This window comes from Gymnodraco acuticeps, unplaced genomic scaffold (assembly GCF_902827175.1).
Source record: "Gymnodraco acuticeps unplaced genomic scaffold, fGymAcu1.1, whole genome shotgun sequence".
Lineage (NCBI taxonomy): Eukaryota > Metazoa > Chordata > Actinopteri > Perciformes > Bathydraconidae > Gymnodraco > Gymnodraco acuticeps.
Window position 1 is genome coordinate 1994316 of NW_022990334.1, and position 134300 is coordinate 2128615.

A 134300-nucleotide genomic window follows, 5' to 3' on the forward strand; every position below is an offset into this window, starting at 1 on the left:
AAATATCTAAATGTAACTAATATCTAAACCTCAACTTCACTGATGTGTAGGTGATCTAGTATTTAGTATTGTTTAATGGAATGTATATCAGTGTATTCAAGTCAATACTTCATTCATTTAAACCAATATCTTTCTTGATTCTTTGTACAGTATGAAAAAAGAGTCTTTGTACCTGTGCTGAAGTTCACTGCTGTGAGGAGTCCAGTTCTGTCTCTCACTCTCTGGTCCAGCCTGTCTGCATCACCTGGACACTTTAAACAAACAGATATATATGTAAAGTACCATGTGTACAAACAATATAACTAATTCTCTTCTGTTGAACATGTTGGATTGTGTATTGTCCGAGTCAGGGTCCTTTGTATTTTACTGTAACTTTGGAAATTGTGTTACCAATGCTTACTGTTTATTTGATACCCGTTTAATTAATAAAAACTTCAAGGTTTGGGTTCGTTCTTCAGATGACTGTGACGTTAACGTTTAAGCTCGATAATGAACTCCAGCTCAACCAACCATATTGTAATATCTAAGTAATCATCTTGAAATATGACATTAATAATTGTAATATACACACATCTTATTGTGAGGTTGATTTCACATACACTACTTCGACATTAGCTTGTCTACATACTTGAGCATAGCCAATTTAAATTAACCTTAGATGCATACAGTTCTACCTATATAATAAAATATCTCTAAGTTACAAGGATGTAACCTTATTTTATCAACCTCAAACAGAAGCCGTTTGTTCAACAGTATTATCCCACTTAACACTTGTCTATTTAGTTTTAACCTTTATATATACAGTCTATGATTTTAACTTGGAGGCTACGATTACAATCGTTAGCACCGATGTAGCTACCACTAGCTTACATGCTAACCCAAGCCTTACGGCCCGTCCACACAGCAGCTTTTGGCGATTTGTCCACCGCTTCCAGCGCGTCTCCGCCCATTGACTTTGAATGGGGATGACGTCACTTTCCCTCGCTTGTCGCCGAACTGCATTGTGGGGGGGCGAGGCGAAGATTTCCAGGATTTCCAGGATTTCCAGGATGTTCAGGATTCCAAAGTTGAACATTGTTCAACTTTTGAGGCTGAGCTGGAAGCGACAGCCAATCAGATCCGTTTATGCAAATCTGACAGTTCAAGCGCTAGCCAATCAAACCGCGTGCAAGCTGGGAGAACGAGACCCGCAGTTCATTTCTATATTCCACAAAAATGGAGGAGAACTTAGTTATTGCGGTAGCAAATCACCCGGTTCTTTATGACCAGTCCCTATTTACTTACCGGGATACAAACCGGAGGAACCAGGCATGGGGGGAGGTGGCAGAGGCAGTGGGTGAAACTGGTAGGTTTTCGCTCGTTTGGGGATTTTATATCCAGTTTACTTCGTTGCTAGTTTACTTCGTTGATAGCAAGCATAGACAGTATCATTAGCCAGCATGGAATGTAGCATAAAATAGCACCATAAACATTAATCTCATAAATGTTCAAAATGTTAAAAAAATAAATGTTCATCATAGCCCTTCCTATTTGACAATAGTGTAGAAGAACCGGGTTTTTTTGCTTTGTATGTCGGGGGCGGGATATTCATGTGATATTCATGTGATTGGTTGTTGGTCGCGAAATCCCCAAGCTGTCAGACACGCCCAGCTCCAGCATTTTCAAGATTTGGTCAAAGCTGCTGTGTGGACACACCGTTACCATTCATTACGTGGCTGATTAAAATCATTAACACATAAATAAAGCACTCGAATTTCACTTACCGCATTCATGCACCGTCTGTTTTAACCACAGAGCGAGTCACAATAGTCCGATATATAAGCATGAAGAACAAACAACCACGGCCGGCTACAAGTTGTGTTTCCTGGATGAGCTGAGCAGGCAGAGTCCCTGTAGCTAGCTTCGCGGAGCAGCTAGCAGAGAGACAAGAAGCTAACAGCGGCAGCCACTTGACAGAGCCGTCACTCAATGTGACCACGCCCTAATATATGCACAAACTTTAAGACCTAATATAAATAAAAGGGTCGCGTTAGAAAACAATTCACTCACAGATCCATAATCATGAAGGTGGAATCTAACTATATCGCTAATAAAATGTATGGAGCCAGGGGTAGAAACATGTTTTCTTCTGCTGTAAAGTTGGGCATTTTAACATGGGGGTCTATGGAAATTGCTCCTTTCTGCAGCCATCGTCTATCGGCCAATATATGAACTGCAGTGTGTGGCACTTCCATATTGGCTTCCCGGCTCTACCCCACAGTTTGCCGCTTGGTCCTAACCCACCAGGCGCGTTTCAAAACGTTGCGGAAGCGGAGCGTCGTGTGTGCAGCCTCGCAGTTGTTGGATGAACATTCCACTTCCTGCCTGCGCCGCGCTGCGCCGCGTCAAAAATAGGATTCATCCTATATTTTAGAAATTCCTTGCGGCGAGGAGCTTCTGGGACGCTTCGAGCCGCGGCGCAGCACGGCGCAGCGTGTCTGGTGGAATAGCACCCATTGACTAGAGTGGTCGCGATCGCTAAAAACGCCGCAGCCGCAGCGCAACGCAGCGCAGACGCTCCTGGTGGGATTAGGGGGTGACAAGAGGGGTTTCCGCCGCAGGTTTATATGTACGTATTCTGCGCGCGCGTCCACATCTCCACGTGCAGTGCTGCATAAACATGGCTGAGTCAGCGATAACTTTCGAGGGGTGGAGGTCAAGCCCCCAGGAAGTGCGCCGAACTCAGATGAAAATATTTGTGCTGGCCAAACGGCGGTACTACACTTCCGTTTGGTTGCCAGGCCCGGAAACACTTTTTCCCATTGACTTACATGGGGAAAGAGTGGTCTGTAAATCGTTGGATAATTTTTTTTGAAACTAAATAAACTACCCAGTATGAACACTTGTATAGCCCTTATTAAAAACATTCGTTCCTCAAGTTGTAATAATGTGCTAATAACATTATTCTGAGAGTTATTTCCCTCTGCATTATGAACGCGCATCTAACCCACGGGGCCGCGTTCATGTTACGTGTCCCGACCAATCAGAGCACACTGTGCTCACAGGGAGGGTGGGAGCTGGAGCTATTGGAGCTACAACGAGCTGTTAAAGGCAGGTGTGTGTGTGTGTGTGTGTGTGTGTGTGTGTGTGTGTGTGTGTGTGTGTGTGTGTGTGTGTGTGTGCGTGTGTGCGTGTGTGTGTGTGTGTGTGTGAAAATACCGATTTGTTTATTTGTTTTATTAAAACATTTCCCTTTTTGCAACATGGAGTCAAATGCTTCAATATTGTGTCATGAGACACTACTACACCACATTTCAAATAGATATAACCCATGAAATAATATTATAAATATTTAGGGATTGAGATTGTGAAATCTAACAAGTACCTTTGTGTTAATCTGAACAATAAACTGGACTGGTCGGATCACTGCTGCTATCTCAATTCAATTCAATTCAAAACCTTTATTTATACAGATAAAACCCATTGAGATCATAGACCTCTTTTACAATGGTGACCTACTTCAATTAGTTCCAAACATTAATACAAACATGACAGAAAACAAAGGACATTATATGATACTACAGTTTGTATACTAGTAGCATTTACAGACACCAATATTTTCTGATTGTATAGCGTCTATCCTAGCTTTAAAAACATGAAATGGAATCAAACTGCTTAGCTTCCATTCCTTTTGTAGACTGTTCCATGCTAGCGGCGCTGCGCATCTAAAAGCTGTATTTCCTAATACAGTCCTAGCAGTTGGCACATGTAATACAACCACAGCTTTAGATCTCAGGCAGTAGCCATTTACAATACGCTGTGAGATCAGGGAACAGATGTAAGACGGAAGTTTCCCTAACATTGCTTTATAAATAAAAAGATACCAGTGATTTAGCCGGCGTACAGTAAGTGAAAGCAACCCTGCCCTTGTATACAGGGTACAATGATGAGTCAAAGTCTTACAGACTTACAGACTGCTAAATGCAATGTAATGTTACAGTCTGTCACAAACCTTAGTGCACTATGATAGGCGGCCTCTATCTTGGTGAGGTAATTGGCCGGCGCATTCATATAAAATAGATCACCATAGTCCAGCACAGGTCAAAAGGTCACAGTGACTAGCCTTTTCCTGGCCTCAAGAGAGAAACAGGACTTGTTTCTATAAAAAAAAACTAGCCTAACCCTCAGTTTTTTAAGCAGGTTATTTACATGCAGTTTAAAAGAAAGACAGTCATCAAGCCAGATACCAAGGTATTTGTAAGAGGTTACCACTTCAAGTTTTTTTCCTTGCATGGTTACAATATCTAAAACAGGCTCTGGTGACTTTTTAGCTTTTGAAAAGAGCATTAACTTGGTTTTATCCACATTTAAAAGAAGCTTAAGCGCTGAGAGCTGAGTCTGAACAGTGTTAAAAACAGTCTGTAATTTAACAACAGCCTCCTTAACTGAGGTACCTGCACAATACATCACAGTATCATCCGCATAAAAATGTAAGGTAGCTTCCTCCACATTATCACCCAAGCTATTAATATAAATGGAGAATAAAAGTGGACCTAGAACAGAACCCTGAGGTACACCATTAGAAATGCTCAACCACTCAGAAGTGAGCCCATCAAAGTGTACACATTGGGACCTTTCAGAGAGGTAGTTCACAAACCACCCCACTGCAAGGCTGGACAAGCCAATGCTGAGTAGCCTCTGTTTTAAAATGCGATGATCAACAGTGTCAAACGCTTTAGAGAGATCAATAAACAGAGCTGCACAACTCTGCTTATTATCTAAAAAACTAGTGATGTCATTTACAACTTTCATTGTGGCAGTGATGGTGCTATGTTTTTTCCTGAAGCCCGACTGATGTTTCGACAGGATATCATTTATACATAAAAAGTCCTTTACTTGCTCACTCACTAGTCGTTCAAGCACTTTAGCCAGAACTGACAATTTCGAGATTGGCCTATAGTTATTTAAAATAGTTGCCTCCCCTCCTTTCAGTAAAGGCAAGACATAAGCAGACTTCCATACTTTAGGAATTGTATTTGTGCTAAGGGAGAGGTTAAAAAGAGAAGTAAGCGGTGGAGCAATAAAATCTACAGCTATCTTTAAAAAGAAAGGTTCTAGGTTGTCCGGGCCAGCCGGTTTCCTAGGATCTAACTTGGATAAAACATCATGGACAACACCAACAGTAAAAGGGGTAAAACTGAAAGGGTTTTCCAGACCACAATGTTCAAGGATTGGAGCGTTCACAGAAGCAGAAGCACAGTCAGTGACAGAATCAAACAGCGAGCCACAAGACACAAAATGCTTATTAAAACAATTGAGCATAGTAGCCCTGTCTGATATAATGCCAGATTCTGTGGTAAGGCATGGAGGTAGCTCATTTGGAATATCACCAGTGGAAATCGATTTTATGGCTTTCCAAAATTTCCTAGGATTATTCAGATTTTCTGTGGTAACTGACAAATAGAACTTTGATTTATCTACAAGAAGAGACAGAGCAGACTGTATCTGCTGAGGAGACAGGTATTTTGGAGTGCAGGGGGCACTACTTCAGACCTTCCATGACTCTGTGATGGCATAAGCAATCTTGTATGGTCTGGTCTGCTGGGGCTGCAACATCTCGGCTGCTGTCAGGAAAGTTACATGTAGTTTGGCAACAGCACCAGAATGGACAGGGTGTGCAGACACAGGAGAGCCGAGTCAAGGGTAAAGGAGCTTTGCATTAATTGTATTTATATTGACCCGAATGGTCTACAGATTGAACGGGACTTTAGTGGCACTAGATCTAGGAGTAGGCAATGTCATTTTTTCACCTAGTTGTATCCCATAAGTGTGCATCTTACTGAGATTAAGGAGGTAAAATGATATTCCCTAGTCCTTGATAAACCAATCTGACAACATGAGAATTTCTGTTCCAGTTTGTTCTTAATGGCAACATGACCGCAACACATGCTCTTTGTACCAAAAGGACAAAAATGTAGATCTGAAATACACACCTACATATAACAACAAAACAGTTCGACTTCCTAGCTGACAAAACTCCAACAAAGCAAACACAAAATGTGGTCCTGTTGTGTTCGGGTCAAATCTGACCGATTTACTACTTTCATCAATCAAAACTTTTTTGTTTTACATTCGATTGCATTAAGGTTTATGATCTCCTTCACAGTAGACATTTCAACATATACAATTGCTGATCAGCACTTTCATTGAATTTTTGATGATTTAGTCAACTTTTTAACACCAATGACCGCTATAAAGAAATGGAATTAGTAACCATCCGGATCAGATACAACAAACACACCCACACACACACACACACACACACACACACACACACACACGCACACACACATACACTAGATGTGTTTCCCCCCCTTATGTGCCCATCCCCCCATGTGAATCACACCTGGCACACACAAACACATACACACAGAAGTATTCTCTCCGCTATGTTTGACAAACCCCGTGACGAGTCCTCAAGCTCTGTGATTGGATGTTTGAGTGGCAGTGCGCTGTGGGTTACACTGAGCGTCGAACAGCACTTTTAAATGGGATGGAACCACGGCAGACTATTCAAAACTGGATTTGGATGAGTCCACCCCGTCCCCCCCTCCCCTAGGGTTGCCAACCGTCCCGTATTAGCCGGGACGCCCCGTATTTGAGCCAAAAGGGGCGTGTCCCATACGGGACTTTGTTTGTCCCGGACTCCCGTGTAAAGGGGAAAAAAATATATATTTTTCTGTTTGCGCGCAATGCAGTGTGTCTGGCTGCGTGCCTGTGCTGTATGCGAAGGGCGCTAGGACCGCTCAGTTGACAGGGCAGGCACAATGCTCGTGTGTGTGTGTGTGTGTGTGTGTGTGTGTGTGTGTGTGTGTGTGTGTGTGTGTGTGTGTGTGTGTGTGTGTGTGAGATTTTCTCCGGTGGGCCACGGGCCCATCATTGTTTGTGTGGCATGTCAGTCTGTTCAGTCGTGTGGGAAAATGAGCGCTGCCGGTGGAAGAGGTGATAATGAAAGAGGAGAAGAGAGAGAGAGGATGTGGTTCTGGGCCCTGGCCCTTCTAAAAAGAAAATACTTGTGTCTTACAACAAACAGTGGGAAGAAAAACACAGTTGGGTAAAGCCCGTGAGAGGAGATCTGTCTCGGGTCTTCTGCACCTTGTGTCGGAGGGAGTTTTCAATAGGTCACGGTGGAGAAAACGACCTGAAACAGCATGCTGGCACAGAAATGCACAAGCGAGCAACACAAAATAAAGGTGCATCAAATATAACTAAATTCTTCGGCAGTTCAACTGCAGAACAAGACAAAGTTGCTGCATGTGAGGTAACATCAGTGTATCACACAGTTAAGCATGGTTTGAGTTACACAGACCCCAAAAACATTTTCGAACGAAGGGGGCTGGCTCCCCCAAAATAATTAAATAACATAACCCTAACCTAAACCTAAAACCGAAATAAAGTAACAAAAAAAAGTAACTAAATCCGCCAGAAACCCGATAATCTTGGCGCGCGGGGGGCACACGCATGTGTCCCGTTTCTCCATTTCTGGAAGTTGGCAACCCTACCCACCCTGTCCCCAGAACTACACATGCTGGCTATTGTGAGTTTCGCAACATGTTCAATGGCACGTCTCTTCTGGGAATTGTAGTTTTAAAAGACGTTTTAAGAACATAATAGGAAGTTGCCAGTATTAAACTGTGTACATCCCTGGAGGGTTAGGGGATAGGAACACTCAAATGTAAAACATATAATTAACAAATGGGTGAAAATTGCTTGTGTCCATAATGGGCAGCATTAATATATACCCACATGACAGCTAAGGTCAGAAGAGCTTTATTTAACAGCTGGTCTTATGTCTGTGACCCCTCCTGTTGTTAATTTATAAGCCTGAAACATGCACTTGTCAAGATTCAGAGGCTAATTTTGCAAATATGGCAGTAGCCATCGATCATCTTAAAGGGGAAAGGAAACACCATTACAGCTATAATATTCCGGTAGTTTATTCATTTTACAATGGATATTGATCGTAATATTTATTGTATATGATATTACTCGCCAAAAGACAATTAATTATCCGCCGGCCGGGTGGGGAATTCCGGGACCAGGCCGCTGCCATTAGGGGAGTCCCAAATGGTGACGTCACTGTGTGGGTCCTCGCTCCGGGTATCCATACCAGAAGTCAACACAACGTGGCAGATATTGCAGCGATGGAGGAATTTTGCAATGAGATCGACGTTTTGAACGATGAATTTGACTATTCGTCGGGAGATGACATTGATGTGGAGGATGCAAGGCTACATGTTTTGCTCATGTGTTTCATGTGTCTGTGTTGCATGCTCTCTAATCATAACATCATCATCCCTGTAGTGCAGTGTTTCTCAAACTTTTTCATACCAAGGACCACTTGCCAGGCAAGTGGCAAGACCACTTGCCTGAAAATGGTACAAACAAGTGGCAACATGTGTGATGAAGGAGTTTATTTGGACTATATCATGCAATTGAAAGTGAAACTTAAGCTCGCTCCATTGCAGAGATATTGCCGCGAGAGTGCGGAAAACTTAAATAAATAAATGTATTTCAAATGTGAAATGTTACCAATATACTCACGGACCACTAGGGGGCACTCACGGACCACCAGTGGTCCGCGGACCACACTTTGAGAAGCACTGCAGTGTAGTGAGTAGCATTGGATGGAGTCCAAAGGCATTTCTACACTCTAGGAAGCAAATCATAGTGAACAAACTGAACTCAACTGACTTTATATTACACCATGCTCATGATAAATAGTTTTAGCATATAGGCCAAAAAGCAACATTACAATGAAATAAACCAAATTCTAAAATAGGCCGGTTAGGCCTTTTGTTTATGTTTGTCATTTGAAAAACCCATGGGACATTTAGTCACAATCATAGTTGACACTTAGTCAAATATATTGGACTTACCTTGAGGTAATCATTCTCAGATCTCAGTTATTCTATTTCCCATACAAACTCCTCATGCATGCCGTCCATAAACTCCTCTGTGAGGTCTGAGAAAGCCAGGGATGCGCTGGGGGGCACCCTGCTGTCAAACGAGGTGACTGAGCGCTCCTCGCCTGGGGATATGCTCCCTTCCCCTGTCTCCACGGCCAGGGAGAGCCGGTCCTTGTAGTCCCTCTCCGAGGAGAAGCAGGTGGTCCTGGCGGTGGCATGTTGGCTAGCTCTTTCTGCCAACACGCCATCCCTGAGCGGCTTGTCTCCGTCTAGCCCCCCGCCTCGGCTGCTTCTCGACTCGGCGTCGCTACTCACAGCGTCTGCTGAGAGCTTGTTTTCCTCGGAGGCGCAGTCCGAGAGCTCGGAGCTACTGTCGGTCGGGGAGAGCTTCCCGGTGGCACAGCCGGAGTCCTTAGATAAATCGTCGGAGCCTGTGCTGGCATCCGAAACCTTACGCCGACCCCCGGTGCTTTTCACTGCGTTGGCGGTTTTAGACGAGGCTGAGGATGATGTGCCCGCCGGTTTGCTCTTATCCGCTTTACCTTCCTTTCCAGCGAGACTTCCCACGGGGCTGCGCCGGGAAATGCGGCTGCCCAGGTGAATGCCTCCCGGCTTGACGCTCAGAGTCGGGGTCCCAATCCCTCCGCGAATCTTGGTGAGCGACCAACCGGGTACATCCTTCAGTCTGGCCGGGGAGGGTACAATACGCTCCTGACGACGGCCGTTTTCTTTTGTTGGAAACCACTGGTGCATTGCACGCCATGTTGTTTGCAGCTGTATTGAGCTTTGGCCCAAGCCGTACCCACACAGTGACGTCACTGGGAAAGTCCCGGATCGATGGAAGCGTCCAAGGTCATTAACGGCCCGTCTACACTACAGGCGTCAAAAAATGCTTTCAACGCTTCGCCCATTCATTTGAATGGGGTGACGTAGGATATTTTCAAACTTCGCCGAACTGCATTGTGGGTAGCATGGCAAGGCGTTGCAAGCATCGCGAGCGTCTATCGGCGTCAAAAGTTGAACAATGTTCAACTTTTGAGGCTCGATGCTTTCTCGAAGCTGGCGTCAGCCAATCAAATCCCGTTTTTGCAATTCCCGCCAGTACAAGCGCTAGCCAATCAAACCGCGTGCAAACTGGGAGAGCCAGACCGCAGTTCATTTCCTCATATTCCAAACGAGAAATTACGGTAGCAAATCACCCGGTTCTTTCCGACCAGAACTATTTACCGGGATACAAACCGGAGGAACCAGGCATGGAGGGAGGGGGCAGAGACAGTGGGTGAAACTGGTAGGTTTTCGCCTGTTTGGGGATTTTATATCCAGTTTACTTCGTTTTAACATTGCTATTGCTTTGTATGTCGGGGGCGGGAGATTCATGTGATTGGTTGTTGGTCGCCTTGGGCGCGAGAAATCGCCAAGCTTCAGACACGCCCAGCTTCAAGCTTTTTCGATGCCTGTAGTGTAGACGGGCCGTAGGCACGTATTTCAAAAATAAATTTGCGTATCTCGATCGTTTACATTGGAAATAGACTAGATAAATAAATTTCCTAATGGGAATATTGTCGCATGGAAAGCAGTTTGAAAAGTGTTTCCATTTCCCTTTAAGATAAGATATACTTTATTGATCCCAAGTTGGAAACATTTGCGTTACATCAGCATGTGTAACAGTTGTAAATATGCAGTGGTGTTTATTTGTAAATCATTTAGTATAATCACACAAATTCTGTATTTTATATTTAATAATTCTGTGTTCTTTATGTATTGAATGTTCAATACCTGACAAGGTCGAAGATGAAAAACTTTGGTCGCAGGTTCCTCAACAGTGCATTACAAGACATCTATCAATATGTGTCTACCTCCACCATTAAACTGGCCTATTCTGCACATTTCTTATACTATCTACATACATCTTATAAGAGTATAATACATATGTATAATATCAGTTAAAATAAGTGCTTACACATGCAGTAGTTAACATTGCAGGAAAGCAATATATTAGTACTTAGTCAGGCTTAATATTTATCTGTATAGCCTACCCCCAAAGCTTTTTTGTTATTCAAAAGAAGACCTTAACCTAAAGTGTTCTTTAATGTTTAAATAAAGCTTTATTAGTGTGTCTGTCTGTGTCTCCTATTAATATCTAATAATACAAATAATAAAATTCAATAACGTGATTTAACCACTAGGTGTCCCTTCTATCAGCTGTGCACCGTTATGGTGTAAATACAGCCTATCTACCAATTGGATCAAATATAAAAGTTAGCCGAATTAGTGTTGATACTGCAAGGAGAATTATATTGTGAAGAGAAATTGAAGATGTTGTTTAATTGCTGATATATTTATGATCCACGTCACATATTCAGTTTCGGCAGCAGTTATACCTGTTTGTCTAGAAGTCTTCTCATCAGGGCTCTATAAATAGAGAACTACGGCAGATATGTAATATTTAATGCAGCCGAACCGTGTATTACAATGTCGTTATGTGATGACCTCCAAAGACAAAAGCAAGCACACTCGGAATAAAGTATTATTTTTTTTTTTTTAAATGTTTTCGGATTTCACATCAACAGGAAGTCCGGTTAACTAAAATGTCCGTGCGGAACAATACCCCAACCCATAGATCCGTGGGTGAATAATGTCAATCACCCATAGCAATCACCACATTACACACATTCCTTCACATTTTAATTTGCATTAAAGTATTTTGTGAGACCTGTTTTTAAATATAATTATATATAATATAATTAATATGTTAGCTTATTCTGTGGTATGCATCCGTTTTTGTTTAGATGCTATGTCACTTTAGCTGTAACAAGCGGAAATGTCCCCGCTGTGGGACTAATAAAGGATTTCTGATTCTGATATGAGCCAGTTGAGGTGTTGCACAGGGTGTCGGAACTTGGACACACTTGTATGTTTTCTTATATGTAGCTGAATGCTGTTGTAATGGTACATTCAGAGGGTGTGACGAACATTGAGACTCCTGTGACAAGCTGGTTGATGGAAAATGAGTTTATTTTAATACAACTAGTTATGAGAAACATTAATAAGACAAGATATGAGCCAGTTGAGATGCTGCACATGGGTATCAGAACTTGGACACAGCTTACATTGCCTCTTATATGTAGACGAATGCTGTTGTAATGGTACATTCCTAGTGTGAGAAACATGACAATAAATGTATTTTGTAAACTTGTGTACCTGTTTTACTTTAAGAAAGCCAGGCGAATACCTGTCGGACTATGGGTATTGGATAACATCTGTCCAGTTGGACGGAAGTGGGCTAAAATAGTATTTATTTAATCAGATAACAGATATGTGAACATCAACAAAGAAATTAGTGAGTTGACACGTAAACCATGGTTTGTGAACTTCAATTCATATAGAATTTTAATTTTGTGTGTTTTTTTGCGCATATGTATCCCAGTTCACAAAGGGTAAACAACACACAAGTTCCAGGCCAATCGTTACAGAGTTTTCAACACAGAAGTGATTTAGCCAATCATAATGCAGATCCTCCATCATGTGAGGATAATTAACTAAAATACAATACATAGCAATGTTTGAACCAACCTTAGTCATGGGTTTGTTTTAAATACAAACGTTTACATATTCCTCACAAGCCACATTTTTAAGGATTGTTCAAGGCAATTCATTCCAGAATGTTCACTTAGTTCAAAGAAGCAACATGCATAGTAAGATAACAACTTTTTTTCACATTATTTGAAGTGAGAGGTAGTGTGTGAGAGTGCACACAATGTTATTGGTTGACGATAACTGGCCTCTGGTCTTAATACTGGTAGGAGAGGTTAAGTACATTTCAGTCAATATCATGGTGTGTGACATTAACAAGAATTCTGACTGAGCAGAGGTATGTGTGTCTGTGTGAGGGAGGGTGTGTCCGAGTGTGTGGGTCAATTATTGTAAATGTTTAGATGTTCATGTTCTATGTGTGAGAGAGAGTGGCACACAGAGGAAGAGACTGAGGGAGCACACAGAAAGGAGAGAGAGAGGCGGGGGGGACATACACCCAGCATGTGTGCCTATGTGTATGATGTGGCTCTTTGCAGTAATGCAGGGAAATTATTGGCTCTCAACCTCTAACTGGTTGGCCACCCCTGCTGTACACCCTAGTGTCCTTCAGGGTAGGGTGGGGGAGAGAGGCGCTGTACCCCAGCGTCCTTTCCTCAAGGAGAGGGTAGGGTGGAGGACAGAGGCGCTGTGCCCCAGCATCCTTTCCTCAAGGAGGGGGTAGGGTGGGGGAGAGAGGCGCTGTGCCCCAGCGTCCTTTCCTCAAGGAGGGGGTAGGGTGGGGGAGAGAGACGCTGTGCCCCAGCGTCCTTTCCTCAAGGTGGGGGTAGGGTGTGTGTGATGTCCTCATCAGGGTCTTCCTCACTGTCATCACTGATGTCACTGTCTTGGTCATGGTTCTCCACAGAGTCATCAGGCCATTGAGGGGCATTTGGTCCGATTGCCAGGCTGTAGGCCGAAGAGAGATGCTGGATGTGTGTGTCCACGTCAGCAAGTATTTTCTTTAGAAGACTAGCTAATCCATCTCTCCCTTCTTGAGTCATGTCTAGGGCAGAACATAGAGAATAGAATAGTGAAAAGGCATCTCATTTTTGTTACTAGTACACACTGTGGATGTTAAGTAGTATTTGGGTATGGTATCATGGTATTTACCACTATGTCCTCCACATGACACATGTTGCATCTGCATCCTGATCTTGTCAGCCTAACTTCTCAGATAAAGGCAGTGCTGCCTCATCTCCCTCACAATTATGGCCCTCTCCTCCACAAGTCTCCTTTTGCCCATGTAGGCATCGAAGACTTTTTTTTGGGCCAAAATGGACACCGATTCTGAAGAGAGAGGAACAGCAAGCATACCATTACCGACCAAGACATGCATCAGTAGGATAAGTGACCGGTCATAGTCCATTGACTGGGAAGCAGGTGTTATAGGTCTTGCTTAGTGCCAGAAAATAAACATATTATATAAACACAAACAAGAGAAGCTCTTACCATCACTTTGCACTTCCCATGGCCATATTAGACTGTCTGTTGTTTGCTGTTCTGCAGACAGTCTTCTCTCCACCTCTTCTTCCTGGATTTCTGTTTCAGGAGGCTGTCCGGTGTTGTACTGGCGTATTGCCGCTAAGAGTTTGGTCTTTTCCTCCCTTAACCTTTTGCGACGCAACTGCCGAATCTTATTGCTGTCTATATGACGTAATTGTAAATAACATTACAGAAACAATGTTCAATGGAATTTTTTAATTACATGACTGCAACTGAATAATAATAACTTACCAGTCTGTCTATAGAGGCAAGCTTTCTTTTGGCACAGCCCTAGAAATAGATGCTCAATGGACATCTGGAGAGACTGATTGTCACCTGATGTGTTGTCTTGGGTAAATAACAAGAAACACAGTTTGAGAACAAAGAAAAAATTGGTGTTAATACTATACGTTAAATAACAATGTTATATTATCAAGTTAGGAAACAGCATACCGTTTGTTGCCCAGTCTCTAACATCATTAACCCATTGTTGTACTTTGTCCTCAGGGCATCCAAGCTCTTTGCAGGTGTCCTTCATTTTTTGAGTCTCACCCTCCAACATTGTGATTGTCTGTTGTAAAAAAGATGTTGCAGATACAGATGTATTTTCAAGATTTTCACCCAAATTTCCATAACTTTTCATGTCTTGAAAACAGTCATTAATCATTCAAACTTTTCCAGACCTGCACAAGCACTCAGTATCCAACACTTTACCAGCTTGGACAATTATTTGTTTGTGACAGGTTTGCACATTAGCCTTACAAATCTAATCTTGTCATGCCTATGCTTACATGGCCAATTACCTTGACATATCTCTTGGCCAACACCACATGAAGGTTTTCCTGCTTCCGTCTGTTCCATCCCATTGCATGGACAGTCAACATGTCATTGCGAGCTGTTTTTAAAAGTAAAATTGACAAGCAGATAATATAACTTGGGTATTTGGAAATCAACTCATAAAAACTCTAGTACTGTTGAAAAACAGACTACAACAAAGATAAAGTAAAGTAAGAGATGGATAATAACTTCAAGACAGAATTATGTTGGTCTAATGACAAGAGGACATACCTGATTTTGTCATGTACTTAGTTGTGATGGCACAACGTGACAGAAAGCTGTTCACCATCTCCACTTCTTCCCCGGCCGTCGAACCAGCACCCTCCAAATTTCTCCCACTCCACACAATCTAACAAGTACACATATATTATATGTCATAGATGAATTAAAAAAAATTCTGACAATCACAATAATATAAGAGTGGGCCTACCTCACACTTTGTGGAATGGGCCTTGGCATGCATGACCGAGAGAAACGGTTGCATGCTCAGCAAAGGTTGCAGTTCTGGCATTGTCTTTGCCACTTTCTCGAGGTAAGGCCAGTATTTACAAGCAATATCTGTGCAATAAAAATGCACGTTTGTAGCTTGAAACTGCGTTTGAAGGAACAAGGGGTAGGCAAATATTTCTCCTCTGAACATGTTGAGAGATTTCAGTAGCACTCCATGTCTACATACAGCCACCTCTAACCCCTCTTCATCAAGCCTGCTGGCTCTTCTTGCTGTCTTTCGAGCAGCTGACCACTGGCTGGTACCACATGTACCTTTTCCTGGGGTTTACAATTAAAGACATTTTAATGTTACACTCTCAAAACAAGTAAAGGCTAGAAAAATTATAGGAAAAAAATGTTGTGCTTACACATTTTACATTTGTTCTGACTTTGTCAACAAAGTCTGTGACAGCCGAGTATTCCATGATGAACGGCCCTTTAAAAAGTGGTTCATCGATCCTAAATTCAAAAATAAATATTCAATTCATTATTGTCATTATTGAGAGGCTACTTCTTAAATTCAATTGACATACAAAAAAGATGTACCTCTGTGACTGTCGGAAACGGTACTGCTTCCTATTCCCATCCACTGACACAGCCAACATTTTGGGAGTACAAGCTGGGCATGAGAAGGGTTCCTCACACGTCATTTTCTGGCACTCGTACTGGCAGGCCATATACTCCAGAAAGCTTCTTTGGAAGACATCTCCATGGATTTTTCCTGTCTGGAAGTTTGAGAAGCAAAATTGTTACCTTACACATGTCAGAATAATACGAGGAAACAGGAAGACTTTCACAGTGGTTGGAGGCAAGAGGGGGGCTATTAGGAGTATCCCTAACACACGATATCCTGAAAAGTGAAGGTCAGGTTAGGATTGGCAGATGCTGGAAGAGAAGGAACATTATTTCAACTTTTGTCATATGCACCATGATTCTATACAGTACAGTACAATACAGAATGCCATTTTTTCCCACAGAAGAGCACAATGTTTTTCATCATACAAATTGTGTTCTTCAGTAAAGAACAAAAGTTGGATTATGATATGTTTGATCTTACAGTATGTCCTACATCTACCAGTGCTAGGTTTTTAGCTCTAATGTAACACTAGTTAAACTACTTTCAGTAACATTGTAAGCTTTTCAATTTAGTTATTTTGACATAAACATATTTCCAATCAACATATTTCATCTACACAAAATAAAATGCATCCTTTCACAATGCCCTCTACTTATACAATACTTAGTGAAACTCATCTTACCCTCCCATAATGCTGTGTCCTCCGTTCCAGCATCTGTAAAAAGGCCTGTCTGGACAAACCTGGTGCCACAGTCTTCAGGTCCTCAAAAGATTTGAAGACATCCGTGGAATATAACGTGTCTCCGTTCACAGAAGCTGGCCAGTAACCGTCTTCTAATGAGGTCTCCCCAATCAGGTGTCCATTCGTAATGGCATGTGTTGCACACCCTCTTGGGGAGATGCAAATCATAACGCCCTAATAACAAACACAGTTTAGTAAAAACAAACTCATTCATTACCTGTTTTAGGGTGACAAAAAGAACACTTAAAATCATACCATTAATGCAGACGAAAATGACAGGCCTGCCTATAGATCTGTAACACCTTCAGGGTTACACGAGTCTGAAGGCCTACCAGTGGGCAGAAGACGATCTGTGAAGAGAGGTTAAAAATATGTCTTAAACTACCAGCACATTAGGAAAGTTATAAAATAACCACTTGGGGCTAAATTGTGTTAAGTGAAATACTTTGGTGTCTCAGAGTGAACATGTCATTTGTCTTGACTAGTGACATTGTTGGGGGAATACATTTCAAATATCCTTCATTGAAGGACTCCCTGTAATGAAGGGTGTGTATGCTGTGTTTAGAAATGTCACAGTCATGACACAACCATTCAAGGGGCATGCATTCTCTGCAGCGAACGACCGCAGGAGCGGAGCAATGTGAGCATCTCTTTTCCGGTACCATAGTTGAAGACAGCAAGCTGTCCAAGTGATGGGACCTTGCCTTTTGCCACTCCAATTGGGCAGCACTTTGGCGCAGGCACCATGAGGAAGAGGTTGATGGTTGATCAACCAAAAGCTCCTGCAATTGCTGAATCTCATCTTCTGGAAACAAACAAAAAAGAAAATGTTCAGCATCACAACAGCGTACGCATATCACGTATTCGTTTGATGTTATGTTGACACATTTCCTAACTTTCAATGATAGTAAATGTCATCCTACCAAAAAGCTGAGGGGGTACTGCAGAGGTTGCTCCAGCTGGTTCCACAGTCACTGGACTGTTAATGGCAACAGTTCTGGCTGAAAAATAATAATTATAATAATAGATATATTGATAACAGATAATAATTACAGAGAACAGGAGGCAATCGCAGGCAAATGTTATGCATTAAAAGAGTTCTAACTCTATCTATTTATTACAATGGCCTATTTTTATACGTAGGCCTACGACGGAATAACAGATATTTGTTCAATACCTCTCTAAGCTGAAACATGCTGTACCAATCATGTTGCGAAAAATCAAAACAAAAATGATATGTTAATCATGAATACCTGTATACATGCACAAACCTTTAGTACATCGGCAGGTTGCCCCACTTCTGTTCCTCCTTTTTAGAGGACGCCCCTGAGCATCTTTGCCTACCCAGCGGATTCTGCTCCAGCCAGATGCTGCTCTGGCCCGGTCTTCTTCCTCCTTCAATAAAGTAGTCATGCATTACCACAACAAGCTGCTTTTCATTCCCAGTGTATTCCTATTCACTTACAAGCATTACAAAATTACAAGCACATAATCAATCAACCTAATCAGTACATCAGGCACAAAACCAATACAATTGAAATTAAAAAATGTACCTTCAGTTGTTTACAAAGTAAATCGGCAAGGAAAATGGCGTCTTCTAGCTGTTCCTCGCCTTGTTTAGCAGCCATTTCAGGAACTAGAAATCAAAACACACACAGGACAGGTGTGTGTGTGTTTGCGTGCATATAAATACAAAAGAGAAAGTGGTAAAGAGACAGAGATGAAGATGGTAAAAATGGGGAGAAGACAGGAATAAATGTAGGGAATATAGCTCTGAGGAGGGAGAAGAGAATAAATTGAAAAAGGCTCTTAAAAGTGCTGTTTGATCTTGCTTTGGTTTGGTATCTGTTGAAGGAAAAAAATACAGTGAACACTTTAGAATGCATGACAATTTACAATCTCACATATCATCAACAAGCTTTAACATTGGGGGTAATTTACGAGTTAAAGCACTAATCAATCAGGGGCGGACTGGAACAAGGACAGCTCTGAACGTTTTGTCCTAAATAGGACCACAACAATCAGCGTGCAGTAACAGTCTGTAGATGGTTGTCATGACATTTCTTCACAATACTATTAGTTGCCACTGTATGCAAGTATGACAGCCACAATAGGCATTTTTCCAAGCTTTGTATATACAGTGCCAAAAGTATTTAACTCAACATTTTCTTACATTCACTTTTTTTCCAACACAGCATTTACATTGTTAGCAGTTATGTTTTGGTGTACTTCTAAAAAGGTAATTATTCTAAAGGTCCTTATTATACATCCATGGTCTGTAGTTCGTTTATAGCATAACGTTAGCATTTGGCTTCTGGCCATTAGATTTATGATTCGAAAAGTATAAAAGTAGGGTAGATATGTGGAGATTATCCGGCTGAACAAAACGTGCATTTATCAAGCAGGTTCGTTTTCCACAGATCTTATTTCGAGCTATTTTCCAAAATCCTATGGAGAAATCCCATTGACTCTGAGACCAATAGTTGTAAAATGCTAACTCACTTCCGGGTTATAGGACTCATCACTGCACTATATCTCCGGTCAAGTAAAGCTAATATGTGTTTAGCTAGCTCGTGCTTTAAAAATATATGTAACTACAACTGATTTACTTGCAATAAACACGGTGCAGCACATTACCTGCTTGGCGAAGTCAGACAGAGAGGAGGTTGTAGCCGATGTCCATGGTCATCGGATAGTAATCGGTAGCATGGTGTTCACTTACTACGCGACCGCACAACGTAACGTAATTCCACAACCACATAAATGGATTAACATCGATTTAGCTGGGGTAACACAAATAAATAAATAAATGAATCTACTGGTTTCATAATTTGAACCAAAGTGGTGCATTTTGCACTATTTTTTATTTATCTTTATTTATTTTCTTATTATGTCCTATTTATATTATGTTGCACTGTTGGAGGAGCTTGGGATCTAAGATTTGAAATGCCAAAATTACACTGCTTTCACACACATATACGGGTTTTGGGCCAAGGGCGACACCGTACTTCCGGTATCCGCCATTTCACACGAGGTGCAACCAGAATATCATAGTCTATTGCCTTAATCAATATAGTCAACTCTAAAATACCACATATATGCATTGGCATGATAATATTATTGTGACAAGTGGGGTATTCACCTGGTGGTTCCAGAAGATAGACGTAGATGCTGCCAAAATCGACCGAAGGCCACTTTCGAGAGTCGTTTTTCCATACATCTGCAGGCAGTCTGTAAGGGCAATCCGACAACCCACACAGCTCTAGTTTACGCTGGTAACGACCTAGAGCACACCCCTCAAGTCCAGAGATGTAATCCGAAGACATGCAGCGATTTCTTCGGTCGTTAATTCAGAAAAAAAACCTAGTGCGCTCTGCCTGGCTACGTTTGCTAGCTGTTTATATTAGCACCTCCAGGATATTAGCACCTCCAGGAAAATGGCGTATTTATATATATATATATATGGCGCGCGTTGCATTGTGGGTAGCTCGTGACGTCACTGTGTGTGAAAGAATCTGATAACAAAAACCCTTGACCCTTAGTGGTGTTTATTTTTCACGGAGTTCAGTTGCTAAGCGATCACACCAGGGTCGGCGTCATGGGGGGTCATTCGAGGGCCATGCATTACATTACATTACATTGCATTTAGCTGACGCTTTTATCCAAAGCGAATTACAATAAGTACATTCGACCAGGAAGACACAACCTTGAAGAAAACAGAATCATATAAGTACATCAGGTTTCATAGAGCCAAACATTTCAAGTGCTACTCAACTGGCTTTAGGTAAGCCAGTCCTTTATTAGTATAAAAGTGCTTCGTTAATAGTTCTAACGCTCGAAGCGGAGTCGAAAGAGATGAGTTTTCAGTTTGCGCCGGAAGATGTGCAAGCTATCTGCCGTCCTGATGTCAATGGGGAGCTCTTTCCACCATCTTGGAGCCAGGACAGCAAACCCACGTGTTTTCGCCGATGGGAACTTGGGTCCCCCTCGCAGCGAGGGCGCAACGAGTCGTTTGGCTGATGCAGAGCGTAGTGCACGCGCTGGGGTGTACGGTTTAACCATTTCCTGGATGTAGGAAGGGCCAGATCCATTCGCAGCATGGTAAGCAAGTACCAGTGTCTTGAAGTGGATTCTAGCAGTTACCGGAAGCCAGTGAAGGGAGCGGAGGAGCGGAGTGGTGTGGGAGAATTTAGGAAGGTTGAAGACCAGACGAGCCGCTGCATTCTGGATGAGCTGCAGAGGTCGGATGGCACATGCAGGTAGACCAGCCAGGAGGGAGTTGCAGTAGTCTAGGCGTGAGATGACGAGAGCCTGGACCAGAACCTGAGTCGCTTTCTGAGTCAGTTGGGGACGTATCTTCCTGATGTTGTAAAGCGTGTATCTGCAGCAACGGGTTGTAGCAGCGATGTTTGCAGTGAAGGACAGGTTGTTATCTAGGGTCACACCCAGATTCCTTGCAGTCTGAGTCGGGGAAACAACTGAGGTGCCGATGTTGATTGTTAGGTCAAGAGTGGGACAATCTTTTCCCGGGAGGAAGAGCAGCTCAGTCTTGTCAAGGTTGAGCTTGAGGTGGTGAGCAGACATCCACTGAGAGATGTCAGCTAGACAAGCAGAGATGCGTGCAACGACCTGGGTCTCTGAGCGGGGAAAGGACAGAATTAATTGGGTGTCATCAGCGTAGCAGTGGTAAGAAAAACCATGCGGGCTAATGACTGATCCGAGCGAGTTTGTGTACAGGGAGAAGAGGAGGGGACCAAGAACAGAGCCCTGAGGGACCCCCGTAGTTAATTGACAAGGGTCGGACTCAGACCCTCTCCAAGTCACCCTGTAGGTACGGTCTTTCAGGTATGAGGTGAGGAGGGAAAGTGCAGAGCCTGAAACTCCAAGTTTTTGGAGAGTGCGAAGGAGGATCTGATGATTCACCGTGTCAAATGCAGCAGACAGGTCCAACAGGATGATGACAGAGGAGAGGGATGCAGTTTTGGCAGTGTGCAGTTCCTCCGTGACAGCAATGAGAGCAGTTTCTGTGGAGTGACCTGCCTTGAAACCAGACTGGTGCGGATCCAGAAGGTTGTTCTGATTGAGATAACAGGAGAGTTGTTTAAAGACAGCGCGTTCAAGTGATTTAGACAGGAACGGGAGGAGAGAGACAGGCCTGTAGTTTATAACATCAGACGGGTTGAGAGTGGGTTTCTTTAGGAGAGGGTTTACTCTTGCCTCCTTGAGACTGTTTGGAAAGTGACCAGAAGTTAGAGAAGTGTTGATGAAATGGGTGAGAAACGGTAGAATATCAGGAGCGATAGTCTGAAGGAGGTTTGAAGGGATAGGGTCCAGAGGACAGGTGGTAGGGCGGGCAGAGGTAATGAGGGTAAGAACCTCACTTGGAGAGAGAGGGGAAAAGGAGGTAAGTGTGTTGGTGGAAGGAGGGTCTGGTGACCCAGCGGTGAGTAAAGGTGAGTCAGAAAAAGAAGAGCGAATATCATCAACCTTTTTTTCAAAGTGGGTAACAAAGTCGCTTGACAGAAGTGAGGAGGGGGGAGGGGCTTTTGGAGGGTCCAAGAGGGTGGAGAAGATGGAAAATAGTTTTTTTAGGATTGGAATAGGAAGATTGGATCTTATCTTGAAAGAAAGTGCTTTTTGCCTGAGAGATCGAAGCAGAGAAAGAGGAGAGGAGAGCTTGATAGGTTAGGAGGTCGTCACGGTGTTTGGATTTCCACCATTTCCGCTCTGCTGCCCTAAGGACGGTTCTATTAGCACGCAGTGCATCATTTAGCCAGGGAGCAGGAGGGGACTGACGAGCCTGCCGAGATGTGAGAGGACAGAGCGAGTCCAGAGTGGATGAGAGAGTAGAGAGGAGAGTTTCTGCAGCAGAGTTTGGAGGCAGGAGATGGAACGAATCAGAGGAAGGGAGGGCTGAGAGCACCGACGAGGCAAAGGTAGAGGGGGAGAGGGAGCGAAGGTTACGGCGGACAAGTGCAGGATGGGAAGAGATTAGTTTGTTATGTTTGGAAAGGGATAGAGAGAATGAAATGAAGAAGTGATCGGATGTGTGGAGCGGGTTTACAGAGAGGTTAGAAGTAGCGCAGTTCCTTGAGAATATGAGATCAAGGACATTGCCAGCTTTATGAGTCGGTGGGGACGGAGACAGTGAGAAAGCAAAGGCGGTTAACAGAGATGTTAGTTTCGTCTATCTTCCCTGTCTAGAGGTTGAAGTCTCCGAGAAGTACAGCGGGAGGGCCAGTTTCAGGGATGAGTGAGAGGAGATTATCTAATTCCTCCAAGAAGTCCCCCAAGGCGCCTGGTGGACGGTAGGGAACAACAATGGTTAACTGTATAGGATGGGTTACTGTGACGGCATGGAATTCAAAGGTGGAAGGAGTGAAGTTAGGTAGCTTGAAGAGGGAAAAGCTCCATTTGGGAGAGAGCGGGAGACCAGTGCTACCTCCTCTGCCAGTGGGTCTGGGTGTATGGGAGAAGGAATATGCAGTGGAGAGAGCTGCTGGGGTGGATGTGTTGGATGGAGTAATCCAGGTCTCAGTGAGAGCAAGGAAATCCAGAGACTGCAGGGAGGCGTAGCCAGAGATGAAGTCAGCCTTAGGAACAGCTGACTGGCAATTCCACAGGCCACCAGAAACTATATGTTGGATCTCAGTGGAGCACGTGGGATAGACGAGAGCAGGCCGGTTATATCGATTAGGAGATACACGGGGCCAGTGATAATTGCGAGAAGACACATGAACAGGAATGGAGAAAATACACATGATTATAGCATGAGGGGCTAGAAAACTAAAGAAAAGATAAATAAGACACCAGCTCAATATGAGTAGGATTTGCCTCCTCTTTGTCTCCCTCGTGACTCCCGCAGGACTCCAATGTCTTTGTCAGTCTTACTCCCGCAGGACTCCAATGTCTTCGGCTGTCTGACGCTGAAGCTGACGCTCCAGGAAAGAGCTACCCAAAATGGACGCCTGATTGCTCAGTTCTCACAGCTGTAGGGGCACGCCCCTCTAATTAGTTAACTATCTACAGCTGATGGGCGACAATAGACTGGCCGTGCCCAGTGGCGTTTCTAGGTGTACAAAACTGGGGGGGCAGAAAGAGGTCGGGGGAGAGAGAGAGAGAGAGAGAGAGGGGGGACAGAGAGAGGGGGGGAGGAGAGAGAGAGGGGGAGTGTCAAATTACATACTGAAGACCACAGGAGCAACACTGTGAGCGCATACATTTACGTACACAGCGTGGGGATATCATAGTAATGCACCTTCATACATGGAGTAAAGGTCACCATCACAAAGTAATTCTTAACAATAACAACAACCGTAATGCTTTAGCATTAAAACACCATAGACTGTAAATATAAGGAAAACACAGACACTCATCATCGAGGTCACAATATCAATCGATCCAGCAGAGGCAAAACACAGAAGATCAACAAAATATATGACATAAATGAACTTACCAAAGCTGAAGGCTCACTTGAAAAGAAAAGCGGCACGGCGGTCCTTCCTCTGACAGAATGTGTCTATCACTTTGGGGATGAAGTCCTGTAGTTGCTGGATCAACTGGCTTTCAATTGAAAGCATGGCCAATGCGTTAAGTCGCGGCTGTCCCATGGTGTTGCGAGTGAAAGTCTTTATCCTTTTGAGGGTGGAAAAGTTCCTCTCTGACTCGGATGTCGTCATCGGAGTTGTCACTATTATTTTGACCAAAATAACAGTCTCAGCAAACGTTTCCTCCAAGTTGTTCTCGTGAATGGATTTCAACAGAGACAGGGCAGTGTTTCCAGTGTGAAGCTCACTGTGGCGGTAGAGCGTGGTCAGCTCAGACTTCAACTTCTCCTTGTTTCCCAACGCAGGCCACAGTTTCACGGCGCAGTCAAGCTCAGGTGTAGGAAATGACAGGACATGCTGTGGGAAGAATGAGCTGTCAACAAGCTTTGCAGCGATCAAATGGTCACTCTGTGAGAACCTCTGTTCCACCTGTGAGATGACTGTGTCACAAGCCTCCTTCATCACCGGCGCTGTGCTGCTGACTCGTCGGCCTGGCTCGTCTGTTCCATCATGAGCAGTGGCGGCCAATGCATCAGTTTTCTGCCTCATTTTCTGAACATTTTCCTTGAAACGGCAGAGCGCGCTGTTGATCCCAGGTGCATCGATGCTTCGTTTTTGCAGAGTGTTGTATAGAACATCCACTTCTGGCATAAGCAACGAAAAAAACTCCAGGAGCTGCATAAATGCTCGGTCCCGCAGTTTCTTTGACTGGCCGTATGCCTCACTTATGGTGACCGCATCCCATCCTGGTTGTGCGCGTATATGCTTCATACACTGAAGTAGTGCATCTCGGGTCTCTCAAACCGCGTTCACAGTTCTGCTTTTAAAGTTCCATCTCACAGCCGGTGGCCGTGGGATGCGTCTCTGTGTTGCCTCTGCAAGAGCTGCAACACGTTTTGGAGCACCGGAGAAAAAAGTGGAAAAAGCAGTTAGATCTGCAAAAAACCCCTTCAGGATGCTCATCCTTGCTGAACACAGTTGCTGCAGGGTCAGGTTCAGTTGGTGGGCGTAGCAGTGAACAAACTGAGCGTTTGGGTACGTCTCCTTCATCACCGTCTGTACCCCGCGCACGTTACCGCTCATGACGGCCGCCCCGTCATAGGTCTGAGCGATTAGCTTTTCTTTCAGCTTCAGGGGTTCCAGAACAGCCTTGATGCTGTTAGAGAGACCTACACCAGTTTTGTCCTTTACTTCCACAAACTCCAAAAAACGCTCTGTAACTGTGAGGTCAGGCATAATGTATCGCAGCACAATCACCATTTGCAATTTACAGGAGACATCGGTTGTCTCGTCAGCCTGAACGGCAACAAATGATGTGTTGTCCACTTGCTTGGCTATTTCCTCCCTGTACACATCATACATGCAGTCCAAGAGTTCATTCTGTATGGTGCTTGATGTCCCTTTGAAAACAAGCTGAGCTTCGTAGTGCCGTTGAAGCCTCACACATTGTCTCGAAAATTGACCTGAATATCCCTGGATTCAGAGAGTCCGCCGACTCGTTGTGGCCCCGCAGTGCTGTCTCACATTTCCCACACAGTTTAATACAGGTGATGATCCGACCAAGCACGTACCTGTTTTCTTCCACCTTCCTATTATGAGAATCAATGCCACGTCTGTAGGCGCTGTCAATCTGAGCTGCAACATTCACCCTTCCAAGTAATCCCAATTTTACGGCATTTTCCAAATGACTGTTGCTGCTCTCATGCTTCATTGTCCTCTCCGAAAGATGCTTTAAGTCCTTGTAACCTGTCCTCGACCAAGTACGTTGATCTTCACCAAAAAGCAGGCAAGGAAAGCAAAAGAGGGAATTCTTCTGGATGCTCGCCGTTAGCCATTTCTTTTTAGCAAACCACTCAGCGTTAAACCCACGTTTAACTTTGCCCGCAGTCTGGACCATTTGGAAATCCGGTGGATGGTGGGCACCGAGGCGCTTTACCTCCAGTTTCTCTCCGAGACTAAGTGTCTCAAATGTGTGCTCCAGTAAATGGTCAACTTCATTCATTTTCTTTCAGTTTTTTACTTCTTTTAATCGCTGGTGATGTTAGCTATATGCTGCTCTCTCGTCTCCTCTTCAAACTACACGTGACGTTTCGCAGCACTGCACACGTGAGTACTTACAGCCAATCAATTCTGAATTATGTGAGATGACGTATGGTGGGGATGGGAGCACTCTGCCCCTACGGTCATTATTTTTTTGCCACACACATTCAATAGAAAAATACTCTGAGCATGCGCAGTGTAGTTTTTACAATCACCGTTCACTTAGACTGTGAGAGGGAAGGGCAGGATCGGGTTTTGTCCCACATGGCTCTAAACAGCTCAAAACGGCACTCTAGACACTAATTAGAAGAACACAGACTAAAACAGAAATGTACAGACGAATCAGATTATTAAACATGACCTTAAAATATATTTTATATGTTTTTTTATTTATTTTTTAGTATTTTTTTGTAATCATTATTTGTAATACTTTCTTCTGACACTAGGTGGGGCTGTGCCCCACCTGCCCCTAATGACCCGCCGCCACTGGCCGTGCCTATATTAATGCAGGCTTGAGTGCTGAGACCTGTAAAGCAGGTTTCGCCTGAGCAGATCTGAGATTTAAAATCTCTCAAACGCGATTTAGCCGTTTAAGCTACAATAACAATTTATACAGAGTCGAATAAATGAAACAGAGAAGTCTAATTAAACAAGAATATAACTTACAGTGGTTGCTGCGTCAATAGGTAATGTCGTCACCGGGTCCAGATGCACACTGAGTTCATCAGATTTTAAATGCGGTATTTAAATGCTTTTTAAGGTACAAAATGACTGAGTCACGCGGTTGTACTTCACGCTATCAATAGACTGGCTGTGCCTATATTAATGCAGGCTTGAGTGCTGAGACCTGTAAAGCAGGTTTCGCCTGAGCAGATCTGAGATTTAAAATCTCTCAAACGCGATTTAGCCGTTTAAGCTACAATAACAATGTATACAGAGTCGAATAAATGAAACAGAGAAGTCTAATTAAACAAGAATATAACTTACAGTGGTTGCTGCGTCAATAGGTAATGTCGTCACCGGGGTCCAGATGCACACTGAGTTCATCAGATTTTAAATGCGGTATTTAAATGCTTTTTAAGGTACAAAATGACTGAGTCACGCGGTTGTACTTCACGCTATCAATAGACTGGCCGTGCCTATATTAATGCAGGCTTGAGTGCTGAGACCTGTAAAGCAGGTTTCGCCTGAGCAGATCTGAGATTTAAAATCTCTCAAACGCGATTTAGCCGTTTAAGCTACAATAACAATTTATACAAAGTCGAATAAATGAAACAGAGAAGTCTAATTAAACAAGAATATAACTTACAGTGGTTGCTGCGTCAATAGGTAATGTCGTCACCGGGTCCAGATGCACACTGAGTTCATCAGATTTTAAATGCGGTATTTAAATGCTTTTTAAGGTACAAAATGACTGAGTCACGCGGTTGTACTTCACGCTATCAATAGACTGGCCGTGCCTATATTAATGCAGGCTTGAGTGCTGAGACCTGTAAAGCAGGTTTCGCCTGAGCAGATCTGAGATTTAAAATCTCTCAAACGCGATTTAGCCGTTTAAGCTACAATAACAATTTATACAAAGTCGAATAAATGAAACAGAGAAGTCTAATTAAACAAGAATATAACTTACAGTGGTTGCTGCGTCAATAGGTAATGTCGTCACCGGGTCCAGATGCACACTGAGTTCATCAGATTTTAAATGCGGTATTTAAATGCTTTTTAAGGTACAAAATGACTGAGTCACGCGGTTGTACTTCACGCTATCAATAGACTGGCCGTGCCTATATTAATGCAGGCTTGAGTGCTGAGACCTGTAAAGCAGGTTTCGCCTGAGCAGATCTGAGATTTAAAATCTCTCAAACGCGATTTAGCCGTTTAAGCTACAATAACAATTTATACAGAGTCGAATAAATGAAACCGAGAAGTCTAATAAAACAAGAATATAACTTACAGTGGTTGCTGCGTCAATAGGTAATGTCGTCACCGGGTCCAGATGCACACAGGTGGAGGAGAGTCCTCTCCTGTCAGACTGAGAGGATTGTATAACCTCAGCTCAGTGAGGTAAGGACTCTCTCAGTGTTTAGATAGTTCACTTTAGAGTAAGTTATCTCATGCCCCCCCAAATGAGTCACTGTGGCCCCCCAACGCAGGGTGAGCAAGCCTTGCCACTTTGCCGTTTTAAAAGAAAACACATCAGAAATAAAGAATACAAATATAAAACACAGCCTGAGGTGTGCTCACTGCTGCTCTCTGATTGGTGTGTTGCTTGACCAATGACCCCCGACTTTTGTTTTGTTATCATTACGTGGCTGTGTGTTTAGATGAAAGCCGGTGGCAATCTGTTCATCTGTTACACTGATTATACAGTAAAGCCATCGAAAATAATATGATATACAGTACAGTACAAGTAGCCTACTTCTGGTTCTCTGTGTTTCATTCAAGCTCGGCTCTGTGTGTGTGTGTGGCACGATCGCATTTTGTGAGTGCGCGAGCGGTAACGTGGAATGTTGTTGTTAGCATCTGGTTAGCTAGCTATGCTAACGGATATAAAGAGCTGTTTCTACACCAAGGTGGAGGAGAGTCCTCTCCTGTCAGACTGAGAGGATTGTATAACCTCAGCTCAGTGAGGTAAGGACTCTCTCAGTGTTTAGATAGTTCACTTTAGAGTAAGTTATCTCAGTGGGTCTCAAACGGTTTGGTCACCATTTATGTAAACAAGTATTTGCGAGGAACATATTTATATGATCATTAGCCTATAGTTATTAAAAAAATAAGAGAATAAATGAAAAACGGGTATGAAATACTATAGGACAGTAACACAAGAATACAGTTTAAAAGGGGAGTGATTAGTAAAATATCCATAAAGAAAAAGTAAATCTGTGTACAGTTCTGTTTCATATGGATGCTGAGAGATGTAGGCTATCCATAGATCTCTTCATTTTGCTTTCAAAGTGCACCAGATTGATGCATTTAACTTCAATATTTAAAAAATAATCTTCCCGGGGGAGCTTGCCCCCAGACCCTCCTAGAGGAGGTTAGGTCCACCCCCACCTAAAACATGTTCACATGGATAGGATACTAAATACATTTGCACACTTTTTATATGGTGGCCTATGTCCATATGTTTCTGTTTTGGTGGTTGTGCCACAACCGTGCATGTATGCACAGGTCATAGGTGCGCTAGAAAATAGAACTACACCCCTGCAATGTGTGTGAAAGACAATAGACTTTACAGCATGTTTTTTGAAATTGAAGTTGCGTTGGTGTTTGTGTGTTGGTTGTTGACGGCAGTGTGTGCCCCCCCTTGGTAAATGATTTCCCCCCCATTCGATTTGTTCTAGAGCCGACCCTGGATCACACAACGTCACGTCCGGTATTTCCACAACAACACAAATGGATTAACATCGTAGCCTTTGTTTCTGCTAAAAGAGGTGTCGACCAGCTAGAGCCACAAGAAAATCGGCGAAATCGAATGCGAGGATTACGAAATAAATTAAAAATATCTAATTTTGACAATAAAAACTGACCAATAGGCGCGGTAGAGCCTTTGCTTGGCACTTCCGGGTATTTCTCCACTGGTTAACATCATGGATGTATAATAAGAACTGGGTTGCGTTCCGATAATCCAAAAATCAGCTCCTAAATTCTAACCCTATCTCCTATTCCTTGACCTCTGAGTGAAACGTCACGGGGTTAAGGGATAGTGGATAGGAGAATTCAAAAGGATTTAGGAGAAGAGACCGCGGTACTTAGAGAATCCGAATGCACTTTCACTATCCGACGTGTTTATGATGCGCCAGCGGACGTCATGAATGTGCGTCTGCTGCTGTGGGGAAACTATGGAAACTACAGTTTTCTATACAGCGGACTACAACATGGATGTTTAATAAGAATGAGGGACTACTGTAAACTCATCTAGAGACTCTGCACCGTGCTCTGACGCTGTTGCTTTATGCTTTATGAACGTGGACAACAGAGAAACATATTCTTCATGACCAAAGTTGGAATTGAAATAAAAAAGGAAAGTGAAACTTATGCTCATCACCCTCTCCCTCCGGTCCACATTAATACAAATGATCCCAATACGTATGATTGTATGATATATGAAAATATCTTAAAATCAATACAAATGTATTTATTATAAACGTTAGTCCTTAACATCTATCACTGTGTACATCACCATTCAAACATCTTTTAAAAGTTGAACAAACCCCACACAGCTCAGTAAAGACTGTGAAATGTTGACTTTATTTGATCATTTCAGTAAAAACTAACGTTCATATTTCTCTTTTTGATTATAATACTGATGAACGTTCAGAAAAAAAAAAGCACTTTGGCAAATTACCACATACGTTTTAAAATGCTTAATAAGCACCGTAACTTTCATGATATCATTTCTCGGTCATAATCGGTTGTTTCCGTGAACGGCCGACTGTTGAGTGACGGCAAATGCTGCGGCTGCAATGCATTGTGGGGCAGCATTTTCTCCTCTCCTTTCGGTTAGGGAGGTCCAGTGGTTCCTAAGCTAAAGGAGGTTATAAAGGAAGTTTGAAACCTCCTTTCCTTTCATTTGGAGAATTGGAACGGCACATATCATGGCTGCCAGTGACGTACTTCCAGGTCATTTCACTCCGTTAGGAAGGTTCCTAAGCTAAATGGACTATTGGAATGCAACCCTGGATACAGCGTGGGAGGCGGGGCCTCATTCATTCCTATGAGAGTTGCTCAATGGCGCATGATGACAAAATGGCCCAACTTTTGAGAGAGCGAAACGTCACAGATTACCCGGCATGCCTGGCATGCGTTAACCACGCCGCCCAAAAGGCTCGTTCACATTAAGCACGTGAATTTGCGTACACGTAACAGCACCGCACGTTCATGACAGCATGGTACTGGATTTATATTAACGAGGCGGCAGTTAGCAGCTAGCGGCTAGCTAGTAAATTATGCTAAATTACACATCAATCGTTATGTACTTTTATATTACGCTGACATCAGGATCTAGTGATATCCAAGCAACAGAGCTTCATTTAGCATGATACTTGTGTGGGTTGTACATGAAACCACTTGGTAATATATACAAATGTATATGTTGAAGCCTGTTATGATCAATTGTGAGTTAAAACTTTATCTAAAAAGTAAAGCTGATGATGGATTACTGTGGTGGAGTTAAAATAACAATAGCCTATTTATTTTTGAAATGTGATGGAGTAAAAGGATAGTAACTGTGATTATTCATGTTAAGTAGCCCACAAGTAACTAAAACAATTGCAAGTGCAATAAGAAGCTACAGGAACGTTAATCTACGTCGGTAATATTAACTTTATTTAATACAACATTTACGGTACAAGATTTACATCATACAGCCCATGTAGTATAATATTTTACAAATGATGAATTACAGCAAACATGTGCAATATATCCATTATTACAGCTCCGTGGGATGGCAGTAAGGCGATATGGTCCGTTGTTATTGTGCATCCATGGGTAAAGAGAAACTCATGTAGTACTGAACACGTAACTTGAACGTGCCGGGCGGCGCGGTACCGTGGGTTAGATGCGCGTTCATAATGCAGAGGGAAATAACTCTAAGAATAACGTTATTAGCACATTTGTACAACTTGAGGAACGAATGTTTTTAATAAGGGCTATACAAACGTTCATACTGGGTAGTTTATTTAGTTTAAAGAAAATTATCCAACGAGTTACAGACCACTCTTTCCCCATGTAAGTCAATGGGAAAAAGTGTTTCCGGGCCCAGCAACCTAAAGGAAGTGTAGTACCGCCGTTTGACCAGCATGAATATTCTCATCAGACTCCGGCGCACTTCCTGGGGGCTTGGTTAACATGGGTTAACAATACCGTGTAACTGTCACGTTTTGAAGGGAAAAAACCGTGACATATTCACGTCTCCCAGCATGGTAAATCGTCACATGTTCACGTCTTGCCGTGATACCGGGTTGATTATAATATATAGAGTCGTTATTAATTTGTTTTAAAGCTCAATAAATAATAAAGAAGACCTTTGACCGGCACTTTTATAATTTTGTCCGGAAGATTTAAACTTTAATACACGTTGACTGGCAGGGGCGGACTGGCCATTGGGAATACTGGGAGTTTCCCCGGTGGGCCGGTGCTGTGTGTGGGCCGGAGGGCCAAAAATAAATAAATACATTTTTTTTTTTAAATCTTTTTTTTTTTGCCTAAATCGTACCGGCCCACATTTGTAAGTGTTCCGGCCCAGCCCAGGTGATAGGCTACCTTTGCCCCATCTATCAGTTTCAATTTCACACATCAGGCCCGTAGCAGCTGTCACTGCGCAGTGAACGATCAGGAGTGAGTGACTGAGAGACCTAGCTGGCAGTTGCTTACAGATGGATAAACAAGCTCCAAAGCGTAAAGGCATTTTTGTATAGTTTGGGTGAATACAGTATACAGTATTGTAGCGAGCCCTGGGTTCAGAGGGAGGAGCTTGCATAGGGGGGTTGGCAGGGAAACGGGGTTCAGGGGGAGTGGCTGTACGGCTGTACCCGTAGGATAGAAAAGGGGGAAGTGACGTCTGACTCAGAGGTTACGCGGCTGTGGAGAAGAACGTGTTGCCCACATTCTGTTACTGAGTTTAGGCTAGTTAGCAACCAGGTTTATTGTTTTGGGTGCAGTCACTTTTGCCTCCACTTGCTGTTCAAATAAATGTTGAAAGAAAAAGTAAATCTGTTTACAGTTCTGTTTTATATGGGTGAAGAAGAAGAAGAAGAAGAAGAAGAAGAAGAAGAAGAAGAAGACTTTTTGACTTTTGCAAAAACACTTTATTTACATACGATCAATTATACATTCGATCAATAAAGTGCTTCATTGTGCAATAAAATAAACGAATCACTTAAAATAATACATTAAAACCTATGTCTTAAAAACTTGTGCAAAGTGCAAATCCTCATCCACCACAGAACACACAATATCCTCATAACACCAATCGCTTTTGCCTCTTCCCCTTTCTTATTTTCAACCCTGTTTTTCCTACTTAAATAAATGGCAATTTTTGCTTCGCCAGAGAGGAAATTCAGGAGCTGCCACTTTTCCTTGTTCGTCTTTTTATATGGAGCCCCCATAATAAAAACACTCTCGGTAAAAGCTATACTAAAAAGACTAAAAATCAATGTTAAAAGAGAGAAGAAACCCGTGAGTCTCTTGCACTCTGTAAAAACATGGAAAACAATCTCTCTAAAACCACAAAATGGACACTTGTTAAAAACAGCAGGATTAATAATGGAGATAAAAGAATTACAGGCGATGGCACTGTGTAAAATTCTCCACTGGAGGTCGGCAGTACGTTTTTTTATGGGAGGTTTGTATAAAATCCTCCACTGTGGGCCTGGTCCGCCTCCTGCACCCAGTCTGGTGCTCCACACAGTGGAGGCCCTGTCCTTCAGTGCATTTTTGTTGGTCGTCTTTACAATGTTCATATATATTGTTTTCTTGTCAACTGTGTGGATGGTCATTTGTCCTTGGTTTGCGACCTTGAGCAAGGGGCCGGTCAGTTCTCCGAGCCCTAGGCTCAGGTAGATCTCCGGGAAAGGGTCTGCTGGGTCCGGCTTGGCTCTTCCCTGTCCGTAGCTCCTTAAAAGTATGTTGTCATCAGGGGAGAGGATCTGGCTCCAGAGTTGTAGGATCCTCTCGGCCACCCGGACAGAGTGCAGACACAGCAGAGAGCCCAAGGCCCGGGCATCGCTCAGCTCCGGCCCCACTGCATCCACCAGCTGCTGAAGGCACAGGGTCTTGGATCGGCACAGCGCCACCGTCAGGCCGGGTGTTTCGCTGCTGCTGACGTCCAACCTGGCTTTGTGAATCAGAGGCTCCTTCAACAACCAGTACAGAGAGTCAGTCTTTGGACACCTTTTATGGTTAAAAAGGGCCCAAGATATAAAAACACCCTGATAAAAAGGAGGTAGCCCACTTAACTTTAAAATGTTTAAATCAGTTAAAAACAGAGCAGCATCCAGCCCCAGGTTACTCACGCGTCGGAGAATGCAGCTGCTCACATCTCTCCACACCAAATCAGCTGGGCCGGTCAGATACCTCTGTAAAAACTGTATCCTAAAAGTGGCTGTTCGGCTGGCCAGGTGGATAAGGCCCTGTCCCCCCTCCTCTCTCGATAAAAACAGCACCCCCTGTGGCACCCAGTGTAGACCCTCCCAAAAATAAATCCACCAACTTCTTTTGTATTTGGGCTAGTAAGCCTGAGGGAGGGTCCACACAGGTAAGACGGTGCCACAGTTGGGATGCCACAAGGTTGTTTAAAACCAACACTCTACCTTTAAAAGACATCTGAGGGAGCAGCCACCTCCACTTGGACAGCTTTCCCTCTATCTTTCCTATGACGTCCTCCCAGTTCTTCAGGACTATGCTTTTATTACCTAGGAACACACCCAGGTACTTTAGCCCATCTTTCTTCCATATCATGTTCTGGGGAAGAACTGGGAGACCGCCACTCCACTCACCGACAGCGAGGGCCTCACTTTTCCTCCAATTCACCCTCGCTGCCGATGCTGAACTAAAATCCCTCACGATGTTAACTAAAATGTCTGTATATTTTTAAAACAATGATATCATCCGCATATAAAACCAGGTAAAAACAGCCCTTGCAGTTTGGAGCGTATTTTGTTGAGCAGGGGTTCTAGGGAGAGTGCATAGAGCATGCCAGACAGAGCACAGCCCTGTCTGACCCCTCTACACACTCTAAACGGAGCACACAGCCCACCGTTGAACTTCAGCACACTCTCAATCGTATTATACAACACCTTGATCTTGGCTATGAAACCAGTGCTGAACCCAAACTTCTCCATTACTTTCCAGAGGAAGTTGTGCTCAACGCGGTCAAAAGCCTTTTCCTGATCTAGAGAAATCAGACCAGTATTAATGCCCAATGAGCTGGAGACCTCCAAAACATCTCGAATTAGGTGGACATTGTCCACCATGGACCTGCCGGGCACACAGTAGGTCTGGTCCCGGTGGATGACCTGCTCCACAGCCCTCCCCAGCCTGGTGGCCAAAGCCTTGGACAGAAGTTTGTAATCCACACATAGCAGAGACACAGGGCGCCAGTTTTTGATGTCCTGCAGGTTTCCTTTTTTTGGTAGCAGCGTGATCACCGCTCTCCTGCAGGACATCGGCATCGAGCCAGAGGCCAGACTTTCATTAAAAACGTCTAAAAGGTCATGTGACAAGACGTCCCAGTAGGCTTTATAAAACTCTACGGAGAGGCCATCGATACCAGGAGCCCGCCGTCCCTGCATGCCTTGCAGGGCGGTCTGCAGCTCCTGGATCGTTAACGGCCCTTCGAGCTGTGAGTTGGTCTCTTCGGAGACCTGAGGTAGTTCGTTGCAGAACCCCTCGGACAGAGTTTCCCCCTCCTCATACTCGCTTGTGTAGAGGGTGGAATAAAAACTCACAGCTCGCCTCCTGATCTGGCTTGGCTCTGTTATTTCTTGCCCTGTGTCTGACAGCAGTGAGTGGATCACTCGCCTCTGCCCATTCTTTTTCTCCAGGCCGAAGAAGAAGCTAGTGGGAGCATCCATCTCATTGGTGTTGAGGAACCGGGACCTGACTAGTGCACCCTGAACTTTAACGTCCAGCAGGTTGGCTAAAGCCATTTTTTTCTCTTTGAGGATTTCAATATATCCTCGATCTCCTGTGGTCTCACTTATTGTTTCTAGTTCCACAATATCACTCTCCAGGTCTTTCATAGATCTAATGATGTCTTGTGTGACATTGAGGGTGTGCTGTTGGCAGAGCAATCTTATCTCAGTCTTACCATGGTCCCACCACTGTCTAAGACTGCTAAAATCTCCCTTCCTCTGCCTAAAAATACTCCAGAAATAAATAAGGGCCTCTTTAAAATGTTTATCAAATGTTAAAACCGAGTTAAAATGCCAATATGCACTTCTGGGTAAAACATTTCTAATAAAAACATTACATAAAAGCAAAGAGTGATCCGTAAAACCAGCAGGTGATATGCTGCACATTTAAAAAATATTAAAATGATGCTTAAAACAATAAAAACGATCTAGTCTAGCTGATGAGATTCTATTCTCTCTGATGTAGGACCAGGTGTACTGCCTGTTGTCTGCGTGCATCCTTCTCCATACATCCACCAGGCCGTGGGAGTGGACCAGCTGCCTCAGAGCATGCTGGGATGCTGGATGCGGCTCTGCATGGTTGCGATCCAAAGATGCATTTTCTGTACAATTAAAATCCCCACCCAAGAATAAAAAATCCTCCGTGGCACAACCGTTTAAAACATCATTAACTTTGAGTAAAAACAGCTTCTTCTCTGCACCGTTTGTTGGAGCATACACATTTATAAAAACAGCTGTAAAAAGGTCAAACCGTGCTTTTATTAAAAGCAACCTCCCATTGATAAAATGCTCGACCTCCAGAGAGACCGGACTAAAAGACTTGGAGAGGAGGAAGCCCACCCCCCCACTAAGAGAGGTGTTGTGGCTTAAAATGACTTCCCCCTCCCACTCCTTTTTCCAGTCCGTCTCATTAAAAACGTCGCTGTGTGTCTCTTGTAAAAAGAGGACATCGATATGTTTTATTTTTGCAGTCTGAAATATTAAAGCCCTCTTTCTTTCCTCTCTGGCTCCATTCACATTTAAACTTCCCACTCTAAAAGTATCCATTTCGAGTGAGATGTTAAAAGCAAAAATAAAAACAAATAAATTAAACACAGACATTGAGGTTTTTAAAATCACCGCTGCCCATTTGCTTCCTTACTTTAGTTACAATTCTTTTTAGTCTGTATATTTCCAGCTCATCCAGGACAGACTGCTCTTTGCGGTTCATGTGGAGTCTTGCTGAGGCACAAAAAACGGACAAATCTGGGAAATATTCTTCTATTATAACGTTATGTTGGTTTTTTGTCTGCACCAGGTAATTTTTTATCATTTCAGCCGAGTACATTTTTTTTTGTTGGCTACTGCTAAAAAAACCTGGCACATCACTGCTGTCAGACACACAATCATCCCAACTCTCATCCGCCTGTTCTTGCTCTCTTTCTTCCTATCCCTCACTCACTACTTTACTGCTTTTTGCAACGGTTGATTCATCCTTTTTATTTCTCCTGCGTTTAGTAGCAGTCTTTTTTTTATTTATCATTTCTGTTGCGACCTCCTCTTCCTCCATATCAGCAACCTCCATCTGCTCACCCCATGTTTTCTTCTCCTCTCTTGTATTGTCCAAATGTGTTTCCCTATCTATATCCTCCTCCTGTGTTTTACTGACTTCACCTGTCCCTACATTTTCTTTTACCAAATCACCTTGTGGTTCATTGATTATTCCAGGGTTTTTTTCACCATTTGTATTTGTTTTTTTATCTTTTTTTCTCCCATCCCCCTTTTCTTCTGCTTCACACAAAACCACCACCTCATTTTCCTGGACATAATCACCCACACCCTGTGCAACACCACCGCACCGCAAGCCGGGCACAGCAGCAGGAACGCGCTGTACAGCGCGCCCTCGCCCGCTCCGCGTCCGAGACGGCACATCGCGCGCCACCGCCGACTGCTCAGGAGCAGCGTTGCCGTCAGCAGCAGCGGCCGCCTCCGGAGGGGGGCCCTTCACCACCGTAGCGGCCGCGTTAGCGGCCGCCACCGTGAGTGACACCCCTCCCTCAGCAGCAGCCACCTGCTGCTCCATTACAACCGGCGCACCGGCCGCCGGCGCGGCAGTCCGCCTCGGCGCAGCCACGGGCGGCCTCGGCGCAACGGACAGTCCCGGCGCGGCCGCGGGTGGCCCCGGCGCAGCGGTGGACGACCCCGCCGCTGGCGCGTTGGACGGCCCAGCCTGCGGGTCATCCGGACCAGGCGGAGCCGGATCCCCTTGCCTCGGACAGGCATTCATGGTGTGCCCCTCCTCCCCGCAACCAAAACACTTCATAACTGATGATGTTGCAAAAATCACATAGTCATAATCATCTACTTTAACGTAAAAACGGAGGTTAAGCTCCGCATTCCGATTGTTCAGTATCATATACACTTGTCTGCGGTGAGACACTACGTGTTTCAGTAACTGAGACTTACATCCAGACAGCATCTTTTTTACGGGAGAAACAAGTTTCCCGTGTCTGGACAGTTCTCTACTGAGGAACTCATCAGTTATGAAGGGAGGGACATTAGACAGTACAACTTTGGTTGCGGGAAGCATCAGCGGCTGTACTTGTACAAACATTTCTCTCACCACGATGCCCGTCTCGATGACGCGGTTCACCTTCTCCACCTGATCCAGAAAGATCACCACCGCGCTGTTCATCCGCGCCAGGGACTTAATGCTGCCGTGCCCGACCTTCTCTCCCACAGCCAGCCCGATCTCCTCCACAGTGCATGGGAAGCCGGCTGATATTTTAATGCCGTGCTTCCTCGTGAGTTTGGCAAACTCTCCATTTACCATGGCGTCAGACGCCGGCCGGCGAGACACCGGCAGGAGAAGCCCACAAAACACCCCAAAAACACCACCAAAAAGCCCGAAAAGTAAAGCAAATCAAACCACCACCGATAAACTATATTAAATTAACACCCATTACACCAAAATAAACGGAAAATATAACGAAAAAAGTCTCGATCTTCTCTTTCTGTCGCACCTCAAAATCTCCCAGCATGCACCAGAAGAAGAAGAAGAAGAAGAAGAAGAAGAAGAAGAAGAAGAAGAAGAAGAAGAAGAAGAAGAATTGGGAGGGATGGAACCCTCTTTAATGGTCACACATGCAGAGCACACAGCACACACAATGAAATGTGTTCTCTGCTTTTAACCCATCCTAGTATAGGAGTCTACTAGGACAGGAGCAGTGGGCAGCTATTGTACAGCGCCCGGGGAGCAATGGGAGTGAGGGGAGAAGGGGGATGTCCGGTGCCTTGCTTAAGGGCACCACGGCAGGGCAGGAGGTGAACTGGGACCTCTCCAATAAGTCCACACTCCAAATGTAGGTCTGGTCGGGGACTTGAACCGGCGACCCTACGGCTCACAGTCCAAGCCCCTACTGACTGCCATAGATTTAGTCCCTAATTTTGCTGTCAAAGTGCACCAGATTGATGCATTTAACTTCAACATTTAAAAAAAAAAATTCCTGGGCCACTTTTTCCCCCCAGTCCGCCCCTGTTGACTGGCGACAAACTCTGCCCGGTTCCCTCGGCCCCACCGCGGAGAATAAACAGAAGGGCAACCATGACAACCATGCTTCTTCGCTGCTTTTGTGGAGGAAGTTACAGCGCCACGTACAGGCTCCTGAATATGTACTGCAGCTTCTCCAGCGGTCGGAGCTAAACGGAGCTGTCTCGTGTGGACAGACACTATCCGGTGAATATTGCGTGTGGACGGAAGCTTTTTTGCGATTGCGTTAATCCTATGCGTTTTGCCATATGAGTCCTCGTGGGGCTGGGGCCTAAATTGCACCTCCTCTTAGACCCTCCAGAAAAACGCGATTCTGCAATCGCAGAATTTACCGCATAATCAGCAAAATGGTGCAGATTTTTAAAAGGCCGCATATTTATCAAAAGGCCGCATTATCCCCGCATTTTTCCACACAAAGTTGAGAAGAAAAAAAAGTGAACTCGTCTTGACGTGAGGTGATGATGATGATGATGATGATGATGATGATGATGATGATGATGATGATGATGATGATGATGATGATGATGATGATGATGATGATGATGATGATGATGATGATGATGATTGTGAAGATAAACTTCTGTTGTTGCAATGTTGAGGTAGAATGAAGGAGTCTGGAACCGTCATTAGCCAAAGCACTGAGAGTTTTATTGATCACAGTACATTAATACGGCCGGGGAGATCCCTTAGTTTCACACTGTCCCGTGCTCCACCATCATGATCTCTGCCCCAGAATCGACCCAACACGCCTCAACATGAGGAGAGGCGGGGCCACAGAAGCCCGCGTTTACCTAATTAATAGCAGATGGGAGACAATAGTCTACTTGTCTCAAAGAGATGCAGACAAGCCTCAACCCTCCCCCACGGATATAGGAGAAGCGTTTGACCTGTGACCTCAACTTACAGAGGAGTCTTTGACTGATAAGTCAAACACATGTTTGCAGTATCACAGAATCTAAGAAACTATAGGAAACTCTATAAACAGATCAGATTAAAATATTCTCTTACAATGATGATGATGATGATGATGATGATGATGATGATGATGATGATGATGACGATGACGTCATCAGCTCGCGCATCACAGAAGGTAAACAACACCGTAGAGTGAACGTGAGAGAAAACACCAAGATGAAAAAATCGAATTCATCTCATTTACCGACGAACATTTCTGCTAAAGACCGGGCAAAGCAGTAACCCGATGTCTTGCACGAAAGTGGGGGGAAACCAGGGGCGGATCTACGGGGGGAAAGGGGGGGCAGCTGCCCCCCCACTGTAGAGCCTTGCCCCCCCAGCTGCCCCCCTAACTTTTGTTTCCCTAAAACTGTACTAAAACAAACCTAGACTATTTCCACAAGCTTCTCAAGCAACAAAACAAGCATTACATTAGTTAAAAGTGAATCATTTTAAATATCATTTTAGGCCCGTTAAAAACGCAGCTACGGCCCTGCATTAAACTGCGGAGCGGAGGTCACACAGCCCGCGGCTCACACCGCTGCAGAGAGGGAGCGAGCTGTCCCAGCACCTATGGATCAGCTTCCCCTTGGAGCATTTCCCTTTCCACTAGTTTTGTTTTTACTAAAGACGAGAGCTTGAAACTAAATATTAATAAAACGCTTTAGTTTGAATCGATAGCGTTTAACAGACGGGCGCTGTTTGGGGCGTTACGTTACAAAATACTACGCAGACAGCGTTAGCTGGGAGATCGATCACTTTGCTAAACTACGCGGTAGCCTACTATTAAATCCACGTAAACTACACATCACAGTCATGAGGCCAGATCAATGAAACCAGGATACATCCTTTATCGTAAAAACTGGATCCAAACAAAGCTGCCTGTGTGCGCTTGATCAATACTTTCTGATGTTATATTTATGATATGCTACATATTAGCTAGGCTACATGGCCCTAACGTGTAAAGTTATACAAGCATTTGTACCAGTGCTTTTCACAAGTAGACTCTTGCAGGCCAGAGTATAGGAGTGATTCAACAACAGCAAAAAGACATATGAGAAGTGATCAGGATGAACAGAAAGAGGAAAAGAGAGATGAAGAGACCAGGAGGGTCAGAGCAGGAGGAAGAGGAGGAGATGAAGAGACCAGGAGGGTCAGAGCAGGAGGAAGAGGAGGAGATGAAGACATTAGTGAAGAAGAAGAAATATATGTGAGGAATAAAGATGAAGTATCAGAAAGAGGGCCAGAGGCAGGGATCAGGAGGCAGATGAAACTCCAGCTGGACCACATGGTATGTTCTTATTCTCCTTACATATTCCATTACAGCAGCACAATCTAGCAGCTGTTAGTATTGACAAATATTGATTGAAATGTGTTGCTGGTCACCCTCTCTGAAGAGATGGGTGATGTCATTTGTGTACTTAATTATAATTAAGTACTTACAGTTTGCAGAATTCTGAGTATTCTCTGAATCAGGTGCCTTTTGGGTCTTTATATCTTTGAAAAATGAAACCAAAATGTTTGGTCATAACATCTGGTAGTGGACTACTTACATGTTCCCACCTCAGGCACAAAATATAAATAATTACTAGGAATTTCCTTGAAAAAATGTAACAGGGTTGAAGTTTTTGACAAAAAGTAGGCATGAGACCTTGTTTAGCTAAGATATGGCACCACATGGAAGTCAAGGACATTACAACATTGTAATATTTTGCAAAACTATTGTTTATTTTTGTAATAAACAATTATTTACTATTATTAATTCATATAACAGAGTTTAAATGTTGAGCTTGTCAATCTTAATCTGAAAATACAAAAACTGAAATATAGGTAAGAGAAGAAACTGACACTTTTGTGATGTAATTCCCTCCATGCAGATCACACATGGACTGATCCATTATTTTAATAGGAGGGTAAATGGTATGGCGTGACGGGGTTGAAACAAACTGAGGGACAATATTGCAATTTCATAGATAATTCAAGTATTTTTTCAGAATTGATTTTTGATCAGTTAAAGTTGACAAGCATATGATTATATTAGCAGCAACATTTTTGGATAATTGGCCATTTTGATTTGTTTAATATTAAATTAATATGTAATAATGCTTAGTGAGGACATGCAAATATGTCTGTCTAAGACAACCAATTTTTGTGTCTGTCTAAAACAAAATATATATTTAATTTTACATTGTAATGCAAAACAACCTGTTCGATTAATTCATTGCTTTAAAATACATTTTGTAGTTTCCTTTCATTTAAAATGGTTGAGGTAAGCTTGGGGGACTCAAAGGGCACCCGATTATTTGTCTGAACACCTTGTTTCTCTTGTGCATTAAGAACACTTGTGTTAGGGCATGAATTAACAATAAATAGGTTATATACAGTGTAAAATACCACGTACTGTCCGCCCTCCTATGCCACCCTGGCATGACCTCTTGCCTCCCCTTTGCCCCCACATGTAAAATGTTCTAGAACCGCCACTGGGGGAAACTATTCTGCACCCCGTGCAACTGTGTGTTGGAGCATAAGTCTCATGGAGCATAAGTCTTATGCTCCAACACACAGTTGGATAACAATTTTATTAAGAGAACATCGACGGTGACGACCCACTTTGATTCATTCAAACATTCGAAAATGCTTTCTGCTGCTGCGGACAAGAAAGCCAAACAACTCACGTTCACAGAGGCATCAACCTCCAAAACCCTTTCGAGGGCTACAAGAAACGAGGTGAGAAGCCTACAAGATTGAAGCTGGTCAGATAACGAACATGAAATGAAATGAAAACAGAATGAGGCGGAGAAGTGTGTGTGTCTGCGTGAGAGAGAGAGTGTGATTAAAATAGCCCAATTGCTTTTACAATAAATAAACATTGAATGTGTTTAATTGTATAGTAAAGGGGTTTAACGTTAGCGGCAGGTTGTGTGTGAGAGAGAATAAATAAATAAGACATTCCAATATTTATTTTTTCCGCATATTTAGCATATTTCGCAACTTTCCGCATATTTCATAACTTCCCGCAATTTCACCGCATAAAATCACATAAAACCCTGCATGTTTGATCGCATAATCAAGGATTTTAGCCCGCATAATCAAGGATTTTAGCCCGCATAATCAAGGATTTTTGCCCGCGTTTTTCTGGAGGGTCTATCCTCTGCCCGGTGCGTGCGCTAGCGTGTTATGAGGAGCGCACGGCTGCCCTTAGACGCACTGAAAAGCTGTTTGTGTGCTTCGGGGGCGGGGTGACCGGGAAAGCCCTGTCCAAGAAACGCCTGGCAGGCTGGCTCTGGGAGTGCATTGCACATGCCACGGACAGGCGGGGAGAGCCTTCCCCACGGGGGTCCGTGCACACGCTACACGGGCTGTGGCTGTGTCAACAGCCATATTTAACGGCGTGAGTGTGGAGGACATATGCACGGTGGTGTCTTGGTCAACGCCATGCCCCTTCATAAAGTTGTATCTCTTGGACATGTCTGGCTCCTTTTCATCGTCTGTGCTTGCTGGGGCAACACAGGACTGGTGAGGAGGGAGGGGGGCTGTGGGTCAGTGGGCATCTGACCCCTTCCCCGGGCGTAATGCGGTTACGTTTTTTCCGGGCCCCGGTGGCTACAGGGCTGGAGGACTCTTTCCCCCTGCTTTAGGGCAGGAGAGGAGAGCCCTCCACATTATAGTCCATACACACACTCTTCACGGGGTAAGCGTGTCTGAGTGTGGGACATAATAATAATAATACATTTTATTTATATAGCGCTTATCACAACTCAAAGACGCTTTACAGTATGAGGGAGGGTAGACAAACAAGTACATATAATAAAATAAAATAAAAAATAAAAAACATGGGGCATTGCGCTCTCCCCATGCTCCTTAGGGACCCGGGAGAGGTGATGCATAGTGAGCCCATACAGACTGAGGACTCTCTCCGTCCGCCTATGGGCGGAGGGGGAGAGCCCTCTGCACTGTTTTCCGAGCACACTTTTCGCGAGGTAAGCGCTTCAGAGTGTGCTCTGTCAGCCGCTGGGCTTCGCTCTTCACATGCATGTACCTGGGTGGTGCATATTGAACTGATTGAATCCATGTCAACAGACAGTTTTATCAATGCCTTAAGAAGATGTTTCTTTGTTCGTGGTCCAGCAAAGCTCCTGCGCTCTGACAGAGGGACTAACTTCGTCGGGGCTTCAAAAGAGTTAAGGATTAACACAGACGACACATTAATCAGGAAGTACCTCCAGGAGAAAGGATGCTCTGGGTTTTCAACCCCCCTCATGCCTCCCACATGCGTGGTTCCTGGGAGCGGCTCATCGGAGTAGCCAGGTGCATTCTGGATGCAATGTTGCTTCAGACAGGACCAGTACTTCTTACACATGAGGTTCTGAGCACTTTCATGGCAGAGGTGATGGCGATCATCAACACAAGACGCCTTGTGTCTGTGTCTACTGACCCAGAAATGCCTGCAGTTCTAACCCCCTCAATGCTCCTGACTCAGAAAATGAGTGCAGTTTCAGCCCCTCCTGGAAATTTCGATACAGCTACTACTGCTGAGGGGGAGAGCCCTCAGCACTGTTTTCTGAGCACACTTTTCGCGAGGTAAGCGCTTCAGAGTGTGCTCTGTCAGCCGCAGCCCCGACTTCTCCACGGTTACGACCGAGGGAGAGGTGAGTGAGGCGCAGCGGCTGCTAACCAGAAAGTCGGTCAGGGACAGTGAGATTGAACGGTGTTGTTGGACGACAGCGCGTGAGAAATATAACGATGGGTTATGTATTGTAACCCTTGTTATATAAGCACAGGCGGAGCCCTCTACTCGGGCTCTGTCTGTCCTATGCTACTCGCTGAAGAGAAGTGTAGGATGACGGGAACGGGAGGTGTGCCCGCCTTATGGTTATGGTGGGCTTGTGCACGCATTCAGGTAGGCCCGCCCCGGGGCCGGCTACGGTTATAGAAGTCTCAGTGGATGAATGCTTGCATGATATGATCAAAGGGTAGTACCCATAGAGTCCAGTATAGAGGGCTCCGCCTGTGCTTATATAACAAGGGTTACATACGTAACCCCTCGTTAAATTTCGGTAATTGACTAAATGGAATGGTAAGCAGGTAAATCCCACCATTTTGAAATAAATGTTTTGTAAAGTCTGAAAATCAGTGTGTTACTTTGAAGGTCTCTTATTATACTATTGTTAGGCATATATTATAGGTCTCAGATATATATAAAAAAACATGTCTATGAAGTGTTTTGCTCAATATACCAAACAGATCATGCATTCTAGCCTCATTCCCCTCTATTTCAGCCTGTTACTAAGGTGCTGATTCTGGGTCAGTAGCTTCAAACATTCACACTTCAACATAAGGCATGTTATGAGTTAAAATTAAGCAATAAGGTTGAGGGAATATGATACAACCTTGAGAACAAAATACTGTGGTCACTACCGAAACACTGGATGTGTTAATAAAGTATATTGAGTTATCAAATAAAATGATATGATACTGATTGGTTTAATGTATGTTCAATTTCAACAATCATCAACTCTGGAATCAATATGATCAGTATTATGCATTTTACAAAGAAAGTTTGCATTATGATTTTTATGAATTTTGAAATTTGATTAGAAATTCACTTTTATTAATTTAATTGTGAAAACCCTCAAGAAATATTTGTTAAAATACTATTTAGAGAAGGGAAGGGAAAACAATCTTAACAGGTTAATATAATACTTTTTTTTACAGTGTATTTACTATGTTTTGGTAGTGACCATTTATGGTAGAGGAAGAACATTCCAATACAGTCTGAAAATATGATATAAAAATGTACGGTTATTTGACTAGATATGTGTAATTTAGATATGGTACAAAATATATATGGACACAGTTTTGGGAAAAAAACATACAAAATGTAAAAACATTTCCAACCTGACTTTGGTCCAATTCGGTAGAATGGCCCATATATGCTGTAGGCTACATACATCTGAACACCCACTTATATATATAAATAAATACATACTCATACAGATATGTACAAATATATACACACATTAAGAGGTTTAAATAATAGCACAACAATAAATATGTATATAAAAATGACAGTCTAAGGATTTTCCTCATATTCCTCATATTCCTATTTTATATCAGACATTATTTTGTACTTGTAATGTGATTCTTGTCACTTTATTTTTCCCGGTAAATCCTCTGGTTTCACTCAATAAATATAATTTTCAAATAAATGAAAGGCATTGGATTTAATGGATTTAAACATGCCTCCGTTAGCCAGCAGGTGGCGCTAGTAGTTCACTGTTGGCAGGAAGTGCAGCTGTAACTAACAGCAAAAGAAGAGGGCGCTTGGTGAAAGGGGAGAGCAGTGACCTTTGGTTCAAGTGGGTTAATATTTTACCAAAATGTCTGGTATTGGTAAGCTATCGATTTTGTAATAGGGTTTATCTCCCCCCACACAAACACGCTTAATGTAGTTTACACAAACACGCTAAAGTTACGTCACTATAATAACGTTAGCGTAAGTCACGGTGTGACTCCCGCGCTCTGTATTTTTCTCAAAATGGAGGAGCAGTGGGAAGCGCTGTGCAGAAGAATGACTGCTCGTGTCCGAAACCAGCAGCAGCACCCCTGGCTCTCTGCGGAGGAGAGGGGGAGACACAAAAGAGCCAGGGGAAGGGAGATGACCGCCTGTGGGAGACAAGTATCCGCGGACCAGTTTAGAGATGATGGGGAATGTAACCTCCCTCTCCCAGAGTGTCGAGGGAGAGACCGAACCTCCCCCAAATATCTCAAAAGTCAAGGTCCCGAAGTCCACACCGTCCCCCCTCAACTACTCTCAATGTTAAGGCTCAAAACTGTCAAGGAAGACATGAGACGGGTCAGGTGACTCCCCTCTCTATGACTAACTTTTGCCTTGGGGGTGTGTTATCGCGATAGGAAAATGCTCAGTTTTGTCCTCTTGAATGTTTATCTTGTGTTTCAGGCTGCAGAGGTGGAGCTCCATGATCCGGCTGCCTGCAGAGTGTGTGAGCAGGAACGGGCTTCTCTGGCCTTGAGAAGTTTTATCGGGAGGAAGAAGACACAACTAAAGCTCCAAACACTGACGGGCAGACTAAACACACACTTGAGCTATGGAGTAAGTGTTGCTCAAACTCTTAGAAACAAAAACTGCCAACTTATATCTTTTTCACTTTGACAGACTATATGAATTATTCACAAAACTGAAACAATTATTTAGGTTACAGGAGTGTGCAATGTCTCCCAAAGCCCTTCAATGCCCCTCACTGGATTTGGGAAGGAACTACTAAAGTGGTGATGTGCGGGTCACAGCAACCTGTGGTTGCCGTAGCAACGGCTAAGGACCGTGGAGTTGCCCTGGCAACAGATGAAGTGAGGAGTTACCCTGACAAAAACGCTACAGGAACTCATTTAGCAAGACCTCGCTGTCCTTTTTCAGACAGATAGCTGCAGTATGATGGGCGCCGTGTTAATACAATGGATGGGACAATGTTGTAGTGGAGTAAAACATATTCCTATCTCTTTATTTGACACGATGGATAAACACGCCCATTTTCCTGAAAAACATTAATGCATATGCTGATCCTTGGCTTCACTGCTCAGCTACAGCTGTGTTTACGTTCACACCGCTACCAGAAACAAATGTCTAGCCTTTGTTTTGAGTGTAAAAAAGAGGACATCGTAACAAGGTTAATACAAAACAGCAATTTATTTTCTTATCACTGTATTAAAGTTAAACACACAACACTTTTCAGAGCGGATAAGTCTGGGTTTTTTTCTTTTCTTATCCCACCGGTTGTCACTTGAACACTGTAAACATTAAAACAACATTGTGTTTTATCTAACTTTAATTAAGCCTACTCAATATTTTCATCGGCACAAACAAATACAAGACAGACAGCCATGGAAGCACACATGCATTCAAAAACTAATTTGAAAATACAGTACAATATCTAAGGCAAAGAACAATGGCAACATGGGGAAAAAAGGTCTGCATTTTATCAAGTTTCATTTTTGCATTATTGCAGCTACATGGTTAGGGGTTAATAAACCTACTATAGAAGTCATACAATTACATATAAACACATCCAAAGCACAGTTAAAACAAACAGAATGACATCACCAGATCCTCCATCAATCTCAGTTGACAGTTTATGAAAAAGGTACTAAGACGACTTGTTTAAGAGAGGACTGTTTGTGGAAGTTGCCCTGAAGCATAGATCTGTTATTTCAGTCATATATTGTGAAGTACATGGCTGATCTTGGATCAGTGTTTCAGACCAGATCCCGTTAAACTGAGGGTGAAGGTAGGGTAGGATCTACTCGTCGGGCTTCCTCTTGGGCTTCTTTGGGTTGCGGGAGCGGCTCTTGGCCTTGCACAATGGACAGATGGGGGCATTACGATGAATCTGCTGGTGGCAGGACAAACAAGCCTGGAGAGAGGGGGGGGACAGACATTAAGACCTATTATGTCCTTGCAGTGTTGAAGAGATAAACCACTTGGTCAGGTGGTTGCTCTGGGCGTCTGACTAAAGCTGCCTTCAGGTGATTACAATGTATGATTCACTCACTACGAGGTGCAGAGCATAGTGCAGACACTTTTCATTGTCAAAAAGCTAACTTGATTAGCGATTTAAGATAGTAAACTATGACTTTGCATAATAACGTACAATTTACAAGGATAATGTATCTAGTTGGTTGACACTTAATAGTGTGTGTGGATTTTTTGTATGCAAGAAATGCCATGATGTCTTCTACTTAGCTAACTGCACCATTTCTACTGCCCCACAATGCATTGCATCTGTGTGCCTGGAGAGCGGCTGTCAGTCGTGAGATTTTGAGAAAGCAACTATTAAAATACACAATGCTTGATCAATTTATCAAAAACCACGCCTGTTTGAATGTCTTGCAGTGTGTTTTTAGAGATGTCATGAAACCACTGGTGGCCTTGAGACCTACCCTGTGGACAGTCATGTGATTCGTCTTGATTGGTCATATTTTAGTATGGTAATTTTCTTAATATATATATTGTACAACTAAGAACAGTTACATATAGAACATTGATAGTGTTTTTCAATATCAAACTTGAAAAAGTGACTTCTTTCACAGTTGCAGCCATTTTAGTTTTTCAGTAGGGGTGTTACCTTCATGGGGGGGGGTTGCTGTCTGAAGGTGGCCGTCTGGCGTGCATCTTGCTTCCTGGAGACCTGAAGCTGCTGTGCTGCTGCTGCAGCGGCGGCGAGGGATTCTGGGATGGCGGGCTCGTGCGGCTCCTTCTGCCACTCTGCTTTCTGCTTCTCAAAGTAACTGTTCAGAGAGAGAGAGAGCGAAACCGGGTTAGCTGTGATTCTTATTTAGAGCCTCTGTCACCAGAGGCTCATATCGCAGTTGAGATTATCCCATCTGTGCTGTGTATCAGGAGATGTGGAGGGGCAAATAGAAAAGTAGACTGAAATTGGAGAACATTATGCTCAATCTCACATATCATCTTTATATGTACAACTCTAGGGGAAAAGTATAGTGGTTGTGAGCAGTTTGTCTGCTTGCGTGTGTGTCCGTGAGTGCCGAGGGCTGGGAAAGAAATTCAGCCTTGAACTTTATGACTGACTGGCCCATTTTCAGAAATAAAAAGAGTGATAACCCATTTCTTTACTGCTCTCGGGTTTCTCTCCAAAAAGCTTTGTGATAAGAGTAGAGCATTAACACGCCATTATATTTACTCAGTGATGCAAACACAGGTATGGTGAAAAAAGAGAGAACTATTCGAAGCAGAAAAAAAACAGCGTAATATACCATCTGACAAAGGCCTGTGCTATAATGCTTCAATTAACTGCTATTCTTTATAATATACTCAGATCAATAGGAGACAGAGATGTTAAGTTATAAATCAAGGGTTTTTATTATTATTTACAGCAACATCCTCCGAGGGTCGTACAAATTATTGAACTCAACCTCTGCTTAAAAAAAACTAAAATCACAGCCCATTCATTTGGCCTTTCTTTCATGCTGTGCAAAGAAAAAGCAACCAATCCAGATATCTCACCATGACTCGCGCATGCATGCACGTGCACGGTGTGGCATGACCACCAAAACAGAAAGATATGGACACAAGATGTGTGCAAATGTATTTAGTATCCTATCCATGATTTAAGTTGGGGGGGGAAAAATCAAAGGTAATATTTTGAGTGGTAAAATGTAATCATTCATTAGCCATTTTCAGGAGACTAATGACTTCCTTTTGCACGTCACTTTCAGAGAGTATCTAAAAATGTGTTTAAAACCCTGCAAGAAAGTGACACCTTTTCGAAAAAGTACTTTATCACAGCTGACATAATTACAGTAGGCACTATAACGGTTATTTACAGGGATTTGCAAATCAAGTTTCTTAGCCACTGATAGTATCTACTGATTTCAAGTCCATATCCAATGCTTCTATTTGTTTATAATACTGCTGCACAGGGCACACTTTTAGTACATTAACTCATTCAAATCATCCCGCTTGACTTATAGCTGTATATTGCCCCAAGAAAATCCGGCATCCAAGGTGTTCCTTCATTTATTACAAAATAAAGTATAAAACCGAATAGCAAACCTTCTCCTTAAACTTTCCGGAATCTCTCCCTCCAAAAAGTGCCATACAGTGTCCGTTGTTCTTGTTGCAACCTCTGCCTTAGTAACCTGAATGAACTGTGTTATGTTGAGTGTATATTTGTATCGGCTGTAAATCTTTTGGGGAAGATTAACGATTTAATTCTTCTAATTGGCTTTGCCTTTCTTCATGTAACTTTCAAACAAGAAAGTAACAAAAGATTTTTACACAGAGTTGAAAATAAATGCGTGCATGTAGATGAGGTCAGTAAAAGTCATTATGCTTTTAGACGATTTTATGGTGTATGCTGTTTGTTTAAAGCTTCAAAAGTGAAAACAGCTGTGTGACGTAAAACAAAGGATTGGATCAGGCTGGATAGCTGAATGAAGCAGATACCAATCAGTTAGAAAATGCCTTGATCGACCCGATACTGATGTTTGAGATTGAACCGGGACATCCCTACTTATCTGGCACCAGAAATGTGCCCGACATCAAAATCACTTTCTGTGATGAGTTCTGTCAGAGCACAGAAGAAGAATAGCGATAAGGCAGAGCTTTCTAACTTCTACCTTCTAACTTGTACATTCAGGAGGACGTAAAGAGCATACTACCAAAAGGAAAAGAGAGAAGACTAACACCTGGTCGCAGGAAATCATTGTCTGAGCTTTCACACAGGAAACAAGGCCAACTGAGCAGCCGGCCTGCAAACAATGCTGTCGGCGAGCAGAGCAGCAGTGGGCCAGCCCGCGTACACTTCCTCACAACGTACCCTCTTCATTTGGAAAGAAAATAAGGATTTGCAGTGCATAACAAAAATTATAATTTACCACAGTAAGGAACTAAACTGACAGCCTCACCTGTGAGAAAGGTGGTAATTAAACATCTGGCCAATTCATTGTGGGAAAACAGGGAATATATTTTGGGCTGTTGGTTGAGAAAACAAACTTTCATATAAAAACGAATATTCTACATCAGTCCTAACGTACAACAAAAAACAGACATGGTTGTTGGTCCCATTACAAATAGTCCAATTTGTAAATGTACTAGATAAATAAATAAACTCTCCAGTCTTAATATCATCCTCAGTTTAAGGAAGTCAGACTGTTGTTTTGCGTCAGCCCCCCTTGATGTGCGTGCAGAGTTTTGGGGAATTTCTGAAGCTTCACAGTGGATTTACTGCTCACCAGTTTCTGGGAAACTGAATCGACACAAGTGGAGGGAAAATTATGTTGGACTTAATTTTCTAAAAAAGGCTACAAGACCTGTCAATAAAGAGCCGTACATGATTCAAGTTCCCTCTGCGATACCATCAAGACACTAACAACTTGTGAGTACAAAGTAAGTTAGAACATTGGGAGTTTTTAAGGCCAGCTTCTGATAACCATGGGCCGGGGTTTGTAGATATTTGCAGTTGAGACTGCTGTTGCTACTGTTTACGCATTAATAAAAGACGCTTGCAAAACAAGCAATGGCAGTGTCTTCATTTGGATTCTCTCTCTACTGCCATGACATTTGACAATTGCGCATTGTGTGAATTAGCTAGTAGTGTTACCGTTTGTGGTAACAAATAATTATAGAGTGCTAAATGAACCCAACAACAATTAAGAATGGCTTCTGTTTGAGACTAGTACAGGGATGGGCAACTTGGATGGTGGTGGGGGCCACATAATGTGTGTACTGGCCACCAGGGGGTTAATAAGCTCACTAAACAAATATCAGTTCACAGAAATGTTATTTAATTTTTACAAGTGTCATGTTTGTATTGAACAGGTTATTAACAGTGGAATAAAACTATTGGAAAGCACGGAAAATGTGTGTGCATTGAGATGAACCATTAAGATGACATAAACATGAAGTCATGAACACTAACCCAGACATTAGTTGTCTAACTTGAACCTAAGACACTTGTAGCCTGTCTCTGCATTCCCCTTATTCCACAATAAGGGGAATGGGAGGCGTGTGGTGCGTTGGTGTTCGGATCAGGGGGTCACAGGTTCAAACCCCACTGTAGTCAGCATGTCGTTGTGTCCCTGGGCAAGACACCCCAAATTGCTCCTGTGGGGATTGCCCACAGTATTGAGTATGTCAGTCGCTTTGGATAAAAGCGTCTGACTTGTAATGTAATAAATACAACTTTGAAACTTGTAACGGCATAATTACAAGCGGTAACTTAATGTCACAGCAGGCATAACAACAGCCGGTGTTTCTTGTGAGTGTTTCCCCGGGAAACAAACACAATACACACAAACGCATCACAGATTTTTGTTTTGTTATTAATTATGTTGTTTATAAATTAATCTGAGGGCCACAAAAAGAGGAGGTGGGGGCCAATGGTACATTTATCGAAAGGTTAAAAAAAAGCGAGTAAGGTGTTGACCGGAGCAACCGCAATGGCAGCTGGTCACTTCTGTTACATAGCAGCTATAGTTTGATGTGTTTAGCACGTCGCACTACATTTTTTGATTGCACCATCTGAGTAACATAGCAACTCTAAGTAGAAGTAAGCAAATGGAGACACAGCGATGTCCCAGTCATTTGAGATGATCCAAATATCTGGCTGTCAATCGCGTACATTGGGGCCATGAAAGCCTGCTCAACTTTGCAGAATAAATAATAATAATATTAATATTAGACAAATTGTACAGGTTCTACAGACAACTGATGATCAGAAGATAAACTCCCACTCAAAGAATATTTATTTAATGGCAACATGAAAGAAAGAAAAACTCCTCTAGCCCACGGTGTCCTATGATTAGGCTTCTCATCATGACCAAAAACCATATATCTCTGGTGGCGAAAGGAATGGACTGGCAATTTGTCCTTGACCTGTAAGAAATCTGATCTTACCATCTGATCCAGAAATTGTCTTCTAGAAGAGTCACCCCACGGCCTCATGGCCTAAAACTCCCTGTCATCAGATATCCTCAAAGTCTTTAGTCACACTAATAAACCGGCTAATAAACAACCTCTCTGCCATAATCTGAATCATATCCAATGGTACCACCTAAAACAACTATCAGTAAAGCTATACATGTTGCTATTTATAATCATGTTTGCGATTACTTGTTTAGACAGGGTATATGCAGGAATCCTGAAGTCAAATTTAATACACTTTAAGACCCTTTCCATACATTTTAAGACCTCGTCGCCACTTTGAGTTCTAACCGGTTACATTGGCGACACACTTTACCTCACATTGACTATATACAGTATTGATTGTCCTTCCTCCTTATCTTCCAACCATTTGACGCAAACTTGCATTTCCCCATAACGATGTTGTTTAACAACCGGCATAAACGGACCTGCGCGCGCTATCAAGCAGTGAGCGTGCGATGTCCTGTTCAGATGACGGCAAATCCAACGGGATGCCATAAATAAACTACACAGAATCACACTACACACCTACGCAATGATTACATTCAGGCAGACTTTAGAATACAACCTCTTTGGACAATTGATATACTTATTGAAAACAAGCTACAAAATGTAATACCTTGGAAAATGCCGTTTAATACTTTTTAATAGCCTTAATTTTCGCTAAATTGATTTATCAACTTTTAATACTTTAAGACCCCGCGGCCGGACACCCTGTTAGAGCACACTGTTGCAATACTGTGGGCAAAGAGCATTTGAACTTTAAGGAGTAAAAAGGCAAGATTCCCTGCTTTTTAAGTAATACAGGCTGGAAAATGTGATTATTGGTAATTTTAATAAAGATAATGAATCAAAGGGATATTTATACAGAATTGTGTATTCACTGAATTTAATGTATATTGAGATTGTACTCTTGTTTCATGTAATTTGTTGTGACTGTCCTCAAAAATGTATGTTAATATGGCCTTTAAACGTTCACAAAACACTATCAATTGTTTTATTTAAATATATGTTTTTATATTATCAAATCGTTCTCCTAGAACTACACCTTGACTTCTAATGTATTGACAGCCAAACACTGCTTACGTTCTTAGCTAAATCTAATGACATCTGATCTAGGTTTTCCTCTCCTTCTTTTTCTAGATGATAGTCAAGTTCCTTCTTGGGAGTAACTTTAGGGTTATTTTGCTCTGTAAACGGATTCATCTCAAATGTGAGACTGTTTTCTAGCCTGAGGACATCACATCAACCACATTTCCCTAACTATTCAAATAATTAATTACCAACCAGACAGTTTACCAACTGTCCTCTGGTTGCGTGTTCAGGCTTGTGTACAACCACGAAACCCCTTCCCAAAAAAACAAAGAATAACGGCTTCGACATCCATGTCTGCCTAAATGTCATCGCTTTCCACATGTTATCCAATTGATCATTTGTGTGAAATTGTCTTTACTGCAATTGGACAAAAGTGTCAGATTTGAAGAAATTCCCTCAAAGCGTTCTGAGATTGTATTCACGATAAATGGGACAGACTGAAAGAAATATTTCAACCGGCCACAAACTGCGCTGGCGCCAAGGCATCAAAAATGTTGCGCATGATTTCATATAGGCCTATTTGATAGCTGCTAGCAACAAATGTGTGTGAGTAGTAAACTATTGTCATAAATCTTGTTAACCAAAACATTGTTAATAATAGATTTGAGCAATGTGTGCACATTGAAAGGACTGCACTATAGTGGGTCTCTTAGACATTCTGTTAATGGTTTTATTGGTTACATGTGGTGTACTAAAAAGGCATAATTCTTGGACCACTATTTTTATCTATTTCAAAGTTATACTACTTTGAAATAGACAAAAACTTTTTTGTATTTACTTATTTTTTTGTATTTACTTGTGTAAATCACTACGCCCTTACATGTTCAATCATTTTGCCATGCATAGCACATAAACAACTTGTGTATGCTTTTACATAGCATCAGTTGTTTTCTAACAATGTGTTGTGAAACACTGAAATATCTTAAATTGCTGCAATCACATTCTAAAAACATGCTACTTCAATATGCCTGATATGCAAATGTTGCAAAAGTTATGTTTCATGTGTCGACAAGTTTGGAGATGTTTTTCGATTCAAAGTATGTGTTACCATTTGGCTTTTAAATAACTGAATCAAGAAGAACATTGTATGGGACCTAAAGGTAACACATGGATGTCAACGCACTGTTAACTGTATAAAGCAACAGCTGTACCAAATAATTTAATGCCCCTTTCACACCAACGCGTTTTCAGCTCCAGCTCGGAGCTGGAGCCTGAAAAGTACCGTTTTTTCCTGTTCACACCGCAGAGGCGCCGCCTCTCATGCGGCTTTCACACCAGCGCTTTTCCCTTTCTAGCTCCGAGCTAGAGCTTTTCTGGTTCAGCTCCGGTTTCCCTTTTCTGCTCCCGCTCTGTTCACACCGCCCAGCACCCGACTGGTGCTGCCGCTGCTGCGTCATGACGTCATCGTTTACATCGCTGATTTGCTCCCCAACGGCGTTACGGCGCTCACAACAACGGGGAACTGCGTCGGGTCGATGATCGTGTTGCTTTTAATCACACGAAGCCAGATTAAATTGAATAACGACTTCTCCAACCTTATACTTTGCTCCAGAGTGCCGTGGTTCATTGTTTATTAATGTGTTTCTGCAGCATTTACCGACCGCTGCAGTGTTGGCTGCTCTTCTACGGGAGTTTATTCTCCTCCGTTAGCTCCCGGTTAGCTCACACTGCTGCGGCCGCTCTAAAGTATTCACTGTCCGACTCACACAAGCAGCTGATACATATCCCCAGTTCCCCTTAGCCTAAGTGAATGTGTGTCAGTCTGAATTGACGCCGTTTGGTATCACAACGCTGTTATGAAAGTGTCTCTGGTATAAAATGGGTGATGTTAGCATAGCAACCGAAGCTAAACTGACTACTTGCTATTGCTATCCTATTGTGGCATAAACCGTTTTCTACAGGCACATTTTACCGGCGTATTTTTATTATGATTCTACTTGTGATAGTCGGACATGACAACCTGTGCAGCCCATGTATTGATTCCATCTGATAGCTGCTATAATACAAAACAACACGTCTGCCTCTCTCCACAATGATCAATAACAGTGAACGGATGGTCAAAGTAAGGTAGGCTACAAATAAACAGAATCACACGAAGCCTGGTTAGTGTTGCCTGACTTTATAAAGTGTGTTTATAAGCACTACTGCTTGTAGGCAGGCATGACAGTCGACCCATGTTCAGGGGAGGTGGGTTTAGTTTCATGGGCATGGGCGGGATCAGCCTTCTGAACAACAACAACATGCTTGCATGTGATGTTTGTAAAGTTCCAAGTAAAGTCGTCCCTTGTAAAGTCGTCCGATGCCTTCCATTTCGTTTCGTAAGAGGATAACCAAAGCGAACAGCGCTTCAATCGGCCATTGTTGTTGTTGTCGATGTGAGGGATTTCCGCGCGGTTTGGATTTTATGAAGCAGGCACGTAAACGGTGACGTCATGACGCAGCAGCGGCAGCTCTGGGCGGTGTGAACAGAGCGGGAGCAGAAAAGGGAAACCGGAGCTGAACCAGAAAAGCTCCCGCTCGGAGCTATAAGGGAAAAGCGCTGGTGTGAAAGCCGCATAAGTGAACTACCTCGCGTGTGCATGTGTGTGTGTGTGTGTGTGTGTGTGTGTGTGTATATACTAACTCCAGGGAGAGCTTCTCCTCCTCTTCGTTCAGGTTCGGGAGTCTGTGTAGACCTAAAGTCATCCTGAGGGCATCAACATGCTCCTTCAGGGGTTTGTACTCATCATGCAGGCGGCGTGTTGTTTCTAGCAGTTTATTCAGGTCATTCTCCGACTGCTTGATGGTGCTTTCCATCTGAGAGGACAGGATTGGGTATTTCAAAAGAAGAAGAAAACATGTATGCTTTTCAAGGTTGTACCTCTGGAAATAATACAGGGACTAAAATGACATTCACTATATAATTATCATGTGTTGCTCATCCAATACCAATACTCTCATTGCTGTTGCTAACTCATCCAAACTGAGATTTCAAAAGCTCTTTTTCTGTGAATCTAGCACTCACCACATTGATATCTGCGTGGATAAGCCGCAGCTCCTCCACATGTGCCATTTTCTCTTGTAGAAGCAGGTCCATCTCTTGTTTGTACTCTTTCAGGTGCTTCTCCTCCGACTCCAGAGATTCAAACTCAACCTTAAGACGAGACTTGATCTTCTGCATCTGCACAGTCTTGTTCCTGCAGACAGTAGCACAGACAAAGGACACCAGCTGTCAGGTTATTTCCCTTACAGATAAAATAAAGAGAAGTTTTAATTCAGTAAAAAAAACAGCAAGATCTAAAACAGTACGAATGTATTTCCTTCTGTCGTGAATTTATATAAATGTGTTTAAAATAATAAATAACTTAATAGACGCAATGCATTGTTGTTAAGCAAAATCATCAAATAATGCAGCGGCAAATTACTGAATTAAGTGCATGAATTAATATTATGCACGTATGTTACGCTGCTACTAAGCGTGTCTGAAAAGAAGAAATTAGTGCAAACAAACAGACTGGTATTCAGTGAGATGGTGACAGGCAGATAAGCTTGCTAGCTAAGTAGCTAGCTTACCGAGCGAAATAATTAGCATTGCGCATCTGGCAGGTACACATCTGGAATATGTATACATGTGTCGTTCGAAAATGCACCTTAACGTACAGCTTATTTGTATCTTTGACTTGTTTGCCCTGTAACGGTTATAACTTCCCAACCGTTTGGAAACGAGCTAAAAGTAGAATAGCAAACACCCATTAAACACAGGGTTCTCAGCAGACAGGCTAATATTAGCTAGCTCGGTAACAAAAGCGCAGCCAACGGGCTCATTCTTGGCCGGCTAACATCAGCTCAAATAACGTTTCTCAAGACGTGTCACACACATGGAAACAATTCCCTTTCTTCCGCAGCCAAGTCTTACCGTATTTCCAAGATGTTTTCTAACTTGCACATTATTTCTTGTTCGTCCCCCATGGTGGTACAGTGTCTTTTCTTTCAGCTGGTCAGCTCAGTTACCCGTAAGGCCACGGTGGTCTCCTTGTTGATAAAAACACAATAGCCTTCGTGAGCGCGCACACGAGGCCGCGCCCGCAGTGTGAAACCGTGGCTACGTGTGGTGAGTGGCACGGTGGCACCAGGAGCGACACTTCCCTTTTAATCCTCATTTACACAAAGATTCAAACAACTTTATTGAACATTCATATTTATGGTAACGTTTAATAAGTTATGATACTAAATGCAGACTCCTGAATAGGGGACAAACAAGGAAGGAAAACTGAAAACAGAAATATAATCATTAATTAAGGGACAATAAGGAGAGTATCCTACATTTCTCTCTACTTGTTCCTTTACCCATTATGTAGGAAAGAAGTATTCAACATCCAAACTGTCCTAACTATTTGTATCTTCTATAGCGTAATCATATTTATTCATGTTATCTATAAAGGTGTCAGTACTGGTCTATAATGTTTTATATTTATACCGACTACAAACCTCTAAAACACACATAGTGAATATACTTTAGCTTTTTTATTTCTCTCATAATCTTATACCTTTACATTATACCAATGTGCTGCAGGTCTCCCTTGAAAAAGAGATTGTTGATCAATGGGATTTTCACCTGGTTAAATAAAGGCTACAAACAAACAAACATTGCATGTTACTACTTCTCTTTCACTTCTGGTTACTGCATTTCATTGTCCCAGTCCTTCTGTGGAATGACGGTAAAGTTGAACATAATATGAACAAATGTTACGAAACCCATCAATAAAATAACAGTAGTTATAGTGTAATACATGATCGTGTTACCAGAAACACTCTCTTGAAAAGAAGCTGGCAACAGGCTTACAAAACACATCTGCCACACTAAAATAACTGTATGCCATTACTTTAAACATTACCTAGGAGGATTAGTGTGTGTGCGTCCTTGCTGCAACTGGAACACCAGTACTGGCTGAGTTATGCCGACTGCTAATTTGAGTTTCTCAACAAAAACATTTGGGAAGTGGAAAAATGTACAGGTGCTTTGTGAGGGATAATCAGTGAAAACCTGATCAAATAAAGAAGAAAAGTGTCCACAGTATAAATGAAGTATGCCTCTCTATAACACGTGGGGCCCCTGGCTGCTGTGGGATTAACGAAGGGAGAAGTACTTGGGAGCACAATGGTCCATTCTCACTCAGTATAATCCTTGTTGGTATTGCAAGCAGTTTCATATGACTTCGCAGAGAAAAGGCTACTACAAGCATCTCTCTGAAGAAGTGTTTCGGCTACAGATAAAACAAATACAAATGTCAACTGTAAGTAGCTACCTTTACAGTTTTATATCTTTTTATTTTCATTGTGTTTCATGTATTTGTTGAATTGTAGTGCTTTGATGGAAATGTGTGAACCTGCTCGGTTATTTAAAGGCTCCAACAAGGCATTAGTCCGAAGTTCTTAACCATAGGAAACCATTTTTATAGCAAAACATATCATGATATCCTGCCCAGCTGCCAGATGTTTCTTATTTATTGCATTTGTGTTCTTGTATTAATCTGTCTTGTCACATTATAGATAAACAAAACAGTAGCAAAGTAAATCTTTCTCTTCCTGTTTTTCATAAATATGTATTGAAGTAGTCAGAGGCTTACAAATTAAGTACGTTATTGTTATTATTACTTTTGTAATCATGATTATTGAATTAGGCACTAATATCTGCTGTGCTCTATTAATCTCAGCAAAGAGGGAATAGAGCCATCCATTTCTCTTCTATGCTGCTTTTTCTTTCATATTGTGTCAGTATATACCAGATATGTGTATGTGTTTTGATACTAATAATCAACATTAAAGTAAATACTTCATGCATCATGGAATGCACCCCATGTTCTCAGTTAAGTCTAAAATATACTGTGGGCTTCATTTTGTGATTATAGTCCCCACCAACCTCTTGCGATTGGATGCTCCTGGTTGAACAGAAGAATGTAAGAACACTCTTTTTGGTCATATTTCTGTCAAAGAACCAATAAATGTAGCATTATTTCAAAGAACACAACAAATGATCACAGAATTGGTAGTGCTTCTTTTCGCCCAGCTTGTCTCTTTGCATGCTCCTTGATGCTTTCCCAGTGACAAAGATGAATGAGCAGCAGGGATGAATTGTTTCCTCCTGTAGCTCAGTGTGAGTGTTTTCTCTGGCAGATAAATGTCCGAGTTACAACCATGGATGCTGAGCTGGAGTTTGCCATCCTGCCCAGCACGACTGGCAAACAGCTCTTTGACCAGGTACCCTGTGCATTACAATTAAAACAGGAGCTTCGACGTATATGTGTGTGATGGTGTTACTTATGTGTTTAGATAGTGAAGACCATCGGGCTGAGGGAAACCTGGTTCTTTGGCCTCCAGTATCAGGACAGCAAAGGCTTCTCCACCTGGCTCAAACTGAACAAGCGGGTAAGGACAACGGCATTAGTTCCCTTATTTTAGATGAAGTTGCAACCATGCTTTTGGAGTTGGTAATGCTACTGTGTCACTCCATTGAGGCTCAATAGCATGTAATAGCATCCCTCTGTTGTGTGGTTTGATCCCAGGTGACTGCGCAAGATGTGAAGAGGGACAACCCTTTGTTGATCAAGTTCAGGGCAAAGTTTTACCCTGAGGATGTCACGGAGGAACTGATCCAGGAAGCAACTCAGCGCCTTTTCTTTCTGCAGGTTGAACGGACATTGTTTTTAAAGAGAATCCTGCTATCAAATATAAACCCAAACCATATTTGTATGCAATGAGATCGATCCAGATAAAAGGAAAGTCAAATTCGTATTCAATACTCAACTCCACAACAATAGAAATCATAACAATAGGAATCATAAGAAAATATATCATTAATGCTGTCTTATGCACTTGAGGTTCTATACAGATGCAATGACACAAAATGAATCGCACTCAAAACAAAGTCTGCACACGTTCTAACGACCGGTGGGGGTTCCATGATGACTCACGCAGTTTCTTGTTTTCCCTCATGGAAGATCCATGAGGGAGTCCCTGCCTACAAAAAATGAATCCAGGTGCACTAAATAAACACTAGAACACATAGGGTTTTTCTTCTCTTTGAGTCACACCAACATTTACAATGTTGTTTACATCTTTACACAAATCCTCATAACACATAAGGGATAATGTGTTAAAGCAGATCTGTCATTCTTTTTTCTGTTTTAGGTCAAAGAATGCATCCTAAATGATGACATATACTGTCCACCTGAGACTGCCGTGCTCTTGGCCTCGTATGCGGTTCAGGTCAAACAAGGAGACTACAGGAAAAACTATCACGCGCCGGGATACCTTGCAAGAGAGAAGCTGCTGCCGCAGAGGTGCTTATGGTTATGTTAGCCAAGGTTCACCTTAATTCCAATTTCAGTCATTTTAATTCTAACTGGTGTGTCCTTTTTACTGATAAACCAGGGTTTTGGAGCAGCATAAGCTGAATAAGAATCAGTGGGAGGAGAGAATCCAGGTGTGGCATGAAGAGCACAAGGGATTGCTGAGGTACTGCAGTCTTACTACAAAAAAAAGTTGCCAATGCATTCGCGATGACTGTTGCTCATTAATCTGCTCTGCACCACAGGGAAGATGCCATGGTGGAGTACCTCAAGATAGCCCAGGATCTGGAGATGTACGGGGTCAACTACTTCAAGATCAAGAACAAGAAAGGGTCAGAGCTGTGGTTGGGAGTGGATGCCCTGGGGCTGAACATCTACGACAAAAAGGATAAGTATGTCACACTTAAAAAAGGTCCCCTGAAATGTCTTGTTGTAAATTAATGTATGCTTCCTTTGTATGACATTCATAATCCCCAGTGGATAAACTACTGAGTTGAATTATCCCCTGACCTTTCATCTAACATTACAACAAGGTTAATCTCGGAATACTTTGCCATTTAGGCGACGAGTCAGCCTCTAGGGGCAATATTTAGGGGGGTAAAAGGAAAAACATAGATGTATATATTTGTGTATGTTTCCGGTCTATCCGCCAGATAATGGTTTCGTATCACACATGGCAGGCAGTCACTTCCTCGTCTGTGTTTTACAGTCTGATTTGCAATTAGAGATGCGAGAATGGAGGTAACGCCTAAGGCTCATCTCTTTAGAGAAATTAGCAAATTAATGTAGATCAATTAAATATGTTCCGAGACTGCATTGTGGCCAACAAAATCAGCCTATTCAGCTCCACACTGACTGTTTACCTGAATGCCCCCAAAGAACACTCAATGGACACCAGAGCACTTCCAATACCAATATTCTGTCTACTTGCCTACATATTCTACTTTGAAATTATCTGTTGAAAGAGATTACAATTAGGTTGACAGTTTTTTTTGTAAAATGTCAACAATCCGAGGTCAAAAAATGCGTTACAGATATTCATGGTCCCGTGGGAATGAATCTTAATGACTTTGGAAATCACAGGACTTTTCCCTTGGTACCACAATTAGGTAGACAACTGTATTGTAATTACATTTTGCAGAGAAAGTCATGGTGCCCACAGAATTAAAAGCTCATCTACATTTACAATGATTACATACTAAACTAAAGGTGAACCAGCAGAGAGTGAATGCACAACTACACAGAGTTGCTAGCTTGGCTGTTTTAAGCTTGTTTAAACTTTGTAAAGAACATGATAACCTCTGTTTAATATACCACAGTGGTAAACCCTGAACATATTTTACAGGATGACCCCAAAGATTGGCTTCCCCTGGAGTGAGATCAGAAACATTTCCTTCAACGACAAGAAGTTTGTCATCAAACCAATGGACAAGAAATCTCCGGTATGCAAAACATTATTATTAGTGATTTATCTGCAGCAGCTATAAATCATACGAAGCATGTTATTAAATGGAATTCAACACAGCTAACATTAGCTGGCAGACTATTTTGTGGAAATTGCAGTTTTTCCAACAAACCTTAAAGGTGGGGTAGGTAAGTTTGAGAAATCGGCTCGAGATACACTTTTTGTTATATTCCATGGAATGCTCTTAACATCCTGATAGCAATGAATATCTTAAGTGCTTTGACAAAAAATCCATAAAAAAATGTCATCTGTGGAAGCCGTAGTACTGTAAAAAGCAGGACCAATCATTTTAGCTGGCCCGGCTAAAATAACTGGATGACCTACTTGCCTGTCAGCCTTCCATCTGTGCACAAACTTATCTTGTGCCCTCATTGGTCATGTGCACGTTCATGTGTGTTGGAGGAGGGGCGCTGTAAGGAAGTGGCAGATTTTCTCCGGCTGTGTATTTTTTTTTTTTTTATAAATCTTTTTATTAGTTTTCGCACAGCTATCAAACAGACATTTGCAAGACATTACATGTAAAATACTGTGTTTTCCTAGTACAGTTGACAAATAAACACGAACCTCATTACCCCGCAATCTCATTCACACAAACATACAAGGGGAGGGGGGGAGCAAGGAAATAAAAACAAAAATAAATAAAGGGTGAATATTAAATAGTATTGCAAAGAAAAAGGGGGGGGGGAGTGCTCTGCTGAGAATTAAGTTTTGGGTTCTTCACCAATAGTAAGGGTGTTAATGTGGTCCAGAAACAGCTGCCAGGTATTATGGAATGTCGTCAGGGAGCCCCTAAGGGAGAACCTAATCCTCTCAAGCCTGACACAATACAGGATTTCATGAATCCATCTATTAAGGGTGGGAGGGGAGGAATGTATGCATTTAAGGAGAATAAGCCTCCTGGCAAGCAGAGTGGTGAATTCAATAACTCGTTGTGTGTTAATGGGTGCATTGGGCATCAGAGGAATTCCCGAAAGGGCAGTGAGGGGGCTAGGGTCCACTGTCTCACCTAAGACCTCCCTAAGTGAATCAAATATTGCAGACCAGAACTCTGATAGCTTAGGGCACGACCAAAACATGTGCATGTAGTCAGCCGGAGATTGTTTCCATCTATTACATGTGTCAGACCTGTCAGGGTATATCCTGGCTAGCGTGTTGGCTTTATGTTTTTGGTCAAAAATGTGTTTGTTTCACATAATAGCATTGATGTAATCAATAATATTTCTAATTTAATTTAATAAAAATAATAATAATAATTTTCGAAAAAAAAAACAAAACACATTTATTGGGGTTGCTTAGGGGGTGCTTTGGCAATCCTGGGGGTTGCTTCAGCACCCCCTAGCTCCCCCCTGGCGCCACCCCTGGTCTGGAAGTTGTGGAATCGGATGATGACAGGCCTCGGTCTTTCCCCAGGATTCGCGGCTAACGACCTGTGAGCCCGGACCAGTTCAGGAGAAGTAGGCAGGATTTGGTCGGAGAAGAAGGTGGTTGGTCGCGGGGCCCTCAATCGACTCCGGGAGACCATGATGCGGATATTCTTGTGGCGGCTGCGGGCCTCGAGGTCTGCAGTTTTCGCCCACAGCTTAGCATTGCTAGCGGCTAGCTCCGCGCATGTAGCTTCCAAAGTCGACAGGCGCCCGTCGACCAAATCCGCATTCGACTCCAAAGAGGTAATACGCTGCCCATGATCAGAGATAGTCGCATGAATCAGATCAATTTTGGACTCGAGTGCGGCGATGAGTTTTGAATTCCATTGAGAGAGACACTTTATGGCTCTCCAACAAACTGGTTAGCGCCGCCATGCTAACGTCGCTAGTGGCGACGTTCTCCGTAGGCATAGAGTCTTTCTTGAATTGTTTTGTTGGCTTTGGTGGCATGTCTCCTGAAGGTATAAAGTTGCTCAGTTGTTATGTATCGACTAGTGTAAGTATGAAGTGAGTGAGTAACGAGGTTTCTACATAATAAAAAAGTTGGAAGCGAGGGAGCGGAGGAAAACACGTCTACTCCTCACTCTTCATTCCGGAAGTCTGCTGGCTGTGTATTTTCAAATTATAGCGCACTCAAGCTGGTTTCTCCACAATTACCTACCCCACCTTTAAGTCAGCATTCTTGTGCAATTTGATAGTGTGTTATTTGCAGGTTAATCTTAGTTAATTTATTTATGTTTTTCAAAAGTATTAAATACGAGCTCTTTCTCCTGTACTTAAGGTTACATATTTAGTACTCTCATCTTAGTATTTTTTCATGATACATTTTAAAATCTACAAGATCAGTACTTCTTCAGATATATGCCCATTCTTATCTATTCACTGTGGCTAAAAACATGAGATGTGAGAGAATCTCTTCTACTTACTGACAAAATAACCAATTTTGCAAATGCAGCTGCTACTTGGTCTTACTCACAAACATGAAATTTGCATCCCATTACAATCTGCCTGCATACACAGACTTGAGGAAATCATACAAGAGTTTAGGAAATAAAATATCTGGATTCTACCAAACTAAACTATACCTTCAGGTACCCGTTATTGACTGTGAAACAGATGTGAGATGATAATGAAATGGAATAAATAACAGATTTTTGCATTTAAGGATTTTGTTTTCTACGTGCCTCGTCTCCGCATCAACAAACGTATCCTGGCATTGTGTATGGGGAATCATGACCTGTACATGCGTAGACGTAAACCCGACACTATCGAGGTGCAGCAGATGAAGGCCCAGGCCAGGGAGGAGAAGAACAAGAGGCAGAAGGAGAAGTAAGGAGGGGAGACATAATAATGAAGGCTTATTTTCCTCTTACAGTTGTGTGTTCTCTCTGCTTTAAGAAAGAACTGTCAGGAGAGTCTTTTTTTTAGATATGTATTTATGCACAATTCTCCTGTCAGGGCTCTGCTGGAGAGTGAGAAAAAAAAGCGAGAAAATGCTGAGAAGGAAACAGAGAAGATTGCTCGTGAGACCATGGAGCTGATGGAGAGATTGAGACAGATTGAAGAGCAGACAAAGAGAGCTCAAGATGGTCTGACAACTTTCTGAATTCAAATGTTGCTCAACTTTTTTCTGTTTAAGAACATGAAATTAACCACTCAGTATATTTTAATCTTTGTGATTTTAGGTTGTCTACAAAGCCTATGTTACAGGAGCACGTCTGGGTATAACGATAACGTGTGTTTTTCAGAGCTGGAGGAGCAGACTCGCAGGGCTCTTGAATTAGAGAAGGAGAGGACAATCGCTCAGGAGGAGGCTGAGCGACTGGACAAGGAGCGCAGAGCTGTAGTGGAAGCTAAAGCAGCCCTGCTCTACCAGTCTGAACACCAGATCAAGAGCCAGGAAAGCCTGGTACTCACAAACACAAAACACACCTGCATGCTGGGTGTAAATCAATTCCAATTGTATCGAGTCATTAAAGGTCCCATGACATGGCCATTTCTACTGATCATAATTCCATTGTTGAGGTCTACTAGAATAGATTTACATTGTTCAATGTTCCAAACTCACATAGTTTTCTCATACAGCATCTCTGTATAGTATGTGTATTCACTCTCTGTCCTAAATGCCTTGTTGGAGCTCCTGCCCCCCCCCCCCCCCCCTCCCCCCCCCCCCTGATTGAACAGAAAGGAAATTAAGCAGAGCCGTGATGCTGCATAACATGCTGCTCAGACACACACACTTTCTCTCCGACACACACATTCGCAGACAGAACACGATGACCTGAGATCAGGAGCACTCTTAACTCTCTTCCCATTTGTGTGCGTATAGGCCACTGAGCTGGCAGAGCTTACTTCTAAGATCTCCCAGCTGGAAGACACCAAGAAGAAAAAGGACGAGGAGGCGAATAGTTGGCAGAAAAGGGTGAGAATTAATCAAAGAACCGTGAGAGAGATAAAGGCTGAATCAAACATGAGCAAAGTGGGATGTCTGACACTTCTGAGTGTTAGGCCAGGGCGAAGAAGCAGAAGCAAGGCGTCGGCTGCGGACAAATATAACTGTCAACTTGCAAATTGTGCACTTTTTATGGGTTCCACTGCATGTCACGGGTAGCAAACCTCAGACCTGTTACGCCATAGTTGGCTAAATTAAATCATTAAATGTACATTACATATCTTAATACAAATATATAGAAATGTATCGAAGTTACATCTGCAACATTATATGGTAATACTACAGTTTTACTTTCCTATTTTTAAGCACCAAAAGAGACTATTACATGCAATGCTGAGAGACCACTTTAAACAATTATTCAGAGAAAAAAGGTGTATTCTTTCAAACTGAGACTTCTTTCAATAGTGCAACCTATTACGGCCCCTACACACGGCGGCGGCGTGCGTTGCCGCTTCAACGCTTCTGCCCATTCACTTTGAATGGGGTGACGTCACGATTCGCCGAACTGCATTGTGGGAGCAAAGCGTAGCTTCTCTCGCGGTGCTCGCTGCAAAAGTAGAGCAATGTTCTACTTTTGCCGCCTCGACGGAGGCGTCAGCCAATCAAATCCCGCGTATGCAAATCTGACAGTACAAGCGCTAGCCAATCAAACCGCGTGTATGTTGGGAGAGCCAGACCGCAGTTATTTCCCATATGTCAAAAAATGGAGGAGAAAATTATCGTGGCGGTAGGGAATCACCCGGTACTATATGACCAGTCCCTCTTTACATACAGGGATACAAACCGGAGGAGCCAGGCATGGGGGGAGGTGGCAGAGACAGTGGGTGAAACTGGTAGGTTTTCGCCTGTTTGGGGAGTTTATATCCAGTGTACTTCGTTTGAATGGACAGCTAGCAAGCATAGACAGTATATTTAGCCAGCATGGATGTAGCATGAGCTTTGCTTTGTATGTCCGGGGCGGGACATTCATGTGATTGGTTGTTGGTCGCGTTGCTCGCGTTGACTCCCCAAGCTCAAGACACGCCCACCGCCAAGCGGCAACGCACACTGCCGTGTGTAGGCTCCGTTAGACCCCAAGCCTGTTTTTCAGGTCTCAGGCTCGAAAATGACATTTCCAGAACAAATGACTATAACTACACTTCTAAAAGGGGAAAATTAATAATCTTTTTTCTCAAAGTAATGATACACCTGTGAGTTGGATGTAGAAAAGTCAGAATCAATATAGATGTTATTTATTTTAAAGAAAATTCAGATTGAACATAGTAAAAAAACTGTAAATTATAGTGTCCGTCCAAAAAATATATTTTACTTATAGTGAAAACTACCCTTGGATGATGGGTTAGTAGACTAAAAGCTTTAGGAATCCAAAGTACAACATATAATAAGTCCCCTTTATCAAAGTTGATGCAAAACAAGTGACATTTGACCTTTTTAGAGAGGTTTAGCAAAATAAACTCCACCTCTGGGGCCATTTGGGTGGAAATGGGCGTTTTTGCCATTTCTCTGGAATCCATTGGTCGATTTTGATGATTGACATCTCTTTTTAACCACTAGAGCCAATGGAATCGAGGGAAAGTTCCGCATACACACACAGGTTACCAAATAAGGAGTGAGAGTGACACGTAGCCAAAACCGGAGCTGCAACACACTCTGGTGGCTACCATTATAGCAGCTAATTGTTATTCTCCGATTTTTGCATAAAAATTGAATTATGGATTATCAATATTTTTTTCAAAGTGACAGACACATTGGATTAACCTATGGATTAACCTTCAGCCGCGTTTTTTCTCGTTTTAATGCCATTGAACACGGCTTTTAATCAGAATAACAGCTAAAGTGAGCATATCTCCGTGTTTTGCTACCTAAAGCTACGTCGTGTGTTGTCTGTATTTGCTTCCCCTCAGGGGCGGATCTAGAACAATATTCATGGGGTGGCAAGAGGGTGGCAGGAGATTTTGAGGGGTGGCATCCCCTGGCAGAAGTATATGCTGATTTAATCCCAGTCATATCAATCAATGTTAACTTGGAAAGCCACAATATTGATATTTTAACTCAATAACATAGGTGACATTATTGTGGCACATCAGTAAAGCCTTACATATAAATATATAAGGTGTCAGACATAATTTAATAAATTTTAACTCAACAATAACTGAATGAGTTTGTTTCACTCTTAGACCAGCAGGGGTACCACATCTATGCAGACTGCTGCAATAAGTACATTAATTAACTGTCTCATCGATGTTTGTCTGAATGAATATGATACTATTAACAATCATATTATTCCTATCAGCTGTCAATCACTGTTATGATTCACATATTCAATTATTATTGAATATATATTTTATTTTTTTGGAGGAGGAGTTAATGATGAATGTTCCTCAAGATGCTTGCTCACCCTCCTTCAAATTTGAAAGACAAGTAATTACTATCATATATCAAAATTCAAAAGTGACTCTGCTGTGCCTTTTGGCTGTCTTGGACGGTGAGAAGATTTCTAGTCATCCTGAGAAGCGTACTGGATTCAGGTCTGTTCTGCCGTCCGCGGTGAGCATCCCCTGCAAAGGATCGGGAGTGCTACACAAACAAATACCGGTTACCTTGTCACAGGCAATCAGTTCGACAAAATATGTTTGTCTTTTTTGTTTGCCTGCGATGATGGTTCTTCAGGACTGCTTCTTAAGCTATAATCACACTCTCGCAGACTTTTCCGGTGATTCTAAAGTAGATGACAATGTATGTGTGTCGTTTAAGAGGAAAATATGCCTGTTATATCTCTCACAGGCTCCGCCCTCTACTGGACTCTATGGGTACTACCTTACCCTGCGAGCATTCTCCCACTGAGACTTCTATAGACGTAGCCGGCCTTGGGCGGGCCTACCTGAATGCGCGCGCATCACACCGTATAAAAGGAGGCCTCACCTCCTGACTATCATCCTTTTCTCTTCAGCGGCGGAAGTGTTTTCACAGAGCTTAAAAAGACGAGAGAATAGAGAGTTATGGAGTCAGTTCTTGACCACAGGACCTGTCCGAAATGTCCTAACCTGATCGCAGGAGCGGATCCACACCCCTTCTGCTTCCTATGTATGGGGCCTGACCACGCCGTGAGCTGTATGGGCCCGACACCGGCATGCTCAGCCTGCCAGATGCTTCCTCGGCTCACACGTGAGCATCGTGGGCAGCATTTCCTGTCGGCGGAGGCCCCGCAGGAGGAGGTGGAGGATTCGGAGCTCGACGTCGAGATGGGCGAGTCAGGAGAGGAGGAAGTGCCGTTCCGGTTCTCCCTTCCGTGGGGCCAGTCAACCCTGATTCCGGAGGAGGAGGACGAGGACGCCTCGGTGTCTGGAGGTCCGACTCTCAGGTCTGCGCGGAGGGATTTCCCAGCGGTGATGACCCTGGCGGCGGAGCGTGTAGGCCTACAGCTCCCCCCACCGCTGCCACCGAGGCCTATAAGCCGCCTGAGACAGGGGTATTACGGCCCGGTGCATCCAGCGCAGCCGACCTTCGTTTCGCCCCAGCTGCCTGATATATGGCGGTGTGTGGAGGCGACATGGCAGCAGCCATTTAAAACGAAGGCCCCAGTAGCCGCTAGGGCAGGCATCATCAAGGTGGAGGGCCGCGCGGACACAGCGTGTTCGGGTGTGCCCCCCCTTGATGAGAGCCTGGCGACCCATCTGCTTCCGGGGGCGGCTGGTTGGGCGGAGGGTAAGCGACCCCTGCCCCCGCTGCCCCGGGACCGAGACATACTGGAATATCTGGACAAGATGTTCAAGCTCGGTACGCAGATGGCGGCTGCAGCAAACAATCTCGGCGTGTTGGGCGTCTCCCTGATCACCCCTCAGGCAGTCGCCCCCGCCCTCCTCTCTCAAGAGGGGAGCGATTATTCGGACTGCGCTATAGGTCAGATGAACAATCTGATTCATGGCGTGGCCGCTGCAGCAGGGCGGGTGATTTCCTTGGCCACAGTGGCGTCTCGTCACGTGTGGTTGGGACTCACTGCCCTATCTAAGAAGGACCGAGAAGATCTCCTCGGAGCCCCCGTGTCTACGGAGGGGCTCTTTGGGTCAATCTCCTCGGTCACCCAGCGCTTCAGCCGCCTGGAGGAGGAAAGGGTCCAGCTTAGCCGGATGCTACCGCTGGCCCCTCCTCCGGCCCCGCTAGGCACGCAGGTCCCGTTGCTGTGGCGCCCTCCACCTCTACGGCCCATCCCGTGGTGCCGACATATCGGCAGCCACGGGGACGGGCTGCCCGACCTCGGCAGGCTCCTCAGCAGCAGAGAGCGGCCGGGTGGGGTGCGCCGTCTGCCCGGAGCTGACTGGCGGGGGGAGGTAGCGTCTCGGCGGGGGGAGAACAACTCTTCGCCCAGGACGCAAGGGTGAATCCCGCCTCCTCCCTATTTAATGCACAGATTCCGAGAAAAACTTTCAAAAATAAAGAAAGGGTTAATCTGTATCCAAGTCTAAGTGTCCTTTGTTTCCACAATGCTACACTTACACATGATGTCTGTACAAATTCCCCACTCGCTGCCCCAGTCATAACTCCTGTAAGAGAGGAGGCTAGTGGGAGTGCGCAGATGAGAGTGATAAAACGCAAGCAAAACTATTGTAGTGCTATACGTGTACAGGGGCATTATGGCCGGCGTATTGCTGTTAGGGAACACACTAAGCCTGGGGCTAAGACTCCAATTAATGCAATTTACCAGAGTGGTAAGAGTTGCATTATGGCAGCGCCCGCACTCACAGAGGAGCGCGTGGCGGTGCGTTCAGGGGCCTTAGTAGAAAGCACCACTCCTATAGGGACTCCAATTAATGAGGTCCACCGTAAAAGTGAGAACAGCATTATAAGGGAGCGCGCGCTCACACATGAGCGTGCGGCGGTGCGTTCAAGGTCCTCAGTAAATAATCGGCCCTTTCTGTGTCGACCCTCCATGGGCAAATATTCCCTTCACGGAGAGTTTTGCGGCGGGACGGGTCGCCAGATAGTACCACAGCTTTATAGCTGCGGCTCCACAGCTGAGGGCATGCCCTTTAACACAGTGTTATGGGGAATGGAAACTCAGCTGTGTACTATCAAAGTGGATGGACAGGACGCTGAGACGGGGTTATTCACTCCAGTTTTGCAGCGTCCCACCCCCTTTTATGGGCATGCGAGAAGTGAATCTAGTCTCTCAGGAGGAGATGGGTTTCCTCGCAGCAGAGATTCAGGCTCTGGTGCAAAAACAGGCGGTATCTGTTGTGCACCCTCAGCGCATGGAAGAGGGTCTTTATTCCATGTACTTCCTGGTTCTCAAGAAGACAGGGGAATTCAGACCTATTCTAGATCTCCGCGGCCTGAATCGCCACATTTCCCGCAGGAAATTCTGCATGTTGACTGTGAAACAGTTACGGTGTGTCCACACAGCAGCTTTGACCAAATCTTGAAAATCCTGGAGCTGGGCGTGTCTGACAGCTTGGGGATTTCGCGACCAACAACCAATCACATGAATATCACATGAATATCCCGCCCCCGACATACAAAGCAAAAAAACCCGGTTCTTCTACACTATTGTCAAATAGGAAGGGCTATGATGAACATTTATTTTTTTAACATTTTGAACATTTATGAGATTAATGTTTATGGTGCTATTTTATGCTACATTCCATGCTGGCTAATGATACTGTCTATGCTTGCTAGCAACGAAGTGAACTAGCAACGAAGTAAACTGGATATAAAATCCCCAAACAAGCGAAAACCTACCAGTTTCACCCACTGCCTCTGCCACCTCCCTCCATGCCTGGTTCCTCCGGTTTGTATCCCGGTAAGTAAATAGGGACTGGTCGTAAAGAACCGGGTGATTTGCTACCGCAATAACTAAGTTCTCCTCCATTTTTGTGGAATATAGAAATGAACTGCGGGTCTGGTTCTCCCAGCTTGCACGCGGTTTGATTGGCTAGCGCTTGAACTGTCAGATTTGCATAAACGGATCTGATTGGCTGTCGCTTCCAGTTCAGCCTCAAAAGTTGAACATTGTTCAACTTTGGAATCCTGAACATCCTGGAAATCTTCGCCTCGCCCCCCCACAATGCAGTTCGGCGACAAGCGAGGGAAAGTGACGTCATCCCCATTCAAAGTCAATGGGCGGAGACGCGCTGGAAGCGGTGGACAAATCGCCAAAAGCTGCTGTGTGTACGGGCCGTTACTGGGGCTTGTGCAGCCGGGCGATTGGTTCACCACCATCGACCTGAAAGACGCGTACATTCATGTAGGAAGTATCTGCGTTTTGCCTTCCAGGGAATAGCCTACGAGTACAACAGGCTGCCGTTCGGCTATTCCCTATCCCCACGCACATTCAGCAAATGTGTGGCCACAGCGCTTCAACCGCTGCGCGCACACGGCATGAGAGTTTTCTTTTACATAGACGACCTCATAGTCATGGCTGGGTCACGGGAACAGGCAATGTTTTGCACAGCACAATTGATCACACACCTGACCAAATTGGGCTTTGCGATCAATTGGAAAAAGAGCACCCCCATACCTCACCAACGGGCGCTGTATTTGGGTGTGGTGCTCGATGCAGGCGCGTCGCGCGCCACCCTGTCAGAGAGCAGACGTGCGTCCCTTCTTCAGGGGGTGCGCAGGCTGCGACAGGGGGCAATAGTGACAGCTTTTACTGTCATGCAGACATTGGGTCTCATGGCGGCTGCTCACATGGTGGTCCCGTTAGGGTTACTACATATGCGCCGCCTGCAGAGGTGGTTCTCCAGCCTGCGCTTGGATCCCAAGAGGCACAGGCGGCGGCTGGTGACCATCCCCCCCTCAGTGGAGGGCAACCTCCGGTTTTGGGGGTCTCCGGATCACCTCCGGAGGGGGTCTCCACTGGGACGGGTGACCTCCTACATCACAGTGTTCACGGATGCATCCAGAACAGGATGGGGAGGGACCTGCCTGAAGAGGGCTATAGGTGGGCGCTGGGCTCTAACAGAGTCTCGACACAGCAACCTCCTAGAGCTACGGGCGGTAGTGTTAGTCCTCCAGCATTTCAGGCCCCTAATTCAAGGGAGGCATGTAATGGTCAGGAGCGACAACAGCACCACAGTGGCTTACATCAACAGGCAGGGCGGAGTTCGATCTGCCGCCTTGTTGACCACAGCAGAGGGACTGTGGTTATGGGCTTCAGAGGTGGTGTTATCTCTGAGAGCCCTCCATATCCCGGGACTGGAGAACAGAGGGGCCAACCTCATGTCGAGGAGCGGCCCCCTGCCAGGCGAGTGGGTGCTTCACCCGAGGGTGGTGAAGCAAATCTGGGCCCAGTTCGGGAGAGCGGAAGTGGATCTGTTCGCCAGCCGGCGAAACAGCCACTGTGCCCTGTGGTTCTCCGTGGCTCGGAGCGACGACCCACCCTTGGGGGTGGACGCGTTTGCACACGAGCCATGGCCAAGGAAGCTGCTATACGCCTTTCCACCGCTGCGTCTCATTCTCCCCCTCCTGAGGAGAGTGAGGCGAGAACGTCTGTCAGTCATCCTAGTGGCTCCGGATCGCGTTGGGGCGCCGTGGTACTCAGAGATGACACAGATGAAGGTGGGCCAGCCCTGGGCGGTTCCCCAGTTCTGGGGGGCGATGTCTCAAGAGGCAGGTGCAATCGGGGCGTTACCCACTCTCGGCCGTCCTCTCCAGGTTGGCTCCTGAGAGGGACAGGCTGAGACAGGGTGGATTGTCTGATAGTGTTATTCAGTCTATCCAGGCAGCTAGAGCTGGATCCACCACAGCCTGTTACAGGCCAAAGTGGCTAGGATTCCAGCGATGGTGTGAGGAACGGAGAATAGAGCCCCTATCTTGTGAGTTAGGCTCTATTTTATCCTTCTTACAGTTACTGGTGGACAGAGGGCTTGCGCATTCAACAGTGAAAGTGTATGCAGCAGCCATCTCGTCCTGCCATGAGGGATTTGGCGGCAGGTCAGCCTTTAGTCAACCACTGGTGTCGCGGTTTTTACAGGGGGTCAGGAGGCTGCGCCCAGTAGTGCACGCCTCCACCCCACAGTGGGACCTGCCCCTAGTGCTCGAGGCTCTGGCCTCGGGGCCGTTTGAGCCTCTGGAGCTCTCCTCTCTGAAAGCATTGTCGTGGAAAACAGCTTTGCTTCTTGCCTTAACGTCAGCCAAAAGAGTGTCCGAGTTAACTGCTCTGTCGGTGCACCCGAGCTGTTTACAGATTCGGGGTGACCAGAGCGGCGCGACACTCAGACCGAACCCCTCCTTTGTGCCCAAGAGCCTAAGGAGTGCGTTCAGGTCAAGGGCTATTCAGTTAGGGGGTTTTAGTCTTCCCCCCCATGGTGGGACCAGGGAGGCTAAACTGCACCTCCTCTGCCCGGTGCGTGCGCTAGCATGTTATGTGGAGCGCACGGCTGCCCTTAGACGCACCAAACAGCTATTCGTGTGCTTCGGGGGCGGGGTGATCGGGAAAGCTCTGTCCAAGAAACGCCTGGCAGGCTGGCTCTGCGAGTGCATTGCACATGCCTACGGACAGGCAGGGAGAGCCTGCCCCACGGGGGTTCGTGCACACTCCACACGGGCTGTGGCTGCGTCAACAGCCTTATTCAACGGTGTGAGTGTGGAGGATATATGCACAGCGGCGTCTTGGTCGACGCCAGGCCCCTTCATAAGGTTTTATCTCTTGGACATGTCGGGCTCTTTCTCCTCGTCTGTGCTTGCGGGGGCAACACAGGACTGGTAGGGGGGAGGGGGGTTGTGGGTCAGTTGGCATCTGACCTCCTCCCCGGATGTAATGCGCCTTCGCTGTTCTCGGGCCTTCTGAGGGTCCCGGGAGGGGCGGGGGGGCCCTTACAGGGCTGGAGGACTACTCTCCTCCTATCGAGAGGCAGGAGGGGGGTAGCCCACCACACTTTAGTCCACACACTCTGCACGGGGTCAGTGTTTGAGTGTGGGACGTGGGCTCTGACGCTCTCCCTGTTATCCTTAGGGATTCAGGGAGGCAGGCGTGTAGTAAGCCCATTCGGGGCCGAGGGGGCTCTCCCCATCCGTCTATGGGCGGGGGGGGGGTCCCCGGCACTGTTTTTTGAGCACACTTTCTGCGAGGTAAGCGCAGCAGGGTGTGCTCTGTCAGCCACAGCCCAGATTTCTCCTCGGTTACAACCGGGTTAAAGGAGAATGTGGGGCAGCGGCTGCTGACCATAAAAGCCGGTCAGGGGCAGTAGGGTGGAATATTGTTGTTGGACGACAGTGCGCGTATACATCGCGGCTCCACCCACTGTACCCATAGAGTCCAGTAGAGGGCGGAGCCTGTGAGAGATATAACGTCGGGTTACGTATGGTAACCCTTGTTATATTAGCACAGGCGGAGCCCTCTACCCAGGGCACTGTCTGTCCTATTCCGCTCGCTGAAGAGAGGTGTAGGATGATAGTCAGGAGGTGAGGCCTCCTTTTATACGGTGTGATGCGCGCGCATTCAGGTAGGCCCGCCCAAGGCCGGCTACGTCTATAGAAGTCTCAGTGGGAGAATGCTCGCAGGGTAAGGTAGTACCCATAGAGTCCAGTAGAGGGCTCCGCCTGTGCTAATATAACAAGGGTTACCATACGTAACCCGACGTTTTTTGTTGTTGTTATTACTGTCAGGAAATGTACAACCTAACCCTGGTCCGCCCAGTAGTAGTAGTAGTCAGATCGCTACTCCTGCTGATTTTGAAGCTAGGTCTGAGTTGGGTTTCATCCACTTGAATGTGCGCAGTCTGTTAGGTAAACTAGATTTTGTCCGCATTTGGGCAAGCTCGACTGACACTGATGTTATTTTTTTATCAGAAACATAACTAAAAAAATCTATTTTGGCCTCTGACATTGCCTTAAATGGTTTAATTTCCATTTATGTTAAGAATAAGTTCAGTGTAACCACATTAGTTTCCAAATCTATCAGTAAGCAATTCGACATGTTAGCCTTAAATATAGAAGTGGCAAAGGGTCAACAGGTCATGGTGGTTGGCTGTTACAGACCCCCCTCAGCTGTCAAGGACTCCTTGTCTTCGCTAGCAAATATTTTACTAGACTACAAGGAAATAGTGCTACTTGGAGATTTTAACTGGGACTGGTTAACTGCAGTATCAGAGGATTTTAAAAGCCTTTGTATCTCTTTGAATGTTACTCAGATTGTTGACAGTCCTACTCGCCCTAACATTAAGTCCCCTAATAAATCATCCCTAATTGATCTCATTCTAACTAATGTTCCCTATAAATACTCATCTGTGGGAGTATTTGCAAATGATGTGTGACCACTGTGCTGTAGCCACAATTAGGGACACTAATGGCGCGTTTCCACTGCAGCGGGGTAGCCCCGTTTAAGCGTCCCTAAGCGTCCTCGCTCTGGCCTCGGGCTGCCTCGCTGGCTGGCCCAGGCCGTGGCGCATTTCCATTACAGTTTAGGACCTGGGGTAGCAACGCAGTGTAGGCGGGGCGATCGGCTTTGTTTTTGTTCACATTTCGAGTTGTTCCGTCGAGCTCCCGCTGGATTTGATCATCCCCAATGAGATGTAGGAACGTCGTCACCTCCTCGGTCGACCACGGTGTGTTTTTCTTATTAGACGTAGCCATTTTTGTAGCTCATCCGTTTACAAAATGCTGTTTATAAAAATGCTGCAAGCTTGCTTCTAAATATATATGCGACGCTAGGGATGAACTCGCGCGCGATCTTGTGACGATTCTCTCTGACCAATCAGCAGTCGAGAGTGTTGACGTCACTAGTTCAGCCCTGGCCCTGGTCTGAGGGAACCACGATTTTATGAGGCCGGAAAAAGACGGAAAAAGTACCCGCTGGCCGGTACTAGGCTATATGGAAACGTCACCAAAAACCGGCCTGGCCGCTTGAGGACGGTTAAGGACGCTTAAACGGGGCTACCCGCTGCAGTGGAAACGCGCCATAAGGTCCAAAAGGTTAAACCTCATATTATCATAAAGAGAGACACAAAACATTTTGTGGAGCAGGGTTTTGTTCATGATCTGTTTGGGTTTGATTGGGGAAAAATTTATCTGTGTGCTGATGTAGAAACTGCATGGTCTTATTTTTATCTTGGTTTTATGGAGATGATTGATAGACATGCACCCCTGCATCATTTTAGAGTAAAGGGACGAGACAATCCTTGGTTTTCTGCTGAACTGTCTAGTCTCCTGTATGAGAGAAACAAGGCTTGGGCAAAGGCTAGGAAATCAGGCTCAGAGGTAGAATGGCTGCGTTTTAGGCAGCCAAGAAATAGCTTCACTTCACATGTCAAAAGTGCTAAGTCGAAGTACTATTTGTCAGTTACCACAGAAAACCTAAATAATCCTAGGAAATTTTGGAAAGCCATAAAATCGATATCCACCGGTGAGATCCGTAATGAGCTACCTCCGTGCCTCACCACAGCATCTGGCACTATATCGGACAGGGCTACTATGCTAAATTGCTTTAATCAGCATTTTGTGTCCTGTGGCTCTCTGTTTGATTCTGTGACTAACTCTGCTTCTGTGACTCTGAACAATGTGGTTTGGAAAACCCTTTCAGTTTTACTCCTTTTACTGTTAATGTTGTTCATGAAGCATTATCTAAGTTAGATCCTAAGAAACCGGCTGGCCCGGACAACGTAGAACCTTTCTTTTTAAAGATAGCTGCAGATTGTATTGCTCCACCTCTCACTACTCTTGTTAACCTCTCCCTCAGCACAAATGCTAAATAACTATAGGCCAATCTCTTAATTGTCAGTTCTGGTGAAGATGCTCGAACGCCTAGTGAGTGAACAAGTAAAGGAGTTCTTATGTAAAAATGATATCCTGTCTAAACATCAGTCAGGCTTCAGAAAGAAACACAGCACCATCACTGCGACAATGAAAGTGGTGAATGACATTACAAGTATTTTAGATAATAAGCAGAGTTATGCAGCCCTATTTATTGACCTTTCCAAAGCGTCGATCATCGCATCTTAAAGCAGAGGCTACTCAGTATTGGCATATCCAGCCATGCAGTGGGGTGGTTTGTGAACTACCTCTCTGAAAGGTCCCAATGTGCTCACTTTGATGGGCTCACTTCTGAGTGGTTAAACATTGCTAATGGTGTACCACATGGTTCTGTTTTAGGTCCACTTTTATTCTCCATATATATCAGTATATATAACAGCACCATCACTGGTATATAATAGTGTAGGTGAAGATGTGGATGAAGCTACTTTACATTTTTATGCGGATGATACCGTGATGTACTGTGCAGGTCCCTCCATTAAGGAGGCTGTTGTTAAATTACAGGCTGTTTTTAACATTATTCAGACTCAGATTTCTGAGCTTACGCTTCTTTTAAATGTTGATAAAACCAAGGTAATGCTCTTTTCAAAAGCTAAAAAGACACCAGAGTCTGTTTTGGATATTGTAACTGCGCAAGGAAAAATACTTGAAGTGGTTGACTGTTACAAATTGGTATCTGGCTTGATGATTGTCTCACTTTTAAACTTCATGTCAATAACCTGCTTAAAAAGCTGAGGGTTAGACTAGGTTTCTTTTTCAGAAACAAGTCCTGTTTCTCATTTGAAGCCAGGAAAAGGCTAGTCACTGTGACCTTTTTACCTGTGCTGGACTATGGTGATCTATATGAATGCACCTGCCCATTGCCTGAAGATGCCGCCTATCACAGCGCACTGAGATTTGTCACAAATTGTAAAGCACTTACACATCACTGTATACCAAGGCAGGTTTGCCATCACTTACTGTACGGAGGCTCAGTCACTGGTACACCTTTATTTATAAAGCTATGTTGGGTAAACTCCCGTATTACAGTATATCTGATCTCTGATAACACAGAGAGTTGCAAGCAGCTATTGTCTGAGATTGCATGATGTAGTCTTATTAGATGTGCCAAGAGCAAGGACTGTCTTAGGTAAGACAGCTTTTATGTGCGCACCTCCACTTGCTTGGAACAATCTACAGCTACAATTGAAAACTGAGCAATTGTATTCCTCTGAATGTTTTTAAAGCAAGTCTAAATGAAATGCTCATTGAAACTATGGGTATTTGTAAATGTTGATAAGTATGTAAATGTAGCTTGTAAATATGTTGTATGATATCCTCTATTGTTTTATGTTTCATGTGGAACCTAATTGCTGCAGGTCTCCCTTGAAAAAGAGATCTATGATCTCAAGGGACAATCTGGTTGAATAAAGGTTACAATTTTTTTTTTTTTTTTTAAAAGATTCAAAAGAACAGTTCAGCACCCCACGACTTTATTGCAAACAGTTACAACCTTGACTTTACATCAGTTAGGGTTGAAACACGTGTATTCAGCTAAAACATATACATTGCTGCAGTTATTATCCAGTGGAAAGTCCTTACCTACTGGTTAAATCAAAGTGGTTACTTTTTTTTGGCTGGGCAGTGTAGTTTTACACACCGTCTTATTTCGACTTTCTCCGGACTTAAAACTGTTTTTTGTGGGCAGACCCCCACAAAGAAAGTATATACACACATACAAGGTCATCATCTTAACAGTTGTTTATGATCGTCCGCACGGTCGTGAACTGTCAACGGGGGTGTGGGGGGGGAGAGCACAGTCGTGAACCGTCAACGGGGGGCGGGGTGCACGCTTGTGAACTGTTAGCACCGTGTTATGCATGCCCACTGCAACTCGCGGGAGTGCGCACAGCGTAAAGCCAAAACTCACAGACGTTTCAATGATTTGTAGGGCAAAGTTGGGTTTGGAAACGGTATCATTTACTTTTTGGCAGGCATGCTTAACACCGGAGCCTCGCTGCGGGGAAACTTTGGCGCTGTTCCGAGTTTGTTCTAATCCGTCAAAATGACGGACTGCTTTCAGATTTTTCCGTCATTGTTAAAAAAAATCCTTCATAGACGGAAAATATTTGGTTAACGCGACCTCTGGATGAGCCACAACTTTTCTTTCAAAACAAAGCTGCCAACTGGGGTGGCAGCTGGGGTGGCAAGGCTATTATTTAGGGTGGCAGTTGCCACCCCATGCCACCCCGGTAGATCCGCCCCTGCTTCCCCTGTCACGAGTTCTGATCGCTCAGTGATGATCCTTATATTTCTATAATCTGTGGACTCTCAGGATGTTATCTAAGCTTGTTTGTGCAGATCCAATAAGTATATCGATCGGTATAGCTAGAGTTCTGTGCTAACTGCCTTAAGATTTTTTCGCACAGGGCTAATTCAGAGGCTCAGCGTTAGCCTTGTGTTTTTTTTGTGTGGTTTCGGACCCACCGAAGGGTCCGTGGGGTCTAAGAGGGTGCTTTAAGTTAAAGGCAAAAAGGCACGATGTCAGATGTCACCGAACACTATCCAGTTGTCTTTTTGTTCCCAATACAGAGCTTAATTTATTTCAGTGTTGTAGTCAGGGACGGATTTGGGGGCCTGAGGCAAATGCCATCTTACTCTTCACCCTTTTTCTAACTGTAAATGTTGATATTGGCAGTGGTTGAAGAAGAACGCTAAATTTTTGTTTCTGAAACAAAATGTACGTTTCTCAATGTCTTTTCAAGGTGGAGCTTTCGATTAATAATAATGCATTCTTTTTTTATTGTGTAAATCTGATTCTGCTTCGTAACCCATAACGTTTTCATAGTCTCCATAGACATAGTCGGATAAATATAGTAATAACATGTTTTACTTTAAAGCAATAGAAGGCTTACACAGTGAGAAGTGTGTTTAGTTGCATTTGTGCATTGGGAGCCTTTTGTAAGAATAATAGATCTATAGCTTCTTAGGGCCTGAGTCAGTTGTCTACCTTAATGGAAATTCTGCCCCTGGTTGTAGTACAAATACAATTTTCTAGAATACATGCCCACGTGAATATCACATTTTGAAACAAATCTAGTGCACTTTGACATCTAAACACATCACTTCACTGCAAGTGGTCTGTTTTGACAGGCGATGGTGGTAGAAGCTGATTTGGAGCGAACCAAAGAGGAGCTGAAGACTAAACTCATGGGTGTCCAAATCCAGGATTCTGTCCAGCCTCCCATGCACGAGCACGACGAGACGGACGAGAGCAGCGCAGAGGCGAGCGCTGAGCTGACCTCTCCGGGCACGGTTCGAGATCGCAGCGAAGAGGAGCGAGTAACAGAAGCCCAGAAGAATGAGAGGCTGCAGAAAAACCTCAAGGTAAGGTTAAGCAAATTCTAATCAAATGTCCTATTTCATGGATTTGCTAATCTCGTACTTCCCTTCAGGGCAGAGGTCATGTTCAGATACAGATTAGCTGTCCCTTGGCTGTCTTAAAGCTTCTACACCTGCGTTCTATTGCATTGTCTTACTGTCAGTTGGACTGCAATATCTCAATGACAATAGGATGGATTGCCATGAAATTGTGTATAGGCATTCATGGTCCCAAGAGGATGACCCCCTCTGACTTTGGTGATGTTATGACTTCTCTTCTAACGCCAGCAGCACATTAAAAGTTTACATTTATTGTGAAAGAGAAATCTACAATGTTAATAAGCACACATTTTGTGTACTGACGTTCATAGTCCCTAAAATGAATGGCATACCACTTTTCTGATCCCCTGACCAAAACCTCATGTCATCATGAGGTTGACAATTTGACAAAAATATCTGAAATGATTGATTGCTTTTCATCTAGCCGGTCTAAACTACTGTATTTCTCATTGTCCTAATGTGTGAAATTCTGATTACAAAATGTCAGCATTCTAACAGACCAACTGAAGATTTGTGTGCCTGATAAATATAAACTTCCAAACATCAGTATGATATTATTGTCCGTGTGAGCGTGTCAGTATGCTGACACTCTGGCATTGAGCCCTGATGTGCCTAAATGCAGCCTCACATATCTGCTGGTTTGAGACTTTAGTCTTGTCTCCAGATAATCTCTGGCTCTCAGTCACTGATTTCCATTGATCAAAATATTTCAACATATTTTTAAGTAAGTTCTTTATTATTAACTTAGGTATATAAGGCTTAATATGATGTATGGAGCAACATGTTCCTCAGCTTATCAGTCTAGCTGCCTCTTTCTTGACCCACCGCCTACAAGTTTGCGGTTTGAAATTCATTTTGGTTAGGTGTTTTGGTACATTTGCTGTGTGTTGACCCTGTACTATAGAGGTTTTGACGCTGCTGTAAAATGGCAGCTTAATTGCCTCCAAAAATTAGGTTTCAACTAAACTAAGTGCACTCTGCATAATAAAACACTGGTGCAGGTAAATTATTATTCCATTGCACTCATTCAAACGTCACCCAGACAGAGGCCTATAACAAATGAAATAAAATTGGTCTGTATCTTGCAGCCAAAACAAGATATGATGTTGCATAAAGGACTCAACACAAAACTGGACTTAATAACTGTGGACAAAAGGGTGTTTCCAGACTGGGATTGAGGTGGGCACAGGGTTGAGGGAGAGGGGCAAGGCTCCTGAATAGTCTCCGAAAGAGTTTCAGGAAACAGGATCTCATTCACTCTGTTTTTGTGTTTTCCTTCAGTGCCTGAGCATCGAGCTGGCTGGAGCTGTTGACGAGAGCAAAAAGACCCCAAATGACCTGATTCATGCAGAGAATGTGAAGGCAGGTCGCGACAAATACAAGACCCTACGTCAGATACGTCAGGGCAACACCAAACAACGCATTGATGAATTTGAGTGCATGTGAGAGGGCCCGATTGAAGACAAGATAAGGATAGATTAAGAAATTGGACGCATTGACAGATTTTAGAAGTAGGTCCAATATATTGCGTAGCGTAGATAGAATATTAAATTAAACATAACAGCAAATTATACTGTCCTTGATTTCAATGCTGTTTCATCTAGAAATAAGTCAGAAGTGACAACTGTTGAAAATGCATTATTAATGACATGGGAATAAAAAACACATTCATGGTCCATTTCAGCGTTGCAAAACAAACATTATCTATGCTGTCATTTATGAAAAGCTCTGCTATTGTCCTTGTCAATTGTACTACACACATTTTGAAATGCCAACTAATGAAAACTTTAATAAAATTGATTATTAAAAAACAATGGCATAAAAGCCACGTCCATCTAAATATTAAATTATGTATTCTTCATCACTTAAGTAAAATGCACAGAAACAATTTCAGTGTGTTGTTTGTGCAATACGGAATTACACTATCAATTACTTTGCTGTGCCAAATGAGACGATCTTTTCAAAAGCTTATGAGAATGTGACATGCATCCCAAATGTTTTGCTAGCAACTAAGCTAACAACCGCACGCGGACCCCTAGGGGTACGTTGGGGTACTGTGGTACTGGGTACTGGGGTATGAGATTTAAAAAAGAAAAAGTTAATTAAAAAAATACCATGCATGATTACAAAAATAATCTTAGTACAATAAGTTAAATAGAAAACACAATTTTATATAAAATATTCCTAGAACCACCAAGGGGGTCCTCATTAAACATGTCAAATTGGTGTATTGTATTTTATAGTTTTGCATAATATATCATTTTGTTCATTGGTTTGTTATTCAGATATTACTTCAGTTGAAAAACTCCTTTGAAAAATCTGTTTAAATTTGTTTTCTTTTTTCATGCATAAAATGAAAATATCCTTAGTTTGTTGTAAAGGAGTTAATAAATCACACACTGAGGGAACATCACTATATTGGAATTATTTGTATAGGCTTTTTCGATCAAACATTTTCGGGGTCGGTCAGGGGGTACTTGGCTGAGAAAATGTTTCAAAGGGGGTACATGACTGAAAAAAGTTTGAGAAGCACTGCTGTAGCCTAACTAAGAAAAGCTCTACTATAGAGCTTAACAGTGAGGTACTGTTATTGGAAATCCCATTACATTCTGAATTAAAGATTTTCATTATGAGCAATGTTGTAACCATCCAATGGTGATTACTGTTTTAACCTCAATGTCAAGTTTTTTACTCCTGATATGTTCCTGTAGGTGACTTCTGACCCTATTCTGACCTTAGTACCAACATGTTTTCACATATCTATGGAGCGAGATCTAATGAATGTGACAACCAACCCTTTACTTCCCTTCTCAAAAATAACCTAATTGAATCAGTCTATCTAATGTAAATAAACATAGAATAAAATATGATTATGTGAAAATAATCTTTCTCTTGCAGTATATATAGCCTATATATAGGCCTAGTATCAAATTATATTTATTTTGATGTCTTTCAGAAAAGTCAGTGCTGTGCAGGACAAGTTGTATTATATCGAACAACATTCACCGTGTAAATAAGGCAACCGAATACAAACAAGCTCACCTTTAATTCCCACAACATACTGAGAAAGAGAATATTATAATTTAGAAAATCCAATTCTGAACAAACATGGCAGCTTTAGGTGAGAATGTTTCTAAAGAAGCCTGTCATGATGTGGCGATAATTGAATCCTTGCTATTCTCACTCACGAGACCTAAACATGCCAGAGTTCAAAGACAAGTTACAAAGTTTTAATCGTTACTTATGGAGCGAGTTTCTGCTCTGCCCCCACGGAAATACAACGGAGCTTTGTAAAAAAAGAAAAAAGGCAATAGGAAACAAGTATCCAGCCCTGCTTTCATTCGCGGAACAGCTCGGCGGGACGTCCCTTCCCTGTATTATTTCCTCCTCCGCCGACACATAACCGGAGTCTCGCAGGGTAGGCGTTTTCTCGCCTGAAGTGCGTTGTTTTATTTTGTTTCCCAGTGTAACCAGCACACTGCTCACACAGTACTGTCTTGACGGAAGCGGAAGATGGCCTTTCGCTCGAGCTTAGAAGAAATATCAAACTCTTTAATAAACGAGCGCGAGGACACTGCGGACACCTGTGCTTCTTGCCCAACTACCGCTGAGCTAAGTAAGGCAGTATCGGTGTCACTGGGTTTAGACTCAGTGTCATCTCCGCTTAGCAACATGAATCAGTGCTCCGGCAGCAGCAGCAGCATATTCGCAGACTTCCACCACACCATGGAGAGTAGTTCCCGGGGAGTTCAGGAGTTACAAACGGCTCCTAATGTCAACTTAGACCGGCTTCTATTACGTGACACTGCCCTTAAAGACGACTTTGGAGAAGTGTGCCACGGCATTCAGCAGGTGAGCTGCATGGATCTGCTCACATCGGGGGACGTAGACAGCGCGCAGAACGGGGCGCGTAACCCTGTGTTATCTAGGTATGTCTGCAGGGAGTCTAACCTGTTCATGAACCCGCAGGAAGAGCTGCCCGCGCCCTCTCAGGTGGAAGAGATGTTGCCTTTGACACCATACTCTGCGTACTCCGCAAATCCGAACCTATACAGGGACACTCCGGGAGCGTGGTGCGCCCGAAGCAACCGATCCGAGACGGAGAGGGGCGGTTTAAGCGGACGTAATTTGTTGTGCAAATACTGTAACTGTGGTCCAGCATCTCTCGGATCCATGCAGGAATGCCACTGTCTCTGGTACAACAAGGAGGACAAAGGTGGCATGCGAGCAGCGATGGCACACGGCTATGGCCAAATGGAAAGTTACCAAAGTGCAATTCCTCAAGGACACGGCACTCTTTCGACTATCAAGACTGAACCATCTGTTTGGCTGGATTGCTCTGATCGCACTTTTAGGTAAGTACGTTTCAATGATTTGCTTTGACTTGGTTTTTGTCGGCATAATATCGAGAGTGCAATTATACTGAGGGCCTCATTCTGTCCACCCAAGTTCATCTTTTTTTTGTCAGAAATAAAAGGACAAATGCACCGTGAACATTGTGTAGTGACCATGCTTTAATCTGCCCAGTTGTTGCATGTTGCTTTGTTGGATTTTTAAATAAGGGTTATCAACTTGATCCTTTATTAAATCCATTGTCTAACGCTGCAATCTCCTCCTGTTCTTCTTGATATTTATATATAGAGCTGCAGAGGATTTTTGGACATGGCTGCACAAATAAATAAAATCCACCCAACATTGCATTATCCTCTGCTATGCCTTATGCTGGTGCCCAGTTGTGCTGCAGGGACAGCTGTGTAATCAGCAATACATTATTTGGGCTCTAACAGCCACATGTGCTCATCTCGGCATTAGCCAAGTTGTGTTTTAGTGTGTAGCTAGACTGAATCAAAGTTTACCTAACTTGGACTGTGCTGTGACTAACTACATAAAATACCACTTAATATACCACTGTCACTGTAAACAAGAGATACAGCACCTGTTGCTGCATCTGGCTTTGAATAGAAGAGAATGTCCTGATTGAATACACAATGAAAAAATCTAACTTTGCTGGTTAATCACAGATGTGCCTCACCTGTTATATAATCAATCATGGAATAGGGAAATGTTTTATAACTGGATTGGATTTAGGGAATTAGTGCCCCAAATGTCTTAACATGGAGCCATCTCTGAGACAAAACCTTGTGACCTAAATCAATTGCTAACACGCCAAGTTTGACTGTCTGACTTTGTTCATGCTATTTGCAACTGTTAATGATGAAACCATTTAAAAAATGCAGAATCTGTGCCCACTGGTGAATCCTTTCTCTTTCATATGTTTTTTTATGTTTTATGTGTCCAGGCATGAGGATTTGTTCCCAGGTGTGTATCTGTCGGACAGGAGAGTGTGTCAGGTTTGCAGCGACGATGCCTCAGGTTGTCACTACGGAGCCGTCACCTGCGGCAGCTGCAAAGTATTCTTCAAGAGAGCCGCTGCAGGTGGGTGCAACACCAATTTAAACACACGAGTGCACACAAAGACACACACAATCACTCGCGCTGATTTAATTTCTTACGCCCACTCGTTGGTGCATTCAGGCAGGGCACAGTGACCTTACATGAGGGCGAGTTATTTCATGTTATCAGTAAACACCCACATATCAGCACTATGAGTGGAAGCCTAATCATTGTTGAAAACGCTCCCTCATCCCCCCGAAACCTTTCTGTACCACCAGGTAAGCAGAACCATCTGTGTGCCAGCCGGAACGACTGCACCATCGACAAGCTGCGGAGGAAAAACTGCGCCTCGTGCCGTTTAAAGAGGTGCTTCATGTCAGGAATGAGCCTCAAAGGTGAGGGACTAAATATAAAATCCCAAAGAGAGACTGAGCATGGAAAGTATGAGGGATTTTCATTTGAAAAGGCGGTCAGGGTGGTTAGATAGCTTACATGCATTGGATCAGAGCTGACTAATCAAATGTCCCTGTTTAAATACAGTGTAACAAATTCGTTTCAGAAGAGCTTTTTCCTGGCCTTGCCCCTCTGCAGTGATAAGGAACAGAATCTGGCTTATACTCGTTTCGTTTTTTTCCCCTGATTTGCTTTTATTTATTGTGTAATAAATCAGACAAAACAACGTATAAATGGAGACTTGTTATCTCCTTTCGGCCCTGTTTTCTTCTCCTTGTCTAGGTCGTAGGCTTAAGGGAGCCGGACAGCCGAGGAGCGGAGAGGAGGAGCTTCCTCCGGCTCCCTGGGGAAACAGAGATGCCATCTTGGAGCCTGGAAGTGCAGCTGTAGCGGCTCAAAGTGAGGATAAGTGTCTCATAAACTCCACTTAATATAGTTTTACTTGTAATGTTACTTTAATACTCTTCTTCTGTATGTCTTCAGTAGCTTGCCTGGCTTCAGGGATTCCCCCAAGCGTGCGCTCCTGCCGCTCCCTGCTCAGCGTCTTGCAGGCCATCGAGCCGGCTGTCGTCAATGCCGGGCACGATCACGCGCAGCCAGACAGCCCTGTGTCCTTGCTCACCAGCCTCAATGAGCTGGGGGAGAGACAGCTGGTAACTGTGGTGCGCTGGGCCAAGGCAATACCAGGTAAACCACTCTGGGCCAAGGTTGACTTGTACACGAGTCAACACCACATGTAGGTGTTTTTAGTTGGTGTGTCCAGACAGATTGTATTGTTTTAAGCTTAGCAAAACCAGCGAGGTCACACTTTCTGAGCAAGATAGGCGGATAACACTGAGAGGTACATTTCCCAGTCATTTACATCGTCAGGAAATGTCTGATACCTGGTCTTATATTTGTAATCTTGGGGCAAGGCCACGACATCACCAGATGGCAAGCCTCGCCAGGATTTGATGGATGTTGAACATCAGTTTGATGAGCCAATCCCTTCCAAACCTGTTCATAAATAGACCACTAGAGGGGGATATGCTCATATTTATGGGTGGAAAAGGCAAACACTGTATCCACAATGCTGTGATTCTTCTTTTAATTACACTGAACAAAAATATAAACACAACACTTTTGTTTTTGCTCCCATTTTTCATGAGATGAACTTAAAGATCTAAAACATTTTCTATATACACAAAATAACCATTTCTCTCAAATATTGTTCACAAATCTGAAAAAAATCTGTGATGGTGAGCACTTCTCCTTTGCCGAGATAATCCATCCCACCTCACAGGTGTGGCATATCAAGATGCTGATTAGACAGCATGATTATTGCACAGGTGTGCCTTAGGCTGGCCACAATAAAAGGCCACTCTGAAACATGCAGTTTTGCTTTATTGGGGGGGTCTGGGGGGGTCCGAAAACCAGTCAGTATCTGGTGTGAGGGGTAGGGTTAGGGGTAGGGTAATGTTGTGAATCAAGTTGCCCATGGTGGTGGTGGGGTTATGCATAGGCGGCACGTGAGGCTCAGGTTTGGGAAGGCTAAATAACTTTTTTTTACCTGACGCTGCCCGCCTCCGGCGTCTATATAAATCAAATCAAGTTTTATTTATATAGCACATTTATAAACGATTTTCGGTCTAGCCAAAGTGCTGTACATATAATAAAAATAGCCTACAATAGAACATTTTAAACTGCCGTATGCATATAAAAAAGAGATCAACTCAGTGAAAGCACCGCCTGCTGACCAATCAGAGCTCAGTGTGCGGAGTTTAAATCTATCAAGTCATATTACAGGGTAGAGGAAATACAGTTTAAACTGCCGTATGCCGAGAAGACGCCGACGTGTCGCACTTATCATTCATATTACATCATCAATCAGATCATCCATCATATAATATCACAATATTTCCTTATCTGAGTCAGCTTCTTGAGCCGTATCTGGCCGTGCAACACCTACAGTGTCACATGCTGTATGCAGAAGTATTATTTTAAGCAACACATTAAGTTGACGAAACACTCAAATGTAATTAAAGTCAGATCCACTCGTGTCTTAGACGGGGCAGTGATATCAGTGACAGTGACGCATTCAAACACTCGGTAGTTGATTTATTTTTTAACCAGTTGTTCTATATTCACCTTGCAGGTGCAGCTATGTGGCTTGTATCCTGGATTATATGTTTAAATCATGGATGTTTAAAGTTCATATTTGTCTAATATTAGTTTACTTTTCATTAATGAAGTATGACGCTGCGCTGTCAGTACACTTGTCCCTGTTTGTGATTGGTCAAATGTAGCTAACCCCGCCCCTTTCACGTGAACGCGCTCTCAGCTGGAGAGAAACCCTGGCTTGATTTACTGAGTTGATAACCAGCACCGTAGGACCGCTTAGCGAGATCTCGTTTGTTAGGGTTAGTTAAGATAACTCAAACATATCCAGGGTCTGTTGAACTGGCTTCGTGGTACAGAGCACAGGTGGCTCCATAGCAGCGCTAATGTCAAAGACACAAACATTATACATTATATTTGACCAGGATGCAGTGACACAAATATTTGGGAAGGCTTAGCCTTCCCTAGCCTACAGTACCCGCCGCCCCTGGGGTTATGGTATGGGCAGGCGTATGTTATGGACGACGAACACAGGCCACTCGATTCACAACATTACCCTAACCCTACCCCTCACACCAGATACTGACTGGTTTTCGGACCCCCCCAGAATAAAGCAAAAATGCACGTTTCAGAGTGGCCAGCCTAAGGCACACCTGTGCAATAATCATGCTGTCTAATCAGCATCTTGATATGCCACACCTGTGAGGTGGGATGGATTATCTCGGCAAAGGAGAAGTGCTCACTATCACAGATTTTTTCAGATTTGTGAACAATATTTGAGATAAATGGTTATTTTGTGTATATAGAAAATGTTTTAGATCTTTGAAAAATGGGAGCAAAAACAAAAGTGTTGCGTTTATATTTTTGTTCAGTGTAGTATGAAGTGTTGATATCTATTCAACTGAACTGGGGAGTGTGATTTCATGATGTGCAGTTAATAAAAAATGTGTTTTTTACAGGTTTCCGTGACATGCACGTGGATGATCAGATGTCTGTGATTCAGTTGTCATGGATGGGGGTGATGGTGTTTGCGTTGGGATGGAGGTCCTACACACTCACCAACAGCTCCCTGCTCTACTTTGCTCCAGACCTGGTGTTCAATGAGTAAGTAGTGAAAAAATACTTGAACCAAAGTTCTGATATTGTTTTCAAAAAATGGAAGTTAGAAGAAGTTTGTCATGTCGCAGTTTCTATAGCAGACAAATAAAGTTTGTGGCGGCCCTTAACCGCTGTAGTAATCACTGTGACATTTGGCTTTGGTGGAATACGAAGAGTTTTCACTTGTCACCGTGATGGGAAAGAAAAGCCACTTAGGAATACAAGCTTCAGAGAAAGATTTATAAGAAATAACACGAAGAACGGCGCCTTTTTCTAAGCGAGACAGTAAACAAGTCTGTTGTGTTCTTACATTTCCCTTTGCGTCTGATTCACGTGGCCGCAGAGGGATCACCTCAGATGAATTATTCTGTTTCATCTCCACGAAACCATCAGTCCCCAAGAACTTCAGCGGTGTCGAGGGTTTTTTTTTTCTGATTCGCGCCACAACCTCCTCCAGCCTTTATCAAAAAAATGTTTCCTGACACCTCAACTCCTGCTTTTTGTCCTTTCTCTGTACTTTCAAACTTCACGCAGAGTTTTGAAAGTAAACGTTGCACTTGATAAAACAGAAGTAAATAACCACTCTGCCATTTCTTTAATAGCTTTCCGTTTTTTAACGAGCGTGTCGCTGAGAATGGTAAAACCAGCCTCGGGCCCTCGGAGCAGCTTTCACTTTGTGCGACATTAGCAAAACACCTGCATTAGACCTCTGTCACTCTCTGGCTGCTTCTGAACTGCATGGAAATGGATACGCCTGCCCTTGTTGCTGACCCTCATTTTTCTCAGGCTCTACATCGTTCCCTTTTCCATTATCCAACTCACTCATTTTATTCTCACCTATGCTGCTTTTTCCACCTCGGCGTCCATTAATTGTCCTCCTACTTTTCTTCCTCGCCTGACGCTCTCTTTGCCTCCTCCTTATGTCGTAGCTGGTGCTCCTTCTCCTTCCTCTCACTCACATCGTCCATTTTTTGTATTCCCCCTGCAGCCAGCGGATGCAAGTGTCCAGTATGTATGAACACTGTGTGAGGATGAAGGTGCTCTCCCAAAGGTTCTGCATGCTAAAGGTCACCCAGGAGGAGTTCCTCTGCATGAAGGCCCTGGTCCTCTTCAGCATCAGTGAGTTCGCTGGGAAAAAGGAAATAATACGTTGAATGTCATGTCGAGCAAGTGAAATAAGAGTATAATAGTGTTCAGCCATTCTTCTGGGAATTGATGGGATGGATAATGTCCGTGAGATTTATTGTTGTGTTCTGGGTTTGTGGTCACAGTGCCAGTGGAGGGCCTGAAGAACCAGCGTTGTTTTGATGAACTGCGGACCTCCTACATAAAGGAGCTGGACCGCTTGGCGAGCCACCGCGGAGAGACCACCCGCACACAGAGGCTGTTCCAGCTCACTCAGCTGCTGGACTACCTCCAGTCGGTAATACACACTATTCTACACGTATATGACGAGGGAAAAGTCAACAGCCATTGCGAAATCGAACAAAATGAAAAACAGTTCAATCCCAGAATAAGAGTCAGGTTTATCGCCGTCATAAATACAGCGTGAGAAAAGTGTTAAAAATAAAAGAGAAAATAGAACTATTAAAATATTGAATACACAATGTAAATATACAGAATTGAAGGCGTTGTACATTATGATAGGCCAGCATAACACAAACTCACAACATGTCATATACAAGATACAATTTACAGTTAAGTTAGCAGAGTAATTACAGTTTTTTAAATGACATTTAAATATATTCAAATGAAACATCAGAGTGGGATCTGGTTAAATGCTGTGACTTTAAACTTTCACCTTTATGTGATTTAAGCTAGCGTCAAGGACCTCCATGAACCAGATTCAGTGTGTATCAAAGTTCAACTAGCTGCGCCACTCTAAGTTTGTTAATCATTTAATTCCTAACTTACTTTATCAGCTATTATGTTTAAAATTCAAGCAGTGGTCCATTGCATTTCAGTTGCAGACAGACAGTAATGTCATCCTGATAAAAGGTTTTTTTTCCTCTAAGGGTGAACCCAGGGTACGACGTTGGGGAACAAATCCCCAGCCTGCCACTGCACACGTAGCAGAGTGTCACCACCTCCTGGTTCAGCTTCTGTACACCGATTGCATAATCTCAGAGAAAGTACTGAGTCACCCTCTGGTGGTAGCAGTGACTCATATATAATTACTGTGAGGATTAAACTCACATTTTCCATCATCCTTAATCTAGTCCCAGCCAATAGAGTGGTGCAGGAATGAGTCCTAAAACCCGGAAACGAGTTAGCATTCAGCACTTCCAGGGTTCCTCGTATTTTTGAATTAATCAGAATTAGAAATACTTAAATAATCAGGAGGAAACTGGTTTTTGTGACAGTTGTTCCATTATAGAATGAATAAAATAACTAATACAAATATAATGTACGATATAATAAAAGTAAGAATGTGCAATAAAAGATCAAATAAGATATATAAATTAAGTTTTAGTTTATAATTAGGTTTTGGTTAGATATCTGAAATAAGGTCTGTGGTTAATTCAAGCTCACAAGATTTACAGTTTTGTTCCATGATATAAAATGCGTCAGTGAATGCCTCACTCATGAATGCCTGAAGCTTTAACATGTTTAAAAAGGTGCGGTTGCTAACAAGTGTCTTAAAAAAGATTTCTAAGTCATCCCATGGAACATTAGCCACCTTTAGCTTAGCAGAGGCACAGCCATGCTACCGTGATGTAGTTTGTTTATAGCCTAACATTAGCTTTTACTTCTGGCAGTTGGATTTTAGCTTCAACTATTATTATAAAAGTGGTATTAATATGTGGAGACTATCATAAATGTGTGGAAATATCCCAGGGAGGGAGGCCTTGGCTATGATACCTTCCGGGTCTTTCTACAAACATACATCATCTCTGCACCGCACTATGTAAAGCTGTAGCTGTAAGACGCACGTTCAAACTATATACAGTATCAACAGGGAACAGCAGCATCAGCTGATCACATCTGCAGATGCAAACATGAAACATCATGAAACATCATCTGTTTTGATATTCCTCACACCTGCAGGTGATTAGTGTGATGTTGTAAACCTCGGGTTGACTGGAATACACATTGCTCACAGTGCCAACAACGTGAGAGGGAAGGAGGGAATTTTATTTGTCCAATTAAAATTCAGAGCATATTAAAAACAACCAAGGAAACTTGCACCAGTTATGACAATATAAATAGTTTTACATCTGTTTTTACTAGCACACCAGCATTGCTCTTGGTAGACGCCTTTATCACGACACAATAAACATTTAACAGACCGAAGTGTCTAATAGGCAAGTGCCTTGAAAAGCTTAAAGTCCAGCCTGAGTCAGAAGAACTGTATGCTGCATTTAGTTAAAGTAGTATTAAATGTGAAACCACAAAAGCTTTAAAGAAAAAAGAGCAGCTATAAAAGAAAATAATGCCTTACAGAACAACATGTATCTTTCTTTGTATGTGTTTATGAACATTATACATACACTATCCACCATAGTGTCTATTAATGCTTTACGAAACAAGAAAAGATAAGAAACTAACAATGCATAGCAATGTTGAGAGAAATAGCAACAGTTGAATCACAACACAACAACAACAAAATGTCACAAGTCAGGTTAGCCCATATTAAAATCCATATTTCAAAGGTTTAAGGTTAAAAACTTGTTTTTAATTCATTCTCAAGGAGTTGTTTGTCCTACAATCCAAGGTGAGTATTCCAGTCTTAAACAAATAAGAATAATAATAATAATAAAAGAAACAACACAATTCAAAATGTGTTGTATTTTACTAAATTAAATGGTTCCAATGAATGCTATACAACCCCTCTACTTCATGTACTGAAGACGCAAAGATAAATAAAGTAATTTAAACCTGAAAGAAAGCGTCCATGAGTTTCTTAAGCGTCCTTGGCTTTTTTGAAAGGAGCTATATCATTTCAAGATAGTATTATTATTATTAACAAAAGTATATTTGAGGTTATTATTCCTAAAACTGTGCATACCTGGACTATAAACAACTCTGTTAATGGAGATATTACTACAGATTGCTGTTTGTGATGCCACCACTAGAGGGTGCACATCGACTGCTTTCCTCCTCAGTACTGTCGTCATAGCTTGTAAAACTAATTGGTAATAGCAATCTAAAGAAATAAACCTTCGGTGGTTGAGGCGAGCCCAGAAACGCTGGAAAGTTTCCCCCCGAAGAGAGCCGAGCTGCGGCAGTTTGAGCCTCAAATCTTTCACTGTGGATTTACTCTTAAAGGCTCAGCTTTGTCAGTGTCCCACTCACATCTCAGATCTCCTAATGCCTTATGAGTTGGAGGGCAGCCAGGGATTGTCTGGCAGGGCCTTTAAGGCAGAAAAAGCGGAGTTGATCAAGACCCTGCAGTTCAGACCCCTCGGCTTCCCCTTGCCTGAGGGGCTTACAGCGGCACAATGAGTGTCATCTCTTAAACCACCTCTTAAATCTCATGGCAGGAGACAGCTTCCATGTCTTTTTCCCTTTCCCCCTTTATCTGAGGGCTTTGTTCTCTTTCAATGCTGTATACACGCGTCACATCTCTGTCACTAATAACCACCAGTGGAAGAAGTACTTTACTTAAGTCAAAGTAGCATTAATAGATTGTGATACATTGCAAAAACTCTGTCACAGGTGATGCATTCAAAATCTTACTTGAGTAAAGTTACAGAAGTATTGGAATCACGATATTCCTGAAATACTAAAAGTACTCACTAGGCATAATGGCCGCTCTAAGATTCCTATCCAATACAATCTTTTTTTAAATCATTTTATCTTTTACTTATTAACTTTTATACTATTGTTTATTATGTTCCCATTATTTTGAAAGAGGCTGATCGTTGGAGAGTTTTTTTCTTTAAATCTTCTTGACAGTTCCTCAAATCCATTAGTCAATGTCCTCCCAGCCTTTTGAATTTTATAATAATGCATGTATCTCGCTTTGACTGCAACATTTAAACATTATCTGAAGAGCTGCTGTCAAACTAATGTTTTTTATCCTTCCTTTAATATATTATTTACATTCATTTTTACTAAATGAAATTAGATATTCATTTATTGGTAACTTTACATATGAGTTGTGACCCTAACCCACCTAGCTGTTAAAGGTGGCGCTGGTTTTGATTAGCTAATAATCTGAATCTGTTAAGTAATTAAAGCTGCCAGATAGATTTAGTGTAGTAAAAAATATATTTAAGAAAATTACATTTTCTTTTTTGAAATGTAGTTAGGGTTGAAAATAAATTAATTGAAATTACCTCATGCACTAGTGCAATATCCAGTGGAGGCAAAATATGTGAAAATATTGTTCTATTGAAATGTCTGTGTTGCTGCAGAGCAGTCACAGCCTACAGATTCTCTTTACACACAAACAAATCACACTATGATCATTTTACTCTATATTTCTATGATAATGTTCAAAAATGATTATTCCCATTATGAATCATATTGTAATTCCAGTCAAGAATAATTGCAAATAGGGATTTATTTTCAAAAAGTGCAACCCTTAGTGGAGTATTAAAGGTCCCCGGTTATAATGTCAATATATTATGTTTCAGATATATACAAAACATGTCTCTGAAGTGTATGGCTCCAAACGCCAAACAGGTCATTGTAGCATCCCATAATCCCCTCTGTTTCAGCCCTGTTTCAAAAGTGCTGCTTCTCTGTCTGTTACTTCAGATGAAAATAAGGAGCCCCTCCCCACGCCCCTCTGAGAGATATTTGGTTACAAAGAACACAATGGTGCTCTAGGAGGAGATTCAGGTGATAAGGTGGGTGGGGGTTACCTTGGTTGGTGATTGGCTAATGGCTACACAAGCCAAAGAATCGTTATGACATCATAAAGTGGCCAAAATCTGATCAGCTCATTTTCAGACAGGTTTTTATAGAAATGGATCAGGACACAAAGAGAGAGAATCTTTTTTCCTGAAACTTTCAGAGTCTCTTTCCACAGAGGGGACACATGTTGATGTAGAAGAGACATGAAGAAGAGGGGACACATGTTGATGTAGAAGAGACATGAAGAAGAGGGGACACATGTTGATGTAGAAAAGACATGAAAAAGTGGATTTTGCATAATAGGTGACCTTTAAGTAGTATAAATGCAAGCACTTGAATAAATGTACTTGATTCCACAAGTGCTAATAACCCCTCCTCTTCTTCTCAGATTGTGAGGAAGTTACACCAGTTCACCTACGATCTCTTCATCCAAGCTCAGTCCCTCCAGACGCGTGTCAACTTCCCAGAGATGATCTCCGAGATCGTGAGCGTCCATGTTCCCAAAATCCTCTCGGGCATGGTCAAGCCCATCCTTTTCCACAACACAGCCTAGAGCGGTGTGGGGGGGGGCTGAAGGGTGAGCTCGTGATTGTCCTTTATGTCACTTGAGCTTCAACCACTTCTGGGAAAAGCTTAAACGGCTAGAGAGGGTTTATCCTTTCATGAGGTGTAAGCCTTTTTTTGAACCTACTACAGGGTGACAGTGGAGCACATTGAAGCTAAATGAAGTGCATTTAGCACATTCTTCCAATCTTATTGCATCTACTCTGTTCTCCTACTGCCTGATATCTGTATGAAATGTCTCGTTTTTTAGCATGACTTCCTCCACACAGGCTAAACACCTGGCATGTAAGACTTCTTCTTCCTCTTCTTCTTCTGCATATATATATATAACCGACAACAGGTTATATTTAATTTCAGGGGAAAACCCTGTTTGCAGAGTTCACATCATCATAGCCTGTCTGTGTGCAGTGGTATGACATTTGGATTAGCTTTTTAACAATGAATGTTATTGTGCGCACCTGAGATGATCACATTTGATTGACAGGTAATAAACCGTCGCGGCATGCATGCTAAGAGGCAACGCTGTCTCGCCTGAGTATAAAAACATGTCTGAAAGCTGTTCTCATCCCCAGACATAAGTCGACTAATGGTTTAGGCGGAGGCAACACACACACTCTTTTTACACCGTGAGTGACTACAACATTTCAATTGTATATTTATGAATTTTGTAGTTTTTAAAAAAGGTCGCACTGAAGAAAGTATTTTGGCCAAATAGTCGCGAATGACTCATCATTTAACTAACTATTGGTGACTTTTTTTTTGCTTGTTTTTAAATGTCAAACATCATCTCGTTTTTTCCAAGATGGACATTTCATACTGTTGTTACTTTTCTACAGTTTTCTTAAAAAGTGTTCTTTGCAAAGTGCTCTGTTGTGAATCATCATCCCGTATCCATTGTAGCTTTTCTTCCTGCGAAACGATAAAAAGGTCAAGCCAAGAATCTGCTCATTTGTTGCAATAATTACAGCTTAATATGGAATAATAAACAACTGAAGCATGAGTGTGTGTTATTAATAACGAGCGCAGAGTGGGAGGAAATGCACACGGTTTGCATTACGGCACAAGTCTGAGTGCATGCTAATGGTAATACACATATTCCCCATCTGATATTTTACATTTCACTCTGATAAGCAGTAAAGTGAACAGACAGGCTTTTAGAAAACATCAGACAGACATATTTTCTGCCAGTGCATTACACACCCTCAGGATTATGGCACGCTGCACCCGGCCAGGTAATAGATCTCAGCAGGAAACTAGAACATATCATACTCAAACAAGAAAGCCTGGCAGATTTATTTCTCCCATTCATCCTAGAGGAAACAGCCATGTCTGCTGATCTGGCATCAGTATGGCAGCCTGTGTTTTAATACCATCTAGTGGCTGCTGCGGAATCTGCAGCAGAGAACTGAGACCCAGCAGAAGCAACATCTGCTGGATCCATTCGCATTAGCTCGGTAATGTAATTGGACACGGATTTGCTCAATGTTTGAACAGGGTTACCATTAAATGGTCAGAGTCACGAGATGGGAGGTCATGGCAGTAAAGGGGAGAGTAAATAAAGAATGTGTTTCAATTAGAGGCGTAAGTCGGGGTTAAATAGAGAAAACTTAAGGAGGCTCTACAGGGGAATGGAGTAAAAACAAACAAATACAACTTGAAACTATTCATGTTTATTATTCATACTAAGGCAATTATTATTTGATATCATGAATTGTCTATGTGGCTTTTAACATGCAAATTAGGGATTATTTTATCACATATGTTCACAATTGGTTGTTTTATTTTGTTGACATATGAGTATCAATTTATAAAGTTGCGGTAGGAGTTTTGGATATCTCTTTTTATCACTCCATAAATCATAGAAATACTGTCAGCAGCCATACAAAACTATTTCCTCCATGTTTTTAGGAATAACATGTTCCATAAATCAGACTATACATAAACAAACAAAACTTTTTAAATAGAATTACGAATTAAACTGCGCATTTGGTAAATGTTCCTATGTGGAGATTTACGAGTCAAAGTATGTGAAAAAAACTATTTTGACAAAACTGCCTTTTAAAGATAAATATTGTAAAATGTCATATATTGAAATGTTTAACTAATAGATATCACCATGACATTTCCTCATTTCCCCAGTTGATATGCAATAAGATTAATTATTTTGTATAACAAGTTTTCAGATTTAAAAAAAAATAAGCATTCAAGCATAATTTGACACTAAAATGATGCATTTAAAAATATACATTTACTTTTTTTGTGAATTTAATAGAAATGTACAGACAAAAACAAAATGTATTAAATAAAACACCTAAAAAACATTTCAAATTGAACAGTCATGATGTGATGTTTCTGCCTTGCACTAATATCATCTGCAAGCTAAAGCTTCATTTTATTAGAATATGAAATATAAATAACCAAATGACAATTACATTTATAAATATCAGAATTTTCTTTTTAAAATTGGTTATAGAAAATGAAATCACATGTTTTTTCTACATCATTAACAAATGTCTGTAGGGCTAAAGAGACGATGACATATCTCTGAGAGCTGGTTTATTTTTACATCTCATTAAAATAGCCCTGTACTGTAAAAAGCAGTCTGTCTGGGTAACCTCCACCGCCATTTTAACTCCCATTTCCTGAACAACCTCTTTCAACAAGTTATTTGTCCCTCTCATAAATTAATTGGAGCTGAACGAAGTTTGGGATTGAAAGACATGCTGAAATATCACTTAATTCTAAATATATTCCACGCCACACATGCCCCTCTGACTCTGACCTTAAAAGGAATGGTTTCTTGTAGGTTTTTTTGCAATGATCAAAAATGTATGTGTTGATGTCGACATTTGAACTTAGCTCAGATTCCATTTGATTTCGGTGTTTTCTCCCGGTCTGCTCTGCATCAATATTACATGCCTACTCTTGCAGAACAAGGGTTTTTTCTTCTGCTGGGTAACGGCAAACCACGGAAAGCACAAACACACTAGCCACAAACAACAAAAAGTTGAAATGATTTCCTGATGTGGAAGTTAAGGAAATGGAAACAATTCAATGTTCCTTTGAATGTGAGAGTATGACAACAGAAAACAACTCAAAGACGGATGAAAACCCACATTATCCAAGCTGAAATGGAATTCAAATGTGCACAATACTTCTTTCAACCTCACCTAAAAGTTCATCAATAATGTCTTTAACACCAGGTTACTCACAGAGTGACCGGAAAACAATTAGATTGTGGAGGCGGTAAGATGACACCCCTGAATGGGTTGTTTCTGTGGCCTGTCTAATGGAGGGCGATTCCTACTCAAGCACTAGTCCATTAACAACCAATTAACTTCCTATTAATATTTTACCAGACAAGGCCCCTCTTCTTGACGTGTTTTAAGGAGCTTTTCCCAGGAGTGTTTGAACATGAGCAGCTTTTAGAGCAGCATAAAGAGGCCTGTGTAATGGGCTGAAGGAGGAGGACAGGCAACCTGATAGCACTGAGAGCATGAGGAGGGGAGAAAGGGGAGAGAGGGGAGAGAGGAGAGGAGACAGACTTCTGCAGCTGGCCCGCCACCAGGCCAGGCCCCGAGCCGAGCCAGGACCCGAACACACACGGCAGGGATAGAGAATGCACGACTTTAAGGCCATGACACGAGATCAGAAACGAGTGGTTACATTTTGTAGAGCTGCAACTATCGACCAATCCATTACTGTATCAACACAACAAATATCAACAACTATTCTGAGGGTTGATACATTTTTGATTAGAAATGGCAGAAAATGCTGATTCCATTCTCTTAAATCTGGAGATTTCCTGCTTTTCTGTGTGTGTGAAGAGTTATCTTTGGGTTTTGGAGTGACAAGACACCTAATGACAGCATCTTGGACTATTTTGGGACATTTAGGATAAGATAATTAGAGAATGTCTTGGGTCACAGCAGCATGTTAACAAGGCATTGCAAAAGTGGAAATGGAGTAGACAATAAACAAAGATAAACAGTAAATATAAACATCTCAGAGAAAAGAAAAAGAAAATATATGTACATATTACATATGTACATATATATCTGTCGTATATACACTATGAAGGGCCACCCAACCTCGGAGACCCCCTCGGGGAGCAGGAGTGCAGGTTTTAACCCTGTGCGTCAGCCGCTGCTCTCTTCTATCCCTTTTATTGCATTTATTTTTATTTAATTTCATTTTTTTAACACAGACCAAATAGGGCTTTTATAAACGTTTATTGGTTTTATTACAGGAGTTTTTAAATAGGTTTTTAAACAAAAAAGATGTACCCGAGAGCCCGTGCACAACGCTGCGCTCGTACGGAGCACTCCCCAAAACCCTAACCCTAATCATTTTCTCTATCTTACAGTACACCGTAATCAGTCTACTGTAGATCATTTAATTTTACTTTCTGTTTCATCTAATTCTAAGTGCATAGTTTAATTACTTACTGGATTTTAGTTGCATCATTGTATCACAATATTTGATGGCACTGTTTTACTTCTGTATGCCTTTATTACTAGCTGAAGTATATCCTGGAACTAAAGATGTTCCATTGCCAACCACTACACTAACTTATATGACAACAACCTTTGACATTGTGACATTTATAAATCTAACAATGAATCAACAAATTGAGAAATGTTTCACCAGATTAATCGACACAGAAAAAAAACTTTAGTTGCAGCCCTAGCCATAATTTGAGTGTAACTTTGTTTTTAAAAGTCCAAGGTGTTCCTGATGCGTGTTTTTTTTATTGAACAGCAGTTTTACCTTTGGGCTTCGACATAACATAAGTGTTAAAACATGAATATCCACCTTGCTCCTGCTCTGCCCTGAGCGTTGTGCTGTGTAAGGCTGGTTTGGGTGGACATTTTAAACGAGTTCAGGGAAACTCCCTGCCTCGAGACAAAAAGAAAGCGCGAGAGGGAGAGAGGGAGGGGGAGGCAGAAAGTAAGAGAGAGGCCATTATGACTATAGCCCGAGGCTACTCCCAACGGATAAGGCATTTGTCTTCACTTGAAAGTATGATTTATTTTTCCACCAGTCAGACGGGTTATGTTTGTCACCGCACACTGAAAGGACTTTTTGGAAATAGCAGCAGAAGCAGACATGGAAAAAAGAAAGAAAGAAAATGTCTAATGCACTCTTCCTCGTTTCAAAGACTTCCCTTCTATGGTTACCTTGTTTGAGATCACTTTCAGCCCTTATTAACTTTAGTTAATCATACTGAACCTTGTGTCTAATTTATCAGCAGGAGTAGTGTGTGTGTTGATGATTAAGAGAAAGAGGGGAATGTGGGAAGGAGGGGTGGGCGGGGGAGAAAGATGTGGTTGTATCAGGTTCCCTCCACTGGGTGTAGATGTGGTCTTAGATTTCTCTCTGGGCTGCTGATTAACTCTGTGTGTGTGTGTGTGTGTGTGTGTGTGTGTGTGTGTGTGTGTGTGTGTGTGTGTGTGTGTGTGTGTGTGTGTGTGTGTGTGTGTGTGTGTGTGTGTGTGTGTGTGTGTGTGTGAGAGAGAGAGCTGGGAGTGCACCGAGGAGGAGAGAGGAACTTCAGCTTTAATTTCCCCCAGCTCCAGATATTACACCCCCGCGCTCCCTGTTTTTATTGGAACAGAGACCAAAAAACACCAAGTGTTTATGATGCATTAAAACATGGTGGGGAACTCGAGTGTGGAATTGTAAATCTATACATTTGGCTGTGTCTCTTCGACGCAGAATTCATTCCTTTACGGAGGATTCTGTGTGTTTTACGAAGACTGATGACTGCAACGCGCCATGAAATCATAGTTATCATCTAGGAGGAGGACAGAGATTGGAGAGAAAATTCTCCAGCGGTCGAGGAGGGGGGAAATAGAGGGAAATCGACTGATGCAAAAAAAAAGGGGGGACATGGGAGGAGTCATTTCAGGGGGTGAAGCACAGGAGGAAGGAATTATTCTGCATTGCCCTAATGACCATTTGAGCAAACGGACCACATTACATTCTATTAACTCCTCTTTTGTTGTCGGTGAACTGTTAATGATGCACAAAGGGAGCTCGGCGCTGCTCTCCTGGACAATACATGCTTCTAATTATTCTCAGGAAAATGTCGACAGCCTTATACCTGGAGACACATTAGCCGGCTCTAATTAGAGTACATATTCTTCTAGTTTAACGCAGGTATTGCCAGCCCCCCTTCTCTGTCTCTAATGTGTTTGCCTTCATATTTGCCTCTTCCTCTCTTCTGTGCACTCAATTTACTTCCTCTGCCTCCATCCTATTTTTCGCAGCACCACTAGCTGTGACAGTGTCTGCCCATGCTCCCGCCATCCCCCAAGTTCATTATATCAGTACACAGTGTCCATGCCCTCCGCCCCTCGCAGCCAAACGCAATGTGACAGCGCCGCCACAGCCCTCATTTACAGCCATCACAGGACAGATTTCCCCTTCCAAGGCTCCCGTCTGCAGCCTGATAGATGGGACCCCTGTATGTTCTCGTGCGCGTTCACGCGAGCCTGTTGTTATTTTGCGCGTGCAACTGTGTCCATTCCCTTCGGTTTAGTCTGCATGCATTTGTGTGTTAGTTGGAGCAGGCCAATGTTGGAACCTGTCAGTAGTGATTCTCCAAACAATGTGTTATGATATTATACTGACTTTGTTTCCACTCTCTCACATACTATGTTTTGAATTTGAGGCATTCTTTGCTCTGTTAGAGTGCTGCGTCTCGGTTTTTAAGTGTTTTGTGTAAGGCCTTCCATTTCTGCTTATTGGAGCAACCCTTTGGGGTGTGTGTGGGGGGGAGGGGGGGAGCATGTTCAGGTTCGGGGAAATGCTGCAGCACACACACACACTTTCTGATATTTTGTCTCCTCTAAATATTATACTTGCAGTTGTAGCCTCAGGCATCGGTTCTGTGTCACACTGGGAAGGTCAAAACACACACACACAGATACATCACACACACCCACATTCACATAGATTTCAAATATCTCTATCGGCCTTCAGAGATTGTTTTACGGGAAATCATGTCACGGGTCAAATGATTGAATTATTAATGGAGGTGCGGCGCATAACAATCTTCCCTTGTCTATTGTGATTCCAACGCGATATTCACAGGCCCTTCTCCACCTAACTTGATACTACCATGTTACAATCCAAATCCAATAATGCAAACTCTGCAAAAGTATGCCCCCCCCCCACTTCCCCTACTATTGTTTCATCAGTCGAACAGCGTCCTTAGTCTGTAGCCTTCACACCGGAGAGTATTACCCAATCTGTACAATCGTATTGATTGACGTGCCACATTTCCAAGGACAAGGCGATGCATTTTCATCAAAACAGTCATAGTAAAGTAACTCACAATCATAGGACTCTTTCACAATACACTGGTCTATGTGTATCTTAAGAGTGTGTATCTTTTTCCCGACAAACCACTAATCTTAGTTCCTTTCTCACCCTGCCAAATATGGATTTTGTTTGCGAGCATAACTGGAAACCAACCGAGCAAATCTGAAGCGCGATCATGATTCACGTTATGGGAATGAATGCCGCCGCTACCGTTAGCGCACATTTGCATAATGTAAAGAGCCACACTCAGAGGAACAAGAATTTTAACCTTCTTTAGCACACGAGAGATTCAGTTGAAAGTAATACGTTGCTTTATGATGTTTTAAGAGGAGTTCACCACTAAGCAGAGGCACTTTATTCCCTCTGGGCCTGTTTCTCACAGAGCCAGTATGGAAATGCGTGTTATTGTAAAACCCCGGTGATAGATTCTTGACCTGAGAATTTCTCGGTCTGTTTTGAGAATGACCGTGGAGCAACACGGCGGGGGGAAAGACACGTTAGGTCACCGCTTTCAGCATTTTATTATCGGCCGGTGCCAGAAAACACAACTCTTTTAGACATCCTAAACATAGCACGCTGGACACATGGGGCTGACAACTTCACTTAGGAGAAGGATATCAAACGGGCTTGTTAATGCAGCTGCTGAAAACAGTCCCATTAGGAGCAGTCAGTCCTATGCTTTGTTTTCCTATCATTTGTTCTTGCCTTTTCATCGTCCCTCCATGTTGGGCATGCTGGGGGGAAAACGAAACATGTTCTCTTGAACATTTAATGAAGACATTTCTCTTCCACTTATAGCTTGGGATGGATATCATAGAGAATAAAACAAGAAAGGCTCAAAAAAAGTGTTGTAATGTGAGGTTTTTTTCTTAAGTTTCGCATTTCTAAACGCTGACATGTCTATCTTCATCAAGCTTGTTTGCGTCATTGTGCATTCTCATTACAGCTTAACAGAAGTTTCCCATCTGGAGAAGCAGTCCTTCTTAACGCTCCACTATTCCCCCCCTCTCCTCCCATTTCAAACCCATAGACGTTCCACAAGGCCTAAATGAGCTTGAAGACAAAAAGAGCAGTGTAGTACTCCTTTTTTTCCTTTTAATTTGCCTTTTCCCTCGTTATGCTCCATGATTTATGGGACATAGAAAACAAAAGACGACATGTGTAATTACTGCATGACTAAAGCGTAAACATGCCTTATAGGACGGGGCTACGCTCACGGCGGAGGGCTAATTGTAACTCTCCCCTTCTCCTTCAGTGCCTGAGTTATACGATAGCTCACAGTCAGACACGTGAACATGCATATGTGCTTACATGCAAGCACACACTCACGCAGATGCACTCATGCTGTGTGTGTGTGTGTGTGTGTGAAGCCAGTTTCACTTTCTTTTCTCTTAAAAATAGGGTGTTTCTGCATGCTCTTTTATTGCTTTATAGAGATACGTGAATGGTTATTGCTGCCATACTCTCAAGCTCGTGACTGCCATATAGTAATCTCCTCTGTACTTTGTTCAGGTAAGAAACACTAAAGTAAATCTTTTTTTTAAATGCACAAACAACACGTTTGCAGTGTGTTAACACCGCTGGCCTAGAAGTTGCCAGCCGCAGCCTTAAAGCCTCCTCCGGCAGTTAAAAACACAACACTACAACCATGAATGGCATCCCAGCCTTGGTCTACACACACATCATTCCACACATTACTCCCCTTAGCTCTCCTTTTGATGTGTCACAGAGAGAACTAGCCACTGTTCCACTCTGTTTTTTATTGCTCAGCAATGTGCGAGTATATATGTGAGTGTGTGTGTGTGTGTGTGCGAGAGAGTGTTCTTCAAAGACAGCAAAAGGGGGTGCGCTACTTAAGGCCTATTAAACCTGGAGCTCTGTTCATTGTGGCCGGGAGAGAGAGCGCTGCGTGCTGAGGCAGACAAAACGGCGTAGGCATACCTTTGAACTGGAATGATGTGGGAGCTCACATTTTCACAAGTGCTGCAGAACTGAAAACAATGTTTTGGCGAGTCCCCTGATATGTGTTTTTTTTTTGCTAAGGGCCAGCTAACGGAGGATCTGTTAGGGCTTTGCCCTGACGGTGTGATATTACAAGCCCACAGTACATTATCCAACATACTGTGAGTTATTAAAATATGACCATAGTGGCTCCCCGGGGCTATATAACTCACACATACACTGTCTCTGCCTCTCACGCACACACACTCTGGCGTACATTCCTGTGGCACATATGCATGCACACTGTCCACTCCTCTCTCTCTCTGTGCCTCTTTAATTCAGACGCCCAGACGTGTACATGCAGTTTTATTTAAAGCTCGTATCCCACAGTAAACTTCACCCACAAAGCAATACTTTAATGGGGTTTCAAACCTTCATTACACACCTCACGCCGCAGCAAGGTGAGGTAAATGACTTCCGCCGTATATGTTACTCTATATCATCCAGGTACAGCAGATCAGCCGACAGGAAGCAGGAAGGATGCAAGAGAGACACACTAAACCTGATCAATGCCAAGACTGCAGTTTATGCAAAGGGGATCTGAAAACAGAGGAATTATCATAACCTGCAGGGTGGTTTGTGCAGAGCAAAATATGCCTGGATTGATTTCCCAAACTCCAAATTTAAAAAAAGAAGCAAGCTGAGAGCGAGTCCTAAGGTAGTGATAGATATGCTGGTATTGGATTCATTTATAGAGTGGGAGTTGAACTCTATTGTTAGATCATAATTCAAACAACCTGCTTCTTTCAACTATGGTAGATGAGTCGCAGGAGGATGCTGCTGTAGTCTGCATTAAGTGTGTTTGCATGCACACACACATTTTTCTGTAGATTCACACAGACTCGCACAATTTCGGTGTTTTGTGCAGTCCCCGGGGCTCAGAGCAGGACAGGAGATTTATGTTCTCTGTCGTCCAGACACGGTTCTCCCGGCTAGCTCCCCCGCTCATTAGGGCTCCAACATGGTCATACGTGTTACTCTAACAAGCAGCACAGAGCCCCCTCTAAAGCCTGATGGATTCGAGGGGTGGAGTGAGTTCCACCCCGCTGCAGGAACCCGGCGGCGACGTCACAATGCACAAAGCGCCGCAGGAACAGCAAATCTCCAACGAGGCAGGAAGAGGACTATGGAGTTGTTCAGCCATCCATCATGTTTAGCTGCATTTATTAGGCCTCTGTTTAATGATCCCCGCACAGACATGAAGATGTACTCAAATCGAAATGTTTGGTTGGCGCCTTGTTTGCGTAGGTGTGCGGTCGGGGAGCGCCGTTATCAGTGCCGTGATGGCAACCGAAGCGGGAGGGTATGTTTGCTAATCTCTATAGTCACCTGATATGAAATGAGTGTCATTCTCGTTCTCTGTGGGTTACAGAGACGGGAGCAAATACGAAGGCCAAATGAACAAACAGACGAGTTGTTTGTGAGCTGCTCTGCTCAAGCAGAAACTGCGTTTATCAGTTATGGTCCTAATCCGCTTGATAATGCACCCGGAGTCTGTTTTGCAACTAATGCCTGACTGATCATGTCTGTGTGTCTTTAAGTGAGTTTACAGCACAGATACGGACTGTCACGGAAATTGACAGCGATGGAAAAACGAGCTTCGCTTTGTTCGACGGCTGTTTCATATGAAAGCTCAGGCAATGAATGGTAATATCACTGCCAATGAAGCTCATTTCATCCAAGTCCGCACCTTGGGATTTAATCAAGAAATCCTGTAGCCGTTCACTTACAACTGGTGCGATCCGGCTCCCTACTACTGAGGAATACATTATAATGATTTCTGTAATGAAGACATATTGCACATACTCAGACTAAGCATCCAGGCTGTGATCAGAAGAATAACTGACCTAACCGCAGCTAATGATTTCCCACTGGCCTTGTTCGATTAGTGGGCGACAAAGTTACTCAGGGTGAAGGCTGCAAAGAAGTAACCAAACACTGGGTAAAACGGAGACGGGAGACAAGCGTTATTTACAACCAAGATAACGTGGAAGAGCAAGATAAATGCACCTTTTCTGCCCCTATTTCAAGCATAGCTATCGAGAAGTGGCAAATAAAATGTCTGTAGTAGAATTGTACACACCAGTAAAGTGTAACTTAATAAAGGCAAAGGAAGGCCTGCTGTATTGACTGCTTGTGCAACAACATAGTGATTCCATAATGATGGAGGGTGCCATTAAAGGCATCATTAATGAGCCATCGCAATGCCTTTGTGATCAAATGGCTCCTTTCAGCAGTGTTACTTATTCTAAAAACAGGCTGTACACTCCTCTCGAGTCTCTCCTGATTAATCACACCGCAATTCTTGCACGCTAGGTCATCCACCTCGGCAGCTTTTGGAAACTGCGAGGAGTTTGATGGTTCTTGGAAAGAGCCGTTTTATCATCGCACCGAGTACAGGCATTCAAAACGCAGGACAGGTCACTTCATTCAATCTAAAGCTGTTTGAGTTGGCAGGCCGCGTGGGTATTTAAAAAGATATGTTGGGGTCGATCCGGAGAGGGTTTCACTTTTCTAACACAACATCCAAAGTAAACCGTTTCAATTCCAATGATACATTAGCAGGTCGGCAGAGACAGAGAGCGGAGCCATTGTAAATTAATTAGCCTTGTGGAGGAGAAATAGGAAAAAAGCATTCCTCATATTAGACAAACCCCAGCCCCAGCTTGATGCGGGCGAGCCCTGGCTGTGATGTGGCCAGCTTCCATGCCTCATACAGAGCCAAGGCAAATTTAGAGCTGATAAAGAGGGCCGGCTCTGTAAATGCTCACCTCTGTGTGCTCTGCTAATTATATTTTCAGTTGATGGACGCATTGTCTATCACACAGAAAAGAGGGCTCCCAAAGTATTGTGCATTCAGGGAAATTACAACAAATTCAAGCTGTGTCTTTGGTATTCCACATTTCCACTGCTGGTTCGCTGTCAAGCCTTCACTCTGATCCGGGATCAGAGTGAAGGGAGACCGTGGAGCAGGCAGTCCCGATCCAAGCTGCTCCGTCTGGGGGACACCGAGCCCAGCCTGGCCACATTCACAGGGACAGTGCTGGGTTTAATTATCCCCAGCTGTGCTTCATCTCCCTCCCCAGCTGGGCTCCGTGTCCCAGTGTCCTCTGCAAGTACGCCGCATTAACACTGAAGTCAAGGTGAGACACACACTGAGGCTGCACACACTGAGGCTGCACACACTGACTTGCAGCAGCCTCACACACACAGAATGTGCAGGCATAGATAGAGAAAGGCAATGGAGACAATGGTAAGAACACCTGCACAATATAGCAGTTTAATTTAATCACCCTGCAAAACATTAGCATTGTGAAGCTTGTTCAGCATTTCCTTGAGCTGACTGTCACAAAGCTGTTAATTCAAATGTGTGTTTTTATGCTTTCGGTTTCAGCGTTGTTTTATGGGATTGTATTAGTTTGTATTATGTTGTTATTGTGTTCCTCGTGAATGCTGTTTATTCATACAAGGGGGAAACAAAATACTTTGAACACCTTCCAGGATATTTAGCATTCCATATTAGCTCCCCCGCTTTCAATCAGAGGGTTTTCTTTGCTTAAACCTACATTTGATTTAGATCTGTCCACACAGGCATCTTTCTAAGAAAATGACTTTAAAGATCAAATGCAAAGATTTTTTTATAATTGCCAGTAAAATCGAAATCATATAGCTACAACACTATCTAAGATATTGCAGTATTAAAATCTGAGATAATATGCGTCATTTATTTTGTTCAACCCCCAACACCAAGTCCGACGATTTATTTCTCAGCCGCTCGTCTCCGCAAGATGGCGTCGCGTGACGTCAGAGTGGCCAAACATATTTCCACCTGGCTTATCGCTCACAGCTGCTTCCGCCGATAGTACAACTTAGTTTCATTATCATGTCTGATTCTGAGTAGACTATAGACTAAAAGCTTTAGGAATCCAAACTATAACATATAATAAGTACCCTGTATCAAGATTGATGCAAAACAAGTGAAATGTGACCTTTTTAGAGAGGTTTAGAAAAATAAAGTCCAGACGACCTCTGGGTAATTTGGGAACCATCAGTTCCATTTGAACTTTTTCACTGTAAAAATCATTTTATTACTTTGAATTATCACTATAGGTATTCATTCCATCCAAATACAACTGTTGTGAAAAAATAAATAAAACATACTCTGTTATCCTCTTAGCCCCACGGACCCGAAATCGCGTCATTTGCAGGAAACGACGTCTAAGGAACCTTAATATTTAATAAACTATGAATATTTTATATCCATATAACGGGAAAAAACTCATTTAACTGATCTTTTTCATTTATTTAAAAAAACAAAACACAATGCTAACAGTGAGCCTCTGAATTAGCCCCGAGCGAAAAATGCTAACCTATTACTGCACCGAAAATCACTCCTAGCTCCCTTATTACTTATCCTAGCTCCACATCCAACACATTGTTTATGATCGTAAAGACACAGAATCTAACGGTGCCCACCTCAACACTGAAAGATACAAACTCGCGAGGTTATCAACAAAAACGTACATCAAAACAAGTGGCGCTAGGTACTAACATGAGCTAGGCTTACCTTCCTCTTTGTCTGGTCTAAAATGGCATTAAAACGATGATGTAGTTAATCCATAGGTTAATATCCAATGGGGCTGTGTCCCCTTTGAAATGTTCTGATAATCTATAAGCAATAAAACTGCAATTCCGTTATCTGCTGTCCGCTCTGTGCTCCGTGCGCTTTGAAATCAAATCAACATTTGTTTACCTCAATTCTTTGGCGTTTCTGCATTGCCCGGCTCTTTCGTTCTTTCGGTTGTTTTTTGTGCTCAAATATGGAGGGGACGGCTCCGGGTTTCAGCCTCCGATGTACTTTAAATGCTTCTCCACCAACAGACTTGACGATGGCAGGATCAACATCGTATGCATCAGACGCGAAGTGGTCAGAGCACAACTTGCTCCCATTTTGTCGGCTGCCAGCCAACACGATTCACTAAAATAATCCAGTTTCGGCGGATGATTTTGTCTTGGGGAAATGAATGAAAAATTCTCCCAGATCCCGCACCGTTCGTACATCCGAAAGCACAACAATAACCCATGTTTTGCGTGATTTCGCGGATATAATTCAGAGTTTTCTGCACCAGTCATGAGCGGAAAACGATAGTTACGGCTGTAACTACGGTTCTATGAGTCCCGGATGACCGCCAGAGGCGGTGCTTTAAGCACTGGATATGTCCATCGCGCGCATGCGCAGCTCGAGTACCAATAACAACAAAGTCACCTGTGACCCACGTGACACCGGCTATATCAGCCGGTGTCGTCAGAGGATCTGTTCCCAGAATCTTCTCGCGAGCACACAAGAATTCTGAGTGACAGGGAACGCTGGCGGTCATCCGGGACTCATAGAACCGTAGTTACAGCCGTAACTATCGTTTTATTTCGTCCCTACTGACCGCCAGAGGCGGTGTTTTAAGCACTGGATGACTTATACCAACAATGTCATGAAGAATTCAAGCCCTTGCTCACCACTGGAAACAGCGGAGCTCGGCAAAAGGACCACGCCCAAAGAATGGGGAGTGGCGACATTAATAATAATAATAATAATAATAGCTTCGATTTCTATAGCGCCTTTCAGGGGACCCAAGGTCGCTTCACAAGTAATAGTGCAAAGACAAACATAACAAAACAAAAGACAGACAAACAGAACAACAGATCGATTTAGGGGCCGAAAGCCTTGGCAAACAGATGGGACTTGAGGGCCCTTTTGAAGGCTTCAAGTGTGGGGATGTTGCGTATCTCCGCAGGGAGAGCGTTCCAGAGGGTGGGGGCTGCCACACTGAAGGCTCTGTCCCCGTAGGTTCGCAGTTTGGTGCGGGGGGTGGTAAGCAGGCCAGAGTCTGAGGACCGCAGGTTCCGGGGTGGGGCATGTGGGTGAAGGATGTCCGATAGGTACTGGGGGGCAAGGGCATGGAGGGATTTGTAGGTAAGGAGGAGGATTTTGGTAGGATATGCGGGACTTGACCGGCAACCAGTGTAGGTGGATGAGGGTGGGAGTGATGTGCTGCCACGGTTTTGTGTGCGTGAGTACCCTAGCAGCACAGTTTTGGACATACTGGAGCCTGTCCAGGGTTTTGTTGGGAACCCCGAACAGGACACCATTGCAGTAGTCCAAGCGGGTGGTGACAAATGCATGGACTAGGGTTTCGGCAACCGACTCCGAGAGTGACGGTCGGAGTCTGGCAATGTTCCTCAGGTGATAAAAGGCAGATTTGGTCACAGATTTGACGTGGGAATGGAAGGAAAGGGTGGAGTCGAGGATGACACCCAGGTTGCGGGCTTCAGGAGATGGGGAGATGGAGCAGCCGTCAACCTCAAGGACGAAGTCACCAACCTTCTGGAGCAGGGCCTTGGGTGCCACAACCATGAGCTCTGTTTTCATGCCGTTTAGTTTCAGATAGTTGCATGACATCCATGCTTTGATGTCATGCAGGCAGTTGATGAGAGACTGAGGGGGGAGCTGGGAGGATGGAGTGGTGCTGAGATACATTGACCTGATGACAACTGGAGAATGTGCCAGAAGACGCCCACGACGCCGCGGCGCAGATGGTCTCCAGGGGCACCACCCTCAGGGCAGCCCAAGATGTTGAGATGCTCCTTGTAGAGTGGCATCTCAGCCTGATGGCACGGGGCGGCCACTGGCCCCGTAAGCCTGTGAGATGGTATCGACAACCCAGTGGGGCAGCCACTGGTTAGAGGGCATAACCTCCTTTAGTGCCGCCAGGGCAAAATCAAGAGTTGCTCCTACTGCCGTATACAGGCAGTAGCCTTGATATACGCCCTTTGGGCACCCCCAGGGCACAGCAACTTCGACGTGCCGTACTCCTGAATGTCAAAGCGTGCCAGCTGGGCAGGCTGATTGAAGTGGGTTTGTGGAAGGACCCCGGGCAGGAATGCCACATTTGCCCAAAGGGCAACGCCTGAGAGTCCCACCTCGGGCATGTATTGTTTATGGAGAGGACATGCAACTCCCCGACTCGCCTCCCTGAGGCTATGGCAAGCAGAAATGCTGCCTTCGTGGGCAGCCACCTAAGCCCCACCTGGGCCAGGGTCTCGAAGGGAGGAGATGATAGGGCATCCGGCAGCAGGGGCAGGTCCGGAGCCCTCGGGGTGCTAGGGGGACGCTGCCGTAAAGCCCCTCTCATAAAGAGGGACACCGACCTGTGGCACCCCGCCGTGGCGCCGTCGACCCGAACATGTCGGGCAGAAATCGCAGCCACATAAATTCAGAGTGGAGTGAGAACGTCCACTATCTAGAAGGGACTGTTGTCTAAGCAACAACGTACATGCTGTCCCCAAGGAACACGCACATTCTTGCCCCCCAGTTGGGGTAGAAAGTGCGTGAGTGCAAGCTGCACAGCCCGAAGCTCTAGCACGTTGACCTGGCGCGCACTCTCCTGGGCAGACCGCTGACCCTGAACGGTCCTGCCCTGCCGCACTGCACCCCACCCTGAGAGACATGCACCTATGGTGATGGTCTCCTGGCGGGATGGGATGGCGCCCATGGGCACACCCACTAGGAGATAGGCCCTGCCCCTCCAGCGTGACAGAGAGTGGAGGCAATGCTGCGACACCCTGACTTCCCTGTGCCTGTGCCACTTGGCGTCCAAGTGAAGGCTGTTCAGCCACATCTGCATGGGGCGCAACGACAGCGGGCCTAAGGGCCCAGCGGCCGAGGCAGCTGCCAGTCTGCCCAAGGGCCGGAGGAACTGAATATAAGACACCATCTTGCCCGGCCCACGTGGAAGTAGGCATCCCTCAAGTCCACGATTGAGAACCACTCCACCTGTGCATATGCAGTGGTCAGCATATAGAATGGCAGCACCTTCGGGAATCTGTTGATTCCTCTGAGGTCCAAGATCGGGCGAAATCCGCCGACTTTCTTGCTCACGAGAAAGTACGCCGAGTAGAACCCCCTGGGCTAAGCAGAGGGTCTTACTGGCTTGATTGCGTCCTTGGACAGAAGGACGGCCAACTCTTGGGCCAGAGCTAGGGCCCCTGCCGGATCGCTGACGACTGTCAATTAGACCCAGCCGAAGGCTAGTGGCCGGAGCTGCGGTCCGTACCCCTGGGTTAAGGTGAAAACCACCCAAGGGACGGAAGTACAGACCGCCCAGTAACTGAGCTGCTGCTGGGAAGCAGCCGACGGACCGCCCCCGGGATTTCAGGGCCCAGCCCCTGGAGCCTCTTGGGGGGCGCCAGTAAGGCTCTGGGGCACGAGGCCGCCTGGAAGGCGGGCGACCTGGGGCACGAAAGTCATTGGGTCGCGCCGCTAAGACCTCTGCAGACCACCCTGTAACCCGGCGGCTGAGTGCGGCTGCTAGAGCGGCCCCTGGCCTGCTGGGAGTGGGCACAGGTCTGCGAAGACCCGAGAGCTGCTGCCTGGTCTGCCTAGCTTGGGCGGCACGCTCCAGTGCCTCCAGGGCAGTTGACCTAAACAGCTCCCCTGGCTCGACAGGATCTGGGGCACGAGGCCGCCTGGAAGGCGGGCGACCTGGGGCACGAAAGTCATTGGGTCGCACCGCTAAGACCTCTGCAGACCACCCCTGTAATCCGGCGGCTGAGTGCGGCTGCTAGAGCGGCCCCTGGGCCTGCTGGGAGTGGGCACAGGTCTGCGAAGACCCGAGAGCTGCTGCCTGGTCTGCCTAGCTTGGGCGGCACGCTCCAGTGCCTCCAGGGCAGCTGACCTAAACAGCTCCCCTGGCTCGAACTGGTACGCTACGGAGGACTCTCCTACATGCCTCCGTTAGTGGTGACTGGGCCAGCGAAACCTGGCGACGAGTCTGTACCAGCGACAAGGCGTCCTCATACAGAGGTGCGTCAACTGAAGGAGGTGCGTTAGCCGAAGGAGGTGCGCCAACCGAAGAAGGGGCGTCAACCGAAGGGGGGGGGGGGACAGGCGGCCCGCTAGCAGCCCCCTACACCGGGCCCAGGCTGAAGGGTCAAGAGGCGACTTCATCATGCCCCTATCGGCAGCTAGCCGATCCACTTTAGAGGACAGCCTGTTTCTAGTCCTTCTATTGGGGGGAGCACACATAGCCATCGCTCCCTCAAGTCGTCGGGAACGGCCGAATTGATCTGGAGGAGGATGTGACAAGGAGAGGTGTCTGTTGGCTGCTGCCAGACGTTCCACCTCAGTGATTCTAGCCACTCTGAGCGCCCGAGGCATGCAGCTACAGCTCATGCAGGCGTTTACCGTGAGAACCTCCCTCAGATGCTCATATTTCGTCCCCACTGACCGCCAGAGGCGGCCGAGACAGGAGGGGCAGCGGTCGTGCCCTTCCTCGGGCTCAAAAGAAGCCATACAGGCGCTACATGAATGAGCCATTCTGTAGGTAGCCAGATGCAGCGTAGCCGGGAGCGGGTGCGGGAACAAAGCCTTCACCAGCTACCTGCTTAATGGAAAGAGTAGAGCGTTGCTGCTACTCGCCGAACAGAAAGAGGGATGTAATTACACCCACGTTACCGGCAGAGGGAGCGAGAGCGAGAGCACTGCCTTCACCTGGCTGGATTAATAAACACGGCAGTTCAGCGTCTACCAGGAGCGGGGGCGAGAAACACTGCCGGCTGAGTTAGAGACGAATGCCAGATGCAGCATAACCGGGAGCGGGTGCCGGAACACCAGGCCTTCACCAGCTACCTGCTTAAAGGAAAGACAAGGCAGTTCAGCGTCTACCAGGAGCGGGGGCGAGAACACTGCCTTCACTGGTTGAGTTAGAGACGAATGCCAGATGCAGCGTAACCGGGAGCGGGTGCGGGAACACAGCCTTCACCAGCTACCTGCTTAACAGAAAAACAAGGCAGTTCAGCGTCTACCAGGAGCGGGGGCGAGAACACTGCCTTCACTGGTTGAGTTAGAGACGAATGCCAGATGCAGCGTAACCGGGAGCGGGTGCGGGAACACAGCCTTCACCAGCTACCTGCTTAACAGAAAAACAAGGCAGTTCAGCGTCTACCAGGAGCGGGGGCGAAAACACTGCCTTCACTGGTTGAGTTAGAGACGAATGCCAGATGCAGCGTAACCGGGAGCGTGTGCGGGAACACAGCCTTCACCGACTACCTGCTTAACGGAAAAACGAGGCAGTTTGGCGTCTACCAGGAGCGGGGGCGAGAACACTGCCTTCAACTGGTTGAGTTAGAGACGAATGCCAGATGCAGCGTAACCGGGAGCGGGTGCGGGAACACAGCCTTCACCGGCTACCTGCTTAACGGAAAAGCGAGGCAGTTCCGCGTCTACCAGGAGCGGGGGGCGAGAACACTGCCTTCACTGGTTGAGTTAGAGACGAATGCCAGATGCAGCGTAAACCGGGAGCGGGTGCGGGAACACAGCCTTCACCAGCTACCTGCTTAACAGAAAAACAAAGGCAGTTCAGCGTCTACCAGGAGCGGGGGCGAAAACACTGCCTTCACTGGTTGAGTTAGAGACGAATGCCAGATGCAGCGTAACCGGGAGCGTGTGCAGGAACACAGCCTTCACCGACTACCTGCTTAACGGAAAAACGAGGCAGTTTGGCGTCTACCAGGAGCGGGGGCGAGAACACTGCCTTCACTGGTTGAGTTAGAGACGAATGCCAGATGCAGCGTACCGGGAGCGGGTGCGGGAACACAGCCTTCACCAGCTACCTGCTTAACGGAAAGACAAGGCAGTTCAGCGTCTACCAGGAGCGGGGGCGAGAACACTGCCTTCACTGGTTGAGTTAGAGACGAATGCCAGATACAGCGTAACCGGGAGCGGGTGCGGGAACACAGCCTTCACCAGCTACCTGCTTAACAGAAAAACAAGGCAGTTCAGCGTCTACCAGGAGCGGGGGCGAGAAACACTGCCTTCACTGGTTGAGTTAGAGACGAATGCCAGATGCAGCGGGAGCGGGTGCGGGAACACAGCCTTCACCAGCTACCTGCTTAACAGAAAAACAAGGCAGTTCAGCGTCTACCAGGAGCGGGGGCGAAAACACTGCCTTCACTGGTTGAGTTAGAGACGAATGCCAGATGCAGCGTAACCGGGAGCGTGTGCGGGAACACAGCCTTCACCGACTACCTGCTTAACGGAAAAACGAGGCAGTTTGGCGTCTACCAGGAGCGGGGGCGAGAACACTGCCTTCACTGGTTGAGTTAGAGACGAATGCCAGATGCAGCGTAACCGGGAGCGGGTGCGGGAACACAGCCTTCACCGGCTACCTGCTTAACGGAAAAGCGAGGCAGTTCAGCGTCTACCAGGAGCGGGGGCGAGAACACTGCCTTCACTGGTTGAGTTAGAGACGAATGCCAAATGCAGCGTAACCGGGAGCGGGTGCGGGAACACAGCCTTCACCGGCTACCTGCTGAACGGGAAGAGTAGAGCGGTGCTACTACTCACCGAACAGAAAAAGGGATGTACTGTAGCTACATCCGCATTACCGGTAGAGGGAGCGGGAGCGAGAGCACTGCCTTCACCTAGCTGGGTAAAATAAAGAAGCTTAACAGTACACGCAAGACGTTAGCCGAGCAGCTGCTGCTAACGATCAAGCGAGATCAAGTCAAATAACATATGTTTAAGACCAGATAACTAGCTTCTAAAGAAGAGAACAGCACAGAGCCGTAGTTACAGCAGTAACTATGGCCAGTGCTCACACGGCATATAACCGTAGTTACAGTAGTAACTATGGCCAGTACTTACACGGCTTAGAACCGTAGTTACAGTCGTAACTATGGCCAGAACTTACACAGCATAGAGCCGTAGTTACAGTAGTAACTCTGGCCAGTACTTGCACGGCTTGGAACCGTAGTTACAGTAGTAACTATGGCCAGTACTTACATGGCTTGGAACCGTAGTTACAGTAGTAACTATGACCAGTACTTACACAGCATAGAGCCGTTTACGGTATTGACTATGACCAGTACTTGCACGGCTTGGAACCGTAGTTACAGTAGTAACTATGGCCAGTACTTACGGCTTAAAACCGTAGTTACAGTAGTAACTATGGCCAGTACTTACACAGCATAGTGCCGTAGTTACGGTATTGACTATGGCCAGTACTTGCACGGCTTGGAACCGTAGTTACAGTAGTAATTATGGCCAGTACTTACGGCTTAGAACCTTAGTTACAGTAGTAACTGTGGCCGGTGCCTACAAGTGTCAGCCAACGGCTGCCCACTAGATAATATAATATTGGGAGGATGAAATCCTCCTTAATGGCCACACATGCAGAGCACACAGCACACACAATGAAGATTGTTCTCTGCATATCGTCCTAGTGCTCAGTGGCGTTTTCTCCTGGAGGCCAAGGGAAGCCAGGCTTCCCCTGTTTTTTCGGAGTGTAGTTAGAATTTTAATAAATAAATAAAAACACTTTGTTTAGTTTAGGAAATTATTTGTTGTGTGTTGCTGCCGGCCCGTCTCTCCCCCATTCTCATTGAGTATTTTACAAAGAGTGAAACAGCGCCCCTCTAGATGTTATGGCGAAACAGTAGATTGCACTCTCTGTTGCGAGAGGAGGCCAGCCGAAACTGGCATCCCTTGGTGAAAAAAAATGGAGAGATTGACCAATCAGATGAGGCTCACGTGATGCCCCTGCCAACCTGTGATTGGTCAGGGCCATGCCAAGGGAAGCCAGAGGCGGCTGGCTTCCCTTGCCTCACAATCCAATCAAATCGCATCAACTTAGTGTTGCAGTGACGCATCCTAAAACCCGGAAGTAAGCTGCGCTCGGTTTCCCTCGACAAAAAAGCAACGGGATTTCTCCATAGGATTTTGGAAAATAGCTCGAAATAAGGTCAGTGGAAAACGAACCTGTTAGATAAATGCATGTTTTGTTAAGTCGGATAATATCCACATATCTACCCTACTTTTATAATTTTCTAATCATAAATCTAATCGATAGAAGATAGATAGCGCCACTGCACCACTCTCACCGCCGTTAGAAAGTAGCAAGCAACTGAAGCAAGTGCAATTATGGAGGGTGGAGATTTGGAGTATTTACTCAAAAATAATTGTACTAAACTTCCGCTACAGCAGCAACAACAAATACAATCTGATGACAGGCCGATGCCCAAACTGGAGCTGTGTACAGCGAGGGGGAAAGGAGCGAATCGGACGTAAGACGTTAAAGGTCTCCTGATTTAGTTTGTGAATGAATGCTTATTAGCAGTGGCGGCTGGTGGAAAATATTTTTGGTGGGCTGTCTCCCAAATTTTTTTTGGGAGAAATGACCCCTTAAATTAGGACTTCTGGTGATATAATGACGCGTTTCCAGTGCAGCGCGGAGCTCGCTTTAATGCTGCATTCAGACCGGACGCGATGCGAATATTCGCTTCGCTCTAAACGCTCCTATCGCATCGCTCTAGTCGCTCGAGTTTCACCGCGGCTGCCAGCTGTGTTTACTCGCATCATTCAAACAAGACGCGCTGGCTCGGGAGCTACAAGTTACAACTACAACAAAATGAATATATTTTACCATGATTAAATTGTAATACACGTTTCTAAATGATGCCGACGTAACAACATACTGATACCGGTTAGTAAAAACGCTCAATGCTTTGACAAGTCTGCAGACAGACGGCAGGCGAAAAACCTTTTAGAATGCTTGTTTTCTGAATGGAGCTTGGCTAAGCTAACGTTATATATGCTCCGACCGTCCACACTCACAACAACGGCCTATACAGACATAAATAAACCAGCGACTGTATTCTCCATGACACAGACAGTCTGTGGTTTGTACTTGTTTAACTTTTGTCTAGTTTCTGAACAGATCGTATCTGTCCTCGGCTGTTTGAAGAGCAAGCATGAGAAACAAAAGATAGCATTTACCTGTTTGCATCCAGCTAGCAATGTCTTTCTGGTGTACCAGCTACGTGAGAAGCCTGCCTCGTTGATACGTTTTGTCTTTTTCACGAGCTTGCTGTGATATATACAAATCGGGTTGGTCCGGTCCAAGGTCTTTAAGTATCAATTTATCTCCCAAACTTCTCCTTTCGAAAGGATTGGAGAGTAGCTCTTGCACGGAATTGGGCGGGGACCGAGGTCCGGCGACTCCACCTGCACACCATTCTCATCCAAATACTGCGTCACCTTGGTCACTCACGAGTCTAAAAAACAACTCACGTCAACGCACGTAAGCAACGTGGGCGCCAACGTGAGCGCCCTCGTGACCAAAATATTTGACGGCGCTGATTGGCTGAAATTATGTTTCGGCGGCACAGTTTACTATTGAGACTTTTGCAAAGTGCTGGTTGCTGCTGTTTGGCTCGGGGGCTCCGCCCGGTAATGATAGACTAATGCCATGGGCAAGGCCAGGCAGGAAACATGTGACTTATCAGTAACTTTAGACATCGCAACACAATTTTAAACGAGATTTTATTGTAGATTATACATTTTACTGATACCAATTGTATGATATTTACCTTGTTCATTAAAAATAAAAATATTTTTTTTTTTTTAATTTTTTTTTTTTATTTAATTTTTTTTTTTATATATCTTTTTGTATGTGGGAAAAGGTGGGAAGAGGTGGGACGGCGCCCCTAGCGCCCCTATGGGCCGGCCGCCACTGCTTATTAGAGTTTCGGCTGGAGAGTGCGCTGCGGACATGTCGGTTAGATAACAGGCGTGTGTAAGTCCTGCATCTGTATGATACAAATGTGTGTAAAATGATACCGGGTGCTGTAATCACTCATCTGGTTACATTACATTGACCACCACACCCCCGACCCAAAAGAAAGGACGTATTATTGGCTTCCCCTAATTTTTTTCCCACGCCACGCTACTGCTAGTGCTAGGCGTCTAGTACTAGGAGCAATAAATACAACGATATAGCGCTACTGCAACCATACCATGCGTTTACCGGGAGCGGGAGCGAGAGCACTGCCCTCACCGGCTGAGTTAAATAATGAAGCTTAACAGTACATGCAAGGTGTTAGCCAAGCGGCTGCTACTAACAATCAAGCAACCAAGTCAGAACACAATGTTAAGACCAGATAATTAGCTTCTAAGAAAGAGAACAGCCCGCATAGAACCGTAGGCCATGGTTACAGTAGTAACCGCACATGCGGAGCACACAGCACCCGCAGTGAAGATGTTCTCTGCATATCATCCTAGTGCTAGGAGTCTAGTACTAGGAGCAGTAATACAACGATCTAGCGCTACTGCAATCAAACCTTATGTTACCGGGAGCGGGAGCGCTGCCCTCACCGGCTGAGTTAATAGTTAAGCTGAACAGCAAGGTGTTAGCCAAGCGGCTGCTGCTAACAATCAAGCGACCAAGTCAGAACACAAATGTTAAGACCAGATAATAGCTTCTAAGAAATAGAAAGTACTTACCTTACTCTCTGCATCTAAACGAAAAACGGGTTTAAAATATGACACTCTGGGCTTTCCATACTAAATTGAATGATCGACACAGCCAAAGCTGGGACTCAAATGCTAATGATAGCTCGGGCACAACGCCACAAGCAGAACTTTCAAAAGAGTATAAGGGCAACTTTATGGGAGAGGAAGCGGGAACACTGTCGTCACCAAAAAGTCTAAGCCAAACAAAAAATAAGACAGCAATCAGGACAACTTGGCTGGGAGAGGGTGCGGGGACACAGCCATCACCAGCAACAAGCTGACACCAACCTGTCTGTCGAGGCTCTGCACAGCGCACAGCCGGCCACAGCTCCTGGAGGACGCGTTAACGACCCGTAGCTCCGACTGTCAGTGACGAAGCTGCACGCGGCCAGCTGCTTGCAGAGAAATCCCTCAGATCAAACGTTAAAACCTGAACGCTGTAGGTAGGCTGATATAGCCGGTGTCACGTGGGTCACAGGTGACTTTGTTGTTATTGGTACTCGAGCTGCGCATGCGCGCGATGGACATATCCAGTGCTTAAAGCACCGCCTCTGGCAGTCAGTAGGGACGAAATAGAACACCGCTGACATGTGAACAGCGCACGAGACTGCCGAGTCAGGATATTAGGCCCAGAGACTGTTTGGCCACAATGACGTCACGCGCGCGGAGGCTGCTGGGAATGACATGTCAGAAATTCCGACGGCTTTGGGTCGAGTTTTGTATCAATAAAAAGCTTTTTTTCGGGTGTATTATCTCGATTTAAATTAAATAAAAAATACAGGCAGTCTTAAAAACAACATTTCTATAAACATGTAGCATATTTGGAAGCTTTGCATTTGACCTTTAAGGATATCTATTCCCACACCTAAAAAATTAATTGTCTTGTTTAAAAACAATGTTCAATGTTCATTCATTTCATTATGTTGAACCATATACACCTGAACTCCTGAGGACACAGAGGTAATTCTGATATACTCTCTGCAGGTTTAAGCAATCTGGTGAAAGATTGCATTTTAAAATAGAAAAAAACAGACTCTCTTTGAATAAATAAGCTCAAAACAATACAGTCTGGCTCAAAAACAAAAAATAATTCTAAAGAATATTCTGGACGGTTGACATTTTGAATAAATAGACACCACATACAAAAAAATCCACATACCAGTAGACATTTTTGTTCTCGTCGTTTATTTATGTTTTATTTTTGTAGTTATTTATTGATTTGTTTTTATTTTAGATTATTTTACTTTTTATTTATTTATTTTATTTTAGATTTATTTATTTAATAACTTACTTATTTACTCCACTTACCTATTTTATTTTATATATTTTTTTGTTCTACAATATCTTTAACGGAACCTGAGACTTGGCAAATCTCACCGGAACCCAAAACAAACACAACACAACTGCATGACAACAAGGAATTGAAAAACAGTTACAAGAACGATAAAAGAAAATCACATAATAAAACATTGAAATCTCCCAGTGGAACACACAGGTCTATTTAAAGGCAGTTTGCAGCTCGTTCCACTTAAACGGTGCACCTGAAACCAGTTGTACCAACATCAGTGCGGAAATCTTGAGGTTAAGTAACTGGTTTGTTTACTGTAGTTACTACACTTTAACGAGATATGAGATATTCGGCAGAAATATAGACCATATGCTGTGCATGTGTGCTCATCGCCTGTATACCTCATGCATAAGGACACACACATGCGACACACACACACATTTACAGCCGCCTAAAACAGATGTGACGGTTGAGATAATAGAGCACCACGGTCCCATACTGCTTTTTTCGGGACGAGACAAATGCTCATGAAAGCTGTCCCTGCGTGAAGCTTTTGCATGACCACTGCTCTGGCACTTTTGATTGAATCCCAATCTGACTGGGTATGACTCAGTCCATCTGTGCGACTGTCCTTGGCCCCGCTATAGGGTCCGGGGTAGAGGGGGCCGCCGAGTTATCACACAGAGAGGCTGTTAGGGTCATTACAACCCTCTGCTCCGATATTTCCACTTTTTTGATGGGAGCCAAATGTTGTGCTGGAATCCCTGTGTCTGTCTGTCTTTGTTCCCGTCTCTCACCATCCTGTCCGGGCCTATGCCAGCACAGCTGTGAGCGGCAGCGTGTAATAAAAGTCTAATGCGAGCAGCTGCTGGGGGTTTAAACTGTAATGAGATGGTGTGTGAGATTACCACACTTCGCTAGTCGCTGAGAGAAAGCTTGGCACCCCGACAACACCGCCCCCCCCACCCCACCCTATCACACACACCCCAATGGTACAATTACACTTTAGATATGGCTAATAGAATATCCACACAATGCCTGTAAGCAAGACGCATAATGAGCTTCAGCTTCTTCCTTTCCCTCTATCTCTCCATCTCTCACATGCCTACAGCTGCACGGAGCGTCCACCCCAAGGAGTTGCTGTAAACTGCGAGGAGCTGATGTAGGAACCAGAGACAGTGTTTCTGAAATCAAAGGCACGCCTAGTCAGAAGATTCCCACAGAGGGGGACAGCTTCTTTTTTTGTAGGGGTCTGATCGCTGGAAACAGAGTTTGCCTGCTTACATCAACCCTACACATAATGCAGGCCTCAAGTCATGAATAGTTGAAAGCCCTGTGTCAACTTCATTAGTCATCATGGGAGTGTTTTGTGGTACAGGATGTATGCATACCCACATGGTGCAGCATATGCATTCAATAGCGAGGTTACAATGGGAAGGAGCCTTGCTATGCAGTTGCTTTTGGCCTGCTGTGGAGCTTTTGTAATGCGTCACTTTCTCATGCAAAATCTGCTCCCTCCCCTTTCTTATTGTCTTGCTTATTTCCCATTATCATCTCTTTTTGTGTTTGAGTTTCATTTGTTCTCCTACTTCATTTCTCTTCTCCCCTCACTTCACTATGAGAGCTGTATCCCTGGCTTGAAAGGATGGATGTAGGAACATACAAATCCTTGTTATGATTCCCTCACCTCCACCAAGGTGCTCTGTGATGAAAGTTCACGGTCTTCATGGTGTGAAGCGTCTGTACCTGTCATAGCAGTGCTGGGATAATAGGCCCAAAGGTGCCACTGGCTCGTCGCGGAGAGGAGGAGTTCTTCTCAATGCGTACGGCTCTTCATTACCTCATGCAGAAGGCTAAACTCTAAATTCACAGCTCTGTGGAAGCAGGATATTGTGAATGTGACCCCAGGGAGCTAGGCAGTGGAATTTCAATACGCCACCCGGGTCAGTATTATTCCACACCTGAATGCAGAGCCTTCCAGACAATTAGTGGATAATTATAGAAGGCGAGGCGTTTGGGTAATTTCCAGAGTCCTTCTCCCTTCAGCCCCATAGCCTTTGCCTTGCCAGCGAGCAGGGATATTTCACATTCTCACAGCAGGGGGGGTTTGATGCCGCTGGCAAGGGGAAAGAAAATGGATGCTCTAAGGGAACTTAAATGGGAGCAAACTCAATTTGTTCAGGTATTTAGGGGGGGGATGTGAGTGAGGCTGCTCAGGCCATTCAATTTATAAACGCTGTCTTCGTGTCAGTCCGACGTCTGCATCTGTTCTATTTGCAGCACGTCTGCGTTTTGATGCAGGTACAGCCGTGAGATCTCGTGTTCTGCAAATGGCCTGTCACCGGCACACAGTGTAACCGGTTTATCAACCCACCGCAGACAGGCCCCGTCCCATTATACATGCAAGGGATGATGAAGTCATTAAAGCAATATTTGAGTCTGGACGGTGCGGCCTTATCAGCGCACTCCACCATCCCTTTCATTAGCCCAGCTCCTCTCGTTATCATCATCTGCCGCAGATATAGTCTGGTGCAGATAACAGTTGTCATTTTACTACAGCACCGCAGCCCCCTTTGATTAAAGTGCTCTATTAAACGACTCTCTGTTGTGACTCCATCGCTTCACAGAAGTTTGCGTGATGATGAGACGATGTGAAAGTTCAGCAGATTATTCATTCACGGACACGAGTTTATAACATCAAATTACAAAACAGGAAAACAAACGATTGCGCTAATGCATCAGTCAGCTCGCTCCTGCTCTGCCTGTCATCTGCTTGTCATGCGATGCCACGGCGCCGCAGCTCACCGCTCAACGTGGAATGCTTATTGCCACATGAGATCTTCGTAGGATCCCAGCTCTCTCCTCCAGAAACGTGTGTTCCAGCTGTTACCACTCTATGGAGTTGTGAGGTTATAATGAGCATGGAAGCAGCTGCTTCCTCCTACAGTAGAGGGCCCCAGCCCCTCTAATCCTGATCATTAAGAAAGGGAAGGGTGTGGGGACAGACTTGTGGGCCTCAGCACCCCGGGACACGCTGCAGAGACTTGGGTTACCAGACCGTTTTATTAGTTGGACCAGTAGGTAGAGGACCTTATTGATCTGCCTGAAGTGGTAAAAAAGGATCAATTTATGCAAGACAGCTGGAGAGAAAACTACAAAGAAGTGCAGCGGTTCCCATTTTTAATCCCACATTGTCCAAACTCTGGGCAGAGGTTGAACATTCAGCAAAAAATGTGCCGTCGATTTTCCCTTTTGCCATCAGTGTGATCTTGCTTAGCTAAGATAAAGACACAGCAGCTTGGTATTTCCATACTCCCTCAGCCCTAATGTCAGCGTGCATAAACGCAATTTTACACTGAAAATATCAGATTATTAAATATTTATGTTCTGACCTTTTGCAGTAATGATTTCATGATTTAATTTTCTCCGGCTTTACCACAAAGTGCTGAACGAATACAAAACAGATCCCAAGCACCATGAGTCACGGGGGAGGAGAAAGATGATCTATGAGAGGATGACATTTGCATTCAGCTTGTAAATATCAACAACACTCAGGCAGATTATTCATAGGTGTTGGCTTGCCCATTCTACTACTGTCTCTCAAAAAGCCCTCAGACATTGGCGGGGACACCTCTCTTCCAATTTCACTCGTAATACTTTGAGCGGAAACAGTCGAGTGAGTGAAGTTTAAAATGGACTGATATCCAATACAAAGAGTCGTAACTCGCAGACCGTGAACGCTGCGTCATTTAAACAAAATATATGCAGGCATATACCATGGAATGTACCAGTGTAAAGTTAATAGCGTTACATTTAGAATAACAAGCCTGCTCAACCTTGTCACGGTTTAGCAGACGTGGAACTGCACCCAGAGTTGCGACTCTAACAAGACTGTCTTTGAAACAATTTTATGCAGATTAGTAATATGCTAATTTGAAGCATGACCTCGCTGTTTGCCAGGGAAAATCTGTCTCCTTTTTGATCTGCATATTAATAGCCAAAGAATAGATGGAAGTTGAGACATGAAAAGGTTTAATAAAATCAGCAGGTAAAAGGCAGCCTCATAATTAATCCTGCGAAGAGGAAAGGCTTCCTCAGACAATGGCCACACCTCGAGATCATAATTGGACCCTTTATTGATATTTCACAGCCTCTCCAGCGCATCTCCTAAAACAGACATTAATTTATCACAGTAAAAAAAAAGGAGAAGGAAAGAGGTGCTTAACTTCCTGCTGTACCTCTGGCCCAACTCAGTCAGAATCATGCCCCCCTGGTGATAAATACACAAAATTACTAAACCAACTCATTTTTCAACAAGAAACACAAATGTAGGTGCAGTTCAGGGGGACAGGCCGTGGCTTTTTGTGTGATAGTCTGTCATTGCGTTTGCTCTACCTAACCTTTCCTGACACCTGGACTCAGGGACCCCCCTCTAAATTGGTAATATTCAATCTTCCTGACAGCTCCGCTAATGACCAGGAGGAACCAAAACAGAGGTAATAGGTGAGCCTCAAAATTGCTTTCAAATTATCCCTGATAATGATTCCCTTCCAAGTAATAAACTCTGCGGTGTGTGTGTGTGTGTGTGTGTGTGTGTGTGTGTGTGTGTGTGTGTGTGTGTGTGTGTGCGTGCGTGCGTGTGTGTGTGTGTGTGTGTGTGTGTGTGTGTGTGTGTGTGTGTGTGTGTGTGTGTGTGTGTGTGTGTGTGTGCGTGGTGCGTGTGAGTGGCGGTGTGTTTACGTCGGGTGAATGTAGAATGGCAGGGCTAATTATCAGCACTATTAAAGGTAAGTACATCCAGCTGCATCCCGGGACAAGTCCTAATGAAGGACAGAAGACAGGCTGGACTCTTTCATCTGTCGTCTGTTGTTGGTCAATATCCACACCTCCAGACGGCTGCTATGGTTCTGCTTCTGCTCCAAACTGGCTTGAAATATTTCACACGTTATGGTGTTATTCCTTATGTGGTGAGAGCAATCCCCCTTTCTACTCCCACCGTTTACTTTGTGGGAACAACTTTGCCTCGGGAAGGTATGAATCGAAATGATAAACTTTCACTCTGCAAGAAAGTTACAGTGTTTTAGCATGATTAAACCTTTATTGTTTTTCCCTAACCCAAGATAAATAATTTTGTCAGGCACGAATTGCAGTGAATTATTAACATGCTGTAACACAACCGGTCTTAATTTGTCTTGGAAAGATCCTCAATCTATTTTTTGGGCTAGAGCTGTCAAGAAATACGTCTGAAAAAACGAATATATCCCACACATCTGTTACTGTAAGAAAAACGACATGGCTCTGCCTCATTTAGCCTATTAAATCCACATTTTTTTAAAACGATATGTGCCCCCATTAATTATATTCCCCAGGCAGTCTCATGCAGGAATATGTATCTCCTTTAAAACAAAATGAATGGTCAAGTAAAAAGGGATGCTTTTTTGTTGGGTCAGTATCCCAAAAAAGCAGCATAAGGCAGTGTTTTTATATATATATATTTATGCAATATATACTTTCTCCTCTAGCATGTTTCAGTATTTTGAAAAGTGTTTTATATATTTGAAACTCAACATATGTAAATGCACTGTCATTAAAAAGCATACACTATTATCATGTTATATAACGGGATTTTTGGTAGTTTATTTTTACATTGATTGTGGTTGGTTGGATTGTGCCGATTTTTGTGTGGTTTTGACTTTTCATGTCCTTGTCTTGAGTGTTTTCAGATTATGAAACCTCATTGACATTGTCTGCTTCAATCCGTTACAGACGGCCGTTACCGAAACGAGGGTTTTCTGATTCGTCACCTCCACGGTTAGGATTTAGTTAGGTTTCGGCATAAAATGAAAAGATTATGTTTGAGAGGCCGTGTTTATCGTCTAAATACCCCGACATTAACTGCTGGTACGACACAGGAAATGGCATGGATTTGACTAAATCACTCTGCAGTTTTATTTGGGTGAGAATCATTATTCACAAGCATGAGGTAGTAACATGTCAGGAAAATGTAAACGTAGGTCTTTTTTAACAAATTACCAACATGGTGGTTTTTCTGACTTTTTGTCAAACAATTGGGAAGTCCAATAGGAAAAGTCAGAAACAGTTAGAAAGTCTCCAATTGGGTCACTCTTGATGTAATATTGAAAGTAACTTCAAGGAACCTTACTGAGTCATATTGTATGCCCCAATGCAATTTTGTTTTGTATGATAGCCTTGCTGTAGAGTATGCAATGTTTAGCGTGTTTGTAGAAGGTGATTCAGTAGCCAGTGAGTATAATGCATTATAATAAACACACTTCTCATTACATTATGATCTGCTTTTAGGACTGTATAAGCCCACATAAATATTCATAATGCATCATAACAATTTTTGTAATGCATTATAAAGACTGCTTACTTCTTACAATGACTTATAAAGGAAGGACTTGTAAGTATCATAGCACTTCATCATTTCTATTAAAATCATCAAAATGAATTATTACATTGTTAAAAGATGCATTTTAATACATTACAACTATGGTGATTATAATGCACTGTGATCACATTCAATTAGTTGCCATCATGAAGTATTATGATATTTGCCCTTTAAGTTATTATAAAATAATTTGTAATGTATAACAATAATTGTATTAAAACCTTATGAATATTTATGAATGTCTAAAACGGTATTAAGAAGAGGCTTTAAGCTAATTATATTGCATTATAAGTATGTGTATGAGACATTGTAGACCAGGGGTCTTGCAGAAAGAGATGTTGTATTGGAAATCAATATTTAAACCATAATAGTAATAATGCCTTTGCAGGAGGACTGCAGATCTTCTTATCCAGTGTTTCTAATGCCAAACACTGCAGAAACTGGCTTACTTAATGAAGGGCACACTCCCGAATCACAGTTCAATGTATTTCAACTCCCCACTACTCTGTGCTGCATGCCAACCTGCAATATATCATTCTCTATTTCTCCTCTAATGCCTGTACCACAGCCATTTGTATATTTCTAATCAGTGCTACTTAAATACATCACTGTCGACGTGCAGTACACCACCGACAACTTCCTTCTCTCAAATTACAACCATTGTAAGTGCTCTTAATTTCCCAGAGCTGGTGAATTATGAATGATGTAAAATATTTAAAAAGCGGCATGGAGCAACAGCAGAGAGGGTTTCATAATCAGGATAAGTACGTGGTGCTCCGTATACTCAACTAAATGAGTCCAGAGCTCTGCACTGGGTAACTGTTTGACCTCAACGTGGGACATTCATTTTCCAAACATATGTTGGCTATTTCGGCAGCTCTGGACTGTGAAACTGAGACAGGAGGAGAGGGGTCTGTGGAGCATGTGAGCATGATCTAACTGGCTGTGAATACGGAGTGAGGACCAGCGGTTAGCGGTTGGGGGGGAAAAGTCAGCAAACTGGATGACATGTTTGTGTGATCTGAGCCGCTCTGAAGAAATAACCCAAGGCCATTGGTCTATGAACTCGAAATCATTTCCAAACATGCATGAGCAAACACACACACACACACACACACACACACACACACACACACACACACACACACACACACACACACACACACACACACACACACACACACACACACACACACACACACACACACAAAGAACCAAAGGTAATCATGCCACCAATCTGCACCGGGATAAACATTGGTTCACTGAAAAAAATGAAACGTTGACTTTAATTAAATATTATGTCAACAGATTTCACATTTCATTTCATTTCAAACCTTTATTTAACGAGATTGGTCCCATTGAGATCATAGATCTCTTTTTCAAGGGAGACCTGCAGAAGGTTAGTTGAAAGCTATATTATCGAGTTAAAATAAAAATATATTAGGTTCAACTTAATATTATTGATTTTAACTAACCTAATTCAGCTATGTGAAATGTGTTGACATTTAATTCAAGTCAAAGGTTCAGTTTTTTTTAGTGTAAGCTGTTCCAATGTGTCGGATATTTAGCAACAAGGTGACTTGGTGTCCTGCAGGCCACCTGAGAGCTAGACTTCCGCAAAGGGACACAGCAATCTATTCTCCTCAGAGCTGAGATAAACTTATTCAAGCAGAGCCGCAGTTGTTTCCCCACTGCTCCCCCCTACCCCTAACCCCGTTTGCCTTCAAGTCTGCACCAGTTAGTAATTTATTCTGTGTGTGTGTGTGTGTGTGTGTGTGTGTCTGTTTCTGTGTGTCTGTGAGACTGTACGCCAGGCTAATTTCCACGGCAATGCACTGCAGTGTGCTATGAGCGTTCTCAAGGATATTGATGTGCTGCATATTAGGCAGCAGAGTGAATCAGCTCTGTGTGTGCAGTAAATATTCTATTGTCACTTTAATGCCTCTATCAATGGCTTTGTCCAGGCCAGGGTAATTCAGGCCGCTGGTGTTCCTGTCCCCCGTAGCTTCCACCAGCGAAGCGTCCCACACACATCTGCACACACTTCATGAACACACACACAGACACAGGGAGACTGAAACAGAGAAAATGAGAGGAGAGTGGAGAAGAAGATGGCCAGGGCTCACACACACACACACTTTGCCTCAGGTTTTTCTTCTTGCCGTCACAGATGATCAGGCCCAGTTTTGGCTTTAGCTCAGCTCTGACCAACCCCTGGTCCTGGAGCCAAACTGTTAAAAGACATTAAGTCAGCACAGAGACGCGCCACTGCCTCCTCTCACTGCTAACCACAGGACACTGAAAGTGTGTGTGTGCACGCATGAGTGTGTGCGATGGAAACAGGGTGACTGTGGGCTAAGATCTGCACACATGTGTATCTTAATGAGTCCTTGCATGTACTGGTGCATGTGTAGCCTTCTCCTTGGTGAGGTCAGAGAGAGGGGGGGCAGAATATTTGGAGCAGCCTTCCGGTCTCTCTTGGCGCACCACATGCCTGTCACAGCTCACTGAGCAGACTGTGAAAAGCTTATGTAAATGACGAGCCGCTCAGATGTGAAATCAGCCCTGTATTAAATTGTTTTGTTCCACTTGTCAGAGCTGATTAGTCCAAAAGCTTTCCAAAAGCTGCACAGGTATTGTGTTGATTGTATTCATATAGAAAAAAAATATCTATAGATCACCTCGGGAAAGAGCATCTGTGTAGGTAGCAGGGAGCAATTGCTTTCTGAAGTGTTATCATTAGTCAGTTATCCCATGACAGATTAGACTGGTGGGTTTTTTGAAGATGCTGGATGGCCCTTCATAGATGCACACTGATTGCCATCCTCCCACATATGTGTTCCCAGAAACACTCCACCTGTCTCTTCAAAGGAAGCCATTCTGGCTCCATTACAAAGACCAGATCACTGTTCGTATTAGTTTAACCTTAGGGCGCGTTCACACCAGCTCTGTTTATTCCAGTTTAACCAAACCCTGGAGCGTCTGCCCCCCTTTAATGCGGTTAGTTTGGGTCTGTTTGAATGTATAACTCAAAATCAGTCCGGTCAGCAGGGTCATTTCTGTTGGAACACCATTCAAAACAATCGCAGGACGCATACCATTTTTAGGGGGAAATATGTTTTTGTTTCCTGTTTTGCTGGTTGGTTAGGGTTTAATGCATTATTAGACAATAAATTGCTTGCTAGCGCCCAACGCATTCCCTCCAATTCACTCCAAGCAACAAGTAGACTAGTTTGCTGTTTAGATAGCTGTCAGAAGCTCTGTGGTCTCCTAGCGGCGTGGAGTGAGCATGGGGGAATTATCAAGCTAGCCGGCTGACTAACCAGCCGCTATATCAGTACCAGTGACGTGCGGCGAGGTTCATGGCTGGTGAGGCACTGACACGTTCAGATTCAGATTTACAAATATTATTATATTTTGACTTTATATGAAATATTCTGTTAATTTCAAAAGCTTTTTTAGTCTGATGCTTCGATTAATTTTAAACAGACCGTTCAACAAAAGGATAGCCTACCCTAAAAAAATGTAGTTTCATTTAAATATTGGATTGTTCTCTCTTAGTAAGATCCCATTTTCAATACAATTGTGGTCTTACCTTTACTTGGAATCTCTATTACTTTTTTGTAAAAGTCCTCCTTATCTTCTTGTAGTTTCCAAAGTAGAGCTTGATGTTTGCGTCTAAGGTCTCTGCGTAGAATAACAGTAGCAACTAGAGCCTGTGGGCTCACGTGCGCCCCCTTCAGTGCGGCAGAGTACTGTCTGCCTCACCTTGTGT

General features: G+C 43.9%; 5 protein-coding genes across 8 annotated transcripts; 3 read left to right on the plus strand and 2 right to left on the minus strand.

Moving 5' to 3' along the window:
- Positions 1-12105: 12105 nt before the first annotated feature.
- LOC117550755 lies at positions 12106-17022 on the minus strand. Of its 2 annotated transcripts, none has more exons than XM_034223279.1 (12): positions 16904-17022; positions 16589-16822; positions 15876-16054; positions 15698-15788; positions 15276-15608; positions 15072-15189; positions 14807-14898; positions 14457-14574; positions 14256-14351; positions 13971-14165; positions 13632-13808; positions 12106-13524 (listed from the first exon to the last, which is right to left on the minus strand). In XM_034223279.1, exons 5-11 carry the CDS (start codon positions 15297-15299, stop codon positions 13684-13686), a joined length of 768 nt encoding a protein of 255 aa, XP_034079170.1. In that variant the 5' UTR covers positions 15300-15608; positions 15698-15788; positions 15876-16054; positions 16589-16822; positions 16904-17022; the 3' UTR covers positions 12106-13524; positions 13632-13683. The 2 variants fall into 2 exon arrangements, with proteins under 2 accessions (XP_034079170.1, XP_034079169.1); XM_034223278.1 differs by having other exon boundaries at positions 15271-15608.
- A 29639-nt stretch (positions 17023-46661) lies between these two features.
- On the plus strand, positions 46662-52703 carry LOC117550762. Of its 2 annotated transcripts, none has more exons than XR_004569696.1 (3): positions 46662-47211; positions 47312-47464; positions 51525-52700. XR_004569696.1 is itself a non-coding variant. In XM_034223287.1 (3 exons), exons 1-3 carry the CDS (start codon positions 46889-46891, stop codon positions 51726-51728), a joined length of 675 nt encoding a protein of 224 aa, XP_034079178.1. In that variant the 5' UTR covers positions 46662-46888; the 3' UTR covers positions 51729-52703. The 2 variants fall into 2 exon arrangements, 1 of the variants encoding a protein (XP_034079178.1); XM_034223287.1 differs by having other exon boundaries at positions 46662-47206; positions 51525-52703.
- zc4h2 (zinc finger, C4H2 domain containing) lies at positions 48037-59011 on the minus strand. Its single transcript, XM_034223286.1, has 5 exons — positions 58800-59011; positions 57909-58080; positions 57528-57700; positions 49491-49653; positions 48037-48779 (listed from the first exon to the last, which is right to left on the minus strand). Exons 1-5 carry the CDS (start codon positions 58850-58852, stop codon positions 48666-48668), a joined length of 675 nt encoding a protein of 224 aa, XP_034079177.1. The 5' UTR covers positions 58853-59011; the 3' UTR covers positions 48037-48665.
- Positions 59012-60153: 1142 nt separating this feature from the next.
- On the plus strand, positions 60154-84552 carry LOC117550760 (moesin-like). Of its 2 annotated transcripts, XM_034223285.1 has the most exons (15): positions 60154-60177; positions 60793-60840; positions 61058-61141; positions 61214-61309; positions 61447-61569; positions 62072-62223; positions 62315-62398; positions 62478-62624; positions 63578-63674; positions 66287-66450; positions 66580-66710; positions 66870-67030; positions 67451-67543; positions 82454-82687; positions 84023-84552. In XM_034223285.1, the coding sequence occupies exons 1-15, from the start codon at positions 60169-60171 to the stop codon at positions 84185-84187; spliced, it is 1788 nt and encodes a 595-aa protein (XP_034079176.1). In that variant the 5' UTR covers positions 60154-60168; the 3' UTR covers positions 84188-84552. The 2 variants fall into 2 exon arrangements, with proteins under 2 accessions (XP_034079176.1, XP_034079175.1); XM_034223284.1 differs by lacking the exons at positions 60154-60177; positions 60793-60840; positions 61214-61309; positions 61447-61569; positions 62072-62223 and having other exon boundaries at positions 61083-61141.
- A 1557-nt stretch (positions 84553-86109) lies between these two features.
- LOC117550759 (androgen receptor-like) lies at positions 86110-99152 on the plus strand. The gene is made up of 9 exons (XM_034223282.1): positions 86110-87096; positions 88041-88177; positions 88414-88530; positions 88871-88987; positions 89072-89275; positions 91645-91789; positions 92772-92902; positions 93055-93206; positions 97977-99152. The coding sequence occupies exons 1-9, from the start codon at positions 86255-86257 to the stop codon at positions 98139-98141; spliced, it is 2010 nt and encodes a 669-aa protein (XP_034079173.1). The 5' UTR covers positions 86110-86254; the 3' UTR covers positions 98142-99152.
- Positions 99153-134300: the final 35148 nt, after the last annotated feature.

Excerpts from the sequence above, each read along its gene's own strand:
- LOC117550759 (XM_034223282.1), top strand. The coding sequence starts at position 86,255 with ATGGCCTTTCGCTCGAGCTTAGAAGAAATATCAAACTCTTTAATAAAC. Across the intron at positions 87,097-88,040 it reads TGCTCTGATCGCACTTTTAG|GCATGAGGATTTGTTCCCAG; the intron begins GTAAGTACGTTT and ends TTATGTGTCCAG. Across the intron at positions 93,207-97,976 it reads TGCTGGACTACCTCCAGTCG|ATTGTGAGGAAGTTACACCA; the intron begins GTAATACACACT and ends TCTTCTTCTCAG.
- LOC117550755 (XM_034223278.1), bottom strand. The coding sequence starts at position 15,480 with ATGTTCAGAGGAGAAATATTTGCCTACCCCTTGTTCCTTCAAACGCAG. Across the intron at positions 15,190-15,270 it reads CCCATTCCACAAAGTGTGAG|ATTGTGTGGAGTGGGAGAAA; the intron begins GTAGGCCCACTC and ends TGTACTTGTTAG. Across the intron at positions 13,809-13,970 it reads ATGGGAAGTGCAAAGTGATG|AATCGGTGTCCATTTTGGCC; the intron begins GTAAGAGCTTCT and ends CTCTCTCTTCAG.
- LOC117550760 (XM_034223285.1), top strand. Across the intron at positions 61,570-62,071 it reads AGCGCCTTTTCTTTCTGCAG|GTCAAAGAATGCATCCTAAA; the intron begins GTTGAACGGACA and ends TTTCTGTTTTAG. Across the intron at positions 62,625-63,577 it reads ATCTACGACAAAAAGGATAA|GATGACCCCAAAGATTGGCT; the intron begins GTATGTCACACT and ends CATATTTTACAG.
- LOC117550762 (XM_034223287.1), top strand. The coding sequence starts at position 46,889 with ATGGAGGAGCAGTGGGAAGCGCTGTGCAGAAGAATGACTGCTCGTGTC. Across the intron at positions 47,207-47,311 it reads TCAAGGAAGACATGAGACGG|GCTGCAGAGGTGGAGCTCCA; the intron begins GTCAGGTGACTC and ends CTTGTGTTTCAG. Across the intron at positions 47,465-51,524 it reads ACACACACTTGAGCTATGGA|GAGGACGTAAAGAGCATACT; the intron begins GTAAGTGTTGCT and ends TTGTACATTCAG.
- zc4h2 (XM_034223286.1), bottom strand. The coding sequence starts at position 58,852 with ATGGGGGACGAACAAGAAATAATGTGCAAGTTAGAAAACATCTTGGAA. Across the intron at positions 58,081-58,799 it reads GAAAACATCTTGGAAATACG|GAACAAGACTGTGCAGATGC; the intron begins GTAAGACTTGGC and ends TACTGTCTGCAG. Across the intron at positions 48,780-49,490 it reads AGCAACCCCCCCCCATGAAG|GCTTGTTTGTCCTGCCACCA; the intron begins GTAACACCCCTA and ends CCCTCTCTCCAG.